Source organism: Caretta caretta, chromosome 1 (assembly GCF_965140235.1).
Source record: "Caretta caretta isolate rCarCar2 chromosome 1, rCarCar1.hap1, whole genome shotgun sequence".
Taxonomy (NCBI): domain Eukaryota; kingdom Metazoa; phylum Chordata; order Testudines; family Cheloniidae; genus Caretta; species Caretta caretta.
This window is the reverse complement of record NC_134206.1, coordinates 143,745,721-143,867,616: the sequence shown is the minus strand read 5'-3', so window position 1 is coordinate 143,867,616 and position 121,896 is coordinate 143,745,721. Positions and strand designations below refer to the sequence as shown.

The 121,896-nt window shown below is 43.2% G+C and overlaps 3 protein-coding genes and 2 long non-coding RNA genes across 8 annotated transcripts; 2 read left to right on the top strand and 3 right to left on the bottom strand.

Moving 5' to 3' along the window:
- Nucleotides 1–2,777: 2,777 nt before the first annotated feature.
- SAT1 (spermidine/spermine N1-acetyltransferase 1) lies at nucleotides 2,778–6,207 on the bottom strand. Its single transcript, XM_048863095.2, has 6 exons — nucleotides 5,973–6,207; nucleotides 5,479–5,530; nucleotides 5,307–5,390; nucleotides 3,870–3,971; nucleotides 3,751–3,791; nucleotides 2,778–3,325 (listed from the first exon to the last, which is right to left on the bottom strand). Exons 1-6 carry the CDS (start codon nucleotides 6,036–6,038, stop codon nucleotides 3,155–3,157), a joined length of 516 nt encoding a protein of 171 aa, XP_048719052.1. The 5' UTR covers nucleotides 6,039–6,207; the 3' UTR covers nucleotides 2,778–3,154.
- Nucleotides 6,208–6,291: 84 nt separating this feature from the next.
- On the top strand, nucleotides 6,292–11,669 carry LOC142073082 (uncharacterized). The gene is made up of 2 exons (XR_012669772.1): nucleotides 6,292–6,742; nucleotides 11,259–11,669. It is a non-coding gene; the product is annotated as an uncharacterized LOC142073082 (long non-coding RNA).
- A 9,243-nt stretch (nucleotides 11,670–20,912) lies between these two features.
- On the top strand, nucleotides 20,913–57,662 carry ACOT9 (acyl-CoA thioesterase 9). 3 transcript variants are annotated; one of them, XM_048863055.2, is made up of 16 exons: nucleotides 20,913–21,089; nucleotides 23,913–24,004; nucleotides 29,508–29,534; nucleotides 33,198–33,243; nucleotides 36,550–36,720; nucleotides 36,813–36,850; nucleotides 42,862–42,945; nucleotides 44,078–44,181; nucleotides 46,824–46,897; nucleotides 48,947–49,014; nucleotides 50,818–50,929; nucleotides 52,768–52,858; nucleotides 54,129–54,214; nucleotides 55,162–55,249; nucleotides 55,450–55,600; nucleotides 55,890–57,662. In XM_048863055.2, the coding sequence occupies exons 1-16, from the start codon at nucleotides 21,076–21,078 to the stop codon at nucleotides 55,976–55,978; spliced, it is 1,335 nt and encodes a 444-aa protein (XP_048719012.1). In that variant the 5' UTR covers nucleotides 20,913–21,075; the 3' UTR covers nucleotides 55,979–57,662. The 3 variants fall into 3 exon arrangements, with proteins under 3 accessions (XP_048719012.1, XP_048719019.1, XP_048719030.1); XM_048863062.2 differs by lacking the exon at nucleotides 29,508–29,534; XM_048863073.2 differs by lacking the exons at nucleotides 29,508–29,534; nucleotides 33,198–33,243.
- Nucleotides 57,663–58,222: 560 nt separating this feature from the next.
- Nucleotides 58,223–70,112, bottom strand: LOC142073078 (uncharacterized). Its single transcript, XR_012669767.1, has 2 exons — nucleotides 62,140–70,112; nucleotides 58,223–61,930 (listed from the first exon to the last, which is right to left on the bottom strand). It is a non-coding gene; the product is annotated as an uncharacterized LOC142073078 (long non-coding RNA).
- A 2,185-nt stretch (nucleotides 70,113–72,297) lies between these two features.
- PRDX4 (peroxiredoxin 4) lies at nucleotides 72,298–90,311 on the bottom strand. 2 transcript variants are annotated; one of them, XM_048863040.2, is made up of 8 exons: nucleotides 90,059–90,311; nucleotides 83,376–83,493; nucleotides 82,089–82,205; nucleotides 81,346–81,468; nucleotides 76,865–76,995; nucleotides 74,835–74,869; nucleotides 72,727–72,773; nucleotides 72,298–72,420 (listed from the first exon to the last, which is right to left on the bottom strand). In XM_048863040.2, the coding sequence occupies exons 1-8, from the start codon at nucleotides 90,240–90,242 to the stop codon at nucleotides 72,417–72,419; spliced, it is 759 nt and encodes a 252-aa protein (XP_048718997.1). In that variant the 5' UTR covers nucleotides 90,243–90,311; the 3' UTR covers nucleotides 72,298–72,416. The 2 variants fall into 2 exon arrangements, with proteins under 2 accessions (XP_048718997.1, XP_048718986.1); XM_048863029.2 differs by lacking the exon at nucleotides 72,727–72,773 and having other exon boundaries at nucleotides 90,059–90,310.
- Nucleotides 90,312–121,896: the final 31,585 nt, after the last annotated feature.

The following is a 121,896-nucleotide window of genomic DNA, read 5'->3' as shown; positions in this document are numbered from 1 at the left end:
GCCATGAAAGTGGTCTCAAAACAAACATGTGCTGGTCATCAGCCGAGACTGCTAGAACATGACATATATGGCAGAATGCGGGTAAAACACAGAGCAGGGGACAAACTGTTCTCCCCCAAGGAGTTCAGTCACAAATTTAATTAACATATTCTTTTAATGCGCATCATCAGCATGGAAGCCTGTCCTCTGGAATGATGGACGAAGCATGAAGGGACATACGAATGTTTAGTATATCTGGCATGTAAATACCTTGTAATGCTGGCTACAAAAGTTCCATGTGAACGCTTGTTCTCACTTTCTGGTGACACTGTAAATAATAACCAGGCACCATTATGTCCTGTAAATGTAAACAAACTTGTTTGTCTTGGTGATTGGCTGAACAAGAAGTAGGACTGAGTGGACTTGTAGGCTCTAAATTTTACATTGTTTTGTTTTTAAGTGCAGTTATGTACCTGACACAGGATGCTAGGCAGGCATCCTTGAGCTACCCTGTTATGCCAGCTCCCATTAAGGGAGGTAAATTGGAGCTGGCTAGAGAAACCTCTACCTGACTGACAAAAGGGAAGTATCTGCCAGCCTAACTAGCTTGGGGCTATATACAGTCCCAGAGGAAGGAAGCCAGAAAGTGGTAGCTCTTCCTTCCTGGCCTGCAGCAACTGAGAAGTTCCTAGGGCTGAAACCCCCATGCTGTATGTGGTAAGAAGGCAGTGGGATTGCACCCTGTAAATAAACTGCACTGGTGATTGTTGAACCTGAGGGTCTCCTCGGAGTGGTTTTTGAATTCAGCAGAGACAGGAACAAAGGGGACCCTGCTACACCCTGAGACAGTAACAAAGCAACCCTCCCCCCCACACACACAGTTGTAAATTTCACTTTCGTGGTAGAGAGATTGCACTACAGTACTTGTATGATGTGAATTGAAATACTATTTCTTTTATCATTTTTAGTGTAAATATTGGCAATCAAAAATATCAAGTGAGTATTGTACACTTTGTATTCTGTGTTGTAATCAAAATCAATATATTTGAAAAATGTAGAAAAACATCCAAAATATTTAATAAATTTCACTTGGTATTCTATTGTTTAACTGTGCAATTTAAAGTGCAAATAATCACCATTAGAGTTTGTGTGTGTTAACAGCAATTAATCAGAAGCCATACTTTAGAGTAGTTATTTGCATGTACACCACACATGCTGTGGTATGTTATGAGTACTCAATTTTTAAGAGCAAGCAGTCAAATTCAGAAGTTCATTACATTTATTTAAACTACATCTAGTGTCACTGAACTCTATTAATAAAGGAATTTTTAATTGTGGCCTTAATTTTCTAGAAGTCCAGGCTAGGTTTGTATTTCTTTTAAAAAAAAGATTTAACTAGTCCCAAACACTTATTACATTAAAGAAATAACTTTCTTCTTGTATTGCAATCACTTATCTCATTAGACTGAAATGCTGGAGGAGCTATTTAAATGCAAATACCTTTTTAAATCTTTCATCAGATAAATGGAATCACTAAACAAAACTTATGTTTATTTTGACCTGCCATTCCTGAGGGACAAGGCTGTTACAAAAGTTACCTAGCTATAAGAGAATGAGGTGGGTCTTTGTATTGCAGTTCAGTGAGATGATTCCAGTCCCAAACCCACTTACACAGAAGGTCTAATTGTAAACTCAAAAGTTGTATTGGTATAACTTTTGGTGAGGGGTTTTGTTTTTTTTTTAAGTCAATCTACCAGTACAAGCCTTAGTGGGGAGACAGTTATACTGGTACAACGTATTCCCATTCCTGTACAGGATTAAGCTAATCAGTGTAACCACCTCTATAAAGATTTACTGAATTAACTATGCTGGTAAAACCCTTCTAATGTAGATTAAGGCTCCAGTAGTGAGGTTGATAGTTTTGTACTTCAGCCAGTCCAAGCACCATTCAGATATAAAGAAAACAAGTGGAAGTTACTTTAACTATAAGCCTGGCATGTTGCTTTCATTATCACCCTCACTTCCTTCTGCTTGCCTGTTCAGGTATAGAGTCCAGCTAGTTTTATGAAAATCACAAGTTCCCTCCCCCTTAAAATTGTTATACTATAGAACAGCTGCATAAGTAGGATAACGATCTTTGGGCATTTGTTGCCCTATACACAGATAATTTTGTTCATGTTTTGGTATCTTTGGAACAACTTCTTTAAAAAGGACAGCAGTTAGTTACAAGTAACCCCACCACCTGTTCTTGTGTTTGAATTGGTTTTAATATGAATTTAGTTAAAGCTGGTACAAAATGCTCACAAATACTCTTCAGTCAATTTAAACATGATTTATTGACTTAAGTTGGAAGGGAATCCAAGTTAAAACAGTATAAACCAGATTTGAATTGATGTGTCCACAGAGAGGTTTTATACCATCCAACTAAATGAATTAAAAGCCAATTCTAGTTTAACAAATGCAATCTGTATTTTAGATAAGGCCTCTTTACCTACTGATATAAACAGTATTGCCTCTAATTACTTTAAATATAAGAGAGAAAGTTTCAGACCTACAAGCCTCCCCCCCCCCCTTTTTTTGTTTTTTCATTTGGGGGAAAAATGGTTTTGAAAAATGCAGATCCTAAATTGGAAGGGTGGACAGACATGTAGTTGCTGGTAGCTACATTAGTTGCCAGAAAAACTCTTTCAAGTCCTTGTGATGCTGATAGGCAGTGGTTACTTATTGCTGCAGGAAATAAAGTGACCAAATGAAGGCCACTTTACTTGTAAGAATTCAACCACACTACACTAATGCCATTAAAGTGAAAATACTATACTTTATTTTATAAGAGGAAATTAAAACAAAAACCCTGCCAGTGTGTACACTGTACACATTTGAATGACACTCACAACAATGAAGTTTTATTCAATATACATTGAAAGATCACTAGCCCACACTGGTGAAGGATGATGTTTACAAGCAAATAAATTGGACTTCACAGACGTCACTTCCTGTAAAATTGATGTTTCAAGTCCAGATGACAGCAACAATTATACTACAATAGCCCTGGTAATGGAGCTTTTGAATTTGTGTCCATGCTATTTATTCCACTACAAACTGTATAGAAAGCAAGGCAAGAGTTTATTCAGAGTATGATTCATAGATAAGATTTGTCATTTGCCGGAATAATTCCTCACTCTTCAGTTGCCATTTTCAACAGATGTTCTTTGTCAATTCTGAAGAGCCTCCATCCTTCCTCAGTGGACAGATCAGAAGCACCTCTCCTCTTGTAGAACCTGATCGAAGGTTCGTTCCATTCTGCGACTACAAAGTGCATGCTGCTACAGCGGCATTTGAGAGCAACCTATAAACATGTAACCAGTATATTGATTAGGTATATAGCAATCTTATTTGTTGTGTACACAAATCTATCCTTCCAATCACTATTGACAGGGAAGAGTCCTCAACAGTATGATTTATTTTGAAGTGGACACCACTACTAAAATGTTTGCAGCTGTTTTAAATATAGCAGTTTCCTCCTTTGTCCCTCATCTCCATTGTGCCTATCACAATTCTGATTTTATGAAGAATCAGATACTAACTCACTAGAAGTTTACAAAATCTGATAAGCCTGCCCCATAAGTCCATTTATCCACTTTACTAGGGCAACTGAATCACTCACTTTCAAGTACTGTTAAAGGGTAATAATTCAGACAATTGACAAACAGACTTGCTTCTCTGCTGTTGTCTCATGCTAAAAATTTAATGGAGAAAGGAAAAACTACTTACCTGACTCAGATTCTTCAGAATTTCTGAACCAATGCCAAGTCCTAAAAAGTCAAGAAAAGTTAGTTGTAATTTTTAAAACACATATACAATAAGTTTAAAAACTATTCCTTAGAACATACCTCTGAACTCTGGCATTACAAAGAAATCTTCAAGGTACAGCAGTTTTCCAATCCATGGATCATAAGTGAAGTAGTACATGGCAAAACCCACAATAAGATGTCCTGTAACAAAGGATTACATTACATCCGCAAAAAAAACAAAACAAAACAAAACCCCTTATTTTTGAAAGGCAACAAGATTAGTACATTTCAACTTACATGCATATAACCTAAACACCTAGGTTTGCTTTCCTGTACATGCAACTATTAATTTATTAACTGTTAAAAGCCTGATTTAAGAATGGAAGTTTGCAATAAGCATATTGAGGTGTAGGTAAAATAGGAATTCTGATAGCTTGAGATCTGTGTTGTGGAATGAAGATTATCCTGGTTCCTTGAAGGCAGTGTTTACAGTTATAGTAAACGAACAACTAAGGCTTTCTGCTACAAACACAGTATACATACCCTACTGATTTATCAGTATGTCCACTTTGGATTGTAAATTGGTTTACATTTTACACGGCAGTTCAGAATATGGTGGCAGTTAACTCAATTCTGCTTTCTTAAAAATCAGAACACAACACTAATAGTAGAATCTAAAAACACACACCTTTAAGTCTGTCTTCCAATTAATATTTCTCAAAAATTGCTCAGTGGGAAAACCAGGAGTGCTCACAGGCAGCCATTAGTTAACATAATGGCATCTCCAGCACTGCCTCAACTGTGTTCCCACTGATAAAGTGGTAGTCTGTCTCCTTTATCCTGGGCACCAGAAATATATCTACTTTGGCCAACAGCTTTCCTTGTTTGCTTGAAAAAACTCTGTGGCTCACCCTGTAAGAGGAGCCAACTGGTCAGTGCAAAACTGGTACCCTCTTCCAACATCATCCCACTCAGTCCTAAAACTTGAGAATTCAAATCATGTTGTTAGCCATAATGCTTTGCACATACTCATACGAAGAGTGTGCATTCAGAATTTCTGATCTACCGTGTGTTTTTGGGTAAATGCTTGGGAATAGTACTTGTCCCTGTTAGACCTTACCTCATGTATCATGATCATCTACTTTATTGTGTAACGGATCTTTTAGTTACCTCCCCGCCCATCCATGTACACGGAAGGGCCATGTACATGGCGAAGCTAGAGACTGTAACCTGAAGATTGGGGACAAATTAAAGAAAAAATGTGATTCAACAGGATTACATTAAGGTAAATTAGGGTCAAACAAGAACAACCATTTAATGAAATGGAATTACAGTACCATATATATTATACCTGGTCTCCAGGATGGTTGATCACGTTAGAAAAACAATGATTCTTCTATTTCAATAGTTGTATTTTAGTTCTTTCTTCTTACCCAAGTTCACAGCTGCAGCTTTATGTATAATCAGTAGCTTTAAATAATGCGTTATGTACATCCTGTGCATTTCTGATTCTAAAAACGTAGCAGGAAATCTTACCTTCAGCTGTCCACTGTTCTTCGGGCACTTCTGCAACAAGACAGTGGTAGAAAGGATGGTCACCAAAGCCATCTTCAAGCAGATCTACAAGAGAACAATAAGCTGACATATATTATATATTAACTGTAGTAGGACTATCATCAAATCAAACGCACAGCAGCTAATTCGTTACCTTTTTCAGTTAGGACTACTTGATCCTCCATATCCTCATATTTAGCTAGTTCCTTTAAAAAAAGGAACAGATAAAAAAAAGTAAATATAGATACACAAATATACGTCCACGCGTGGAGGAGACATTTCCTACTCGAGTGCAGTTTACACAAAGCAGCGCGGAGAGGAAGCCACTTGCCCTGTGCAGAGGGTGAAGAGCAAGCAGCCCGTTACAGGTGAACTGAACACAAACAACTTGTTTTTGCCAAGTCGGCGGGGCAAAGGGGTCCTCCACGCTCCAGCTCTGAAGGGCTGGGCCGACAAAACCCGGCTGGGGCTGGCGCTGGGGGCGGGGCGGGGGGCCCCCGTGGCGCGACAAGGGCAAAGGTTCGGATCACAAGAATGACAAACTCTCCCGCCCCCCCCCCCCGCCCCCCCCCCCGCCTCCCGCTCCGCGCGCCACCTCCCCCCCCGCCCGCCCGCCCAGTCAGCCTCCCCCCGCGCGCAGCCGGTCACCTTGATGAGGCGCAGCAGGTCGGGGCAGTCCTCGGGCCGCGCGCTACGGATGCGGAACGGGGCCATTTTCGGCGGCGCTTCCCCCTGCGGCCCCCCCGGCTGGCGAGTACCCGGTACGTGAACAGGAGCAGCAGCAGCTTGTTCATTCGTGTCCCCGGCGCGGCGGCTCAGTCAGGCTCCGAGCATGGCGCGGTGGCGAGCCCAGACCAACTACGCAGTCCCGGCTCCGCGCTGTGTGGAAGGAGGGCCACCCGGGCGGCCCTTATTTATCGGCAACAGGCCCCGCCTCCTCCGGCCCCTCCGCCAATGGCCCCACCCCCGCTCAGGCCCTCAGCCAATCACAGCGCTCCTGACCCAAGCATTACCTCACTCCTCCAAGAAACTGGGGGCGCGGCGCGTGCGTCTTGCCAGCGTGAGGCCCGGAGCGCGCGGCCGGCAGCGCCCCCTGGCGGGCAGAGGCTGCTGTCTTGCTCCAGGAGGGGCGAGCTCTGCTCCAAGGACTGCGACTCCCTGACCCACAGAAACTTCAGCGCCGAGGTTGGGCCCTGTGGCCTTTGGTCTGCGAGCTCCTGGGGGCAGGGACTCTCCCCCTGGGGTGTCAGGGAAATGCCCGCAAGGCAAACAACAGGCACTGCCCCAGGGCATGGGGAGACTAACTGCTGCAAAGAGTCCTGTGGCACCTTATACACAAACAGACATATTGGAACATAAGCTTTTGTGGGTGAATACCCACTTTGTCGGCTGCATGTAGTGGAAAATTTCAGATGCAGGTATAAATATGCAAGCAAGAATCAGGCTAGGGTTAACGAGGTTAGTTCAATCAGGGAGGATGAGGCCCTCTTCTAGCAGTTGAGGTGTGAACACCAAGGGAGAAGAAACTGCTTGTGTAGTTGGCTAGCCATTCACAGTCTTTGTTTAATCCTGAACCGATGGTGTCAAATTTGCACATGAACTGAAGCTCAGCAGTTTCTCTTTGAAGTCTGGTCCTGAAGGTTTTTTTGCTGCAGGATAGCTACCTTTAAATCTGCTATTGTGTGTCCAGGGAGGTTGAAGTGTTCTCCTACAGGTTTTTGTATATTGCCATTCCTAATATCTGATTTGAGTCCATTTATCCTTTTATATAGGGACTGTCCAGTTTGGCCGATGTACATAGCAGAGGGGCATTGCTGGCCCATGATGGCGTATATTACATTGGGGGATGTGCAGGTGAATGAACCGGTGGTGGCGTGGCTGATCTGGTTAGGTCCTGTGATGGTGTCACTGGTGTAGATATGTGGGCAGAGTTGGCATCGAGGTTTGTTGCATGGATTGGTTCCTGAGTTAGCGTTACTATGGTACGATGTGTAGTTGCTGGTGAGAATATGCTTCAGGTTGGCAGGCTGTCTGTGGGCGAGGACTAGCCTGCCTCCCAAGGCCTGTGAAAGTGTGGGATCGTTGGAGATCACTGATGATGCGTTGGAGAGGTTTTGGCTGAGGACTGTATGTGATGGCCAGGGGAGTTCTATTGGTTTCTTTCTTGAGCTTGTCTTGCAGCAGGAGGCTTCTGGTTACACGTCTGGCTCTGTTGATCTGTTTCCTTATTTCCTCGTGTGGGTATCGTAGTTTTGAGAATGCTTGGTGAAGATCTTGGTCTCTGTCTGAGAGGTTGGAGCAAATGCGGTTGTTCCTCAGCGCTTGGCTGTAGACGATGGATCGTGTGGTGTGTCTGGGATGGAAGCTGGAGGCATGAAGGTAGGCATAGCGGTCGGTGGGTTTTCGGTATAGGGTGGTGTTAATGTGACCGTCACTTATTTGCACCGTTGTGTCTAGGAAGTGGACCTCCCGTGTAGATTGGTCCAGGCTGAGGTTGATTGTGGGTTGGAAGCTATTGAAATTGTGGTGGAATTCTTCCAGGGTTTCCTTCCCATGGGTCCAGATGATGAAGATGTCATCTATGTAACAGAGGTAGAGAAAGGGCATGAGTGGAGGAGAGCTGAGGAAGCATTGTTCCAGGTCAGCCATAACAATGTTGACATATTGTGGGGCCATGCGTGTGCCCATAGAGATGCCACTGTTCTGGAGGTATATATTGTCACCAAATTTGAAATAATTGTGCATGAGGATAAAGTCACAGAGCTCAGCAACCAGTTGTGCTGTGGCATCATCAGGGATACTGTTCCTGACAGCTTGTATTCCATCTGTGCGTGGGATGTTTGTGTACAGAGCCTCTACTACATTCCTGGTGGCTAGGATGGTGTTTTCTAGAAGCTCACCAATGCATTGTAGTTTTCTCAGGAAATCAGTGGTGTCACAGAGATAGCTGGGAGTGCTGGTGGTGTAGGGTCTGAGTAGAGAGTCTACATATCCGGACAGTCCTTCAGTGCCAACATTTTTATGGCTGACCTGGAACAATTCCACCACGATTTCAATAGCTTCCATCCCACCATCAACCTCAGCCTCGACCAATCTACACGGGAGGTCCACTTCATAAACACCAAGGTGCAAATAAGTGATGGTCATGTTAACACCACCCTATACCGAAAACCCACCAACTGCTATGCCTACCTTCATGCTTCCAGCTTCCATCCTGGACACACCACACGATCCATCGTCTACAGCCAAGCGCTGAGGAACAACCGCATTTGCTCCAACCCCTCAGAGACCAACTCCTACAAGATCTTCACCAAGAATTCTCAAAACTACGATACCCACATGAGGAAATAAGGAAACCGATCAACGGAGCCAGACGTGTAACTAGAAGCCTCCTGCTGCAAGATAAGCCCAAGAAACAAACCAACAGAACTCCACTGGCCATCAGTTTGGCCCTCTGCTATGTACATCGGCGAAACTGGACAGTCCCTATGTAAAAGGATAAATGGACACAAATCAGATATTAGGAATGGCCATATACAAAAAACTGTAGGAGAACACTTCTATCTCACTGGACACACAATAGCAGATTTAAAGGTAGCCATCCTGCAGCAAAAAAACTTCAGGATGTCCCTGCTTCTCCTCCCAGTGCTTGCCAAAACTGTTTTGCGGCATAACAAGCTGTGGGAGGATGGAGGGGCAGAAATGTGGCATGCCCAGGGAGCAGGCAGGGAAGAGGCAGGGCCCGGGTGGGGATTTGGTGGAAAGGAGTCCAGTGGGGGCAGGGAGGAAGCGGAGTGGGGGGTGGGGGGACTTTGGGTAAGGGGTTGGAATGGGGATGGGGCAGGAGTGGAGTCAGGTCAAGGCCGAGTGGGGGGTTGAGCACCCACCGGCGCCAAGAGAAGTTGGCACCTATGCCCCATTCCACTGAAATATGCTGACTATGTGTTATTCCAGCTGTGATAAATGAGAGTGGGGACACCCAGCCAGCCAGTTGGCTATGGAATCCCTCTTGGTGGTTGTTCTCTACTTGCTTTACCTGTAAAGGGTTAACAAGCTCACAAGTGAAAGAAAAGGAGTGGGCACCTGACCAAAAGAGCCAATGGAAGGGCTAGAACTTTTTAAAATTGGGGGAAAAACCCCCTTCCCTTTGTGTGGAGTTGTTCTCTGGGAAAGAGGGGAGCAGTTATGCTGTGAGAAGTTTTAAGCCACGTATGAAAAACCATCAGATCATACCTAAAGATTGCTTATCTGAAACCTCAGAAAAGTAAGTAAATTAGGGAATGTCTAGGAAGATGCGATTAGGGTTATTTCTTTTATTGGCTTGTGGACTCCTCTGTGCTAACCCCAAATGTTTTTGTTTGCTTGTAACCTTTAAGCTGAACCCCCAAGAAAGCTAATTTGGGTGCTTAATTTTTGGAATTGCTCTTTTAAAATCTAGCAATAGCCTGAGTTTTCAGATGTATTGTCTTTCTTTTTGTTTTTAATAAAATTTACCTTTTTTAAGAACAGGATTGGATTTTTGGTGTCCTCAGAGGTTTGTGCATATGTTGTTTAATTAGCTGAGGGCAACAGCTAATTTCCTTTGTTTTCTTTCTCAGCTCTTCCCCAGAGGGGGGTGGGTGAAAGAGCTTGAGGGTACCCCACAGGAAGGAATTCCCAAGTGTACCTTTCTGGATTCAAAAAAGGCGGGTTTTGCATTTGGGTGGTGGCATCTGCCCATCCAAGGTCATACAGAAGCTGTAACCTTGGGAGTTTAATACAAGCCTGGAATGGCCAATATTAATTTTTAGAATCCTTGCAGGCCCCCACCTCTGCACTCCAAATACCAGAGTGGGGAATCAGCCTTGCACCAGCTAACATGGTTTGCTTTCAAATTTAAAAAGGTTAAAAAAAAGTGGCAGAAATAGTTTTATGGGTCAGTTTTCAGAGTAACAGCCGTGTTGGTCTGTATTCGCAAAAAGAAAAGGAGTACTTGTGGCACCTTAGAGACTAACCAATTTATTTGTGCATAAGCTTTCATGAGCTACAGCTCACTTCATCAGATGAAGTGAGCTGTAGCTCACGAAAGCTTATGCTCAAATAAATTGGTTAGTCTCTAAGGTGCCACAAGTACTCCTTTTCTTTTTATGGGCCAGTGTATAGTACAAAATATAGAAAAGAGGAAACAAAAGGAAAATGATACACTAATACTTACGTCTCATAGCCTACACACTATACTGATTAGTGGTAAACAAACACATATGTAGCTGGCTTGCTAGATCAATCAATTACAGGTAAAAATTCATTTCAGCAGAGGATCCAAACAAGAAAATTTTGTCTATATGTTAGCATGAAGGGCCCGTTTACTCTGGCCTTGCATAGGGGTGAAGGCAGTACTGGCCCTGAATTTGGAGCTAGGAAGATGACCCAACAACAGCCATTATGGAATGGATGTTGAAGGAATGAAGGGGAAAAAGTGGGAAGGAAAAATGTCATTAGACCTCTGTAAATTGGGCCCTGGAAAGTTTAGACAGTGCCCTCAAAGACAGAATGCTGATTGGTTACTGCTGCAGGCAGAGGTTACCTATTGTGAAATATAGTAGCATGGAAAAACAATGAGGACTTGAGTTGGGTAATGTATGACGTAACTGTAAACGTATTCAGCTTTTCCTAGAAATGACTGTAATAGGGAGGAAGGATTTCATTTTTAACAACTTATTAAACTAAACAGGCAAACCCATATTGAGACCTGGTGTAAGCTGGGAAGTGATGCCTGCTTACATCAGGTCTGAATGTACTTGGAATATTTATTTGATCTTTGCATTTATTTCATACACCATAGTATCTGAGCACCTTTGGTTTGTAAAAATACTCTCTGAAGAGTTTTAGTTTTCTAAAAAGTTGTAATATTTTGGCATAATTTGGTGCTGACATAAGTCCTAATTTTTTCCACAGGGGTGCTCCAGCCCCAGAGAACCCACGGAGTCGGTGCCTATGCCCTAGACACTGCCAACACACTCTTATCAACCTCCTGGCTCCAGTCTGTACCCACGGCCTTCCACTCTTCCCCCGTCACAGACCAGCACTACGGACTCCCAGTATCCACTGCACTCAACACCCATCCCTCCATAGTTTGGCCCTGCTGAAGTACAGTACCTGCTGCAGTACAGTACCGGCTGCACTGTAATCCAAGGGAGAAGGTTGGTTACGATACCTGGACATACACAAATCTTCAGCCATCCCTGGACCCCACCTCCTCCTGGGACTTTCCCTTCCCCCATCCCCCTCAGTGCTGATGTGTTTTTTTTTTTGTTTGACTCTCTCCTCTGGTTGTTGTTTTTTAATAAAAATTGTGTTGGTTTGAAAGCAATCTTTAGTCTATTAATTGAAAGCAAACAGAGTCCTGAAAAGCAACAGACAGTTATGTTAAACCTTCATATTGCATCGTCTGCACCAATCACAATCCTCCTAGCATTACAAGCAGTGCACTCCCGAGCATAGCAACAAATATTAGTGGCTTTCAGCTTCAAATTGCTGCCTCAAGGTATCCCTGATCCTTATGGTCCCACGCTGTGCCCCTCTAATAGCCCTGGTCTCTGGCTATTCAAACTCAGCCTCCAGGCGCTGAGCCTCAGTGGTCCAGCCCTGAATTAAACTTTCATCCTTCCCTTCACAAATATTACGGAGCATACAGTACGCAGCTATAAGCATTGGAATATTGTCATCAGCCAGGTCCAGCTTCCCATATAGGCAGCGCCAGTGGGCTTTTAAACGGCCAAAAGCACACTCAACAGTCATGCTGCACTTGCTCAGCCTATTGTTGAACCACTCCTTGCTGCTGTCAAGTTGCCCTGTGTGTGGCTTCATAAGCCCTGGCATTAAGGGGTAGGTGGGGTCTCCCAGGATCACAATGGGTATTTCAACTTCCCCTACGGTCATCTTCTGGTCCAGAAAGAAAGTCCCTGCTTGCAGATTCCTGAACAGGCCAGTGTTCCAAAAGATACATGCGTCATGCACCTTTCTGGAACAGCCTGTGTTAATGTCTGTGAAACGCCCATGGTGATCCACGAGCACCTGGAGAACCATTGAGAAATACCCCTTCGGATTAATGTACTCAATGGCTAGGTGGTCTGGTGTCAGAATTGGAATATGCTTGCCATCTATCGTCCCTCCGCAGTTAGGGAAGCCCATTTGTGCAAACCCATCGACAATGTCACACACGTTTTCCAGACTCACGGTCTTTCGGAGTAGGATGCGATTAATGGCCCTGCACACTTCCGTCAACAAAAGTCCAACGGTCGACTTTTCCACTCCGAACTGGTTAGCGACCGATCGGTAGCAGTCTGGAGTAGCCCGCTTCCACAGTGCAATTGCCATGCGCTTCTCCAATGGCAGAGCAGCTCTCATTCTTGTGTCCTTGTGCTGCAGGGCTGGGACGAGCTCATCACACAGTCCCATGAATGTGGCTTTCCTCATCTGAAAGTTCAGCAGCCGCTGCTCATCATCCCAGACGTGCATGACTATGTGATCCCACCACTCAGTGCTTGTTTCCCTAGCCCAAAAGCGGCGTTCCACTGTGGCCAGCACCTCCGTGAATGCCACAAGCAATCTTGTGTCGTAGCTAGTACGCGTGGCAAGATCAATGTCGAACTCCTCTTGCCTTTGTAGTTTAAGGAATAACTCCACTGCCACTTGTGACGTGTTAATGAGAGCAAGCAGCATACTGGTCAACAGTGCGGGATCCATTCCTGCAGATCGAAGAGGCAGAGCTTGTTAGGGGGCTTATTCCTTCACCCACTTACTTCCCTGGTCCTTCTCACATGAACAGAGAGCAACAATACCCGAAGTCCAAAGGTGCAAACAATTCGATGTTTATTAGGGTGAACTTCCAGCAAGCATGATTCCAGTTTCCTTCCTTAGTGTCCCCGTTCCCAGCTCTGACACCACATAGCCTTACACCTGTGTCCCTGTTCCCATTCCTGCCCTTAGCCAAACATGATTCCAATGTCCCCACCCCCATTCCCTGTTCCCATTTCCCCCTTTAGCAAAACATGATTCCAATTTCCCCACCCAATTCCTGATTGACTGCAGACTATATAGTAAAACTTGAGTTCTGCTTAGCTATACCTTAACCAATCATTTTACTGAAATTTAACTAACCAATCCTAACATATTGTAACATGATTATGTAACCAATTATATCCCACGACCTTAATTAGTTTACACCCAGCAAAATTAATTATACAGCGGACAGAAACAATCACAGAACCAGACAGAGATTATACAGACAAACAATGGCAAAGTGGGAACTATAATGACAAAACAATACAGAAGTGAGGATTTCACATCCCAGCTACTGATAAGTGAGTTCTTGCCAGACAGGATGCTATCAAACTAAGTTTTCTTTTACATCTTCTAGGCACTTAGAATCATAGAATATCAGGGTTGGAAGGGACCTCAGGAGGTCATCTAGTCCAACCCCCTGCTCAAAAGCAGGACCCATCCCCAATTAAATCATCCCAGCCAGGGCTTTGTCAAGCCTGACCTTAAAAACTTCTAAGGAAGGAGATTCCACCACCTCCCTAGGTAACGCATTCCAGTGTTTCACCACCCTCCTAGTGAAAAAGTTTTTCCTAATATCCAACCTAAACCTCCCCCACTGCAACTTGAGACCATTACTCCTTGTCCTGTCCTCTTCCACCACTGAGAATAGTCTAGAACCATCCTCTCTGGAACCACCTCTCAGGTAGTTGAAAGCAGCTATCAAATCCCCCCTCATTCTTCTCTTCCGCAGACTAAACAATCCCAGTTCCCTCAGCCTCTCCTCATAAGTCATGTGTTCCAGACCCCTAATCATTTTTGTTGCCCTTCGCTGGACTCTCTCCAATTTATCCACATCCTTCTTGTAGTGTGGGGCCCAAAACTGGACACAGTACTCCAGATGAGGCCTCACCAATGTCGAATAGAGGGGGACGATCACGTCCCTCGATCTGCTCGCTATGCCCCTACTTATACATCCCAAAATGCCATTGGCCTTCTTGGCAACAAGGGCACACTGCTGACTCATATCCAACTTCTCGTCCACTGTCACCCCTAGGTCCTTTTCCACAGAACTGCTGCCTAGCCATTCGGTCCCTAGTCTGTAGCTGTGCATTGGGTTCTTCCGTCCTAAGTGCAGGACCCTGCACTTATCCTTATTGAACCTCATCAGATTTCATTGTGGCCCAATCCTCCAATTTCTCTAGGTCCCTCTGTATCCTATCCCTGCTCTCCAGCGTGTCTACCACTCCTCCCAGTTTAGTATCATCTGCAAATTTGCTGAGAGTGCAATCCACACCATCCTCCAGATCATTTATGAAGATATTGAACAAAACCGGCCCCAGGACCGACCCCTGGGGCACTCCACTTGACACCGGCTGCCAACTAGACATGGAGCCATTGATCACTACCAGTTGAGCCCGACAATCTAGCCAACTTTCTACCCACCTTATAGTGCATTCATCCAGCCCATACTTCTTTAACTTGCTGACAAGAATACTGTGGGAGACCGTGTCAAAAGCTTTGCTAAAGTCAAGATACAATACATCCACTGCTTTCCCTTCATCCACAGAACCAGTAATCTCATCATAGAAGGCGATTAGATTAGTCAGGCATGACCTTCCCTTGGTGAATCCATGCTGACTGTTCCTGATCACTTTCCTCTCATGTAAGTGCTTCAGGATTGATTCCTTGAGGACCTGCTCCATGATTTTTCCGCGGACTGAAGTGAGGCCGACTGGCCTGTAGTTCCCAGGATCCTCCTTCTTGGCACTACATTAGCCTTTTTCCAGTCATCCGGGACTTCCCCCGTTCGCCACGAGTTTTCAAAGATAAAGGCCAATGGCTCTGCAATCACAGCCGCCAGTTCCTTTAGCACTCTCGGATGCAACTCGTCCGGCCCCATGGACTTGTGCACGTCCAGCTTTTCTAAATAGTCCCTAACCACCTCTTTCTCCACAGAAGGCTGGCCATCTATTCCCCATGTTGTGATGCCCAGCGCAGCAGTCTGGGAGCTGACTTTGTTCGTGAAGACAGAGGCAAAAAAAGCATTGAGTACATTAGCTTTTTCCACATCCTCTGTCACTAGGTTGCCTCCCTCATTCGTTAAGGGGCCCACACTTTCCTTGGCTTTCTTCTTGTTGCCAACATACCTGAAGAAACCCTTCTTGTTACTCTTAACATCTCTCGCTAGCTGCAGCTCCAGGTGCGATTTGGCCCTCCTAATTTCATTCCTACATGCCCGAGCAATATTTTTATACTCTCCCTGGTCATATGTCCAACCTTCCACTTCTTGTAAGCTTCTTTTTTATGCTTAAGATCCGCTAGGATTTCACCGTTAAGCCAAGCTGGTTGCCTGCCATATTTACTATTCTTTTGACACATCGGGATGGTTTGTCCCTGTAACCTCAACAGGGATTCCTTGAAATACAGCCAGCTCTCCTGGACTCCTTTCCCCTTCATGTTAGTCCCCCAGGGGATCCTGGCCATCCATTCCCTGAGGGAGTCGAAGTCTGCTTTCCTGAAGTCCAGGGTCCGTATCCTGCTGCTTACCTTTCTTCCCTGTGTCAGGATCCTGAACTCAACCGACTCATGGTCACTGCCTCCCAGATTCCCATCCACTTTTGCTTCCCCTACTAATTCTTCCCGGTTTGTGAGCAGCAGGTCAAGAAAAGCTCCCCCCCTAGTTGGCTCCTCTAGCACTTGCACCAGGAAATTGTCCCCTATGCTTTCCAAAAACTTCCTGGATTGTCTATGCACCCCTGTATTGCTCTCCCAGACACTTCCCTTTCTCTGGAGGCGATAGTCATTATCAGGACAGGATTGTATTCCTAACAGCCCAATAGCACCTTATTTCAATGTGACTAGGTTGGAATGTGAGGATGTGACCGGTCACTTCCCAGCTTATGGCTGCCTCTATTGTTTAGCCAGAGATCTCAGCCTAAGAACAGGGCCTCAGACTGTCACAGTAAGAGAAGGACCTTACACTGGCAGACAGTGATTTTGATTCTTTCTTTCATACCTCTAACTAGTCAAGTGATAAGAATACACCTACATTCTTAGAGTATAGGCCTTTACAGACAGGCCTGAATATCTATATCCTAACAGAGCTCACAGTACACAAACTGTTGAAAGATGGAGCCAAATGCAGATGGAAGCACAGGGATTGCTGGGATGGGAAGTAATGCATCATAGGGCATTGGGACAGGACATAGGATGCCCCGCAACCCCCTCCGTCTTCCCACAACTCTTAGTGGCAGAAGAGGAAGAGATGCTCTGTGGGATAGCTGCCCAGAGTGCACTGCTTCGAATACCACTGCAAGTGTGAACATGCTATTGTGCAGGTAGATGACAGTGTGAACACACAACAGCGGTTTCCCTTCAGTACTCTCTGAGTGGTGCTGTAACTCTGCAGTGTACATATCTTGAGAGTCTTGTATAATAAAACTGTCTACTATTCCCTAAACTGGAAATAAAAGGGGCAGCTTTTCAGGCACTGGCTTCCATTTTTGTAACCACAATTCTCTGGGGATACAACTTACGTCAGTAGTGTCAGGAACCATGGAACTGAGTTTCCTCAACAAAGCCTGGGGCTAGCCAGTTTAGCCTTTAGGCAGGTTAATGAGCCCAGCTGGGCTTCAGCAAAACTGCCAGATTGTCTGGCCTGCTTGATTGGCTAAAAGGAGCCTACAGGTCTGGATTTAAGCTCAGCAGCACCAATACCAATGTGTTTTCAGCTGTTCAGTGCTTATGTCTACAGCTGTGAGTGGGCCTGGCCTCATTTTAGTATGTCCTAGCCAGCCCTCCCTCCCTCCTTGCTTCTGGCTCTGGTCACTGCATTTGACTCTTGGCTTGATTCCTATTTCTTGACTGGTTGCAGAGTAACAGCCGTGTTAGTCTGTCTTTGCAAAAAGAAAAGGAGTACTTGTGGCACCTTAGAGACTAACCAGTTTATTTGAGCATGAGCTTTCGTGAGCTACAGCTCACTTTATCGGATGTCTCTAACCCCTAGGTCAGAGCACCCACACCCTGGCCTTGACAAGTAGAGCCCCAATCCTGCTAATTATTATGAATGACTAGATGCTTTGCTTGTCCTAAATACTTTGCTAGATTGGGGCATTAAACTGTTAAGTATCTGATTATTTTCACAAATCACCTAGTGTGAGTACAAATAATGGGTAAAAAATGGTTGAAAACCAGCCTCCAAGTGCAAACAAGGCTTCTGATATTTTTTTTGCCCATATTTTTGTGCACAACTGATGTGCCTTTGGCTCCAATGAGATACTTAAATCAATGGGAATTGTCAGAGCTCAGCATCTCTCAGACACAGGTCCTTAGTAGTTTCAATAACTTATTTGAAATGTGTACAGCAGCTTAAGGGTGGGATCCATTAGGGGACTTAGGCAGTACACCGCTGTGTGTCAGGTGCGCCTAGAGAATCACAGGAACAAAACTGTGATCTACAAAGCCTGAAGAAAAGGAGTACTTGTGGCACCTTAGAGACTAACCCATTTATTTGAGCATGAGCTTTCGTGAGCTACAGCTCACTTCATCGGATGCATACCGTGGAAACTGCAGCAGACGTTATATACACACAGAGATCATGAAACAATACCTCCTCCCACCCCACTGTCCTGCTGGTAATAGCTTATCTAAAGTGATCATCAAGTTGGGCCATTTCCAGCACAAATCCAGGTTTTCTCACCCTCCACACAAACTCACTCTCCTGCTGGTAATAGCCCATCCAAAGTGACCACTCTCTTCACAATGTGTATGATAATCAAGGTGGGCCATTTCCTGCACAAATCCAGGTTCTCTCACTCCCTCACCCCCCTCCAAAAACCACACACACAAACTCACTCTCCTGCTGGTAATAGCTTATCCAAAGTGACCACTCTCCCTACAATGTGCATGATAATCAAGGTGGGCCATTTCCAGCACAAATCCAGGTTTTCTCACCCCCCACCCCCATACACACACAAACTCACTCTCCTGCTGGTAATAGCTCATCCAAAGTGACCACTCCCCCTACAATGTGCATGGTAATCAAGGTGGGCCATGTCCAGCACAAATCCAGGCTTTCTCACCCCTCCCCCCCTTTTCCCGGGGACACACACACACACACACACAAACTCACTCTCCTGCTGGCAACAGCTCATCCAAACTGACCACTCTCCAAGTTTAAATCCAAGTTTAACCAGAACGTCTGGGGGCGGGGGGGTAGGAAAAAACAAGGCCTGAGTTAGGCTCCTGTACAGTACAATGAATGGGGAGACATAGGTGCCTCAGAATGCGGTCCACAAAAGCCAGCATACTAGGTGGGGAGCCATAGGTGATTCAGGGCTGGAACACCCATGGAAAAAAATTAGTGGGTGCTTAGCATCCACTGGCAGCCATTCCCTCCTGCCTGCAGGTGGCCCCACCGATCAACTTCTCCCCCTCCCTCCCAGTGCCTCCGACCCACAACAATCAGCTGTTTCGCGGTTGTGCAGGAGGCTCTTGGAGGAAGGGGGAGAAGTGGGGATGGGGCGTGCTCAGGGGAGGGGGCAGAACTGGGCAGGAAGGGGTGGGGACTTGGGAGAAAGTGTGAGGTGGGGCGGGGCCTGAGGTGGCCTGAGGGCAGGAACAGGTGGGGGCAGAGGCCTGGGGTTGAGCACCCCCTGGACCCAGCGGAAGCCAGTACCTATGCGGGGAGCGGCCTAAGATAGCCAATGGAAGATGCTGAGAGGCTAAGCCCTGCCCCATCTTGGAGATAGGCACTCACTGGGCTGCAGAGAGGCACCTAGTTCTGCTTAGCAATCCATGAACGGAACCCACCACATGAAGGCAGGCTGCTTAGGTGTTTTTGTGGGAAAGAGTTAGGCAGCTGTCTTGCTTCACACAGAATGACCAAACATGGCTCCCACCTTGTAACTTTTAGCCCACTGGTTACAACACTTGCCTGGGATGTGAGAGACCAGGTTAAATTCTCTGCTATCTGGTAGAGGGAGAGAAAAGATTTGAACAGGGCTCTTCCACCTCATAGGTAGGTGTGCTAACCACTGAGCTACAGGATATTCTGATGTAGAGCTCCCTCAGTCTCTCCTGTTGAAGCTGTTCCACTGTGCCTAAATTGTTAACTAGCCATTGGGCTAGAGAAAGAGGGACTGACTCTGTAGTTGCCTGATGATTCAGGTAATCGCTTGGGTGGTGGGAGATCTTGGGTCCAGTCCCCCTATTTCACTCTGTCATTATTTATTCACAGTAGAACAGCTTAAACGGGAGACACTGAGGGCAACCCACATCAGCATTTCCCATAGCCCAGTCATAAGAGCACTCACCTGTGGTGGGGAACCTATGTTCAAACACTTTCTCCCCGGATTGCCTGAGAGGCGGGGGAGGGGAATTGAACCTGGGTCTCCCACTTCCTGAGTGCTCTAACCACTGGATTAAAAATATAAAGTAGGTACTACCATCTCCTTCTCTGAGTAGACCCTGAATGGAACCCAATCCAGTAGGCAAACTCAGAGACTGCGCATGATATAGGTGGTCAAACGCCTGTCTTCTCCTGGTTTGTGATTTGCTCTGGGTCTTAATAAGCAGAAGATAAGTGTTTGGACATCTAGAGGAAGGAGGCAGTGTGGATGCTCAGAGGCAGAAACTTAGGCACTGAGAAAGCTTTTATCCTGACAACTTAGGCTATGTGTTTAGGCACGTACAGGGTTCGGGGAAGTTGTATGGCTAGCAGGGGAGCCAAAACTGGGTGCCGAAGTTTTGGGCTATTTCTCAACAGGAAGGTTTGACCAGCTTGAAGAAAACACAATTTACAGAGAACCCAGGATAGACGGAAGCTAATAATTGATTCAAAACACTTATGGACGTGCAGCCATGCACAGGCACACACAGAATCTGCACGAACCAGTCAGGATTTCTGGCTCGCTCCCCACCTCTCGTTTGTCATGAGGGGCATATGTTTTCACACCTGGCACCCACCTCTGTACAGCTACATTGTACTCATGACTGGAGGATAGATCCATCGATGGCCATTAGCCAAAAGGTGGCTAGAGCCGTAACCCTTCGCTCTGGGCATCCCTAAACTTCCAACTGCTGGAAGGGGGGAGTGGACAACAGCAGACGGATGGCTTGATAACTGCCCTTGTTCTGTTCATGCCCTCTGAAGCACCAGCGGCTGCTAGACACCATACTAGGCTAGATGGACCATTGGTCTGACTCAGTATGGGCCGTCTTCCTTTGTTGCTCGCCCCCGATGAGCTGGTTTTTAAGTGCGTGCTGAGGAACGGAGGGAGGGGAACAAACAAAAGAGCAGGAAGGAGGAGGCTGCAGGGCTCACTGGGGGCAGGCTCCCTTTGTCGCGAGCCGGGTTAACAAGGACACCAAGGCAGCGTAGGGCGAGCTGGGGGGAGGACGCAGGTGCCAGCCTGGGCAGAGCCTTCCAGGCACAGGAGCGGAGCCTGAGGGGCACGCGCCGGGGAACCGGCGGCCAGCGCCCGCCCGCGCGCGACGCCGCCAGCAACGGGGGACCCGAGGCCAGGGCACAGCGCGGGGCGGGGCGGGGCGGGGCGGGGCGGAAGGAACCACCTCGGCACCCCGGAGCGGGAGGGGGGCAGACGGGAGGAACCATAAACAGACAAAAGGATTCGGCGGCTCTCTGCGCCGGGGGCGCTGCGGCGCGTCTATGGTGCTGGAGGACTGAGGGCTCGCCCCGGAGCGGCGGTTGTTGGCGCTCGGCGGCAGGATGCTGGCCCGCGGGTGAGGGCCCGGAGCCGGGCCGGGGCCGGGGCCGGGGGGAGGACGAGCTGCTCCAGGGCCACAGGCCGCTCCGCCCCGCCCCGGGGCTCGGCAGGGGGCCGAGCGCGGCCTGTCCTGGGCGCCCGGGGCCGGGCAGCGGAGCCCCCCGGGGAGCGGCCGCCGCTCTCTGGCCCCTGGGTGCCCGTAGGGAGCCCCCGGGCTGCCGCTCTGTTGCGCGGGGGGCACCCGCGGCCCGTTGGCGGCGCTGGCGCCGGAGGCCCCCGGAGCCCGAGGGCCGGAGCCGGGTAACGGGGCTGCAGAGGGAGCCGCCTCAGCCGGCGCTCGGGCACAGTTCGGGGGCGCTCCTGCGCCCGCCTGGTTGTGTTGTGCCGCGTCCCTGTGTGGGGGGCGGTCCCTGGTCTCCGGTCCCCAGGCCACGCTGCTTCATGTGAAAAAATCAAAAAGTAAATTTTATTCCCCCCCCCTCCCCTCACTTGTAAATTCCGGATGCAACATTATCGTCGGCTCCGCTGACGTCTGTGCTGCACGGATCGGCTGTCAACATCCCAGCGATGCACTAGCGAGCTTTACTCTGTAGCTCTCGTGTAAAGGGGCACGACCCGGTTCAACTACACAGACCTGATTCTTGCACGGTGATTCGGCCGCGTTTTACAGATCGCTACACTGTGTACGAGGCAGTGAAGAATCGGGCTACATAGATATTAAACTAGCTGCTTTACAAATAATTCATTAAATAATTGAACTTGAAAAATGCATTTTTTTGCATTAATGCTAGTTGCTTTTTTATTATTATTTCACTCATCTTAGATCATGAAAATTGAAGAGTTGTACTGTCGTTTCCAGTATTTAACTTAATTTTGCAGTTCTGGACTATCATAAAGCTGTACTCCTTCAGTTGAAAAACACTGTAGAGGAATGTTTAAATCCAAGCAAGCTGTTTTACCTGAAATGCAAACAAACCAAACAGGCAGATTTTGAATCCTTTTCTAGTAATGCTTGGGGCTAAATTCTGCCCGAATTTGTACCCTGTTCAACTCTAGTGATGCCAATGGGCTGAGCCTGTACATAGCGTCAGTGAGGCCAGAATATGGTCTTAAATGTTATAACATTTTTTTCCTCCTAAAATACTTGCCATTGTACTTTAAAATCCTGTAGAAATGTGAACTGAGTTAAGCAACAGATCACCTGTGGGCTGTGCTGATAGAAGTGTCTGTTGGAGTCAGAGGCTGTTTCTGCAGTAGGGGATGTTAAAAGAAAGTTTCCACCATTACCACTGGGGCAATTCTTAGTGCAGATGAGATTTAGTGCAGTGGTCCCCAAACCTTTTATATCTCACCCCCCCCCTTACCCATGTCCATGCCCCCCTGGGACCCATGGTCAGGAGCTGGGGCCACGGTTGTGGCCAGCGGCTGAGGCTGGGGCTGGAGCTGCGGCCTGGCTGGAAGCCAGGGGCAACAACTGGGGTGGGTCTGGGGCTGGGAGCGGGGCCAGGTGTGGAACTAGGCCTGGCTGCGGTCGGGGGCCAGGGCTGGGAGTGGAGCCGCGGTCGAGGTGTGAGGCTGTGGGTGGGGCCATGGCCAGGACCGGGAGGGGAGCTGCAGCTGGGCCATGGTTGGGGCAGTGGCAGGGTGCAGAGCCGCAGCCAGGACCCAGAGCCGCAGGTGGGGTTGGGCTGGAGAAGAGCTGGGGGCAGAGTGGAGCTGGGTGGTGCTCCCTCCCTGCCTCCCATGGGGGCTGGCCCAGGCTCCTAACTTCAATTGATTTCAGTGTTGAGCATCCACCCTAATGTTAAGCAACTTGCAATCTGTGAGACTGTGACCTGAAATGACATAGCTTTTTCACTGGGAATATCAGTAAGCCTCCTTTGTTGTTTATTTTACTTTTCCAAATTAAAACTAGAGTATTATTGCAATACAACAAAACTTTTATTTCAGTGAATTTTACTTTTCCCTATTAATGTTACAGTAAATGATTTAAACCTGGGATTTGCAACCTTTGGCCCGTGGCCCGCCAGGGGTAAGCCCTGTAGCGGGCTTGGCCGGTTTGTTTACCTGCCACATCTGTAGGTTCAGCTGATCGCAGCTCCCACTGGCCACGGTTCGCCGCTCCAGGCCAATGCGGGCTGTGGGAAGCGGCAGCCAGCACATCTCTCGGCCCATGCTGGCTGCTGGTAAGTCCCCGGCCCGCCAGGGGATTTACCGTGGTGGGCCGTGTGCCAAGGGTTGCCGATCCCTGATTTAAACTCATGTTCACATCTGTAAAAATATTAGGTATGTCCAAGAATCCCAAAATGATTTAGAAGTGTTGCTATACCTGTTTTACAAATGGATAAATTGAGGCCCAGAGACATTAAGGCCCAGATCCACAAAGGTATGTAGGATCCTAATTTCCAACTGCAGTCTCTGCCAGCCAAGCCCCTTTAAGGTGCCTCAGATTGGGAACCTAAACTCATGAGGCACTTCTGAAAATCTTGGCTACTGTTTATGTGCTTCATTGGCAGCTTCTTCCAAACAATGTTATGAAAAATTCAACAGTTCTTTCTGTGGAGAAACAACATACATGATTTGGCTTTACTTTTTTTCCCCTTTCTCAAAATATTTTTACCATACAAGTAATGCAAACTTGGTCTCTTTTACTAATTCTCTGCAAATGTCAATTTGCCATTTAGCCAACTCCATCCATAATATGTTTAAACTATTGCATTGCTTTTGAAAAATAATTCTATGAAAATGATGAAATGAGTCTCTGAAGTAGTGTGTACGTTTCTCATTTGTTTTCACTGCAGTAATTTTGAATGATGCTGAATTCCTTTCATGTCTGCAGATGGTGTACTGTGAGGAAGGCTCCTTCTCTTCTGGCTAGGGCACTGACATCCATGACTAATGGTTTCCAGTCTCCTCCAGACATGTCTGAAGGTAATATAACTGGTTGAATTTTGGAAGATCATGTCATTAAAGGGTTTTATTCTTTCCTTTATACTGTTGAAAAGCACTGTCCTTATCAGTTACTAAGCTTAACTAGTTTAACGCTTTAATAATAAAATGTTAGGACAGTATATTACCACCTTAATCAAGCATAAAGCATAAGTAAAGTAGATAGAGCAGGATAATGTAATGATAATGTTTGCCTACCTATACCCCAGGACTAGGTGTTTCTGGCATCTGGTCCAATCTGGTATAAATCCTGCATTGCTCCACCTCCGTTTGTTAAACACACATTCTTTATACCTTGTCCTGTGACATTGCATGGGTACAAATTATTTAACCTACCTAATCTGCAAACATTCCATTCTAAATATGTTTTCTAATAGAGTTTTAGCAGAATAAATAAAAAAGTAACGGGTACCTCCTTAGCTATCTTTTATTTAACCATTGCTTTCATGTGTTCATTATTTCTTTCAACTGTTGTTTTATTGTTACTTATCTGTTTCTTATGGCTTTGGGGTTGCTGACTAGTTCTGTTCAGTCAGTATTTATCCTCCCCTAATCTGACTTGCTTGTATCTATCTAGAAAAATGATACATTGCCTGTTTCACTTTGCCCAGTTATCTACACAGACCAAGAATCCACTGTAGATAGGATGCAAACCAACTTTCTGATGTCTTTTCAACCTTTGAAAGCTATGTCAACAACACACAGAGAAAGCAGAAAAGTTCCCTTTTTACATATCTACTTCTCTAACATTAAATACAGTATTTTAATACAGTTCATTGTACTTTTCTTTCTAATACTCACATGCAGCTCCCATTAAGGAGAGACATGGATGTATTGTAAAGAGTATATCCCTTAGTGTAGTTCATATTATTTAAGACATGGTTTCTGAAAGCGTCTTTTATGTAAAATTCTTGCACATGTGTTGAACTAATGATAAAGCTGTGTGAATGCAGCATACGGGTTCAGGGTATCTGTGGTCCTTTTTTCCTGGAAAACCAGAAAGCTCATGTCTCTTTTTTGGGGAGGTACCTTTCCTTTTTCTCTGATGATGCCTTCTGGATGGAGAGTAACTGTAAGATGGGGACATATGGATCGTAGGGGAGGATGGGCAAGAAGAGTACAAAGTGAGGAATAGAACTGAAATATCCTCCAAAAAAGCTGTGAGTTTTTATACATAAGAAATTATACAGTATATGAAAATCCTTTAATCAGATCAGAACCATGGATTATGAAAATGTACGTCAGTATTATTTTATATTAAAATACTGTTTTTAATCAGACTTATAATAATAAAATATGAAACATGAAGCATTAATGTTTTAATTTTAATACTAAAGTAAATGCAAATAATAATTACGATTAGGCAGCCCAAAAAGGAATTTAAAAAGCAACTAGCAAAAAGACACAAAAACTAACAGCAATTTTTTTTACGTACATCGGAATCAGGAAGCCTGCCAAACAATCAGTGGGGCCACTGGATGATTGAGGTGCTGAAGGAGCACTCAAGTAATACAAGGCCATTGTGGAGAAGCTAAAGACTTCTTTGCATCCGTCTTCACTGCAAAGAATATGAGGGAGATTACCAAATCCCAGCCATTCTTTTTAGATGATTTATCTGAGCAACTGTCATAGATTGAAGTGTCAGTAGAGGAGGTTTAGGAGAAAATTGATAAATTAAACTGTAATAAGTCACCAGGACCAGATGCTATTCACCTAAGTTCTGAAGGAACTGAAATATGAAACTGTAGAGCTACTAATTGTGCAATGTAACCTATCTGTTAACTCAGCCTCTGTACCAGACAACTGGAGGATAGCTAATGTAATGCTCATTTAAAAAAAAAAGGCTCAAGAGGCAATCCTGGCAATTACAGGCCAGTAAGCCTAACTTCAGTGCCAGGAAAATTGGTTGAAACAGTAGTAAAGAACACAATTATCAGACACATAGATGAACATGATAAGTTGGCGAAGAGTCAACACAGTTTTTGTAAAGGGAAGTCATGCCTCCCCAGTCTATTAGAATTCTTTGAGCATGACAACAAGCATGTAGACAAAGGTGATCTGTGGATATAGTGTACTTGGACTTTTAGAAAGCCTTTGATAAGGTCCCTCACCAGAGGCTCTTAAGCAAACTAGGCAGTCATGGGATAAGAGGTAAAGTCCTCTCATGGCTCAGTAACTGGTTAAAAGATAGGAAACAAAGGTTAGGAATAAATGGTCAGTTTTCATGGTAGAGAGAGGTAAATGATTTTTACTGAAATATGTTCAACATATTCCTAAATGATCTGGAAAAAGGGGTAAACAGTGAGGTGGAAAAGTTTGCAGACAATACAAAATTACTCAAGATAGTTAAGTCCAAAGCTGACTGTGAAGAGTTAAAAAGGGATCTCACAAAGCTGGGTGAGTGGGCATATGTGTGATTCAAAAGCTTGTCTCTCTCACCAACAGAAGTGGTCCAATAAATGATATTACCTCACCCACCTTGGGCAAAAAAATGGCAGATGAAATTCAATGTTGATAAATCCAAAGTAACGCACACTGGAAAACATAATTCCAACTATACATATAAAAACAGAGAAGATTAAGGTTGGAAGATACCTCAGGAGGTCATCTAGTTCAACCCCCTGCTCAAAGCAGGACCAATCCCAACTAAATCATCCCAGCCAGGGCTTTGTCAAGCTGGGCCTTAAAAACCTCTAAGGATGGAGATTCCACCTAGGTAACCCATTCCAGTGCTTTACCACCCTCCTAGTGAAATAGTTTTTCCTGATATCCAACCTAGACCTCCCCCACTGTAACTTGAGACCATTGCTCCTTGTTCTGTCATCTGCCACCACTGAGAACAGCCGAGCTCTATCCTCTTTGGAACCCCCCTTCAGGTTGTTAAAGGCTGCTATCAAATCCCCCCTCACTCTTCCTTTCCGCAGACTAAATAAGCCCAGTTCCCTCAGCCTCTCCTCATAAGTCATGTGCCCCAGCCCTCTAATAATTTCCGTTGCCCTCTGCTGGACTCTCTCCAATTTGTCCATATCATTTCTGTAGTGGGGGGCCCAAAACTGGACGCAATACACTAGATGTGGCCTCACCAGTGCCGAATAGAGGGGAATAATCACTTCCCTCGATCTGCTGGCAATGCTCCTACTAATGCAGCCCAATATGCCGTTGGCCTTCTTGGCAAGAAGGGCATGCTGTTGACTCATATCTAGCTTCTCATCCACTGTAATCCCCAGGTCCTTTTCTTCAGAACTGTCGCTTAGCCAGGCAGTCTCCAGCCTGTAGCAGTGCATGGGATTCTTCCATCCAAAGTGCAGGACTCTGCACTTGTCCTTGTTGAACCTCATCAGATTTCTTTTGGCCCAATCCTCCAATTTGTCTAGGAGTCTTAATTAGCTGTTTGACTCCAAGATCTTTTGCTTGAGTGCTTTGTGGCTAGTTCTCTGAAAGGATCTGCTCAATGTGCAGCAGCCGTCAAAAAAGCTAACAATATTAGGAACTGTTAGGAAAGAGAGAGGTGATAAGAAAATATCATAATGCCACTATATAAATCAATGGGATGCCCACACCTTGAACACTGTGTGCAATTCTGGTTGCTCCATCTAAAAAAGACACGTTAGAATTGGGAAAAATACAGAGCAAAAATGATTAAGGATTAAGCTTCCATATGAAGAGAGATTAAAAAGACTGGGTCTGTTCAGTTTAGAAAAGAGACAACTAAAGGGGGATATGATGGAGATCTATAAAATCATGAATGGTGTGGAGAAAGTGAATAAGGAAGTGTTATTACCCCTTCACATAACGAGAATCCAGGGTCACCCAATGAAATCAATAGCAGTTTTAAAATAAACAAAAGGAAATATGTCTTCACACAATGCACAGTCAACCCATTGAATTTATTTCTAGTGGATATGGTGAAGGCCAAAAGTATAACTGGATTAAAAAAAGAATTAGATACGCTCAAGGAGGATAGATCCATCAGTGGTTATTAGCCAAGATGGTTAGGGACACAACCCCATGCTCTGGTGTCCGTAAACTTCTGATTGCCAGAAGCTGGGAGTGGACAACAGGGGATGGATCACTTGATACATTGCCCAGTTCCCTTCATGCCCTCTGAAGCATCTGGCATTGGTCATTGTTGGAAGAGACAGGGTACTGGGCCAGGTGGATCATTGGTCTGACCCAGTATGGCCATTCTTATTTTTTAACATGTACATTAAAATAGAACAAAGAGCCTGAAATGAGACACAAATAATTCCTCTGAGATTCTGCTCGTGTCTGATACTATCTAATCCTTCAGTCATTCTTTAAATAGAAACTCTCATTTGTACTAATGACTCCGTTATTTATTGTGAGTTACTGAATGTTGGAGATTTGTGTTAGTAAATGAGCAAACATAATTGAGGGGTGGGGAGGAGGGAAAGAAAAGCAAGGATACTGCATGTTGTATTTAATGCAAATTGTACTTTGTTCATTTATTGTGATTATAATTTTAGATTTAGCTATAACAGTACCAGCTAGTAATACAGTACATTTTTGTAAAAGCTTCTAGGGGCACTCTGTTATTGTTGGTTTACTGAAAAATGGGGAGCAATTGATGGTTTGTATATTATAACACTTACTGCTTAGTGAAGTTCTACTCTCAACCTGTAACTTTATTTGCTTGTAAAAACACCATGCAGACTTCTGTTGCTACCTCTAAATAACTTGTCCTTCTTTCATTCCCATTCGCTATATTAATCTATTTTTCCATGCTGTTTCCTAAGTGCTGAATGCTCACCCCAACTTGTTTTTCCCATACCACTGACCTCCATTCAAATCCCTTCTGTTTAAAAAAAAAACAAAAAAACAAAACTCATTTCTTCTTTATCCTCACAAGAGGTGAACCAAACAACACAGTAAAGATCATCCTTCCCCCCCCTCCAAAAAATACTCCATGTTATTCCTTCCTCTGACCTCCCTATTGCATCCTTTCTTCCTCATTTACATCTGTTGAGGCCTTGATCCTTGGGGCTGCTCACATGTGTCAAGTTAAGCATGTGCATAGATGTTTGCAGGATCAAGGCCATAGATTGTAAGCTCTTCTGGGCAGGAAGGGACTATTGTCATTATTGGTGCTTAACAAAAATTAATATTGACAGTGTTTGCCAGCAGCAGGTTTTCTTGTTAGCAAATGACTGATAAATTAATTTGAAATGTATGGTGGCAGCAAGTATTGTACACCAGCTTTTAGTAGAGACATAAACTGTATAGCTGTATATTTTTGACTGTATGTGAAGGAATGGATTAACCTAGCTGAGTCTGACATATAGATATATTAACTGCAGACCATGTAACTGAATGAAGACAAGTTGCTTACATTTAGATACTAATGTGCATGTGCAAAGTGGAATTTGAAGGGGAAAAATAACCAGACAACCCGTGATTAGAAGTATACTCTTTCCCTTGTTTTATGGTGGTACTGATTATCTAACTTGTTTTTTCCACTCCACAGGACACTTACCCATTCATGTGAATAATGGTGTGTGGTGGTAATCAGCATGCATTTTAATATTTACAGAACCGCTTCAAGCCTATCTTGCTACTCTCTAACTTTACTTGAGGATTCATGAAAAACAAAAACTAACATTTTTCTCTGTCAACTTTCACAAGTCATCCCTGTGGTCATCAAAACTGTTAACTGTGATATGTGAATGGGTCTAGTTTTATTGGTAGAAATATTGTCACAAGACATATATACAATGTGCTGATTGATATAAGGGCATGATAACTTGCATTTTTAAAAAATCTGTGGGTAATAAAACCATTTATATTTTAAGACACAAATCCTGCAGTTCTTATACATGTAAATCTCTCAATAACATAAATAAGAATTTTGCCTAAGTAGGGATTGCGGGATTTGGCCCAAAAAGAAGTATGCTCAAGAAAGCCCCTGGAATAAGATTTTTCCAACTTAGGTGCCTGAAGTCACGCTCCAATATCTGTATTTAAGAATGTAAGCAGCCTGACTTTTGAAAAGTTTTGAGTGCCCACATCCTCCAATGAAATCAATAGGAATTGTAACTGATTAATACTCTTGAAAATTCAGGTTATTTATTTAGGTCCCTGAATATGGGTTTAGCAGCCTAACTTTAGCGACTCAAGTTTGAAAATCTTTGACTTGGTATTTGAAGCAATGTTGATCATTTAAAGATGATCAGTTCTTGTCTGCTTTTGTTTAAAGACCCAAGCCAACATTTTCAAAGTTGACCACCTAAAGTTAGACTCCTAAAGCCTCATTTAGACATCTAAATAAAAACTTTGATTTTTCAGATGTGCTGAGTACCTGTAACTCTCACGGAAACCAATAACAAGGTCTGCTTAAAAACTGATTGTGCAATATGGCGCTTTTTTGGAGAATACTGAAACTCACTTGAAACTAATGGCAAGCTTACTCTCACTCTTAATGGAAATTAGATTTCAGTGCCTCCAGTAAATCATGTTAACAGCCTCATCCTCTGATTACCTTCACATTCTCTAGGGCAGTGTTTGTCAACCTTTTTGATTCCAGGGACCGGCTTGCTGCCTTCCTAAACTTCCTGACCTTGTCTACACTACAGGTTACTTCAGTATAATTTACGGTGTTCAGGGGTGTGAATAATCCACACCCCTGAGCTATGTAAGTTATACCGAACTAAGCACCGATGTAGACAGCACTATGTCGGTGGGAGAGTTCTCTGTGCTGATAGCAAACTATTTTCAGTGCTCTGGTCTCCAAAGATCCCATTTCTTGTGCATTGTGTAAAAATCTCTACATGCACTGAAACACTGGGGTTTGTTTTCCTAGATGCCGGCTGTCTCTGAGGCTACTTTAAATTTCCATCTGTTCAAATTGGAAGAAATCTGGATCTTGATACCATCCCTTGTAGAGCCACCTCAGCTTTCACTTTCATTGCTGTTTACAATATTCTCTCTTGACCTGAGAACTCATAGTATTTTTATTTATACTAAACAGCTTTAGTGATTTTTGTTTTTTAAAAGTTAGAAAACCTTCTGTGGTTTGAGTGAATACTGTTACAGTGGAGCTGTAATGAAGAGTTGGAAACTGATGTAGGATTACTTTATTAGTATGCTATAGCAGGGATGCTCAAACTTTTGTATAGTATGGGCCATGTGGTCATATGGATTGACTCACAGGAACCTCCCCTTCCATTCGTGATCTCATAACATTTATGTCACAAATAAAGCAATTGCTTTCATGGATGGTTTACTAATATTTTATACTGCTAAGAGATTAGAGTGTATAATATAACAAAATAGTAAATCAAGTATGGAAGTTTAGGGAGCGTTATCTCTAATTACTTGAAAGCCTGTTAAATGAAGAAGGGAGTAGATAGGCTACTCTATCTTTTCTTACTTTTCTCACTATAGACTTTTCTCACTAAGCAAATTCTGAAATACTATTTGGTTTTAAATCTGTAAATTATAATGGATTTGGTTTGCTCAAATTTTGATAATATTCATTATGCATATTTTCCTTTTACATTTTGTGTAATCAAAGTGAAAGTACTAAGCTGTCTACCCTACAAACGCTTGTGCATTTTAAATCTGTAAATAGTTGCACAAAAGTGATTGGGACTACTTGCACATGTAAATCTTTGCAAGATTGGGGATTAAGTCATTAATAGTTTATTGCCTCACTCTCTTTACAATTAGAAATGGCTACAACTTTCTCTTCAAATCAAGATACAGAAATTCTGGGTGAAAACATTTATTTTTCTTTCAGTTTGGACAATAGTACAGAAATGAGGCCTTTTGTAGATGCTGTGATGGTGTTCATTCTAATGCTGCTTTACTCTAATGGATATTAGGGCAAGTTCACTGCTGGCTCCAGGAGTGGAATTTAATTGACTTCAGTGGAGTAGCTCTTATATAAATAGGTCACTGATGAGGCTTAATTTAATTTAGTTAATTTTTAAGCATTTCTTTTGATTAAGGTTTATTGGTGTAAAATTAGTCATGGAATTGGCCTTAATCCAAAATCTACTTTTGATAATTGTTAATACAAATAGCCTTGAGTGTTCAGTCTGGAATGTGCAAAGCAAGATGATGTGTAATGATTTTAATTTGCCTTGTATAAAAAATGTGAAGGATCAGCTGCTGTGCTATCAGTGGCTGAATCTGTCTTGCTTGTGTTCTTTATATAACTGTTCCCTGATGTGTCCGTAATTCTGTCTTCATAATTTAAAATCCTCTCTCTCTTCCTTCATAAGGAAAATCTTCAAAAATCTTCATAAGGAGGCAAGGTTGCCCTGCTTGTGTAAACTGCTTCATGTCATTAACTGTCTGAAATTTATGAACTGTTGCTGCATGAGTTCAGGCACTGAAGACACCGTGCATATACCAAACTAAAACTCAAAGAGTAACCTAGATTTGAGAAGACCTAGCATCAACTTGGCAGTTCCAAATGAGAAAAGAACAGAACCATTAATCTGCCTCTTCACCCCAAATTTAAAGAAATCTCACATTCTCCCACAGATGCTAGAGCTTTTTCAGTGGTGCAGGCAATGGTAGAAGTACTATTGACTGCCTGTGTGTAAGCCCAGCTGAGAGCTGCGTTTCTGCATCAAGGGAGATGAGTCCCTGCTTGCGAAAGCAAGTATGCTGACATTGCATGTCTTTGTTTGGAAATTATTGATTAAAAAGAGAAATCTTCCTTTTTTCCTCAGCTGCACTGTTCCCTTTTGGGTTTGTCTTGCCTCTTGTCAGTCTGTGAATTAGCCAGGATTTGTTTGTGTTTAGGTTGAAATGGCCCCATATTCTAATTCCCCAGGTTGATAATTGATCTGCCACATTTTTTCAGTTATTTAAGGCGCTAACAACTTTTGCATTTGCATTAGTAAATTTTCTGAAGGCATTTTCTGTTGGTCCTTGCTGTACACAACTGATTACAGAATATGTTACTAAAATAGAAAGAATCCAGATTAATTACATTATTAAACTGTGGAGAGTCTAGTTAACTCATCTCAAGATCATGATATACCTACTAAAACCAGCAGTGAATTTGGCCAACAATTTCTGGTTTTCTAGCCACTGTTTGCATGACTTTGCTTGATCTTCCTATTCTTGGGATGAAGATTGTACCTTTTAGCATCAGGCAACTTCACATTTGTCACTTGACTGATTTGCTTTGATTTTGTTTCAGTGCGAAGCAGATTGAGGGCTATAGTGGGAGCTTCTACCAACTGGAGGTACAGTGTACATGAATGTATTTTTCTTTCATTTCTGATACCCTTGAGAGAGCTCACTTTCACAGCAATGGAGGTTAACAGCATTGTACAGCTAACTTGTGGGGAAAACACCTGGCTAAGGCTGGAAGAAACAATGAAAACTGAAGGCTTCTGAATTCTAAATTAGTGGCTAAAGTTTGAGGTGGCAGCTTGTGTAGACATACCTGAGTTAGCTTTGGAACCAGAACAGTGAAGCTACAGCAGTGCATGCTTAAGTGCTGGCTTGCTTTGTAAATAATTACCCAGGGTTCTGGGCAGGCTTGTACTGCCCACTTTGAAGCACGTGCCATCTCATCTTCACTGCTCTGGTACCATACTAGCCAGATTAAGCTAGCTAAGGTATGGTTACATGAGCTGCAATTATACCTATTGATTGCAGTGTAGATATACCCTAAGTTTGTTGTAATAAAATTTTGGTTCATGAATCTCTTGTGGAAATCAGTGCCATTTTACATTACAAGATCAGTTTTATACAGCTATCTTGCTTGTACGTGTAGGGTTTATAGTATTTTTGAGATTAGGAACACACTCTTCTTACCCAGTGAACTGCAAAAATTGAGAGACTGTTTACATCAACTCTATTGTGCTGTTGTGTGTATAAAATTATTAAATATATTTACATAATCTAGATTACGGATATGATTCAACATGTCAAAGTCAATAGAAACACACTGAATCATAGAATCATAGAATATCAGGGTTGGAAGGGACCTCAGGAGGTCATCTAGTCCAACCCTCCGCTCAAAGCAGGACCAATCCCCAATTTTTGCCCCAGATACCTAAATGGCCCCCTTAAAAAAATGTAAATGGCCCCCTCAAGGATTGCATTCACAACCCTGGGTTGAGCAGGCCAATGCTCAAACCACTGAGCTATCCCTCCCCCACATTGACTTCAATGGGAGTTGGATCGGGTCTTAAGATTCTTGTACGTCTAACTTTAGGGCTGCATGTACTGGACCACAGAACACATGCAAGATTCTCCTCTACTTAATGGCTGTTTGTATCAATTTTGCTGATGTGAAAAGTTTACAAATGGCTTTTATAATGAGTGATACAGGAGGTTGGACCATTTCGGAGGAAACCTATTATAATATTAGATGATAGTGCTTGATCAGATGTTTAGCTAATTCAGAGATACAAGATTTCCTTTCTGTGAATGTTTGTCACCTAGCAGTTGATACGTGGATGGAGTATTTGTATAATATTTTAAGAGTAGTACTTCAGAATTTAAAAATATTTGAGAAATATTATTTCCTTATAATATGGTATAGACAGCATAACCCCTAATATTTACATCTGTGTATATGGAATTGTGAATTTTTCTAAAACTTTTAGGGGTGAAAGCCTGGCTTCCTTGAAGGCAATAGGAGTTCTGCCATTGACTTCAAAAGAGACTTTAATATGTCTATTAAAAGTGCAATGTAGGAGTAAGGTGAAGAACAGAATATAATTGGATCTCATTGTTCAATTCCTACATATTTATGGACTGTTGAATTTGCACCTGTGACTATCAATTTCATTTAGATCGCTCCTTTAAAATTTTGCATCTTCCGTGAAACGTTTCACTGATAGTCCAACCCAGAGATAAATCCACAGAAACTAAAGAATAGAACATCTTCACTTAGCAATCTGGTGTATTCCATGTCTGTATAGCTGTCTAACGTAAACCCTTTGGGGTAGGAATTGTAACTTCTTATCTGCTCTGTGAACTCTGATAAGCACTAGAGCTGGTCAAAAAAATAAGTAACATTTCACAATATTTTTAAAGCAGTGAAAGTTTTTCATTTCACTCAAAATGTTCTGTGAAATTTTTGGTTTCTTTGATTAAAATGTTTAATCTTTTAATATTTTTGAAAACATTTCAAAATAGGTTTTGGTGAGGGAAAAAGCTCTCTCTCACTCCCCCCCCCCCTTTCCACTGGAAAACAGAGGTAGAGAAAGTCCAGTTGTTTGAAAAAGTGTGGGGTTTTGCATTTGAAAAGGCATTTTCAGTCCAAAAAAACCACCCCAAACTTTTGTTAGAAAGTTGGGACCAACTCTGCTATGCACAATGGTGCATAGTACTGTATTGTAACATGCACAAAGGATCATGCTGCACATGTGTGAGTGGTAAAGAATTGTGAGGAAAAAAAAAAAAGTTTAACGTGCCTGGTCCAAGGAACAGGTTAGTGTTTTAGAGACTATTTTTAGCATTATATGTGAACTCTCATAGGTTTAACAGATTTAATACCCATTTGTTATACAGATTTGGTATTGACTCTAGAAGAGTTATAAAATATATGCTTTCTAAAGTTAGGTTGCACTTTTAGGAGGAGGGAACTTCTGAGGCTCATGTAAGGAGTGATGTTTGGAGCAAGAGTTTTACTTGCCATCTGCATCTCTTCAGGGAAGTAAGGTGGGATGAGGTGTCTCCTTATTCCCCTGTACAGGCTATTTGCCTCATGGATGACAGCGTTGTGGGAAGAGCACCCTCTGCAGGAGCAGTGTGCCTTTTTCTGCATAGATGGATTGGGGAATGGGTAGATTTGGTGTTCACCTTCCATCAATGTGCTGGCCAGCACAGGTGAGCTGGTCTGGAGTGGAAAGTAAACTGCTGTTGGCGTAGCACATTGGCAGGTTACTTCTCTCCTGGAACAAAGTGCTGGCGGGGGGGTATGGAGAAGAACTGAGGAGGGAATAGCAACAGAGTCATAGTTCCCTCTCTGGTCTCCTTACTCGAGGCAGATTGTAAAGTGATAATCTGGACCTAGTAAATTTAACAGATTTGTTATGTTGGAAGAATTGGGCTATAGTAAATGTGAGCCATAAGAATCTGTACAAAAATCATTAGGTTAAATTATGTTTTCTTAAAATAAAGTATTTGAAATCAAGTTGTTCTTTAAAGCAGTGCAGGGTTTTTTATAACAGCTTTGCATCATTTAGGATTGGACATATATTTTTATTTAATTATTTAACTCTCTTGTACAAAGTATGCTATTCTATTACAGTTTCTTTGATAAAACCATCACATCCTGTTCATGGGTTTGCACATAGTTTGCACATAGTTTACTTGCTTTTAACATTTCTGATTGTGATGTGTTGTATGTCTCCTCTATTTCTCTCATGACATGTGATCCCTGGTATACTATATATATTTTTTCTGACTGCTGCTGTTTTTTAAAACAAACAAACAAACAAAAACCAACAACATTGATCTACAGCATGGCATATTTTGAGGAGAGCTGCATCCTGTATTCTGCTGTTGTTCTCAATTTCTTTTCTTCCCAGTGACCATGTGCAAGCAATGCATGAAAGAAAAGACCTACATATTCTATTGGCCAAACAGCAGGAAGACTTGCCACCTAGGAAGATGAATGATAGCTACATAGAGGTTATTTTACCTCTAGGAAGTCAACCTGAATTAAGAGAAAAATATTTGAATGTACATAACAGCGTGAGGTAACAAGGCAATCATTTTATGCATATGGAAAAATAAAAATTGCTTTTTTACTGTTAATGTAGTAGTTGAATTCTCTTTATTTATGTCCTAGATTTGGAAGAATTCTTGAAGATCTTGACAGCTTAGGAGGTATGTAACTATACCTACATTTAATGCAAATCTACTGTTACTGTATTAGAACAAGAGATAGCAAATGTCTGTTTGAAGATGTAGCTTCTGTATTGTTTGGAATGAATTACGTCAGAACAATATACAGTAAAAGCTTTGTTATCCAGCATGTTGGGGAAGTGGGGGGTTCTGGTAATTAAAAATCCTGGATAACTAAGAGGGAGGGAGTTTGGGTGCGGGAGGGGGCTGGAGCATGGGAGGGGTTGCGGGGTGTGGGCTCTCGGAGGGAGTTTGGGTGAGGGAGGGAGCTTGGGGCAGGGGCACGGGGGCTGCCGGATCTGGCCGGCGCTCACCACAGGCAGCTCCCCACAAGCGGCGACATGTCCCCGCTGCTCCAAGGTGTAGGCGCCCAGCTGCACCTCCGCCTAGGAGCAGCAGGGACATGTTGCCGCTTGCGGAGAACTGCCCGAGGTGGGCACTGGCTGGATCCGGCACCCCCCACCACTCCCGTGCCCCTGTCCTGAGCCTTCCCTCACCCAAACTGCCTCCCAGAGCCCACGCCCTGCACCCCCTCCTGCACTTCAAACCTCACAAGGCTGTTCCTCCACCTAGGAGCAGCAGGGACATCATGTCACCGCTTCTGGGAAGTCCCATGGGGCCATGTAGGGAGCCTGCCGACCCCGCACCGACCAGACTATAAACCGCACTTTCAATGAAGATCAGAAATGCCAGTTTATAAAGCTTTCTGGCTGATAAAGTGCTGGATAACACAGCTTTTACTGTATTACACCGATGTGTTCTGTCTGTGAGGATGTGCAACAACCTCCAGAAGAACAAAGAAGTGAAATCTAATACAGTTGGAAGAGAGGAAAATGTGATAAGGAGTAGCCAGAGGCAGAATAGCTCTGCTGCTTGCCTATGCCAAATTTAAAGAGTAGCATGCAGATAAATGTTCCTAAAAGAAGGTAAAGCCCTACTGGTTTGTTTTTGATAGGATGGGAAGCTATGATGAGAAATGCTCTTGGGAAAGAGCTATCAATTTTTTTTTTTCCTTAGTGTCAGGAGTTGTTGGAAGTCATCCCACGAGTTGCAAAGTTTAGCCTGGTGTCTTTGAAATAATTGGAGCCACTGATGGGAATACCAGAGGGCATGAGGATCAGGAAAGCATGGAATCACAGACTAAGGAGTGATCAGCCATGCCAACTGGAATAGGGACTTCTTATTGGATTTGGAGCTTGCCAAGCGATTGTGCAGCAGCCTCATCAGCAAAGAGCAGAGCCTTCAGACTACCATCAAATCTGGTCAGAGAGCAGTCATCGGTTTTGTGATGCTATCTGTCTCTGGCTGTGACCCCAAGTTGGGGCCTATTGTTGGCCCCCAGTATGCAGGCTGGTTTCACATTGACCCTGGCCTATTCAAATTGGTTCAGAAGGGCCTTGGAGTGGTGTGGCAAATCAAAGCCAGGGACACGTGTCAGGTCAGTTATAAGAGACCGGTTTCTGATGTCAGCTGCAGATCATTTTTCATGCCACTTCAACATCAGAGAAATCTAGGGAGGGCAAGTGGGTCCACAATGGGTTCCTTGACAGCAAACGCGCTCTTGGGTGGTCTTGGGTGTGTATAGTGGTAGTCTTGGGTTTGCTCTGGCCTTCTCAGCCGTTCTGTCTGTAGCAGCCTTATGATGTATGTGGGGAGCTGGTGTCCCTGAACTTTCTCTAGAGGCATTAGGTGGAGCTGGTATTGGTTGAATCTTCCCATTTATGATGCTCATGGTTGAGTATAGTTATGTGTCAGCCGACTTGAGGTGAGACAAATGGAGCCAGAGTGGGGCACAGTATTCTGCTGCAGAATAATAGAGGGCTAAACCAAATATCGGAGAGTTTTAGCATTTGCTCCTCATGAAGTACTGGCCAATTTGACTAGAAGGTTATAATGCGTCGTCACCATAGCAGTTTTCCTCAGGTGATTAAGATATATGAGCTACCTATCGAGGGTTACCCTGAGAGAGACTGGTGGCGTTTGTCTTTCAAACAATGTCCATTGGGAAAGATACTCAGTTTTTGGGCTGCTCTGGCATTGCAAAGATGGGAGCAGCAGGAAGATCTGAGATGATGAGAATTAAGAAGATGCTTTGTACCTTTTCTGTTAATACAAGAACAAGAGGATACCCAATAAAACTGAATTGCAACACATTTAAAATTGATAAAAGAAAATACTTTTTACACAATACATAATTTTTACACAATACATAATAAATCAGTGGAACTCACTGCCACTAGATGTCATTGAATACAAGAGCTTAATAGGATTAAATAAAGAATTAGACATTTATAGGAAGAAAATCTACAGTTACATCGGGCAGGAAATAAAATTAGAAGAGGGAGTCCTTCATGTTTCAAGGCATAAACTAACCACTAACTGCCTGGAATTAGGAAAAAAATTCTCCAAGAGGCAGGTAATGGAGGTCCCTTTTTATAGATGTTTTACATTTTCCACTGAAGTGTCCTGTCCCCAAGAGTGGCCAGTACCAGGACTGGATGGCTCACTGGTCTGACTTGATATGGCAGTTCCTGAGTTCTGGAGAGATTAATGAAAGAGCATAAGAAGTGTGTTTCTCAGTCGGATGCTTGAGTTATGGCGGACAGTATGCAGGGTGGAAAAGGAAGGAAGCAAGGTATAGAAATTCATATTAAACTCAATGTTTTTCTCTCTTAAAAACAGCAGGAGATAGGGTAGTTTTGTCTGAGGAGAAAGTTGAAAAGTGGGAAGAGGTAATGGGGTTTTCAGTAGCAATTGTCTAGTGTGGAGAAATTGGAGCTGTTTGGCATGGGAGTGAGACCACATATATAGCAGTCCCTGAACTTTCTCTAGAGGCAGTAGGTGGTGCTGAGATGCAGGAGAAGCCTTTCAATCAGACCTTGCTTTTACAAATCGGCATTGAAGCACTAACAAGGAACCTGGCTCCGTAGCTCAGAGGTTAGAACATTGGCCTTGTAAACGAGGGGTTGCAAGGTCAATGCTTGCTGGGGCCTGGATACCCTGTCTAGGACTGTCATCTCATTGCTTGTCAGCCAAAACCAACCTCCACTCTGTGCTGAGGGTACTTGGGATGTAGCTCAGGTTTTAGAGCAGGGGTGACCAGCCTGAGAAGGAGCCAGAATTTACCAGTGTACGTTGCCAAATATAAAGTAATATGTCAGCAGCCCCACATCGGCCCTCCCTCCCCCACCGCTTCCACCCACTGGCAGCCCGCTGATCAGCACCTCCCCCTTCCTCCCCGTACTTGCCAATCAGCTGTTTTGTGGTATGCAGGAGGCTCGGGGAGGGGGAGGAGTGAGGGTATAGCAAGCTCAGGGGAGGGGTAGGAAGGGGTGGAGTGGGGGCAGGGCCTGTGGCAGAGCCAGGGCTCGAGCAGTGAGCACCCCCCAGCACATTGGAAAGTTGACATCCGTAGCTCCAGCCCTGGAGTCGGTGCCTATACAAGGAGCTGCATATTAACTTCTGAAGAGCCACATGTGGAGCATTTAAAGACATTGAGATCCTAATCTTTTGCTTTGCAGCTAAAAGAGGTGGTTTGTTGCTGATAGAAGTGTGGGAACATATTTGCACTCAAAATGATACCAGACAACTGCTGTATTTGTATTCATTCTGCCCAGCGTATAAAGGTTTTGGTTCATGAAGGTCATATACCTAATTATGAAATATTCATAGCTGTGGGAACCAATTTTCATGTGAAGACGTAATGTTTTGAAACCATGCCACTCTTCATCAGGTGAATGAGCATCACTAATATTTTGATGGCCTTGAGCAGTTCAGAATAGAAAGCTGTGTGAAAGCTTAGTTCCAGTGAGAGCTTTGAGTTGAATTAGACTATTTTCAGCACGTTAACTGGCTGTTATTGAGGTCAGTGCGAAGTTTGGCACTTCTGCAAACTCTTACGTCCATGACCATTGGCCACCAAAGTTTGTTAATGAGGACACGATCAATAATAGTCCTAGTGAAACCATCCGGTTGGACCAGGTTTGCTTGTGAATCTTTAGGTGGCAGAAGAGTGAGTCAGCAACCACCATGTCATTGGCAGCTGCAGATTCCAGCCGTTGCTGCCCATTCTGTTCTGCTGCCCATTCTGTTCTTCTCCCCTATACCAAATTTCCTGAGTGTATTTCCCTGGTGTTGTTAAACTTTCCTGTCTTCCCATTAAAGTTGCCTGGGGTCATGAGAACATGTTTTCTTGGAGTTTCATTAAGAGTTGCACTCTGTTGCTGGTAAAAATTATCTGCAGCTTCGTTGTTGGCCTTGGTAAGATGTCCACAGCCAGTAAGGAATCGCACTCCGATAAGTCACTCATTAATTACTCACCAACTCTGCAATGCCCATCAGGCATATAAGTACAACGGCCACCCTTTGCTGGAGCAATCCATCAGGTCAGCCTGAGAACAAAGGAGTGTATAAGCAAGAAGCAGTGCGCAATGGTCTAAGTCCCTGACCAGTACCATTAAGCAGCTCCAACTCCAGATTACAAGCTGCTCAGTATTAACCTGTCTGGGTGGGATATCGAGCAGGTAGCAACTGTCAAAAACTAGGGAAGCATCATAAACAGTGCTGGGGGATGCTTCAAAGATGTGGATGCTCATATACAAGTAGCTGGCATCATGTTCCAGGCCCTTCAGTGGCTTCTGTAGAGCTTGCTGCAAAATTATTGCTCTGTCGAACCATGATTATACCATCTGTGGTACAGCAGGGACACATAGGTGGTGATGAAGGCTGAAGAGCACCAGATTTGTTGTTTTTGAGTCTAGTCTTCATCAACAGCTCCATGGTAAGCATCAGGACAATATTAGCAATGAGGATATTTGTAGCTGAACCCAGCAATCACCTCCATTAACACTGGTTCAGTTTTGACTGTTTTCTTAGTTCAGACATGTTATTAGGATGGAAGACCAACAAATTACAAAGCATATGTACCAAGGAATGCGGCTTACATGGCTGTCAATCACTATGGCACCCAAAGCTTTAGAGGTGCAATAAGTTCACTACTGATGGACATAAACTGAATATCCAGCCAGTTTGTCTTATGAGCCTAATTAGAGATCAGTCTGGGTGGCACTTGATCTTGCATGGAGACTACATACCTTTGGGATTTGTTTTGTTGATGATAATGTTTAGTATGTTATTTTTTCAATGTCCCCTGACTATGAATCCTGCCAATAAGCTCTGAGGGCCTGCCAAACTGTTATTTGTCATCTGAGAGTGACAGTCCTTATATCACCAGATCTTTGCTGACCATGCTTATACCATGACTAATAACTTCAAGATTTTTCAGTGGTGTGGTGTTCTTGACAGACTTTGTGGAAGAAGCAAGTGAAGATTGTACATGTTCTCTCTCACATTTTCTGGGAAGGTAGAGATACTTCTCTTTAAGTTCAGTACTCCTTTTCCGTTGATCCCCACATAAAGTGCAAACAAATATGTTTAGGGTATGTCTGTACAGCAAAAAAGGGTGTGTTCTTAACGTGGGTTAGCTGTCTCAGGTTACAGTAGCAGTGAAGATGTGGCAACTTGGCTTTTAAGTTGGGTTAGGAGCTTGAATTAAAGCCTATAGGGGAGCCTGGGGATGAACTCAAGCTGCTAACCTGAGTTACTGCTATTTTAACTAACCTGTGTTAAGAACCAACTTTTTTATTTGCAGTGTATGCATACCCTCAGTTACAAAAATCTCCATCAAGTCAAAACAGTATAAACACGTAAAATGATCCAGTGCAATGTGAAATTGATCTAAGGAGTGGTTATACTTGAATGATCAGACCAAATTAACTTGCTCTGGTGGATAAAGTTTTGTAAGCAGATTAAGTTACTTTAGTCATTAACCCTTCAGGATGTAATCTTGTTTGTCCTCAGTTTTGTTTGAACTGTACATGTGCACTACATTTTGTATCACAATGGCTACATTGTGAAGCTTGTTCCACTCTTTAAAATCCCTTTTAAAATATATGGAGAACAGATAACTGACTACCTCTTTGATCTCTCCACAGTTCTCATTTGTTACACTCACACCAAACATGAAGCTTCTCAGAGATCTCCTTTGTCAATTGTTACAGCCCTGGTGGATAAAATTGGTAAGTGGTCATTTGATCAACTAAAAAATGATGTTCTATTCTATGAACACTTAGTAATTAACTGCTTATCTCCAGCAGAAACTGATGTCTTTCTCCTTTGTTTACATGAAATCATTTGTTGCTAATTCTGATATGTTGCATTTTTTCTTAGATACTATTCTGCCTTTTCTGATGCCTTTCCTTCCAAAAAAGTGAATATTTCATGTTTCACACGTTTCTGTATTCAATTTTGCGTCAGTCAAGTCAGTCTTGTAGATATTGACAGGCCAGAGTTGCTTGTCTTCCAAGAAGGAGGCTTATGGCAGTGTGACTCAGCTTTGATTTTGTACAGTATGTAACCCAGTACACTAATGGTACTTAAAAATAATAACTTAGCTCTTATATAGCACTTTTCATCTGTAGATCTCAAACTGCTTTATAAATGTCCATATCATTATCTTCATTGAACAGATGGGGAAACTGAGGGACAGAGAGGTGAAGTGACTTGCCCAGGGTCACCCAGCAGCCTAACAGGAGAGCCAGGAATAGAGCGGAGTTCTTCCCTTTTCACTGTATATATAATCTATTAAACCATTTTTAAAAAAGGATTAATTGCAATTGGCAATTACGATGACCTGCTGCCATCTTACTGAAAAGTGACACCAACAGTGTGTGAGTCCATTGCTGATGATTCTAAACCAGAACTAATCTTGATTTAATACCAAAATAAATTTGCTGTGTGAACAGGAAACACTGTGGCCCTCATTCTTTACCACATCAGAGCTGTATTTTAGGTTTGTCTGCAGGGAGCCAGTTTTGGGGATACAGGGAAAGACCGTTACACCAGTGGAGGATGGTGTGTAGTGGAACTTTACTGTAGCCGGGCATGCTGCTTCCTTCTGTGTGCTGCCTTCACCTGCTTCTTCCCCTTATACTGGTGTTAGGAGGGGTGGCTGGTATAGAAGCTGGTTGAGCTGCCTCCACCAGCAGAGCGTTGCCCTGCCCTGGGTACAATATTGATTGGTCAGCTCTAGCTGTATTTTAAGGCCACTTTGTGCTGCATACTCTGTGTGAAGTGGCCTAGGAGAATCCTTGCTTTTTAAATATTAAACTTCAGTTATCTTGTTCTAACACATTGTCATGTATATTCTAGATTTGTGCAAGAAGGTCATATACCCAGATTGTGATATCAAATTCACTGGAAATGTTTCTTGGGTTGGGAAGACCTCAATGGAAGTGAAGATGCACATGTTTCAGGTTGGGGCTCAGTGACTTCTATTTCTTCTATAGTGGAAAACTCCCTTCATGTCTCCCAAGATACCTTGGACACCTCCAGAAGGAATTTTGAGTGATAACATTAGAAACCTACATTACACTAAGGGTATCATCTGTTTAAGAAGGGCTACCAACCCCTGTGCTTCAGAATCTAAATGACTACCAGTGATCAGAGATTAAGAATATATTTCCCTGTTCTCTCCTCACCAAAGGATAATTGTTTATAGTAGGTGTTTTATATCTTTCGCTGAAGTATCTGGTACTGTTGGAGACAGGATGGACATTTGGTCTAATGCAACATGGCAGGCCGTAAGCCCTTCTTTTCTCCTCCAACAAAGGAATCCTCCCTGCTTTCTGGAAATGTTTTCTTCTTTATTTTAAAAGATACCCAGATGAGAATGCCAGAGTTTAGAATTGATATTGAAATGGGATTTCATAGAAATTTAGGGCTGGAAGGGACTTCATCAGGTGATCTAGTCCAGCGCCCTGCATTGGGGCAGGACCGAGTAAACCTAGACCATCCCTGACAGGTGTTTTGTCTAACCCATTCTTAAAAAACTCCAATAATGGGAATTCCACAACCTCCCTTAGAAGCCTATTCCAGAGCTTAACTACCTTATAGTTAGAAAGTTATTCCTGAGATCTTGCTTCAGATTAAGCCCATTACTTCTTGTCCTACCTTCAGTGGACATGGAGAACAATTGATTTCCATCCTCTTTGTAACAGCCCAGGAAGGGAGAGTAGTTATTTAAGTTAAGGGCCAATGTTGGCACAAGAACAAAGGGATATAAACCAGCCATCATGGTTTCTAACTATTAGAGGAGTGATGTTCTGGAATAGCTTTCCAAGGGGAGTAGTAGGACAAAAATCCTAACTTGTTTTAAGACTAAGATTGGTAGGTTTATGGAGGGGATGGTATAATGAGAGTGCCTACAATGGCCTATGGCCCATCCACTACTGCTGTTAGCAAATATCTCCAGTGTCCGGAGATGGGACTCTGGAGGGGGAGAGCTCTGAGTTACTACAGAGAATTCTTTCCTAGGTGTCTGGCCAGTGGATCTTGTCTATCTGCTCAGGGTTTAACAGCTCTCCATATTTAGGGCCAGAAGGAAATTTTTTCCCAGGTCAGAGACTGTGGGTTTTTTTTTGTCTCCTCTGCAGTGTTGTGCAGGGATAAGTCGCTGGTTTGAACTAGCGGAAATGGTGGATCCTATGTAATTTGAAGTCTTTAAATCAAGATTTAAGGATTTCAGTAACTCAGTCAGAAGTTATGGGCCTACCTCAGTAATGGGTGGGTGAGGTTGTGGCCTGCAATGTGCAGGAGGTCCAGCTGGATGATTCTGGTGGTTCCCTCTGGCCTTGAAGCCTCTGAGTCTATGTGGGTGACAGCCCTTAGCATATTTGAAAACCATAAGTAGGTCCCACCCCTCTGTCTTCTTTTCTGAAGACTAAACATGCCTAGTTTTCTAACCATTCCTCAGAGGTCAGGTTTTGTAAACCTTATCATTTTTATTGCTCTGCTATTCTCTCCATGTCTTTCTTAAAGTGTGGTGCCCAAAACTGGACACCGTAGTCCTCACAGTGCCCAGTAGACGGGTACAGTTACCTTCCATGTTTTATATATGACTTTCCCATTAATACACCCCAGAACGATATTAGCCTTTTTTGTAAGTGCATCACAATGTTGACTTGTATTAATTTTGTGATACATTACAAACCCATTACAAATTTTCAGCAGCACCACTGCCTGGCCAGTTATTCCCCTTTTTGTAGCTGTGATTTGATTTTTTCCTCCCCTTCTTCCTAAATGTAGTACTTTGCACTTGCCTTTATTGAATGTCATCTTGTTGCTTTCAGACCAATTTTCTAAGGTATTGTGTTGATATCTTCTAGTGTGTAAAATAACTTGACTTTTTAGCATTGTAAGACAGATAATACATGAACGTCACTGGAAACGGTGTTGAAATAAGATACTTTAATTGGAGTACACTTAGTCTACAAAAAATATACCTGACTAAATAATGGGAAAATTATTTATTAGTAACCATTCAATGAAAAGCTGCCAATGAATATGATGTATTATTCACAATTAATTTGTCCAGCTCCATTACAAAATACTAATGTGGCAATTGAATTGTTCAAAATACATCCTACACATCAGAAAAACAAACACAAAAAACCCAGTTTTGATCCAGTTTACCTCTTAAAAACTAATGTCTGTACTGTTGAACTGTTCGTGCATAAGGGATTATCTGTTGCTAAATGTGTCATTTCTCTCTGTGCTGGCATCAGGTAGTCTGCAGTGATAATGGATTGTTGTTGTGGTATTTTTCCATGGGGTTGTTTGGGAATGGAAGTGGGAACTAATTGGTAACTAGAGTTATTGCCATTTTATACTAATTGTATGACCTGTATCATTGCTGAATAGTTGCATTGCAGTTCTGCTGAAATAGAATATTATGTTGAGCACTTCTCTTGTCTTAGGTCCATTGCAAGAGAACTGGAAAGGGGTGAAATGTGAAAGCAAACAACACCTTAATTGTATGATTAGTATGAACTGGGTGGCCTGTTAAACAACGTCACTTTTGTAGAGTTTAAAACTGGTTTTATTTATTCTGTTTTAGTTACATGATGATACTTACAGCCCTGTGTTAGATGCAACCTTTGTCATGGTGGCCCGTGATCCAGAAAACAAGAGGTAATTTATCTGTATGGGAAACTGGGAAAACCACATAATCTAGATTGTTGTTGTTGGAAAGTGGCAAATGCTCTAACTTTTATATGTGCTTCAGTTATAAGTAAATCATATACTTGCCTTTTTTTGGTTAGGAAATAGACAGTATATTTTCAGGTTCTTTTGGGGAGAGCTTGAGGGAGAGGTGGTCTACAGTTAGCGTCTTAGAACTGTACACCGAGTACTGTTGGTGGTTTTCAAACTATAATTGGCATTTGACCCATTTCTAGAAATGGTGTTTTCCTGAATTTAAACAGTAGACCTGATTAACATGCCAGAAGGAAAAGTCCACCAGGAATCTACTGAAACCATGAGAATTAATTGGTCCCTGTATCAAGGGAGGGAAGGGCTGATACCCAACTTGTAAATGGTCACTCACAAATATAATTTTAATACCGTACTGAAAATGCTGGGAGTTCCTTAGAGGACTCTCTCAACCCAAAACTTGTGTAACTAATAACTGGGACTGTTAATGATTCTGAAGGAATTTTAAAATTCTAATTTACATTTCCTCATCTTGCTGGTTTTACTTCCCACATATTATTTTGCTTGGTCATTTAAAACAAACAAACTGATCATTTTCTCTTTTGGCTTTTAGTACACTAGCATTGCTGTGGGAGGCTTAACTAAAACCTCTATCTCTTCCCTGTTTAATTTGCAATTTTCAAAAATTGTAAATCTTTCTATTCATAATAGGTTTAACAACTTCTTGTGTGCATAATGATAAAAATATTTTTGTGATTAAAATAATTCCATGTCCTTGACATAGTAATATGGTCACATGTTTATTTCTTCAAGTTTATAATGTATCTATCCTAGGTACTTAAATGGGTCCTGTTGCTGTAGTATCTGAACACCTTACAGTTTTTAATGTATTTATCCTAACAACACCCCTGAGTGGTAGGAAGTGCTATTATTTCCATTTTACAGACAGGAAAGTGATATACAGAGAGAGTAAGTAACTTTACTGAGATCAAAGAGGATGGCTGTGGCAGAGTAGGAATTGGCCATGGGCAATCCAGGTTCTCGGCTAGTTCTCCAGTCACTGTACCATCCTTCCTAACCTCAGATCTGGGTAACTATTCCAAAAAATAAAATATACAAAATAATATAAAAAGACCACCTCAGCCCAGCTCCCTCCTCTGTAGTAAGAGAACAGAAAGAGAAAACCTGGACTTTGCAGCATGCTTGGAAAGTTAGCAAATCTGGGGAACAGAGAGAAGCTGCCTCAGCAGTGTAGCATGATGCAAACATAGCATATATGTATCTTTTTGTATCCAGTCTGAACATAATTTAACAATTTAAGAGCAGAAGTAACTTCTCCAAATTATGGAGAGGGAGGGCTCCGAAGAGTAAACAGTCATCTTGCTATGCAAAAGTTTTGTATGTTAATTTGATCTATATAATTAGGCATTGTAGATTTATGCAGCACAATAAACAAATGAACTGGACTGTAGGCAGCTTCTTATGTTCTTATTTGATAAGCTGTATGTTTGGTAAACAGCTTTTGGTTGCTGATAAGGCCACTGCTGAAATGAATAAATTATGGCTGAAGGCTTGCTACAGGTTTTTTCAAGTTCTTTCATTTCATTATTTTAGACAACTATTTAGACAATTATTAGACAATCCTAGATCACAGCTTGAATTTACTGTACTTCTAAATGGTTTCAATCTGCTGTAATCTCTTATATGAAAATTTTGGTAATCATTTAACTTTTTAAGAAGTATAAATGCTATGAGGACTCATTTTTAATTGTACTAGAGAACTGTTAACAGTCTGAGATCGGCTGAGCAATAGAGCCGATGGGTGACCTTTCGGTGTCACCAGCCATCCTATGAAACTTATTTATTTCTTTAGATGTCATCTTATCTGGGATAAAGCTATGTCTTTCTCTCTTAGATTGTTTGTGGACGAAGGAATGATGAAGGAATGTCTATTGATCTTTCCCCCTGTGCATTTACATGACAATTTTTTCTAAAGCATATCACTTTAAAAATAATTCATATCCATAGGCCAGCATTTGTTAATCCATTAATTCCTGAGGGCCCAGAGGAGGAAGAAATCTTCAGGAAAGGAGAATGTATGTAATACTTCATGTATACTTTATGGTAGTGGGAAACTCTGTATAGATTCATTTCAGTAACCGAGAGAGAGCGGAGTTCAGAAATTCTACTAGCAAGAGTTGCTCTTAATTTATTTAAGATCAAATTTTATTCCACCTCACACAACTGCTCATACCTGGAGATGAGTCCAAACCATGAATTTTGAATCTGGATTTTGAAACATTTTCCCCCTCAACTTACCTCAGATACAGGGTTTTGTTTTAGATCATATCTAGTCATATCAATTTTTATATGCTATTGTAGTACATCAGAAGTGCTGAATAACTAAGTGAGAGTAAGGAAACTGTATATATGTTAATTAAATAAACCATACTTCCTGAACTGCTGCATCTTGTCTTCATATTTGGACTGTGGCACACCGAGGGCTATACTATCTAAATTGAATCACATAATATCTTACCCATTAAAGCCCCTATTCAGGACAGCATTTAAGCACATGCTTAACATTAAGTGTGCATGTAAATCCCATTGATTTCAATTTTCAGTGCTTTAATCTTTGTACAACCAATTTGACACTTTAGAGGGGCCTGATTTTCAACAACTGGGTGCTCATCACCTTCTGAAAATAGAGCTCTTTCATATATCTCAACTTGGGCATCCAAAACCAGAGGCAACCAAAATGACTAGTTGTTGGACTGTTCCTTTATATTCTAAGTATATTTCACTGCACAAGACATAAGATAGAGAGGAAGTCATTGTTAGCTTTCTGTATGTGCATGGTAAATCTTTGGGGTTTGTGGCAGCATGTACTATGTATGACTGATTTTTCATTTTCTGACTCACCCTTGGTGACTTTTTTTATTTAATTAAAGTTTGCTTCAAAAATACCTTGTTTTAGAGGAGTTCAAAACTGCTCTACTGAGTTCAGATAGCTAACTAAGTTAAAATCTGAAAATTGTGGGCTGCCATAACTGGTTTCATCATAATTCATGTCCTCATAAATTTGGTTCTTTGTACTGTATACACAGTAACCACACGAGTTTGTGGGGAAATCCAAATGCATGAGCAGCTAATTAACTGAACCATAGAAATGCTATTGAAGGAGATAAGAGGGATGGATTGCAGTATCAGGACCCTTGGAACTTGTCTTGATAAAACCAACTTTAAAAAAAAAAGTATAAGGCACAGATCCTTGCAAAAGCCTCATTACATTGTGTTTTTTAAAGTCCTCTGTTTTGTTTATTTTTAAAAGGGTACACAAATGAAGTACCAGAAGCCTCTTAAAAGCTCCTTTTCCCCCAAAGTTCTACCCTATCTTCAGTAAATATTTAGAGTGTATATATAGATACATACTGCCAACGATACAAAAAGTAGAAATGTCACACACACTATTCAGTTCCTTTGCATTTTTTAGTATGAATCAGTCTGTAGTGGTTAAATGAATATCCTAGTATGTGAATAATGAGTCTGCAGTACATTGCTATGTTTAAAAGACCAACAAATTCTGTTGGCACACCAGCTAAGTGAGCATTTCAAAATAAAGCACTTAAATAAAATGTATGGGTAAAATCCTAGCCCCAGAGAAGTTAATTGCAAAACTCCTATTGACTTCGGTGGGGCAGATTACACCCTATATTTTTTTCTTTAATGCAGACAAATATTAAAAGCAAATTTCTGATAGTAGTCTGACTGTGAATACAAAAATCACTTAATCTGGTGATGAATTTTAAAATGGAGAGAGGAGTTGACCCCTTTGTAAAGCAATTGAAAACCAAGTGATGTTCTGCTATCTTTGTGCTCAATGCATTTTTTTTCTTTAGTGAACAAGATAAGGAGGGTTGATTTCAGCACTGCATCCTTACTGAAAATGGCTCCCACTGCAGAAGAAAGAACCACTGTTCATAATATATTCCTTAATACACTGGACACAAGGCAAGTAGGCGAAGAACTAATAACTTGCAAGAAGGGACGGTAATGTGGCAGTTGAATGCACAGTTGTAGAAGGAATGCAGATACTTTTTGCTTTTCTATCCCATCACTTAAACACTTGGATGCTGTCTCCTGTACCTGGGATAAAGGCACAAAGCACCATCAATGTGCTGATATACCATTTATGTTCCCGAATGAATTTTGTGCTATCCAAGAAAGCTAATGCTATGCAGCAGCTGCAGTCAAGAATAAAACAACAAGGTTACAGTAGATGGCTTCTGAGAAAGCAGGATTGAATAATCTTAAAAAAAGGGATAGTCATGCTTAACCACAAGAAGGAATTTAACCCCCTAATGGGCTGTTGGAGCTATTGCACTGGCATTGCCTTAATAACTGGCTAGACTTCTAAAGGGAAGAGGTGTTCCTTGGCCATAATAATATTTTGCACCTGCTGATCCAAGATTCTCACAGTGTGTTGTAAACATAAATTCTGGCACCCTGTGAGACTTACTGCTTAGCATACTAATTTTACAGATTATGAGGGGTCTGGGAAATAGAGATACAGAGAGGTTATGAGTTATAGACAAGAAAACCAGAGTGAAAGATTTAAAAAAATGTGATGGGGCAAATAATCTGAAAAGTGGCAGAATTAGAAAAGATTAAGAAGTGAAGTGATGATAATAGAGGGAAAAGAAAGCTGAAAATATAATTCTTGTACAATTAGTAATATTTTTAATCTGAAGTGAAAAGAGAATCAGGAAAGACAGCAGGAAAGTCAAAGTAAGATACAGAAAGTAAAGTGAGAGAAAGGAAGAAAGGGAAGGACAAAAAAGGGTAAGGGAAACATTTTATTACCATTTGTATTTTTAGTTTTTTTAAAAATCCCTCTATCTGCATGATATCTTTAAGCTTTCTGAAGGAACAGCAGTAGAGTTAGACACGTGCACTCACACAGAGCCATTCTTGAACTAACTTTATTAATACAAAGCAGGAATAACAGTACACAAGAAAATTCTGTAATGTCTATAGAAATAACATTAGCAGAGCTCTTATTTATTCCAATAATTCACAATGTATGTCTCTTAAAATTAGTTGTTACATGGCTGAAATTTTCAAGGCTACTTAGTTGATTTAGACATATCTTCCATTTAAAATTAGCAGATGTATGTGTAAATCCCCTAGACAAATTTGCAAATCTTAAACTATGTGTCTGTGATTAATTCATCTGGAAACTTGCATCTTCTATACCCTAATACAGTGGTTTTCAACCTTTTTTCATTTGCAGACCCCTAAAAATTTTGAATGTAGGTGGGGACCCCTTTGGAAATCGTATAGTCTGCAGATCCCCAGGGATCCGCGGACCACAGGTTGAAAACCACTGCCCTAATAAAAAGGTGAAGGACTTGCTTAGGGAGTGTAGAATGGATTTTTGGTTGGCTGGGGTTTTTTGCTAGTTAAACACTTCAGGTCAGGGGACTTGAGAGGTTTTTATGGTCTTAAGAGCAATGGTTCCCCCTTAGGCACATGCATAAATATTTTGAGCATCAGAGCCTAACTTTACTCATGTGAACAGTCCCACTGAAATGATCCACTTAAAGTTAAATATGAGCATACATGTTTGAAGGATCGGGAACTTAGACTAGACACTTGTATTAATCAAGTAGTGGTTTTTGAAGTCTGTCAGAAACTACGTTACTAGCACTTCCATTTTTTCCATTTGAATCCTGGCTTGCTTGTTGTGTGCACACACAAAGGGTTTTTCTATTTTTGCTGTTGTAGCTTGTTGAGCACCGTTAAAGCTGGATATTGAGTGTATTGCCTAAAACCCCTTGTTTCTACAGGACTGTAAGTTTTCGGAGTCGTGTGCTACCACCCAATTCAGTATGGATGGAAGATGCAAAACTTAAGGGCTTGGAGATCTGCCATCCTCAGGTATTTGAAGGAATACTAATGTGTTACAAAAATCATAATGAATGAGTTATGAATCATCTTTAAGGTTGCCGGATCTAAGACATTTAACTAGGGCTTTTTTGTTTTTTTTCTCTGATGTTTAAATATAGTTCTAAATGTAAGACTTTTAGCATTTCTTTTGATTTATCAGAAGAGATATCTTAGTAAAGAAATTCCTCCCCAGACATCTGCGAGTAATGGGTATTAATCAAGAGACAGTATCCATCAGTGTTAGTCTTAGGGTTGCCACCCATCCAGTTTTCACCCAGACAGTCTGGGTTTCGGCTTGTATATCTGCATGCTATTTAACAAGCCCTGATATCTGGGGGTTTTTTATCTGGGGGAAGAGGCGGAACATGGGACGGGGCCTCAGGGGTCTGATTACCACCCATTAGAAAGGTAGGAACCCTAGTTAGTCTAATTTGAGAGCACAAGATTTTAACTGAACAGTTCATATTGTTTTAACAGCTTTTGTCTGCCATGAAGAAGATTCTTTTTAAATTAGCATTTGAATATACCAACTAGGCTTACAGATTTGTGCAATGCAAACCCTAAAGTAGTGTTTCCCAAACTTGTTCCACTGCTTGTGCAGGGAAAGCCCCTGGTGGGCTGGGCCAGTTTGTTTATCAGCCGCGTCTGCAGGTTCGGCCAATCGCGGCTCCCACTGGCCGCGGTTTGCTGTGCCTGGCCAATGGGGGCTGCGGGAAGCGGAGGCCAGTACGTCCCTTGGCCTGCACCGCTTCCAGCAGCTCCCATTGGCCTGGAGCAGCAAACTGCAGCCAGTGGGAGCCGTGATTGGCTGAACCTGCAGACGCGTCAGGTAAACAAACCGGCCCGGCCCACCAGGGGCTTTACCTGCACAAGCGGTGGAATAAGTTTCGGAGCCACTGCCCTAAAGTTACAAAGGTTTACCTGTAGGGCTTAGCAAATGTACAATTCCAGTAGTACAAATACAGAAGTGAAAACACCTGACAGATTCTGCAGAGAGTGTTTAAGATGGGCTGACCACAATTTTTTTTGTTTTTGTTTTTTGATTTTGTTTTGGATGAGGTGAGCTCTTAAGAAGTAAGCACGCTGAGTCATTTAGACTTCTGTATATATTTTAATTGTGCTGTACAGCTGCCAAATACTCATTATAGGAGCTATGTATAATTCCATAACCAAGAAGAAAGATGAATCTGACAGGCTTTACCACTGTGTTGTGTGAGTACATGCATATTGTTGCCAGTTTGCTTTGTGTTTCTAAATGCAGGCACGGAACATTTTCAATAGAATCTTTGGGGGGTTTCTCATGAGAAAAGCATTTGAGCTGGGATGGGCTATTGCCTGCAGCTATGGGTGAGTTTCAGGTTTTCAGTATTTGTGTAATCCAGAACATTTTGTGTGTTTTGTTAATAGGGTAGGGGGAAACCGACCAACAAAGTAAGAGTTCAGCAGTCAATGGAAAATATGTATAGTTGGGATAGAAAAGGGTTTGATGTTTGAATGGCTATTCTAACAGCAGGGCACATCAGTAACCGCTGTAACTTTAGCTTAATCAGGGTCAGAACACACCTTTCATTGTCACTAATAACTCTAAACTTGCATACCAGAGTCCTGGAGCTCAGATTTTACAATCTGTTTCTGGGAAAATATGTAACTGATGGAATTTTGTTTTATTTTTAAAGTGCCTTTCTGTGCTACTATCACTAACTCTTGGAGATACACACACTGGCTAAAAATGTCTAATATGGGTTCTTGTAGGTACTACATCTTGTTACATCTGTGATTTGATGAATGGCTTATGAACTTTACCTTACAGCCACTTACTCTTTAAAAACTTGACTAGGTCCCTGATCTTGCAAACACTTCCCAACTTTAAGCACATAAGCAGCCCCGTTGAAGTCTCTGGGACTACACATATTCTGAAAGTTAAGCACGTGTGTAAGCCTTTGAAGGAGTGAGGCCTGAGTGAAGAGGACTAGACAAACCAAAAGAGGCAGAAAATTGTGTTTTGACTCTCGTACATAATGTTGCTAGAGTATGAGGTGTAGTAGAAGAGGGTGGGAGCCAGTACTGCGGCAGGAGTACATGTATCATCACCTTTATGCTGGCATTCCCTCAGGATATTTGTTTTCTTCTTGGCACCCTGGCAATATTCTTTAGCAATTCTTATTGGTTTTTATATTTATGTGGCTCAATTTCAGATAAATTTTGCATTAAAAATAATTGAAATTGTTTCAACTTGTGCAGAGACAAGTAGCTGCTCTTGAATACAAAGTGCCTTTTCTTCTCCCCTCTGCCAGAGGTTCCAGACCTTATGTAGTAGCTGTAGACGATATCATGTTTCAAAGACCAGTTGAGATTGGATCCCTGTTACTACTTTCTGCACAGGTAGGAGTTGGTCTCTTTTCAAACAGCCTTAAAGCTTTTTTAGCTTGATGTCTTCATTCTCAATCATTGGCAATGGACAATGAGTTAGAAAAGAGAAACTGACTTTCAATGTCAAGCCGTGGAATTAATTCTTCTTCCATCTTGTCCCCTTTCTTTAGTGTAAACGATAAAATAATAACTGTGTCCACTGTTCTGTCTAGGTTTGTTTTACAGAAAAAAACTATATCCAGATTAGAGTACACAGCGAGGTTTATGATTCAGATACCAGAGAGCACAAGACAACCAATGTCTTCCATTTCACTTTTATGTCAGAAGGAGAGGTACCACAGATTGTCCCAAAAACATATGGTGGTAAGTGGCAGTTTTAATGCATCTCATTAAAACTTTGTTCTTGGAAGGGAAAGACCTATTTTCTGTCTGCTGGTGGAGCATACTTAATTTTTAATAGACTACTACTACTGGTAGAGTAACACAAAATGCCCCTTCATACTAAACTGTATTTATTCTATACAAATGTATTTCATATTGCTTCTCAAACTTGGTCTTCTGTGTAGTGCCCAGTACACTCTAGAGGCTGAATTTTTAAAGTGATAATTTTTTTAAAAACACTCATCTCTTTTCTTTGTTCCTGTCATTTCAGAGTCAATGTTGTATTTAGATGGGAAGCGGCACTTCAGTGCCGCCATGAAAGAAACCAGAGAAGTGGAGAAAACTACTGCAGCACCATAGCAAATTGTTAGCTTTGGAGAAACCTCTGCCAAAGATTGCTAGCTTCCTATGCACGATGTATCAGTGATGGTATTCCTGCTCTTTTACGTGATGTGGTCATCGGTGTAGGCATATTGGAAAGTGGTCTGTTTTTGTACAAAAAGACAATCATTTAGCGCTATTTATACAACTAGCTGTAGGCTCACTGTGATGTTGTACAGCTTTCTCCTCTCCTCTCCCTTTAGAGATTCCATAGTTAAGATGTATACCACCTTAAAATTCTGCTGTGACAGGCTGTTCATGTTAGCAAAGAGGGATTGAAAAACATAGTCCAGAAAACTTTAAAGGGATACTACCATTGAGAAGTCTCAATTTTGTCACCATTCCCATCTCTTCTGTCCTACACACACTTGTGCTTCTCGTTATGGTCCCTGATATAGGAAAGCTATTATCTCTCTAAAATGAGGGCTGCAAATGTTGAAATCCTGTTTGATTATTTGTGTGCAAATCTGACCCAGGGTCCTGTCTAAGTTAAAATCAGCCTCTCGAGAACAGGCGCATCTGGGCAGCGGAAGGACAGTGTGATGTGCACATCTGTGTCATAATCCTTGCAATCAGGTGTGTATTTGTCTGCTGATGGGCTCTCACAAGGTTGCTGCAGCCCTTGTTTTGAAGAATTGATGATTTGTGTTTCCTGTTTCTTTTGAGGACACACTCATTTTTACAATGAATGAAATGGCCAAATGTGAAGTTTACAGATATTTGTGTGTGGGAGATCCCACCAGTACCATATACTCCTTTTTGTATTCTTTTATATAAGTGGTTCAGTAAACACAAGATGACTAGTGCAAATTCCTGAGAGAATTATTCCCGAAAGCTTTTAGGCTAAATACAGTACAGATGCTATTGGCAGGGTGTTGTGTACGTGTGGAGGGGAAGGCAGGCTTTTTAGAACAGAGCATTAGGTTCCAGCTTTGTGTGGAGGCTGCTAGAACAGCAAGTGGATTGAGCTGATCCATGCAGAAGTCAGGGCCCAGTGACCCTGTTGAGCAGCTTACAGGCCAGGTCCTGAGGTGGAAAGATAGCAGTGTTCTCGGACCCAGAAAGATTCCAACCAGATGAGAGAGTATTGCTAGAAAAAAGAATCCTCAGCTGGACCATATACTGTTTTTTGTTGGTACTAAGGTGGGCAATAATGAAGCACTGCACCAAAGGATTATTTTGTATGTATGAAATGGAAAGCAGCGTTGTAGAGGGACTCTGACACCAGCTGAAGTCTCAGAGAAATAATAGGACCTCTATAAAATGGATTACAAAGGGAAGATGTAGATCTGGCTGAGAACAACGATGGGATAGCTGTGGCGGAAGATGGAACAATCTCCACTTAAGTACCTTAGAAAAACCTCTTGCATGGCAGCAAAAGAAGAAAAGGGAAAGTTCATGTGGAAGCATGCAGCCTAGAAACTGGCATATACGTTACACCCTTGACAAGACCGAGCGAGGAAGATCAGAAGGAACAGAGGCAAAACACAGACAGCGCATCCAGTCAGTAAAACGCAGTTACTGAAAGGGAGCCACCAAAGAGTAATATAGATAATAGATGTAATATTAGACTTTTGATTAGTACTGTGCAACACTGATTTTAAAATTATCACTATGCAATACCAGTAAAGCACATATTAAATGGATTAAGAACTGGCTAACAGATGGGTCTCAGAAAGAAGTTGTCAGTGGTGAATCATCATCAGGTGTGGGGTTTTCTGGTGGGATTCTGCAGGGCTCAGTACTAGCCTGATGCTTTTCATCAATGATTGTTAGCCGACGGCCAAGGATGTTTGGTGAGGTGCCAGCTATGCCCGTTTATACCATCCGTGACTTTAACCGCTAGGACGCACTGTCCCTTCGCGGCGGGCAGCCCGGGCTAGGCTGACGGATGCCCCAAGGTCCTAACCACCCGTGACTTTAACTGCTAGAGCTCAGAGCTCCTTCGCAGCGGGCAGTCAATACTGACTGACAGGTGCCCCAATGGCAGCACTAAGAGCCTCTCCACACCCGTGACTTTAACTGCTAGAGCTCAGAGCTCCTTTGCAGCGGGCAGCCAGGATTGACTGACAGGCGCCCCAAGAGTTTGCCCCATGGAGGCGGCATAACTCAACGCTAGGCTCTTAGTACTCTCACCTAATGGCCAGGCTTTAGAGCCAAAACGGCTGAGGTTCTTTAATTGTGTTGGCTGCTTTACAGTAAACCAGAGAAAACAAGTCAGGCTTATGCACAAATGGTTACCAAAATTTATTAAGCTAGATTCTAATCATGTGGTTACAAAATTGCTAGTGCCTACTTATTTAAATGTAGAGATGTTACACACACAAACAAGTTACAAAACTGAAGCCACAATCCCAAAGAAAGAAAACAAAGTATAGAGCTCTATTTCAAAATATGTGTACACTAAAGATAGGAGATCAGGTGTGGGTGCTTCTTACCCTCCTTGCATCTCTCGATTCCAGCGGTGCCAAGCCAGGATCGGTCACTCAATTCCGCGGAAAGACGAATAAGGGACAAGGCTTAGGGACCCTCTTAGCTGCAGAAGCCTTGGGAGGCTGTCACTTATCTGACCAGCAGATAGATAGTGAAAAGCACTCAAAAATCATGGTGCTGTAGGTCCCCTACTTATACCTCTGTACTCCTTTATTCTCTTTCTCCTTTCTTATGCCAAATTGAGGCTGGTCTGTCTGGGTGACGCCAGCTTTCGCAAGAGTAGTTTACACTTGCAAGGGAGAGAAACAATAAGTTTCGACTACTGGACATTTCTTTTATCAGGGTAAATATTTTCCCACCTAGGATGTTGGTGTGTGTGCATCACGCTATTTAGTAGGGGCTAAGAGCCATGTCTGTCACAGGGCCTCTGCCTGCTGTGAGCTTAATCGTTGTATCTGTTCCCAGAGGCACATTGTAGCAGCACACCTGTGCTTTTCACAGCTTCAAAGGCTGTGCTGGAATATATGTTAAGTGCCCTGTTCCGGCTTCCTCCTGTGTTTCCAGCAATGCTGGTCTGGGGGGGGGGGGGCTGGCTACAATGATGCAGAAGTAAATATAAAATCACTGCTGATAAAATGTGTGGATGCCACAAAGGTTGGTGGAGAGGTAATTAATGAGGTTAGGGCAGTCATACAAAGCAATCTGGATCACTTTGTAAGCTAGACCTATTCAAACAAATGCATTTTAACACAGCCAAATGCCAGGCCATACATTTTGGAACAAGAAATGCAGGCCATACCTGCAGAATTGGGGCCTGTATTCCTGGAAAGTAGTGACTGAAAAGTATTTAGGGGTCATAGTGGATAAGCAATTCAACATGAAATCCCAATGTGATGTGGCAAAAAGGGCTAATAGGATCCATGGGTGTATAAACAGGGAAGTAGCGAGTAGAGTGGGGAGGTGATTTTACCTCTGTATATGGCAGTAGTGAGACCAATTCTGGAATACTATGATCAGTTTTGAAAAATTGGAAAGGGGGTAAAGAGCCACAAAAATGATTTTGGAAACTGAAAAGCATGCCTTACAGAGAGAGACTTAAATAGCTCAATTTGTTTAGCTTATCAAAAAGATTGAGATGATTTGATTACAGTGTATGAGGGAGAAAATCCTGGGTACGAAAGAGCTCTTTAATCTAGTGGAGAAATGCACAACAAGAACCAATGGCTGAAAGTTATACACAAAAATTCAAATTAGAAAAAAGGCACCGATTTTTAAGAGTGAGGGTGATTAACCACTGGAACAAACTACCAAGGGAGGTGGGGGATTCTTCCTCTCTTGATGTCTTCAGATCCAGAGTGGATGCCTTTCTGAAAGATGTTTTAGTCAAACAAGTTATTGTGCTCAATACAGGGTTAACTGGGTGAAATTCTTTGGCCTGTGTTATCCAGGAAGTCAGACTAGATGATCTAATGGTACCCACTGGCCTTAAAAATCAGCAAGTCTAGAGTCTTACCACAAAGCGATTTTAGTGTGCAGCAAGCTGGAGTGTAAATTTACATCACCATCTGGAGAAGCCCTTAGAAGAAGCAAGTAATCTTGGTCTCTGATTCAGCAATCAATAAGGGAATACATTGATAGAACTAAGCACTATAGTAGGATCTTATTTGAGGATAAAAACATTTGAGAAATTCAGAATCCTGGTGTGAACTCTTCCACTTGTAGTAAAGTCAGGCCATTGTTTTTAAAAGGAATTTAATATAGCTCATTTCCATTAATATTAAAAGGAAACAAAATTCAACTGCATAGTGTGTTATTGTGACATTCCCTAGGGTACAGTCTGGACTGCTGAACAGCTGTGTCCCCTCAGTTCTTCAACCTGGGGTGCCTTTCACACTGCTTTGCTGTGGAAACAACCACTCCTGGTCTATTCACACACAGCCTCTAGCATGCAAAGTCACTTGCAGCTGAATGAGATGAGTGCTCTAGCCAGTCACTCCTGAATTATATTGCAGAGTGACACCAGCAAATTCTCTGTTCTAGACTTGTCTCCAGAAATATGCATCTTGCACTGCCCAGCTCTTTCCTTCTGTGCAGTATAAGCTCATAGAAAGTCTGTCATTTTACTAATAGAAAATATGCACAAACCCTGTCATCTCAAATGAAGTTCCCAAACATTTCAACGCAAACACACTGATTTATATAAAACAATAAAACAAGTTTGTAAACTACAGAAAGATAGATTGTGATTACAAGTAATGAGGCATAAAAGTCAGAATTGGTTAGTCTCTAAGGTGCCACAAGTACTCCTTTTCTTTTTTTGTGGATACAGACTAACACGGCTGCTACTCTGAAAGAAATAAAAGGCAAAACACAAACGAATACCTAACTTTACAAGCTAAATCAGGGGTGACCATCCTGAGCCTGATAAGGAGCCAGAATTTACCCATGTACATTACCAAAGAGCCACAGTAATACATCAGCAGCCCACCATCAGCTTCCCCCACCCCGCTCCCTCTGCCTCCCACCCATCGGCAGCCCTGCTGATCAGCACTTCCCCCTCCCTTCCTGCATCTCTTGATCAGCTGTTTTGTGGCATGCAGGAGGCTTTGGGAGGGGAGTGGGAGGAGCGAGGGCAGAGCAGGTTCAGGGGAGGGGGCGGGAAGGGATGGGGTGGGCGCAGGGCCTGTGGCAGAGCCAGGGGTTGAGCAGTGAGCACCCCCCTGGCACATAGAAAAATTGGCGCCCGTAGCTCCAGCCCCGGAGTTGGTGCCTATAGAAGGAGCCACATATGAATGTCTGAAGAGCCGCATGCGGCTCTGGAGCCACAGGTTGGCCACCCCTGAGCTAAATGAATTCAAAGCAAAGGTTTTTCTCATCACATGCTTTTACTGGCTGAACTCCTTCAATCAGGACCCCTCCCCCAGTTTTGTGTTCCTTCATGTGTCATTGATGCCGTGAGCAGAGAGAGAGAGGCTGAAGAAGGAGGATTTGTGTCCTCTGTTCTCCCTTACAGCATTTCTCTTCTTTGAGAATCATCCCCAGCTGGGGCTTAGGCAGCAGCAAGTCTGTTTGCCAAGATGTAAATTTATTGCTCACACACCTCTTTCTGTCAAAGAATGGCCACTTAACCAGGTGATTGTTCATCAGATTTTGTGGACACTGGCTGAGGCATGGTTGTCTCTGAGGAACTGGTTTGGGCTGCTACCCTAGAATTGGAATATGCCGTAGTAGAATCCAGAATTCTACAGTAGAATCTCATACCTCTACATACAATGTTGTCACACATATTTTACCAGGACAATAATGATCAACAAATTATGAGTTTTCAAATGATACTTCACAAGGCATACTTTGAATAAAATTTATCATAATTTGGTAAAAGTGGTACAGTCTGTCACAGTTACCTCTTGGTCATTCCCCTCCAAGCTGTTCTTTTTGTGTAAAGATAGGGTTAGACAACTTCTCCAGAAATGTTGAGGGGACTGATGCCATCTGACACTATCTAGAATGAAGAAAAGGAGTACTTGTGGCACCTTAGAGACTAACCAATTTATTTGAGCATGAGCTTTCGTGAGCCACAGCTCACTTCACAGATGAGCTGTGGCTCACGAAAGCTCATGCTCAAATAAATTGGTTAGTCTCTAAGGTGCCACAAGTACTCCTTTTCTTTTTGCGAATACAGACTAACACGGCTGTTCCTCTGAAACCTATCTAGAATGAGTTATGGGTAGAGTTAGCTACCTTTTGCCTATATAGAACTTCTAACTTTTCAGCCAAACTTTCTGTTGAAACTTTAAGTTATGACAATATGGTGATATTTAATACTTTTTATCAGTTGTGATACTGTACATATTTCCTATTGTCTTCCATTTTGCATTCCAGACAGGAGGGCAATAAGATATACATCAGTGGTTCTCAAACTTTTGCACTGGTGACCCCTTTCAAACAGCAAACCTCCGAGTGTGACCCCCCCTCATAAATTAAAAATACATTTTTTATATTTACACTAGTATAAATGGTGGAGGTAAAGCAGGGTTTTGGGGGGTGGAGGCTAACAGTTCGCGACCCCCCATGTAATAACCTTGCGACCCTCTCTGAGGTCACGACCCCTAGTTTGAGAACCCCTGATATATATGGACCCTTTCTAAATTAATATGTTTGATCTATCCAGAAGTCCATCTGAAATTCTCTCCCAGTGTTCCCCTCCCTCATAAGAGGGAGCATGGGTGGATGTCAAAAAATAAGTAGTGAAGCTGAGAATTCAGAGCTACCTGTATCTGACCTATCAGTAGCCCCCTACTTCTTACATTTCAACTTTGGTACAGTAATCCTGTTCCTTGCATAACAGTGCTGAGTTAAAGTGGCTACCCAATCCTGTCCCCATCCTTTTCTTTTAGCAGCAACTCTATATACATAAAGCACCGTATTTTCCAACTTCACCTCTAGCGTAATTTTTTAAAACAAAAAATGGAAAACTGCCCTCTGTAGCTGTGGCCAAAGTCCAGAAAGCCAACCTAGCAAATGCAGAATAGAATGGAAGGCATAAGTGTGGAAGCCCTGTGTGTGCATAAAATTCCTGGTGACTTTGACTTAGAGATGTACCCCAATCAGAGTAATGATAGACATGTATGAATAACCATGTGTATACTGTAATTAACAAATAAACTAATGGAAATACGTTATTTGTGTATCTTGTTATTTCAGTTTTGTCAGGAAGTGTGGGTGTCTCTAGACCTGTTCTTGTTCAGCATATTAGTAGGGTAGCATGTATTCAGAGTTCGTCTGTGAGATGAGGAGTACTTGTGGCACCTTAGAGACTAACCAATTTATTTGAGCATAAGCTTTTGTAAGCTACAGCTCACTTCATCGGATGCTTATGCTCAAATAAATTGCTTAGTCTCTAAGGTGCCACAAGTACTCCTTTTCTTTTTGCGAATACAGATTAACACGGCTGTTACTCTGAAACCATCTGTGAGATGTATTTCCATCTCTGACTCTAGACCAGCTGAAGCTTACCTGTTTAGAAGAAATTTGTTACAATTTGCATGTCATGTAAATGTATGTGTTTATATACAAGCACATATGAGATTAACTTATATGGAGTTAAATCCTGTGTATAATGTTGTAAAAGATATATTTGATGTTGCAAAAACTGAATTTCACATTAGTTAAAAATGTTACATTATTTTGTATAATAAAATATTTATCCCAACTAAATGACCAAAATATAGCCCTCACCCCTACTTTAAAATGACTACCAATTCCAGACAGGCCTAATGATAGTAATAGCAAATACACTGCTAATAGTCCTTAGGGGAACAAGTTACTGTAATCATTAGTGTATTGTTCAATAAAATTAATTCATATTGACAAGAACTTTTGTTTTTTAAAAGCTACTACATACTTCCTGCTATCATTCTTCTTTTTTGCAGCATTACAGTCCTTCATTTTTGTCTGTATTGCATTTCCTTTGGTATAGCTACGTTCAATAAGAGCTATTGTATAGCACAGTGTAGTGAGGCAGAATGGCCTCCCTCTGGACTGGATAGTGAGGGACCACTCCCCTCCCTCTGATGGGGAGAGCCAAATGTGCCCCATCCTCCAGCTGGAAGTACCGGGAGAGGACAGGAAAGAGGAGAGCTCTGGAGCACTAGAGGGAGCAGATATCTCTTTCTGGGAGCTGCAACCCCTACAGGATCCCAGACTAACAGCTGAGCTGACCAGCACCCTGTGAACAAAGAGGCAGAGGGCACCGAGGAGTGGCTGAAGCGGCCACTGCACGACTGTGCGGTGGCAACAAATAGCCCATGCTCGATGGAGCGTCACGAACTAAGTGGGGGAGGAAATAGCGCAGGGGAACCAGACTTCAGTCCAGTTGTGCTGCCGGGAAGTGAGGCAGCGTGTTTTGGTGATTTCTCTGCTGACCCCATGGTGCGACCACCTTCCACTAATAAGGCCCTGGGTTGGGACCCGGTGGAGTAGGGTGGGCCGGGATCCCCTTGCCACCAGCCCCACCCCTGGGGTGGCAGCCTACTCACCTGAGGCCAGAAGGCCTTGTATAGACTTATATTGCTGCCTGCCCTAGCCAGGAGGCTTGGGCTAAAAACTGCTCATTGCTCTGCCCCACTCAGAGGGCCAGAACCACAGACCGTTGTTTGCTGTGAGTCCTGATTTTCCTGACTAGAAGGCCAATGGCATTTTGGGATGTATAAGAAGGGGCATTGCCAGCAGATCGAGGGACGTGATCGTTCCCCTGTATTCGACACTGGTGAGGCCTCATCTGGAGTACTGTGTCCAGTTTTGGGCCCCACACTACAAGAAGGATGTGGAAAAATTGGAAAGAGTCCAGTGGAGGGCAACAAAAATGATTAGGGGACTGGAACACATGAGTTATAAGGAGAGGCTGAGGGAACTGGGGATGTTTAGTCTACGGAAGAGAAGAATGAGGGGGGATTTGATAGCTGCTTTCAACTACCTGAAAGGGGGTTCCAAAGAGGATGGATCTAGACTGTTCTCAGCGATAGCAGATGACAGAACAAGGAATAATGGTCTCAAGTTGCAGTGGGGGAGATTTAGGTTGGATATTAGGAAAAACTTTTTCACTACAAGGGTGGTGAAACACTGGAATGTGTTACCTAGGAAGGTGGTGGAATCTCCTTCCTTAGAAGTTTTTAAGATCAGGCTTGACAAAGCCCTGGCTGGAATGATTTAATTGGGGATCGGTCCTGCCTTGAGCAAGGGGTTGGACTAGATGACCTCCTGAGGTCCCTTCCAACCCTGATATTCTATGATTCTATGACTAGGACTAACAATTACTTATTGCTTTGTGCTCCCCAGGGGGTCAGAGCCCAGGCTGTTAACTGTTGTGTGCCCTGCCAGGAGGCTGAGAGCCATAGACTGATGATTACTTGGTCCTAACCAGTGGGGCATGAGCCCATCTACTGTTGCCTGACACAGTGAGGGAGAGTGGCCTCCCTCCCCACTGGATAGCATGGGACCACTTTTAAATTTTAAATTTAAATTTTTTAAATTTTTAAATTTTTTTTTTTTGCTTTGCTTTAAGGTAGTTGACTTGCTAAAGGCTCTTGTGATGGATATTAAGGTAACTAATCACAGGGGAGCGGTAGGTGGTGTGACATTACACCCCATGTTCTTCATAGAAATATGTTTATGATATGTATAACTAAGAAGCATTTTATGCAAGATGGCCATCATTGGAAGGTATCACTGGAAAGGTTGTGAGTTACTGAACATGATTATCCAATTTGTATGCATGTATCATTTCTGTATCTAAAGTTAGGAATATTGACCATGTAACAGTTGCAATTGGGTGTGTATTTGCGAGACACCCACCAGACACCTGGCCATCACAGCCTTGATGGGCCATTAGGAAGAAACAATAAGACTGTGAAGATACTAATCTCTCTCCTTCCTGAGAGGCATCTTGGGACATAGCTGTGACACTACCAGGTCAGGTGATTAGATAACCAGCTACATAATACCACCTTGGACACTGCTAGTACTTTTCCTCTGTAGGGGATGGGGATCAAACAAAGGTTTCTTGCTTTAGGTAAAGCCTTTTTATGGCTGGAGAGGGGGTTAATCTTGACTCTCCTCCATTGTCTACCCAAGAAGAAAGACTGCTGAAAGTACCTGAAGGGACAAAGGAACTAACCTGAGGGGAAAGGCAAGGGTGAGTCCAGACTGAGACAGAGTTCCAGTCTGTAAGAAAAAATGACTGGAACTCTAAGCTACAGAAACTCTGCAACTTGCCTAAAATAACATTTAGGGTGACAAATTACTTCTTGAAACCAGTCTCTAAGATCTTAAGCTTAGTATGCATGTTTTATTTTATTTGCCTCAGTAATCTGCTTTGTTCTGTTTGCTATCCCTTATAATCTGCCTTTTATAGTTAATAAATTTGTTTAGTTTATTATTAAACCTAATTTGTGAAATTTCTAACTGGAGGGAGTGGGGAAGAAGTTGTCAATACCTCTCTTCACATTGAGGGAGAGGGCGAATTTTTATGAGCTTGCACTGTGCAGATTTTTCTGCGCAAGACAATATAACTTTGGGTCTGCACTCCAAGGGAGGTGGGCACCTGAGTGCTGGTGCAAGTCCTTTAAGTTGAGTCTTCCCAGAGCTGATCTCAGTGTCTGTGTCTTTCTGCAGCTGGGTGTGGTCCTGTGTGCTAGAGGAGGCTTAAGAGCCTGGCTCAGCAAGACAGGGTAAAAGGGGCCCAAACGGGCTCAGTGGCATCCCAGTATATATAAGGGGGCACCTTAAAGTGGGGCAACCCATCACAGGTGGCATTTTGTCATGGATTAAAAATTAGTTGAGAGAACAAAACTAGGAATAAATATTCAGTTTTCATGACACGAGTTTACTAATGAGGTGTCCTAAGGCTCTGCACTAGGAGTAGCTATTTAATGATTCTGTGAAATTGCAAAATTTGTGGATAACACGTTTGCTTTAGTTAGCTCAGAATCAAGCAAATAACTTAAGATTTACCCAGCACCAGGGAAATGGGCAACACAATTACAGATGAAATTCGCTAATGGCAAGGTAATGCTTATGGGGAGAAACAATTTGAACTACTTGTACACATTGGTCGAATGCATAGTAGTGGAAGCGCTGTGTGTCAAGTTCATGGTGCTTTTGACTTAGAGATGTACTCCAATCAGCTGTTACCTCAAAGTAACTATGAAGGCTCGTTTCAGCAAAAAGAATAGGAGTACTTGTGGCACCTTAGAGGCTAACAAATTTATTAGAGTATAAGCTTTCTTGGGTTACAGCCCACTTCATCCGATGCATAGAATGGAACATATAGTAAGAAGAAATATAAATATACATACAGATAAGTTGGAAGTTGCCATACAAACTGTGAGAGGCTAATTAGTTAAGATGAGCTATTATCAGCAGAAGAAAAAAACTTTTGTAGTGATAATCAAGATGGCCCATTTAGACAGTTGACAAGAAGGTGAGAGGATACTTAACTTTAGGGAAATAGATTCAATATGTGTAATGACCCAGCCACTCCCAGTCTCTATTCAAACCCAAGTTAATGGTATCTAGTTTGCATATTAAATTCAAGCTCAGCAGTTTCTCGTTGGAGTCTGTTTTTGAAGCTTTTCTGTTGCAAAATTGCCACCCTTAAATCTTTTACTGAGTGGCCAGAGAGGTTGAAGTGTTCTCCTACGGGTTTTTGAATGTTATGATTCCTGATGTCAGATTTGTGTCCATTTATTCTTTTGCATAGACTGTCCCGTTTGGCCAATGTACATGGCAGAGGGGCATTGCTGGCACATGATGGCATATATCACAGTGATAGATGTGCAGGTGAACGAGCCCCTGATGGCATGGCTAATGTGATTAGGTCCTATGATGGTGTCACTTGAATAAATATGTGGACAGAGTTTGCGTCGGGCTTTGTTGCAAGGATAGGTTCCTGGGTTAGTGTTTTTGTTGTGTGGTGTGTGGTTGCTGGAGAATATTTGCTTCAGGTTGGGGGGCTGTCTGTAAGCGAGGACTGGTCTGTCTCCCAAGATCTGTGAGAGTGAGGGATCATTTTTCAGGATAGGTTGTAAATCTTTGATGATGTGCTGGAGGGGTTTTAGTTGGGGGCTGAAGGTGATGGCTAGTGGCAGTCTGTTATTTTCTTTGTTGGGCCTGTCCTGTAGTAGGTGACTTCTGGGTACTCTTCTGGCTCTGTCAATCTGTTTTTTCACTTCAGCAGGTAGGTATTGTAGTTTTAAGAATGCTTGATAGAGATCTTGTGTTTGTCTCTGTCTGAGGGATTGGAGCAAACGCGGTTGTATCGTAGAGCTTGGCTGTAGACAATGGATCATGTGATGTGTCCTGGATGGAAGCTGGAGGCATGTAGGTAGGAATAGCGGTCAGTACGTTTCCGGTATAGGGTGGTGTTTATGTGACCATCACTTATTAGTAGAGTAGTGTCCAGGAAATGGACCGCTTGTGTGGATTGGTCTAGGCTGAGGTTGATGGTGGGATGGAAATTGTTGAAATCATGGTGGAATTCCTCAAGAACTTCTTTTCCATGGGTCCAGATGATGAAGAGGTCATCAATGTAGTGCAAGTAGAGTAGGGGCATCAGGGGACGAGAGCTGAGGAAGTGTTGTTCTAAGTCAGCCATAAAAATGTTGGCATACTGTGGGGCCATGCGAGTACCCATAGCAGTGCCGCCGATTTGAAGGTATACATTTTCCTCAAATGTAAAATAGTTATGGGTAAGGACAAAGTCACAAAGTTCAGCCATCAGGTTTGCCGTGACATTATCTGGGATACTGTTCCTGATGGCTTCTAGTCCATCTTTGTGTGGAATGTTGGTGTAGAGGGCTTCTACATCCACAGTGGCCAGGATGGTGTTTTCAGGAAGATCACCGATGGATTGTAGTTTCCTCAGGAAGTCAGTGGTGTCTCGAAGATAGCTGGGAGTGCTGGTAGTGTAGGGCCTGAAGAGGGAGTCTACATAGCCAGACAATCCTGCTGTCAGGGTGCCAATGCCTGAGATGATGGGGCATCCAGGATTTCCAGGTTTATGGATCTTGGGAAGCAGATAGAATACCCCTGGTCAGGGTTCCAGGGGTGTGTCTGCACAGATCTGTTCCTGTGCTTTTTCAGGGAGTTTCTTGAGCAGATGGTGCAGTTTCTTTTGGTAATCCTCAGTGGGATCAGAGGATAATGGCCTGTAGAATGTGGAGTTAGAGAGCTGCCTAGCAGCCTCTTGTTCATATTCCAACTTATTCATGATGACGACAGCACCTCCTTTGTCAGCCTTTTTGATTATGATGTCAGAGGTGTTCCTGAGGCTGTGGATGGCATTGTGTTCAGCACGGCTGAGGTTATGAGGCAAGTGATGCTGCTTTTCCACAATTTCAGCCTGTGCACGTTGACGGAAGCAATTTATATAGAAGTCCAGTCTGTTGTTTCGACCTTCAGGAGGAGTCCACACAGAATCCTTCTTTTTGTAGTGGTGGTAGGAAGAAGGATTCTGTGGGTTAGTATGTTGTTCAGAGGTGTGTTGGAAATATTCTTTGAGTTGGAGACGTTGAAAGTAGGATTCTAGGTCACCATAGAACTGTATCATGTTCGTGGGGGTGGAGGGGCAGAAGGAGAGGCCCCGAGATAGGACAGACTCTTCTGCCGGGCTAAGAGTATAGCTGGAAAGATTAACAATATTGTTGGGTGGGTTAAGGGAACTACTGTTGTGGCTCCTTGTGGCATGTAGCAGTTTAGATAGTTTAGTGTCCTTTTTCCTTTGTAGAGAAACTTTTTGCAAAAAGTTTGTGTTATAAATGGCTTGTCTAGTTTTTGTAAAACTTATACTGGTATGAATATATCTTCTGAGTGAAGGAGGGCAGCCACCATTTTGTAATACATGATCACAAATTAGATCCATTTTGAATTCTGGGCTACTGGTGGATACCAGGAGCTGCCATGGTCAACTGCAAATTATTTTTGGGCTGATGAAAAGTGTGACCTTTTCCCTCTGATGTAACCCTTATCAGTGTTAGGCATGCTTTTGTTGTTTAGTTTGTTTTGTTGTAATGTGCCTTATAGGGGATTGCCCACACAGATCACATAGAATCATAGAATATCAGGGTTGGAAGGGACCTCAGGAGGTCATCTAGTCCAACCCCCTGCTCAAAAGCAGGACCCATCCCCAATTAAATCATCCCAGGCTGGGATGATTTAATTGGGGATGGGTCCTGCTTTTGAGCTGAGGGTTGGACTAGATGACCTCCTGAGGTCCCTTCCAACCCTGATATTCTGTGATTATCAAGCACATGGAAGCTTGAAACTAATACAAAATGTTATGATCTCTTTATAAAGAGAGTCTTCGGACTGGGAATACATCACATAGTGCTCCAGCATCTGCAATGGCTAACCAATAAATAATAGATACTGGCAGATAAAACAAACCCTCTGCGAACAAAACATTACCAGTCCTCAGCCCCATTTCTCCCCAGATATCTTGGTGATGAGTCTTGTGCCACAGGCAAAGGCTAACAGATCTGAGATAGTGTGTGTGTGCTTTTCTCCCTCTCTGCAATTCAGCCATATTTGATGTCAGCAATGTGTTGGAGCTCCCTTGTTATAAATGAGGAGGCTGCCGCAAGACATTCTCAGCTTTTGAATTCCCTCCCGTCTTGTACACTGTATCTCGGCGATGTTAGCCTTTAGCCACGGCACAAGGCTGCTCTTCTCTCCCAGACATCTGGGGAGAAACTGAGTTGAGGATTGGAGAAGTTTTGTTTGCTGCGGGGTTGTTTTACCTGCCAGAATGTATTTATTTACGTTGCAACAGCACCCAGAGGCTTTGCACAGGATGGAGTCCCGATTGTGCTAGGTGCTACATGAATACCTGTTCACTGCCCAGAAAAGTTTACCCAATCTAAGAAATTTACACTGGTGAGAGCAGTGTATTGTATAGTTTGGTGAAATTAAATTCCATCCAGATGTCCAGGGCCCGGGAGGCTGCCTCATCATCATTCTGTAGATATGAAAAAATCAAATTCTAACACGACACTGTATAAGAATAATAAGCTTCCGTGGCAATGTAGAAAGTCACTTTTTACTCTTTCAAGGATCACACTACGATTTTTAGGAAGAGAGGTGGACACTATTCATAATATCAGATGCTGCTTTACTGACTGCACACAATGTTGTATCTTTTTTTTTGGTTCATGAATGACCTTATGTTAAAGAGATCAAAGTGCGGGAAGAGCACCCATGCAGAGAATGTGAATTTAGGAGGAATTTCAGGTTCTGGTGGTGATCAAGCACGTTTTAGAGGTGATGTTCTTGTCTCTTGTAGGAAGAAATGCGTGCACATGAACCCCAAAGGTTTATGGTGGCTAATATTATCCAATCCATTGGGCACAGAAATGCTGGTCTTGGAGAAGACTCCACAATTCTCCTGCTCTAAATTAAGAGTAATGAAAACTGTTGGAGAGGAACAGGAAAAAGATTCAGGTCATAGTGTGAAAAGAGGATCATCCACAGACTATGGGAATTTTAAATACACTACAATCTTCCTTTTATATTAGCATGTACCCCAAAAGTTTTAAGTGTTAGAAAAAAAGTTAAGTTAACCAGATCTTTTTCTAAAAGTTGTGTAGCTCCATTTATTTCAGTTGAACTATGCTGACTGACACTTGCTGAGAATCTGGTTCTTAATGTTAGACTGAAGAAAAACTAAAATGTTTTCCAACTTCAGACAAAGAGGAATTTTAGTTTAACTAAAACTGTATTCCTGTATTCCTGTATTCCTGGCTTCAGACTTCATTACAGCTCATTGTATAAATTGTGGAATATGGTCTCTGACTCATAGTGAACAATTGGCAGGTGGCAATTTCTCAGCTACAGCTTCTAAAATATCAAAAATAGAAAGTTGGGGCTTAATAGAAAACCACTGGGAGGGAAATTCTGGTATCTTTTTGAAAAAGAAGCAAAAGCATAAAGGATTTTATGGATTAAGCTTTTGTGGAAATTAAGTGATCTATCCAAAATGAGATTCCTAAAGCTAAGTCCATATAGCTAAGGAAATGATGTACTATATCTATCTATATTTTTAAGAGGATGCAAGTAACTGAAGATTAAAAAGTGCAATTTCCCTGCTTACACAGTATCATAGCAGTGCATTATGCACTAAACATATGAACTCTTGACTAGATGGAATGGGATAAATTCAAGCTCAAATTCTTAGCCTCCTTTTAGGAGGCCCTAGAAGACCAATTGTGTCAGCTCTTTCTGCTACTGGTGATCTCTGCACAGTGAATACCTGTATTTTGAGAAAGCAAATACAATTGGTAGCCACTATAAATCAGCCAAACTCATGGAAATAACAAAATTAATGGAATTTTATTGACAACTTGAAGTTGCATGTGACTTGTGTAGCTCAGTAGAAGCAAGTTTCAGTTTAGTTTATCAAAATACTTCAGTTTTCCAGCTGGATCTGGGATTATCTGTGTGAGAAAGAAAGTGAAAGTGTTGGTCTAAAAACAAAAGGAACAAATATTATCTACTTCATATTCTGACATTAATGGTCACAAACTACATCGAGAAATTACCTTTCACCTGTTCATATCTAAGGTTACTTCTTATCTTTAATGAACACTAAACAGTGGAGGGCAGTAGGAAGTGGAGTTCGAGAAAGAAACAGAGTCTGCCTGGTTGAAAGAATGTACTCTACTCTGATTTTCCCCATAAATGAACTTAGAATTATTTCCATAAATTAACATCTGTACTCAAGTGCCTCAGAGTTTACTTACAGCTCTTGTCTTGGCCACCACGCTCTCATGGCATCTTCGGGTTTGATCTAATTAAATCAAACACATTTAGAAGGCATGGCTACAGATGTTAATATATTCTGAAGAGTGCTTTGCAGAACTATTCTGCTGTTTAAGTGCACTACAGCTTTTGCACAGAAAGCAGAGAGAACTTATTTGTATTTACGTCAGTGCTATACATTTATTCGGGCCTGATATTCTCAGCAATGAGTCAGTTGTCAGCAACAGGCGTACAGAAACAGCAGATGCTATAAAGTAGTAATCTATTACTGCTATCAACGGGTCTCCCTTTTATTAAGTGTATTCATAGGCTTGACCCTTCTCAGAACGGGAAATCGCTCACTTGTCAGCTGCTAATGGACAGATTATTCAGTTTAGCCAGGGTAGTGGAATGCATGATTTCCAATGCCACACATATGCCATCCTATAACCTGCTTTCACCTTAAAATCTGAAGAGCCAGTTTTCCCCACTAAGACAAATCTCAACTAGCCCATGAATGTAATTCTCAGCGTCTGCCTGTTTCGCACTGTAATACAGAGGTCTGCTGCTCTGCAGCAAAGCTAGCCACTTCAATGTTGCCAGTTGCAACTTTTACTAGAGATTATACAGACCCTTTGGCTCTCTGCATGCACTGTTTGAGATCCTGTATGTAGATACAATTTAGGGACTGTCTTTTAATGTGTGTCAGTACAGTGACTACCGCAATGGGACCTTGAACTTGGCTGGAAACTCCAGAAGCTACCAGAACACAGTTTATTAATAATGCTATATCAGTTAAAATCACTAGCATCCTATTGACATTCTGAAAATTGTATTGTTTATAAATAAGCCCATTGTCTGTATGAATGAACACATTTCATGGCCCTGCCAAAATGTGGTATTTGCTGCTGTCATGTATTCATGTATTCAACTCAAGGAAAGGTGCAGAGACCACTTCAATTTTTTGCTGCTACTGAAACCTTATAGAATTTCTTTCAAGGCATCTTTTATTTATTTTTATTTTAATTTTTTTTACAAATGCTGTTTGTGCCAACAGCTGAAACAAGCAACAGCAGAAAAAAGGGCAGCTTCCAATAAATGCCAATGATGTAATATTGTAGCTGGCAACCTTCTGTAGCCCAGTTTCTTAGGGCATGCTTACATGTACACCGCTGTAGCGGTGCTGATGTACCGGCACGTCTGGTGAAGATGCTCTAGGCCGACAGGAAAGAGCTCTCCCATTGGAATAATAAAACCACCCCCGTGAACGGCATAACCTCTCCTGCGGACAAAGTGCTGTGCACACAAGCGCTTATGTCGCGCAGGGGGGGTGGTTTAACAACACCACATGAGTGACACATTACGCCAACACAAGATGTGTGTGTAGACATAGCCTTAGAAAAATATTTTCTTTGTTCTATTGGGGCCTGATTTAACGTACACTGAATTCAGTTGCTCCAGTGGGCATTGAACTGGGCCCTTGCTCTTTGGCTCATAATCTTGTTAGTGTGAAGAAACAAAAGAAGAGATACTGTGCTGCAAAATGCATTCCATTTTACAATTCTAATAGTGGTAGGGTGCTTTGCCCAAATGTGGGCAATTATACATAGCCTGAGAAGTGAGATTATTTATACTGAGGAACTGCCTAGGAACCCCAATCAAGGATCAAGTCTCCATTATGTTAGGCACTGTACAGGTAAGACATAGAGAAGATAGCCCCTTCCTCAGGGAACTTCCAACTCTCTCTTGACCTGTGTTGCAGGATGGGAGGGAAATTCTCCCTCTAGTTAACTCGCTGGTGCTTGAGGTTTTGATCATACATTGGAAAGTTGACGGAGAAGGAAACTCCTGATGCGAAAAGATTAGCTTTTTTCCTGCATGAAAAAATGCAATACTGCAAACATGATATACTGTAATAAATCACTCAAAATTCCAATGACAACAGATTAAGAACTTATAAAAATATCACAATGCACAGGGCCTAATATTGTGCTTCCATTCAAATTAATGAGAATTTTGCTTTTGCCTTCAGTGGAGATAGGATTGGGTCCCTCATTTTATTTAATCATGCAAAATAACGAATGTATGCTGAATATAAATACGGACTTACTGTTTCACTGCCAGGTTTCCAACCAGCAGGGCAAACTGAAAAAAAAAAGCAAAAATGAAATTAACTTAGTAGAAAAGAAATTATTGTTCTCATTTATTTGGGTTTCTGGCCATTCTCTTGAAAAACTAATCTCTGAATTTTAAGAAATATAACAAGAAGGTGCCACATGTAAACATCTGCAAATATGTTACGTGCTTATTCATCAGACAGTATCCCTAAAACATTCATATTGATACTACTAGCAGGGCAGGTTGGATTGTTCCGTTCACTAAAAAAATGCTTGGTAGAGTATGTTTTGATTTCACTGTTTACAGTCTACTTGTCAATTTACTGGCAAAGGAATAGTACCTCCCGTTCTGAAGATGAATCCCTATTCCACGAGGACATATGGCGCCAAGATAAGAGCAACAATTCCATCAGGTGGAAATGGAGACAGGTATAACTTTCTTTAGAACTAATGCCAGGAGGCAAGCAGTACTGTGGCAATGAAGAAAAATTAAAGCTCTCTCAAGCAAGCAACTGTTTTGTTTGATACCCTGCTTAGGAAGTAAAAGGATTAGGGTGATCAAAATAAAAATTTGCCATTCCTGCAATTGCTCAGTTGTTCACGTACAACCTAGGTAGACGCTTTAGGAGACCAGGGAGCTGATCCTGCAACTTCATATGGGTGCGCGGACCTTGTGCCCAGGCAGACTTGCATTGGCTTCCATGAGGCTCCAGGATCTGCCTGCACGGCTGGGATTACACAACAGTAGCACAGGCATTTTATCCCCTGCAGACAGAGCTGCCAGCTGAAGTGTGGTGAACATAATAAAAACCTTGGAGGATTCTTCATCCTAGCCTTTGCGCAGAGTCCAATGAACTAGATATGTACTGCCACAGAAATCCAGCAAAACCCAACAGGATTCCACGTGCCTCACAGGGAGAGTCCAGTATTGCGTAAGGTGAGATATAGCTTTATTTGAAGCTGAACCAAAAGGACTTTATCTCCTTCATGAAAACGGTCATTGCTTTTAAGTATCAGAATTTGTTTTTTTTCCAATTCTGAATTGTGAAATAGAGCTGTTCATACAGATAATGTTACATTACATGCTAACATGTTTCAAACTGCACTACGTTAAAGCACACGAGGGAACCTGGCAGGCGCACCATCAGGATCTACGCAGACCAGTTGATGTGCCACACATTACTGCGCTTCAGAAAGCACACCCCTACAGTGTGCATCACCACGCCCTGTAGACAACCCTAGAACGAATTGCAGCTGTGTCACTTTCCATAGGTTTGCTTTTAAACACCAACACTTTAAATTGAGAGCAGGAAGATTAGCCAGCTGAATACATGAGTTAATTATTAAAGTTGAATAGTTTACTGTGGGCCAAATCCTCAGCTGGTGTAATTTGGCACAGCTCCCTGAAGTCAAGGTAAAAAGCTGAAGTCAATGGAGCTATGCCAGTTTACACCAGCTAAGAATAATTTACTTTAAGAGAAGAGCTAGGAATATTCAGTCTTCATTACACTGGGCACCGAACCCAACCCCATTTTCGGGGATGCTTTTCACTGACTCGAAGTACTGTATCTATTTTGTCTTTGGACACCAGCCCCCTCCAAAAAAACAACCCCAACCAAAACAAAAAAATCCCAACCAAACATTAAGATTACACTAGCAGTGCCTCTTGAATCAGCTGCAGATTGTCCAAATGTATTAAAATACTGAGCCTGATTCTTCACTGCCTCATACTTTGTGCAGTTGCTTATGCTTAAGAGTGGAAAATGAGTGTAAATGCTACTGTTTTGATTTAATAATGTTACAACCACTTTGCATTCTCTTTGGACACTACACTAAGTGCAAGGCAGGGCAGAAGCAGGTCCATTGAATCTTGAATGAGGGGAACAAAAAACTTTGCACAATAACAGCCACGAAGCTATCAAATGTTGTGGTATGCCTTGCTTCCTAATAGCTAAAAATACACCTCCCAAACTAAATAAAACCTCAGCATAATTCCCATTGCCAAAATATTGAAAACAGGCACCTTCTCCATGTTTGTCAGTGTACTGGAATGCTTGTACTAGACGAAGTGTTTCATCCACTGATCTGCCGACAGGAAGGTCATTCATTGTTATCTGTCGAAGGACCCTCTTATCATCAATAATGAAAAGGCCTCTGCAAAAACATGGAATTTTTCTTTTAGATATAAACCAAATTATATTGATCTCTATTATGCGCTATTGTGGTGTCCAGATATTGCAGCATGCCTACTCGAGATCAGCAGTGACTGGATCTCTCCAAGCACTACACAAGCAAGTTAAGTGCAGGTTCTGTGTTAACTTTTAATTTCCTTTGCAACTCCCTTCGCATTACTTTCTCATTCATAATGCACCCAGAATATTAAGGATCTAACCTCCCCCACCTCTGGAGTCCTTCAATATCAGCCTCATTTATAGGAGGTGCTTTTCATTGACACAAACAACTCCATCTCTCATTGAAAGTGCTCTCAATTTGCAGTGCTCTCAGATCTTGCTGTGATCTAGGTAAGGTCAAGTCAGAATTAAGAAAGCAGTAACAACGTAAGAATGGCCAAACTGGTCAGACCAAGGGTCCATCTAGCCCAGTATCCTGTCTTCTGACAGCTGCCAATGCCAAATGCTTCAGAAAGAATGAAAAGAACAGGCACTCATCGAGTGATCCATCCCATTGTCCACGCCTAGCTTGTGGCAATCAGAGCAGGCGGTTGCATCCCTGAGCATCTTGGCTAATAGCTATTGATGGACCTAACCTCCATGAACTTTTCTAGTTTTTTTTTTTAAACCCAGTTATAGTTTTGGCCTTCACAACATACACTGGCAAGGAGTTCCACAGGTTGACACTGCATTGTGTGAAGAAGTACTTCCTTTTGTTTGTTTTAAACCTGCTGCCTATTAATTTCATTGGGTGAACCCTGGTTCTCGTGTTAGGAGAAGGAGTAAATAACACTTTTTCTCCACACCAGTCACGATTTTAGACCTCTATCATATCCCCTTAGTTGTCTCTTTTCCAAGCTGAAAAGTGCCAGACTTTTTAATCTCTCCTCATGTGGAAGCTGTTCCATACCCCTCATAATTTTTGTTGCCCTTTTCTGTACCTTTTTCAATTCCAACATATCTCTTTTGAGATGGGGTGACTAGCACTGTATGCAGTATTCAAGGTGTGGGTGTACCCTGGATTTATACAGTAGCATTATAATATTTTCTGTCATTTTATCTATCCCTTTCCTAATGGTTCCTAACATTGTTGGATATTTTTGACTGCTGCTGCATACAGAGTGGATGTTTTCAGAGAACTATCCACAATAACTCCAAGATCTTTTTCTTGAGTGGTAACAGCTAATTTAGACCCCATCATTTTATATGTATAGCTGGGATTATGCTTTCCAATGTGCATGACCTTGGACTTACCAACACTGAATTTCATCTGGCATTTTGTTGCCCAGTTTTGTGAGATCCCTTTGAAACTCTTCACAGTCTGCTTTGGGCTTAACTATCTTGAGTAGTTTTGAATTGCTGCAAATTTTTCTACCTTACTGTTTACCTTTTTTCCACATCATTTATGAATATGTTGAACAGCACTGGTCCCAGTACATATCCCTGGAGGACACCACTATTTACATCTCTCCATTCTAAAAACTAACCATTTATTCCAACCCTTTGTTTTTTGTCTTTTAACCAGTTACTGATCCATGAGATTACCTCCTTCCTTCTTATCCCATAATTGCTTACTTTAAGAGCCTTTGAGGAGGGATCTTGTCAAAGGCTTTCTGAAAGTTCAAGTACACAAGATTGCATCTTTCTGGGATGATATGATGATGCTTAAGAACTTTTTTTATATGCACTTTAAGATTTTAGACTTCATATGGAAGTCTTGAACACTATTTACCCTTAACTATACTGCTTGATAAGTAGATCACTGACATTAAACGCTGAATTGTATAAATGAGACCCTAACAGCCTTTAGAATGTATGTGCTAAGAGCTAGTTGCATGGTCCTTAGTAAAAAAATTACAATGATAAACCAAAAGCACTTGTTACACTTAAATATCTAGACCTGGTAAGATAATGCCCGCTCAGTGTTTACAGCATGGTATTAAAGAAATGTACAGACTTGGTCCACCTAGGCCAGTTTCCTGTCTCTGACAATGGTCAGAAGCAGATGCTTCAGAGGGAGGTTTCTGTCTCACAGTTGGCAGATGTGGGATAATTTGCTCTACATTAATTCCTATAATATTTAAGGACTGATTTTAAACCCTGAAGCATGAGGTACAGTATCCCTCCAAATTTTTTAGTACTAACTATAACAATGCTGGATATTCTTGACATCCATGGACATATCTAATCACTTTTTACATGTTGCGAATGACTTGCTCTGGCAATGAGTTCCAGCTTCGTATGGTGTGAAAAAGTATTGCCTTATGTCAGTTTCTGAATTTGCTACCTTCTAATTTCACTGGATGTTCCCTTGGTCTTTTTATGAGGCAAGGAGAAAGTTCCTGACCTACCCTCTCTCTACCATTAATTATTTTATATACTTTGAAAGTGTCCTCTCTTATTCTTCTCCTATCTGAAGTAAATACCACCAGTCTTTTCAGTCTCTCTTCAAAGCAGATGTTTCCCATGCTGTTGCTCATTCTCATCTCCCTTTGCTGAAGCCCCTCTAATTCAACAATTTCCTCTTTGAGATGGGGTGATCAGTTCTGCACACAGTACTCCAGACTGCACCATTTATTTACATAATGGCATATTATTTTCCTTCCTATTCCTTATGCATCCTAATATCTTGTTTACTTTTTTGAATGCAGTTGTACACTTAACAGAGGTCACTGTGATGCCCAGGGCTCTTTCCTGAGTTGTTACAGTTGATTTAGAACCTTTGTAAGGTGTATGAATAGTTACTTTGCATTTATTGACACTGAATTTTATTTGCCATTATGTTGGCCACTCACCTTGCTTGGTTAGGACTCTCAATCTCCTCACAGCCTTCTCCGATTTTGACAAACCTAAATAACTATCACTTGAAAATTCTGCTACCTTTACAGAGCATTAAAAAACACTGGACCAAGTATAAAACCTTGAAGAAACCCACCGCTAATCTTTTGAAATAATGAAAATTGACTATTTAATCCTAGTTTCTGCAGCTATAGTAAGAGCATTTCAAAATTAGACTTTCAAAACACAAGCCCACTTAAGTTTCACTTTCTTCTAAGCCAGGGGTCAGCAAACTTCGGCACATGGCCCGTCAGGGTAATCCGCTGGTGGGCCACGAGACATTTTGTTTATGTTGACTGTCCGCAGACACGGCACCCCACAACTCCCAGTGGCCACAGTTTGCCGTTCCCGGTGAATGAGAATGGGGAAGTGGTGGCCAGCACATCCCTGTGGCCCACTGCTTCCTGCAGCTCCCGTTGGCTGGGAACGGCGAACTGCGGCCACTGGGAGCTGCAGGGGGCAGTGCCGTGCCTGCGGACGGTCAATGTAAACAAAATGTCTTGCAGCTCGCCAGCGGATTACCCTGATGGGCCGTGTGCTGAAGGTTGCTGACCCTTGTTCTATGCATTAGCTAATCAGACATAAATATTTAAGTAGGACCTTTCTCCTTCCAAGTCCACCTTCTTTACCTATTTACTGCAGCAAAGATACATTTCTGAATTTGCGACATTGTCCAGATAGGAGATCTAATGTCAAAAAAACACATGATGTTTTCACTATAGGATCAGGTAACTGCAGTGTAAGGGAGACAGATCTGTTTCAAGCATGAGTATCTGTAGTATTAACAAAGAACACTAAAAATGAATGGGCAAGAAATAGTACTGTATCAAACAATGCCACAACTACCACTAGACAAGATGTACACCTGTGATCAGCAGCAAGATGGTCAATAAAAACATCTGACAGACAGTTCTTTGCCAAATCTTGAGTTCATCGTTCAGTTTCTCCTAATAAAACACTAAGTAATGAAGGAAAAAAACAGAACTGGGAGTTCAGATTCTGGAAGGATAAAGCGTTTCAGTTCACCTTTAAAAAAAAAAATCAGAAATTAACTCTGAGATTTAAATTAAGAAATAATTCCTTGTGGACTAAGAGCTTTAATATACAATTTCAGCTAAGTTGTCAACAGTCGGTGGAAAAAATGCCTCTATAAATGATATGCTGACTTCCAAATGGGAAGCTTAAATGGCTGGTTTTTAACCCCATGTGGCTTATAGCATTCTGAAAATTTTCCTTCCTACTCATTTCCCCCCCCTTCATGCATGTTCATTTGGTTTGCTATTGTATATCTTCGACTGTTGATCTTTCTTTTTAAGAAAAGTACTTTATCCACATAAATAGACCCATTATATGTTAAGATACTAACTACTGTGATGAACACAGAATATAACTAAATAGTATGAGAGAAAAGTGCCAATACTGAGTGCCCCTTTAAATGGAACTGGTAAATGCACTGCTATAACAAGACAGAATGCACCATAATGGTATGTAGTACCTAAGTGTGTGCCCTTGGTCCTCTAGATATACTCCATAATCCTTTGAAATCTGGTGTGTCAAATCTGAAAGAAGTGGGATCTTCATTGGTCCAAGTCCTCCTTGTTTTCGTGGAGTATTAATCCTTTGGCAAACAAAAGAGATGCACATTTATTCTTCAGAGAGATTTTTATTCCACCTACAAATACCTCATGCAACTTTTCTGCAGAAGGAATAGCTGTTTTTCTTTTTTCTACTCGTTTGCTCCAACCTGCTTCCTACACTCCTTCAATGTGTCCATTTATAGTTGCCTTACTCTCCTCTTCATACCTCCTTCTATGCTTCATTTACACTTGAAACACCCCCCTTCTCTCTTTGTGGCCCAACTACCCTGTCTTTCTTCCAAATCCCACAATTAAAAACCCAAGGAAGATTTTTTGGGGTATTAATCCACCAATAGAACAACTGATCATAAAGTTGGATAAATAATTTGTAATGAACAATTTATTCTAATGGTAACACCAAAGTCATCATTTTTACTTTGACACCTTCAACAATAAACTTTATTTTGGAATTTCTTACCATTAGTTTTATTACTTACCACTTTTTATGCAACATAGCAACACACCTCACACCTTATCATTCAATATTTACTTGACAATATTAGTGCATCAGACAGAGTATGTGAATTTGTGGAAGCAACCCATAATCTAATATGTATCCACCAATAATTTCCTATAAAAGACACATGGGTAGGCTACATACCATGCTAAGTGAGTGAACTGTGAGTCAACAGAACATGCTACCACTTCAGTGTTTATTGCTCTGAATTCTTCAATTCTGTCACTGAAGGCGATAATTTCAGTTGGACACACAAATGTGCTAAAAAATTGAAAACAAAGTAAATTCAGAATTCTCAGAATATCCAGGGAGTGATTTCTCAGTTAGCTCAATACATAGCTAAATTTGTTTCTATAGAGAAGCTAGATATTGTTTGCAGTATATAAAATAGAAAAATTGTGAATTACTTATCACAACTATTGTTTTTATTTACAGATAGAATCCAATATATACAATTAAAATAATTTACACTTTACAAAGTAACTGCGTTCCTAACAGCATTCATAAATATGTTCACAGATGGATTATCTATCTTCAAACCCTGTGCAAGTGGTTTGTGAATAAGATTGAAAATGCAGTCAGTGCTGACTTAGTAATATTACAACTTACAGTTTAGCTACATGTACAATTATTCACCATTTAAAACTGTACAGGAATTACTGGATTAAAGTATGACACACCAAATTGCAGAGAAACAGCTGTCATGATTTCCTGGAAACTAGTAATGCAAGTTGTAGCTATTTTGCATTTGACTTCTTCCTGCTTCTTCTGGGCACAAAATTACACTTTAAATCACAATTGTTCAAGCTTTGAGGCTAGGAGGAAAATAAACCATGATTCCAATTATTTTCACTATCAAAGCAGCTACCTGTCTCTACTACTTACCCTTTTTTTGTAAAGTGCTTTGAGTTCTACAGATGAAAAGTGCTATATGCATTATTAATATTATTAGTTTACTGTATGTTTTGTTCCTCATTTCAAGAAAACAAGGGGCCTGATTCTCCTCTCATTACACTGGTATAAATCAGGAGTAATTCCATTGACTGCAGTGGAGTTATGATAGTGTAATGAAAGGAAAGTCCATCCAATAATTTAACTTAAATGTATCCCATGACATCCTTGAAAGCCTGTAAGAGGAAATCAGTCTCCCTCAAAATATCTTCCAAAGCATATGAAGTGAAGAGATAAGAGATAATGTTGCTGTTCCCTGTATTCATTTTCCATTTGGGGCAATGAGTTGTATGGTAGCAAGGAATGTAAACATTGCCCAGGAAAATGTTACAGACCTACAAAATGTCAAGTGCAGTTGCAATCAACATCTTAATGTTTCCTGACTCTAAACAACACACTTCCAAAATTTGGGAAGGGTGGGGGGGGGGGGGGAGGAGAGGGGAGTATATATCTTGGTATGTCTGCATCAGTTTTACTTACAAGTCAAGAGGGTAGAAGAAGAAGACAAGATATTTTCCTTGATAATCTGTTAATTTCAGCTCTTTAAATTCGCCATTGATTACTGCTGTTCCTTCCCAATAAGGTGCTGGCTTGGAAACTAGAAACATAAAATACAGATCTAAATTGAAGAATAAAGCGAAGCATGTGTACATAAATGAGGTTGTTCAGCAGGTACACATGTCCAAGGACAGTTTTCTCTCTGGATGGATATCTGTGGTTCCTTACAGTGAAAAACACTTTGTAGGACACGATTTACACAATCAAACTTTATTAATTCATTATTAATTTCAACCTTTCACAGGAGGAAAGCACACCACACTGGGGTCATGCTGTGTTTAAAAAAAAAATGTACATTTCAAGATGCATCAAATGCACATAACTCAACAGATTTGTGTTCACAAATTTCTGAACCATTTGAAATATTGCCAAGGATAAGGCTTCACGATAGAAAACGCTGCACACACCTACCATGACCCCCTTAACACATTACAAGTTTACTACAGGCTGATGACAGCTCATAACTTAGGATGTTGATTTGCATTGAATGATGTATGGTTACTGAGATATAGACTTCAGTAAATTCTATTTTTCTATAAATAACTTATGTGCCATGAGTAAAGAGTGGTTCAATTTCACATTATTTTTACTCCTTAGCAAAAAGGTTTTCTAAAATTTAATTCTGCAGGAAATACGTGACAGATGATGTGTTCATGGCACAAATGCTTAAAATATGTAGGTTGTCTGCTACTGCAACCCATCTATAAATTAAATCAGTGGTTATTGCACAAAAATATTCGGACTACACAGCAGAAAAAGATTAAGGATATGTCTACACAAGCACCTTTGTCGGTATAACTTATGTTGCTCGGGGTGTGAAAAAACACCGCACTGAGCGACATAAGTTACACCGACAGAAGCACCGGTGTGGACAGCATTATGTCCTGACAACATAGCTACCACCACTCATTTGAGGTGGTTCAATTATGTTGACGGGAGAGCTCTCTCCCGTCAGCATAGATCAGCTACACAAGCGATCTTACAGTGGCACAGCTGCATTGGTACAGCTGTGCTGCTGTAAACTTGGTAGTTTAGACAGGGCCTAAACGTTGACAATAATTGCTGTTGACAATAATTGTCTAATATTAATCAGCTTGACATTTCAGTCACGTTTAAATACCTTCCGTTTGATACTGGATCACCAACATACTGTCCTCAGGCATGGAATACTCAGTGTTATGTGCTTTGATATTGAGTTATGCGATTTGATACTTCAGCAGCATTTCTCAATATCAAAGCAGTACTGAAGTAGCATTTGTCAATATCAAAACACATAAGGCTGAGCATGCCATGCCTGAGGGCAGTGTGTTGGTGATCCAGTATCAAACTGAAGGTATTTAAACATGACTGAAATGTCAAGCATATATTGCTGGGTAAGTTATTATACGGCTCAAAGCAATGTTTGGAATGGATTTAAAGGAGAACGGTAGCATGCTGATTAATATTAGACAATTATTGTCAACAGCACAGTAACTATTATAAGTTTGTATGCAGTGTTGTAGCCCTGTTGTGGTCCCAGGATATTAGAGAGACAAAGTGGGTGAGGTAATATCTTTTATTGGACAAATTTCTGTTGGTGAGAGACACAAGCATTAGAGCTTACACAGAGCTCTTCTTCAGGTCTACACTACAAATTTACATTAGTGCACCAATGCAGCACATCTGCGAAAGATGCTCTAAGAGGATGGGAGTGAGCTCTCCTGCTGACATAATGCTGTCTACATGGCAGTGGTGGGCAACCTGCAGCTCGTCAGGGTAATCCACTGGCAGGCCGCCAGATAGTTTGTTTACATTTGCACGGCTGCCCGCAGCTCCCAGTGGCTGCAGTTCACTGTTCCTGGCCAATGGGAGCTGTGTGAAGCAAAAGCCAGTACGTCCCTGCGGCTCGCGCCGTTTCCCACAGCTCCCATTGGCCAGGAACAGCAAACCGCGGACACTGGGAACTGCGGGCAGCCCCAAATGTAAACAAACGGTCTGGCGGCACGCCAGTGAATTACCCGGACAGGCCGCAGGTTACCCACCACTGCTACATGGGGTTAAGGTCAGTATAACAACATTGCTCAGAGGTGTGGATTTTTCACGCTCCAAGAGATGTAGTTATACCGAAGTATGTATGTAGTGTAGACCAAGCCTCCAAGAGTCACTGCTAAATACAAGGTGGAACAGATTGAAATGTGTGTTGACTACTTATGCTAAACAACGGACCACTCAAGATGAAGTAGCCCCTTAACACCCCTCCAGTCATAGGGAGGAAAAGGGGGGGGGAGGGAAAGAATGTTTTAATGAGCCATGAATCCAGTGTCTATATTCAGTCCATGAGTTTTAGGCACGTCTAGACTACAAACTTAAGTTGACCTAATATAGGTTGACTTACAGCCACCGCAATAATTACTGCAGTGGTTCATGTCCACACTACCCTTTCTGTTGGTGGTGCACGCATGTCCTCACCAGGAGCACTTCCACCGACTTAAGAGGGGCAATGATGGGGGCTGAGAGCATGGGCTCCCAGCTCTGCATGCTGCTGCCCACCGGAGCCCAGCTGCCCTCTCGGTAGCCTGGTGGGGAGCCAAGAGCCTGGATGACCGGACTCTAGCTGGAGCTTCCCACCCACCCAGGGTGATAGCCCAAGCTGTGAGCTGGGCTTTCTTATCAATTTCACAGCTCCAGCAGGGAATCATGAAATTGACAAGAATGGCAGCCAATGTAAGTAACCCGCAATGTCTACAGGGACACTGCGTCACCCTAACTACACCAACATAAACCCTACACCTCTCATGGAAGTGGAGGGATTATGTCAGTGTAGTGGAGCACTTACATCGGTGGGAGCAAGACTGTAGTGTAGACACTTATGTAATTAGGTCAATGTAAGGTGCCTTACAGCGACCTAACTCTGAGGTGTAGACCAGGCCTATGTGTCTGGCAAAGTTATGAATTTTAAGGTCCCAGGCTCATCTTTTGAAGTGATGTATAGTTTTTCTTTGAGGACGAGGACTGATAGTGACCCTGACCTATCAGTCGTCACCCACAAAGGAAAACAGCACAACACTTTCAAAAGATGAGCCTGGGACCTTAAATTCATAACTTTGCTAGACATGGACTGAATACGGACACTGGATTTATAGCTTATTACAATAATCCATAATGCTCTTACAACCCCCCTAGTTGCTTTCTCCCTGTCTCCTCCCTCTGATTGGAGAGGTTTGAACAGGCCACTTCACCTTGAGTGGTCCCTTGAAATGTGTGTTTAGCATAAGTAGTTAACAATCTGTTCCACCTTGTCCTCAGTGATACTCATAGTTAGTTTCCAAGACTTGAAGAGCTCTTTGCAAGCTCAAAAGTGTGTCTCTCTCACCAACAGAAGTTGGTCCAATAAAAGATATTACCTCACCCACCTTGCTTTGCTAATAAGAAGACTTGGCAGAGTTTGATTTTTTTTTTTAATAATTTTGATATCTGCTTAAGCATATTTTTAGATTTTTTTTTTATTTAAACTTTCACAGTTAGAGGAAATTATGAGTGAGGGTGTCACACAACCATGTGACAGCAGATGTTGACAAAAGTTTAACTTTTTGAATTTCAACATCACATACCAAAAATATACTAAGTTAATATCCTTAAATCAAACTCTAAGTTCTCAAGCAGCATTTTTCTTACTCTGCCTATCTGTAAATTTGACTTTTACCAACATTTACAGATTAAAAATCAAATCCTTAGTAGCCTTGTTATAAGATATCTACATTAGTAAATGAATAATGGCATTGAAAACTTGTACTGTCTTTTTATTTTTATTAGCACAACCTACAAATTTTGGTACACATACCAAAGTCTTTCTCTAGTAACTTACACTGTACACATTTTTATAAATTACCCATACACACCAACCATCACAAGATGCTTCATTTGACAAGTCTAGTTTATTTTATTTATGATAGCACTTTGCTGTCAGTGTTTTGTAAAATTCTTCACTATGAAACCTGGAGACTTCTCAGTAATACTCTTCTAATGAATCTCTGCAGATAAGAGGGAAGACACTATCTATTTCCAAGTATGGGCAAGCTCTACATTTCTATTTAGAGCTGGTTAGGAATTTTCTGACAAAACATTTTTTGTCAAAATGCTTATTTGTGGAAAACAAAACTGTCCGTGGGAAAGGGTTGGTTTCAATGAATCTCCCGATTCAAATTTTTTCTGAAAACTTTGAAATTTTTGATGTTTCTGAAAAGAAATTTCAGTTTGAAATAACTATATGAAATTTTTGTTAACTTATTCCAAAAGTTAAAGGTTGAAATCTAAACACAATGTTTTGATTGATCAAATTAAACATTTTTTAATTATCTATTTGTGAACATTGGAGATTAACTTTTCGTCCAGATTTAGCATGGGAAAAATGGCACTCTCAAACTTTTGTGGATCAGAAAAACATTTCCTGCCGAGTGTTCTACTGTAGATGAATGTAACTGGGAATCTCACTTGACTACAAAACTTTTGAAAATTTATAGAACAGATGACCATTTTAAAAAGGTGCTAGAAAACCCCCTAACTGTAACTCAAACAAAATTATCTGCCCCTGAATCTTCAGAGTAATCAATTCACATGAGAGCTCTCTGAACATAGCTAACAAAACAAAACAAAAAAATTAGAATCACAAACCAGATTAAATCTAATTTCAGGAGACTTTTAATGCAGCTCACTTTTTGGTCTGATCCTACCATTCTTTTGTACACAGAACACTTACTGAAGCTAGAGTAGTGCACGTAGCTCACCAGTCACAGTGTGACCCCTTAGTTCATAAAATATTTTAAATCTTAATGACAACCCCAAAGAATTCCATATATTATTTACATTACTTCCCTTCCCTTATTCTTTACTACTGCCCCTTCAATGAAAACAGCACCTTTGTTAAAGAGTTTCATCTGTTACTCTGCTGCTGATTTCCTTCCCAAGCTCTCCATGGTAGTACAGATGACAACCATGACAAATGATTGTCATCACAAACCAGAGACTTTCAATGGGGAAGGAGGGGAAGAAATTCAAGAATAGATGAAGACTTTCATGTGAATATTCACAATAATCTAATAAAACAAGCTATACAAAGTTCAAAATTGAATCTTGAAAAACAGTGTGTCTGATTCAGTTTGTTCTGCAGAGGCCCTCTATTAGGCAGAAATCTGTCCATGTTCATCCATCCTACTACTTGATAACTGAAGTACCTCCTCTGAACAAAGCTGAGTCTGTAACAAAATAAGTAACTGAGTAAATATACTTTTCTATTTATTAACTGATAAACAGAAAAGTTATCTAGAGTTGCACTCCAATTATGCCACTGACTTTGGATGGGGTGGATGCTGTGGAGCTCCAGTGAGTTCATTTAGGCTAAGTGTGGCTACAGGAGTGTAGCTACACAAAGCAAGCTACAGAAGCAGAGGTTTAGAACTTCCATAACACAATCTGGGGGTAGGCTGACAAATTCCAGCTGTCTCATGTGCATCATGAGCAACCAAGATATGCAAAAGGATTCCAACATACTGGCATCTAGGACTAAATCTGTAATTTACTCCTATTTAAAGAATCTCCCTTTATTTAAAAAAAGAGTTTAACATGGTCTATATACACTATTTAGTTCTACAGATGGGGTTAATGAGTGGCATATTCCTCACTGCTAGTAGCTGTCCATTGGCATGGTTTTTGATTCCCCAAACAGGCTCCTTTGCTTTTGACAAACTGTATTTTGGTAGAAATGTTAACTTAGAACAGTTATCTATTTACAACGAGAGGAAAAGGCAGAAACTTTGCAAAAACTTGGCCCATGGTACTAAATACCTCCCCCGTGAAAATCTTCAAGCAGGATAAATTCTGATCTTCAGATTACTTAAACGCGGCAGTGAGGGAGCTGCTCAGGGCTCTCTACACACTTTAAACCAATAGGCTTTGTCTGACGTGGCTTTCTCCCCCAGCAGCAGCGAACGGTGCATCTGGCTCAGAAAAGCCAACAGCGGGAGCGAAGTGAAGCGCCCACAGTTTAGGATTGCAATAATCCCCCCACCCCCTCTACACACACACAGGTTGCCACTATACCAGACAAGGTGCACTGTACCCAACAGCTCTGGGTTAGCCCGCCTGGGCCACTTTTGTCCTCCATCGCAAAAAGGGCTCCTCGGGAGGCCGCTTTGCTGCGATGCTGCGCAAGGGCCTGGGCTGGGGGGCGGGCAGACAAACCCCTTCACAAGCGTTAAGGCAGCGGGGCGCTGGCTGCCCTGCGAGGGAGGGGTCGCCGCCTACACTGCACAAGTGGAGGGAAACTGAGGCCGGTGGGAAGCCGCAGAGAAACCCGGCCCCACAGCTGGGATCTCTGCTCCTGCCGGGCCCACCAGGGAACCCCACTCCCTCGACCCTTTTCCTGGGGTGTCTGTGTGTGTGTTGGGAGGGGGGCGGTGTTAGCCTGTGGCCTTCAGGCGGGCGAAGGGGGACAGGGCAGGAGGGGCGGGCACTGCGCGCCACTGGTTGCGGCGCTGCAGCGGAAGGGGAGGGGAGGAGGCTGCGGTGGGGAGACGGGAAATTGTTCGGCAACGTCCCTAAGCAGCCCGCCCGCCCGCGCCGCTACCTACTCTTGGCCTGGCTGAGGTGCAGGGAGTGGTCGGAGACGGGCACGCGGGCCGCCTCCCCGGGATAGACCTGCCCCCCCGCGTAGTAATGGCACTTCTCCTCCGCGCGGGCCTGCTCCTGGGCCGCCCCGGGCCCCGCCAGCACCAGCGCCCAGCACAGCGCCAGCCAGCGCCGCGCCGCCTCCATAGCGCCCGAGCAACTGCACGTCCCGCCGCCCGCGAACAGCCAGAGCCGGGGGCCAACAAGGGGCGGGCGGGCGCGCTGCGCGCGGGGCGGGGCTCTGCCCACGAACACACACACGCTCCGCCCCTTCACATTGTTCCCTACTTCCCTGCGGCTTCCCCCACACACCACCCCCCGCTCCACGTACACACGCTGCCCCCTTCCCACTGCTTCCCTGACATTGCCCTTCCCTTCCCTTCGCATCCCCTCCCCTTCCCTTCCCTTCCATCCCATCCAATCCACACACTGCCCCTTCCCACTGCTTCCCTCACACTGCCCTGCCCTTCCTCTCTCCTTCCCTTCCCTTCCCCTCCCATCCACACACTGCCCCCTTGCCACTGCTTCCCTCACACTGCCCTTCCTTTCCCTTCCCCTCCCCTTCCCTTCCATCCCATCCAATCCACATACTGCCCCTTCCCACTGCTTCCCTCACACTGCCCTGCCCTTCCTCTCTCCTTCCCTTCCCCTCCCATCCACACACTGCCCCCTTGCCACTGCTTCCCTCACACTGCCCTTCCCTTCGCCTCCCCTTCCCTTCCATCCCATACACACACTGTCCCCTTCACACTGCCCTTCCCTTCCCTTCCCCTTCCATCCCATACACACACTGCCCCCTTCCCACTGCTTCCCTCACACTGCCCTGCCCTTCCCCTCCCCTTCCATATCATCTACACACTACCCCATTCCCACTGCTTCCCTCACACTGCCCTCCCCTCCCATTCCATACCATCCACACACTGCCCCCTTCCCACTGCTTCCCTCACCCTGCCCTGCCCTTCCCTTCCCTTCTCTTCCCTTCCCTTCCATCCTATACACACACTGCCCCTTCCCACTGCTTCCCTCACACGGCCCTTCCCTTCGCCTCCCCTTCCCTTCCATCCCATGCACACACTGCCCCCTTCCACTGCTTCCTTCACACTTCCCTGCCCTTCCCCTTCCATCCCATACACACACTGCCTCCTTTCCTCTGTTTCCCTCACACTGCCCTGCCCTTCCCCTTCCATCCCATATGCACATTGCCCCCTTTCCACTGCTTCCCTCACACTGACCTCCCCTTCCCTTCCCCTTCCATCCCATATACACACTGCCCCCTTCCACTGCTTCCTTCACACTGCCCGGCCCTTCCCTTTCTATCCCATACAAACACTGCCTCCTTCCCTCTGCTTCCCTCACGCTGCCCTGCCCTTCCCCTTCCATCCCACATGCACACTGCCCCCTTTCCACTGCTTCCCTCACACTACCCTTCCCTTCCCCTTCCATCCCATACACGCACAGCCTCCTTCCCTCTGCTTCCCTCACACTGCCCTCCTCTCCTCACACACCCTGCTACTCCTTTTCATTGCTGCCCTCACTGCCCAGCCCTCCACACCCCATCAACCTCCCCTCCCAACACACATGCACAATAGCCACTCCCACTGCTTCCCCCTGCCTTGCCTTCCCGTCCTCTCCTCTCCCATACGCACACTGCCTCTATCCACTCTTTCCCGACATTGCCCTCCTCTTCCACTATACACACACACAGCCCCTTCCCACTCCTCTCCTACACACTCCCCTCCCCTCCCCTCCACCACACATGCACTGCCCTCCTCTCCCTCCCACCACACACACAGGCACAGGCTGCCCCCTCTCTTCCTTCCCCTCCAGCTGCTCTCTTTTCTCCTATCCAGTCTCAAATATCAAATGTCCTGAAAAACTTTTATTTCTAGATCCTTGTGCCACCATTGACAGCAGTCAGAGATTCATTTCAATGAGACTTTGTTGGCATGACAGGCTATACAAGTGTTGTGAAAGTGTTTGTCTTTTTGAAAGCCAGAACCCTCAAGCGTCTGACAGAGCTGCAGTGAATCTATGCTCAGGCTATAATACACTGTGGCTAGGGTTTCATCTTCCAACATCCATTTGTAAGCAGTGTGCATTCCTGACACGGTGGCACCTCACAAAGTTATAGTGAGTGCACAATGCACAGATCAGGGGGCTCCCCATGTAATAAGGGATGCTAACACACACACACATATAAAAAGGTACAAAGGTAGGTCTGTGCAGCAAGATTTGGATCTATGTGGTGTATTGTAAAGCAATGATTCTCAACCAAGGATTCGAGGCCTGCTGGGGGGGCCGTGAGCAGGTTTCAGGGGGGCCTGTCAAGCAGGGCCAGCATTAGACTCACTGGGGTCCTGGGCAGAAAGCCAAAGCCCTGCCGCATGGGGTTGAAGCCCAGGCTCTGAGTCCCACGACCTGAGGCTAAAGCTGAAGCCTGAGCAATATAGCAGGCACTCCTGTGGCATGAGGCCCCAGGTAGTTGCCTTGCTACCCCCTAATGCTGGCCCTGGCTTTTATATGCAGAAAACCCGCTATTGTGACACAGGATGGCCATAGAGATTTTATAGCATGTTGGGTGGGGTGAGCCCATGGGAAATCTGGTGGGTATCTTGGGGAATGGGAGGCTGTGCCTCCCCAAACAGCCTACTGTGACTGGGCCCCCAGGCCAGCGTGCCCCCTGCAGGGACTTGGGGCTGCCGGGATGGCTGGTGCTGGGCTGTGCTGCCTGCCCAGCGCCCCGGGGCTGGGGGTGCAGCAACTGCGCTGCCTGGTTGCCTAGAGCCCCCGGGCTGGGGGCAATGAAGCTGTGGCGCACTGGGGCTGCTGGGGCCTCGCTTACCCGCCCCCGGCCTTCCGGCACTGGGGCTCGGGGGCTGCAGTGGGGGTGCTTTAGGCTCCTGTGGGGGAGGGGGAGGCAAAAGGGGAAGGCGGGGTGGCAGAAGGGGAGGGGAGAGGTGGGGTCTTGGGCAGAAGGGAAGGGGCTGGGGGTTAGCCTCTGCCGGGGGTTAGCCTCCCCAGGTGGCCAGGGCGGGGGGAGCCTCAGAAAGAAGAAGGTTGAGAACCCCTGTTGTAAAGGGCTGATCCTGTTCTGTTCTATCTTTGTATGCAGGATTTCAACTTAGGTCCCATGCCTAGTAACCAGAGTTCATATACATTAAGGTGAAAAGTAACTCCCTCTTGTCCTGCGGGTCCCGTCACCATACCACCCTTACTTCTGCACTGCTGCTGGCAGTGGTGCTGCCTTCAGAGCGGGCATCCGTCCAGCAGCCGCCGTTTTCCAGCCACCCAGCTCTGAAGGCTGAGCCTCTGCCAGCAGCAGCACAGAACTAAGGGTGGGAATACCATACCCTGCCACCCTCACTTCTGCGCTGGCTTCAGAGCGGGGTGCCTGAACGGTGCAGAGAAGACGATGACACAAGAAGCAAGGAGAGAAAATCGGAGGATAGCAAGGGAAATATGGCTATTTTATGGACTTTCCTGGAGATGTAAACCACAGAGCTGTATCCAGTACAACGTCTCCCAATCACTGCAGGATTAGGGAAAGGAAAAATCTTTTTTTTTTTTTTTTTTTTTTTAAGTTTGGTTATATTTGTTTGGTTCATACTAAAATATAATTTGTTGATTTCTATTAACAATATTCCTTAATAATTTAGAAGACAAAGTAGACCTAGTTAACGACTTTTATTGATTATTGATTTATTTGAAAGTTGTTATTGCGATGTGCCATACCTGGTTGCTAAGTATTAGTACAATATAATGCTGCAAGTATCGTTATTTCAACTGAACAAAGAATGGTTGTAGAGAATGTATGTTTGTTGGGGGAGGGGTGTTACAGGAGGGCAGGGAATGAGGGAAGTGTGAGAATAATATTCTGGTATAATACTTGGGAGAAAGCCAGAGCAAAGGTGGATAGGTCAGTAGCTAGAGAATATATTCAGACATATTTTTTAATTTTTTGCTGCAATTGCTTTTAATTTATTTTTCGACACAAGCTACTACTTTATAAATGATGTAGAATATGTGGTTGTAAATATCACTGGTACATACACTAGGTACGTACAACTGGTATGTACAATAGGCTACTCTTTTTAAATAAACTTGTTATGACTGAATGTGCAGCGGTATTATAGTAATTGGTAATGACTAAGGATATGATTCTGTCACAGGTTCCTTGACTTTCTGGGACCTCCTTCTGGGGCAGGGCGGGAGCACCTGTCAGCCCTGGGGCTGCCAGAACATCTGATCAGCACCCAGCTCCAAGCCACGGAACAGCTGACCGGTGGTCAGCCCCAGGGCTGCTGGAGCCAGTGGCCAGCCCTGGAGCAGCAGCCCCTGGAACAGCAGTAAGCCCCAGTAGCACTCTGTTTGTCCCTCCCCCCAGGGTATTTTTAGTAAAAGTCAGGGACAGGTTGTGGGCTTTCCTGAATTTTTGTTTATTGTCTGTGACCTGTCCCTGACTTTTACTAAAAATACCGGTGACAGAATCTTAAGTAATGACAATAATACTGCTGCACATTCAAAATCATAACAAGTTTAAAATTTAAAATTAAATAATTCCTTGAACCCTGGCACCTCTTCCATTACAAATTAAACACTGCCTCTAGCTCCCACAAATGCCCCTTTGTTCTGCTTCCACAACTCCTCAGTCAGCTATCAGATGTTGATTGGTAGATGCTTTCCCTTCCAGTCATGCCCTGGGTCTGGCTCTGCAAGTTCTCAGCAGCTGACCCACTGTTTGTTTTTTGTTTTGTTTTGGCTAGTATTCACACTCTGACAGACTAACTGAGAAGAAGCATAGTTGAAGGTGGTGGAGCATATGTGTATTGTCAGCTAATTTACAATAGAGAGTGATCACAAATTCAGTGTCTGATAATAAAAGATAATATATAATAAATGACATGGGCCAAAGGAAAAGCAACATTTTATTAACTCAAATAATTTCATTCCTTGACCTGCCACCCCCCTAATAGTAATAAAAATTAAAAAATCTGGAAAAAATAATTCTTTATAGGATCACCTATCCAGGAATCATCTAGTTTCTCTTCCAGGTTTTGTTAAGTGAAAAAAATCTACAATGCCACTGTGAAAACTGTTAGTTTTCAGAAAACTTAACTTTTGGTCTCCTGATCTGGCAAGCCAAAATTGGATGGATATAACAAAAGAGAGTGAGAGAGCCTTCACTAATATAATACCCATCTTTCACTTTACATCAGTATTACACATGATCACAGTTAAAAGGATCAGGGCCTATGGTTGTACAAATCTCAGTGTGTGTGTGTGTGCGTGTGCACACACATGTGTGGAAATCGGAGTTCACAGGTAATCTGCACAGTAGTGGTGACCAGGGCCGGCTCTAGGATTTTTGGCACCCCAAGCAAAAAATTTTTTGGCCGTCTCCGCTTTTTTTTCGTGCCTCCCCACCCCCGGCTCTGCCCCAACTCCGCCCTTCCCCAAATCCCCGGCCCCATCTTCTCCTCCGGGCGTGCCACATTTCCCCCCCCCCCATTGCTTCCTGTGGCTCTTCCCCCCACAACGCCCTGTCCTAGCTCACCTCCGCTCCTCCTGCTTCCCTGAACACACCGCCGCTCCTCTTCTCCCCCCTCCCTCTCAGGTGAGGTAGAGGCAGCGCGTTCAGGGGAGCAGGACGAGCGGAGGTGAGTGAGGGTGGGAGGGGGTAGAGGAACTGCTCCCTGTCCCAGCTCACCTCTGCTCCACCACCACCACCTCCCACAAGCGCGCCACCGCTCGACTTCTCCTCCCTCCCTCGCAGGCTTGCCGTGCCAAACAGCTGTTTGGTGCGCGGCAAGCCTGGGAGGGAGGGGTAGAAGCGGAGCGGCGGTGGCGCGCTCAGGGGAGCAGGCGGAGGCAGAGCAGAGGTGAGCTGGGGCGTGGGGGCACATTTCTAGGGGTGGCATGGCCGGCGCCGGAATGCCGCCCCTAGAAATGTACCCCCCAAGCACCTGCTTGTTTTGCTGGTGCCTGGAGCCGGCCCTGGTGGTGAGGACTAGCAGGAACACTCCTTGTTAAGTTTCCTGGTACCCACCTTTCACAGAAAGTGATGCCACAGGATAGCAGAAAGCAGCAGCAACCAAATTTAAGAAGGAATCACCCAACTGTTTTTTTCCCCTGCATGAACTCTGTAGGGTAGCTTCTACAGTTTAGAACTCTGGATAGCCCAAGTCCGCATACACCAGCCATTTATAAACTTGAACATAGAATTAAAAGATTTTAAAATGTGTCCTTTAGCTGGCAGTATTAGTAGGTCCCTTCTCTTATCTATGGCCTGGTCTACAGTACGCGGTTATTTCAGAATTAGCCGAATTAATTCAAAATAAAACTGATTCTGTCCACACAACCAAACCTTTTTTTTGATTTAAAGGGCTCTTTATTCTGGTTTCTGTACTCCACCTCGGCAAGTGGAGTAGGGCTAAAATCGAGATCACAGTTCCGGTTACAGGTACTGTGGATGCAATTCAATGTTATTGGCCTCCGGGAGCTATCTCAGAATGCTCCCTTGTGACCGCTCTGGACAACACTGTCAACTCTGATGCACTAGCCAGGTAGGCAGTAAAACCTCCAGGAACTTTTGAATTTCATTTCCTGTTTGGTCACCATGGCAAGCTCATCAGCACAGGTGACCATGAGCATAGTCCACCATCACAGGCAACCATGTAGAGTCCACCATCACAAGAGACCACGAAGTCCTGGATTCGCAGATGAGCTCCAGCATGGTCCAAACGGGAAGTACTGGATCTCATCGCATGTTGGGGAGATGAATCTGTTATGGCAGAACTATGTTCCAAAAAAAGAAACACAAATACGTATGCTAAAGTCTCCAGGGAAAGAGACGGAAAGAGGCTACTCCAGGGTCACAGAGCAGTGTCGTACAAAAATCAAGGAGCTCAGGCAAGCATACCAAAAAGCCAGGGAGGTGAACGGGCACTCTGGGTCACAGCCCCATACATGCTGCTTCTACCGTGAGCTGCATGCAATTATGGGGGGTGATGCCACCACTATGCCACAACTGTCCATGGACACCCGCAAGGGGGGAGTTGCACAGAGCAAGGAGGATGAGTTATTGGAGGACAAAAAGGAGGAGGAGGAGGAGGAGGACAGTGCACAGGCGGCAAGTGGGGAATCCGTTGGGGAATAACGCTGGAGCCAATAGCCTTCCTCCACTCCCAAGGCAGGCACCTGGACCATGACCCTGGAGAAGGCACTTCTGGTGAGTGAGAGCCTGATCGGAGCCATGCTGTGGGGGTGGGGAGAAACCCAGCCGATCTGGGCTGTTCGCCTTTAGTTTAAAGGGCTCATCCCTGCTCAGAGCCTCATCAGAGCCACACGGTGGGTGTGGGGGTGAGTGGGGGGTGAGGGGCGGGGGTTGTGTGAAGCGATCATCCCAGAGAGCCCGCAGGCCCTCCTTTCATATGGCAAACCCACCAGGCATTGCTTGCTATGGCAAAGGGGACCCGGCAATTTGAAAGCATTGAAATGAATGTGGAAGAAGCAGAACCCCTCATGCCCCTAGAGCTTACCATGGCTGCCTGCAAGCTGAATTCTGTTGCCTGGCTGCATGTGATGGCTTACTCACACCAAAATGGCAGGCACTTCAGTATAAGAGGCAAAATGCGACCTTGTACAGAAAGACAATGTGCTGTGTACTACGAATTGCCTGTTTCACTGAGAAAGAGTGTCCCCTTTGTTCTCTAAAATGTATCTTTTAAAATACTACCCTCCCTTTTCCCCCTCCCGCAGGTGCAAATGTTTCAACGCCCCTATCTACTCCGTCCCAGAGGCTGGTCCAGATTAGAAGGCGGAAAAAACGAACTCGGTACGACATGTTCACAGAGCTCATGCAGTCCTCCAGCAATGATAGGGCCCAGCTGAATGTGTGGAGGCAAACAATTGCAGAGTCCCATATAGAGTTCAATGAATACGAAGAGAGGAGGGACGCACACGATGAGAGCAGGCAGGATGCTATGCTCAAGTTCGTGGGGGAACAAACTGACATGCTCCACTGTACGGTGGATCTAATGCGGGAAAGGCAGCAAGACCACAGACCGCCACTGTAACCCCTGTATAACTGCCTTCCTTCCTCCCCAAGTTCAATAGCGTCCTCACCCAGATTCCCACGGACCAGGGGGGAGGCTACGGGGACCCACACACTCAACCCCAGAGGATTGCACAAGCACCAGAAGGCTGGCATATCCTAAATTTTGATTTGGTTTCTGGACTTGTCCTTCTCTCCTCCTCCACCCTCCCAACCGAATCCTCCCCCTCCCCCAGTGTACCTTCTCATTTCTCTCAATGTGTTGTGCAACAAACAATAAAGAATGGTTTTTAAACAATTGTGACTTTATTTCCTTTCCTATATATAAGGGGCGGCTCACTTCAAGAGAAACAAACACAACTGTAACACCATACCCTGGCCAGTCATGAAACTGGCTTTCAAAGCTTCTCTGATGTGCAGCGTGCTCTGTTGCGCTCTTCTAATTGCCCTGTTGTCTGGCTGTGTGAAATTTGCCACCAGGCGAGCTGCCTCAACCTCCCACCCCACCATAAACGTCTCCCCCTTACTCTCACAGATATTGTGGAGCACACAACAAGCAGCAATTACAATTGGAATATTGGTTGTGCTGAGATCTAAACGAGTCAGTAAACTGCACCAGCGCGCTTTCAAACATCCAAAAGCACATTCTACGACCATTCTGCACTTGCTCACCATATAGTTGAACTGCTCCTTACTACTGTCCAGGGTGCCTGTGTACAGCTTCATGAGCCATGGCATTAAGGGGTAGGCTGGGTCCCCGAGGATAACTATAGGCATTTCAACATCCCCAACAGTAATTTTCTGGTCTGGGAAGTAAGTCCCTTCCTGCAGCTGTTCAAACAGACCAGAGTTCCTGAAGATGCGAGCATCATGCGCCTTTCCCGGCCATCCCACGTTGATGTTGGTGAAATGTCCCTTGTGATCCACCAGTGCTTGCAGCACCATTGAAAAGTAGCCCTTGCGGTTTATGTACTGGCCGCCCCGGTGTCCTGGGGCCAAGATAGACATATGCGTTCCGTCTATCACCCCACTGCAGTTAGGGAACCCCAGCACATTAAAGCCATCCACAATGGTCTGCACATTTCCCAGAGTCACTACCCTTGATAGCAGCTGGTCAATGATTGCATTGGCTACTTGCAGCACAGCAACACCCACAGTAGATTTGCTCACTCCAAACTGATTCCCGACTGACTGGTAGCTGTTGGGTGTTGCAAGCTTCCACAGGGCTATGGCCACTCACTTCTCAACTGTGAGGGCTGCTCTCATTTTGGTGTTTTTGTGCTTCAGGGCAGGGGACAGGAAGTCACAAAGTTCCATGAAAGTGGCCCTATGCATATGAAAGTTTCGCAGTCACTGGGAATCATCCCATACCTTCAACACTATGCTGTCCTACCAGTCTGCGCTTGTTTGCCTGTCCCAGAATTGGCGTTCCACAGCATGAACCTGGCCCAACGCCACCAGGATCTCCCAATCGCCACATGCCGTGCTTCTGGGAATGCCTGTGTCCATGTCCTCATCAGTATTGTAATCACACTGTCATCGCTTCCTTGCCCAGTTTTGCAGGTACTGCACGTACTGCTGGATAATGCGTGAAAGGTATTTACAATGGTGAAAACTGCAGCAAAGTTCTGAGCGGGCTCCATGCTTGCTGCTATATGGCACCTGCATGGGTAATCCGGGCAAAAGGGCGCAAAACGTAGGAGAGCACAGTGGCAGCGGAAGACGTGCTGTTCAGTTCACAATAGCCGAAAAAAGGCAGGCAATGGTTGTCTTCTGTAGGTTTCAAGGAGGCAGGAGCCCAGGGCAGACAACATGGAGAGGCACAGTAGCACTGCAAGAGTGGAAGAGCAGAGTTGGCAGCAGAAGCTGTGCTGCTCGGTTCATGATGGCCGAGCAGAGTTGGCAGCGGAAGCGGACGACGAGGAAGAGAAAGAGTAGATATTATAGAGATTACATAGGAAGACGAGAGGAAATGAGAGGTGGAATCATAGTAGCAGAAGAGCAGCTGAAAGCAGTATGAAGTCTGCATGCCCAAAAGGCACGAAATTATTGTCTGCCATAGCTTCCACGGAGGGAGGAGCAACTGACGACACACACCCAGAAACACCCACGAGAATGTTTTTGCCCCATCATGCACTGGGAGCTTATCCCAGAATTCCAATGGGCGGCGGGAACTGTGGGATAGCTACCCACAGTGCACCGCTCCGAGATTTGATGCTAGCCTCGGTACTGTGGACGCACTCCGCCGAATTCATGTGCTTTAGTGGGGACACACAAGACTGAATGTATAAAATCGCTTCCGAAAATTCGAATAGAATAATTTCAAAATAATTTCATATTGTAGACGTACCCTAAGTCACTCTCTCTAGTGGCTGATCCAGTTTCACTCACATCCACACCCACACACAGTACATTACACAAGGACAAAGCCATCTTTGTGACTGAGGCCTTATCTATGGGAGAAAATTGTAGTGCTGTAATTAACTCAGTTTATAAACTCATTTGGTTAGATCAGTTAAGCTAAACTGAGGCAAGGTATTCTGAAACCAAAATGAGAGTTTCAGAGTGGTAGCCATGTTAGTCTGTATCAGCAAAAACAACGAGGAGTCCTTGTGGCACCTTAGAGGCTAACACATTTATTTGGGCATAAGCTTTCGTGAGCTAAAACCCACTTCGTCGGATGCATGGAGCGGAAAATACAGAGGTAGGTATTAATACACAGAACATGAAAAGATGGGAGTTGCCTTACCAAGCTGGGGGTCAGTGCTAATGATCCAATTCAATTAAGGTGGAAGTGGGCTATTCTCAACGGTTGACAAGAAGGGGTGAATACCAAGGGAGGAAAAAAAATCACTTTTGTAGTGCTTATTAGGCCAATGTAATCAAGGTGGCCCATTTCAAACAGTTGACAAGAAGGTGTGAGTATCAGCAGGGTGAAATTTGTTTTTGTAGTGACCCATCTACTCCTAGTCTTTATTCAATGTGCCACTTTGACTATGTCAGTTTTAGTTAAAATTTTCTACTGTAAACAAGAAAAAAAAACCCATAAAACCCTCTGCAGTACAGAGGGACCTTTCTCTCTCCCTTTTCCCTCACTCCTGCCTACCCACCTACCTAGTCACATGGACTGATGCAAGGATTAATGTTTGAAGCACTTTAACACCCTCAGATGGAAAGCAAACAGTTATTAATATTTCACAATTGCCTCCTGATCCCAGTTTTCAAAGTCTGGCCCTTTAAATAATTACTGCTGTTAGGATATAGATATTCAGGCCTGTCTGTAAAGGTCTATAACTCTAAGAATTTAGGTATATTCTTATCACTTGGCTAGTTAGAGGTATAAAAGAAAGACTCAAAATCACTGTCTGCCAGTGTAAGGTCCTTCTCTTACTTTGACAGTCTGAGGCCCTGTTCTTAGGCTAAGGCCTTTGGCTTAGCAGCAGAGGCAGCCATAAGATGGGAAGCGACCGGTCACCTCCTCACATTCCAACCTAGTCACATTGAAATAAGGTGCTATTGGGCTGTTAGGAATACAGTCCTGTCCTGATAATGCCTATCGCCTCCAGAGAAAGGGAAGTGCCTAGAAGATGTAAAAGGAAACTTAGTTTGATAGCATCCTGTCTGGCAAGAACTCACTTATCAATAGCTGAGATGTGAAATCCTCACTTCTGTATTGTTTTTCATTATAGTTACTACTTTGCCATTGTTTGTCTGTATAATCTCTGTCTGGTTCTGTGATTGTTTCTGTCCGCTGTATAATTAATTTTGCTGGGTGTAAACTAATTAAGGTGGTGGGATATAATTGGTTAAATAATCATGTTACAATATGTTAGGATTGGTTAGTTAAATTTCAGGAAAATGATTGGTTAAGGTATAGCTAAGCAGAACTCAAGTTTTACTATATAATCTGTAGTCAATGAGGAAGTGGGTGTGGGTGGGAGGGGGTGGGAAATGGGAGCAGGGAATGGGAGTAAGGAAATTGGAATCATGTTTGGCTAAGGGCAGGAATGGGAACAGGGACACAGGTGTAAGGCTCTGTGGTGTCAGAACTGGGAAGGAGGATACTAAGGAAGGAAACTGGAATCATGCTTGCTGGAAGTTCACCCCAATAAACATCGAATTGTTTGCACTTTGGACTTCCGGTATTGTTGCTCTCTGTTCATGCGAGAAGGACCAAGGAAGTAAGTGGGTGAAGGAATAAGCGCCCTAACAACTGCCATTTGTTCTTTTCTGTTGTTACCTTCCCCCACTTACTTCTTTACTTCCTATTAGCATATTTGCTCCTTCTCTCTTTATCAAACTGGCTTCAATTGCATTCCAGTTTTTTCTCTTGTACCCCTGTCCTAACTGCCACTCTCTCAACTTCCAGCCATGTGCTGGCAGCTCTACCGTTCATTTACCAAGGAGCAGCCCTTCTCATCTCAGACTCCCTGCCTTGCACTAGTGCTAGCTGTGGCACAATGGATTAGCTTCCTAAATTCAGAAGGCAGTGAGCCGCAGCCCTAACTAATGGATTTCTAGCTTCATGCACTGCCTGTCTTAATCTTCATATGCAATGGCAAATGATGTACTTTTACTCCAAAAATAACCAGTTCTACAGTGTATAAGTGCAGAGAAAAATGGCTTAAGACAAGCCCTTTATCTGCCTTTCTTCTGAGACTGTAAATTCTTTAGGTCTGGCGCTGTTTCTTACTCTGTGCTTGTACAGTGGCTACCACAATGGGACTTGTATCAAGGCCCCTCGATGCTAACATTCCAAATATTAAACAGCAATATTTGACATGTGGCTAGGGGATCCAAACTCTTGGCTGTGCATATGACAGCTCACAGCTGAGTTCCATCTAATGCAGGCTGCAGAAAAAGAAAAACATGGTTAAACAGAATTGAGGCTAACAGGAGCATTACCTTTTTATTCTGGATACCCTGGTTCGAGTTTGGCTTAAGTCACATGTGAAAATCATTTTGCCTGATGCTGAGCAGACTTTGGTTCCCATCATGAAAAAACTTCGTAATTTGGCATAATTCATCACAGCTGTCAGACTACCTAGTAAAGGAAGAAGCAAGGATGTTGTACGTCAAGATTTACTGGAAAGATTTTGAGGCAGCTGATTGCATAAGGATCACTAACATGTAAGGGCTTATTGCATAATGCTTGGCTACAGCTGCTGTTATTAGATAGACAAGGTGGGTAATATCTTTTATTGGACCAAATTCTGTTGGTGACAGAGACAAGCTTTTGAGCTGACACAGAGATCTTCTTCAGGTCAGGGAAACTAACACAGACCTTGTCTACACTACAACTTACTTACGTCGCTCAGGGGATGTGAATATCCCCTGAGCGACGTAAGTTATACTGACCTATGCACCAGTGTGGACAGCGCTATGTTGGCGGGAGAGCATCTCCTGTTGACATAGCTACTGCCATACGTGGGAGGTGGAGTCATTAAACTGACGGGAGAGCGTCTCCTGTTGACATATCTACTGCCATACGTGGGAGGTGGAGTCATTAAACTGACAGGAGAGCGTCTCCTGTTGACATAGCTACTGCCATACGTGGGAGGTGGAGTCATTAAACTGACGGGAGAGCTCTCCTGTTGGCTTAGAGCATCTCCATCACAAGCCTTACAGCAGTGAAGCTGCATTGGTGCAGCTGTGCTGCTGCAAGGGCTGTAGTGTAGATGCAGCCTAAGTGTCACGGCTAAATACAAGGTGGAACAGACTGGTTAGCATAAGTAGTTAACATATACTTCAACGGACCATTCAAGATGAAAAAAGAAAAGGAGTACTTGTGGCACCTTAGAGACGAGTGAGCTGTAGCTCACGAAAGCTTATGCTCAAATAAATGGGTTAGTCTCTAAGGTGCCACAAGTCCTCCTTTTCTTTTTGCGAATACAGACGAACAGGGCTGCTACTCTGAAACCATTCAAGATGAAGTGGCCCATTAACACTTTTCCCTTTGCTAAAAATCCATAAAAAAAGAAGAAAGCCTTTATATATCTAAGCTAGAAGAGTGTATTTAGATGAGAAACTAAAGAAAAATATAGATTGACTGAGCGAATGAATTTAGCTCATAAAGAAGTACTTAGACAGCCATATAGTTTGCTTTTTTCATCACAAGGTCACAGATGCTCGCAGTAGCTGTCTGAAAACATGAAATGAATTATTCATGGTTAATGAAGGAAACGTTCTACCTGTACTATTAGGATAATTTACCTCTAGTACTAAATTATAAAGAACAAAAGTATCTGTAAAAACTAATGACATGTTTCAGAGTAGCAGCCGTGTTAGTCTGTATTCACAAAAAGAAAAGGAGTACTTGTGGCACCTTAGAGACTAACCAATTTATTTGAGCATAAGCTTTCGTGAGCTACACGAAAGCTTATGCTCAAATAAATTTGTTAGTCTCTAAGGTGCCACAAGTACTCCTTTTCTTTTTGTAAAAACTAAATAGACCCAAAAGAAATTGCACAGGGTGGTAGAGGAAGAAGAGTAGCATACAAGTGTACCCATCATTATGCACCATGACTTGGCCAGATTCCTACTACTTTCTATTTCAGAATTGTCCTGCACACAGACCTTTTAAAAAAAGATGGAGTTTTAAAAAAATCACATGCTGGGTAGGGGCTGGGGGGAATCACAACCCCCTCAGGACAAACATGTTACTCATCTAATCCACTATATGATGTTAATGTTGTCCCCTTCTTCCCATTCCCTTACACTTCTCACAACACAAAGTTTTATTCCCTCCTCTTGCCATTTTTGTTTTAAAGTTCCGTGTAAGCTCTTCAGGACAAGGACAAGTCTTTTTTGCCTGTACAGCTCCATTCACACTAATGGCATAATCATAATAATAATGTATCCTAAACAGACCATGGATGACAATATCAGGGGTTTGCACAGTGGGCTGACAACGGCCAAATCTCTGAATATATCTCTTTAAAAAAGCCCTTTGTTAGTAGGTAGGGAGAAACTGATCTCTTTCTTAGTCTTGCCACTTAAGCTTGAGTGCCCTCATTTCTCAAGGACAGGTGGTTTAAGTTGCAGCTAGCCATGATGGGCTCAATCCTGCAAAGTGTCAAACACTCTGGCCACAATTCAGCAGACCAGTTAAGGATGTGCAGAGTCCCATTGACATCAAAAGGATTACGGCTCTCTTTAAAAAGAAAAGGAGTACTTGTGGCACCTTACAGACTAACAAATTTATTTGAGCATAAGCTTCCGTGAGGTACAGCTCACGTCATCGGATGAATGTAGTGGAAAATACAGTGGGGAGATTTTATATACACAGAGGACATGAAACAATGGGTGTTACCATACACACTGTAACGAGACTGATCAGGTAAGGTGAGCTATTACCAGCAGGAGAGCGGGGGTGGGGGGGAGAGGCGGGGGACTTTTTGTAGTGCTAATCAAGGTGGGCCATTTCCAGCCGTTGACAAGAATGTCTGAGGTATAGTGTGTGTGTGTGTGTGTGGGGGGAATAAACATGGGGAAATAGTTTTACTTTGTGTAATGACACATCCACTCCCAGTCTTTATTCAAGCCTAAGTTAATTGTATCCAGTTTGCAAATTAATTCCAATTCAGCAGTCTCTCGTTGGAGTCTGTTTTTGAAGTTTTTTTGTTGAAGAATTGCCACTTTTAGGTCTGTAATCGAGTGACCAAAGAGATTGAAGTGTTCTCCGACTGGTTTTTGAATGTGATAATTCTTAACATCTGATCTGTGTCCATTTATTGTTTTGCATAGAGACTGTCCGGTTTGGCCAATGTACATGGCAGAGGGGCATTGCTGGCACATGATGGCATACATCACATTGGTAGATGTGCAGGTGAACGAGCCCCTGATGGTGTGGCTGATGTGGTTAGGTCCTATGATGGTGTCCCTTGAATACATATGTGGACACAGTTGGCAACAGGGTATATCAGGGGGAGGGAGAGCTCAGTGGTTTGAGCATTGGCCTGCTAAACACAGGGTTGTGAGTTCAATCCTTGAGGGGGCCATTTAAGGATCTGGGGCAAAAATTGGGGATTGGTCCTGCTTTGATCAGGGGGTTGGACTAGATGACCTCCTGAGGTCCCTTCCAACCCTGATATTCTATGATAGGTTCCTGTGTTAGTGTTTTTGTTGTGTGGTTGCTGGTGAGTATTTGCTTCAGGTTGGGGGGCTGTCTGTAAGCAAGGACTGGCCTGTCTCCCAAGATCTGTGAGAGTGATGGGTCATCCTTCAGGATAGGTTGTAGATCCTTGATGATGCGTTGGAGAGGTTTTAGTTGGGTGCTGAAGGTGATGGCTAGTGGCGTTCTGTTATTTTCTTTTGGGCCTGTCCTGTAGTAGGTAACTTCTGGGTACTCTTCCGGCTCTGTCAGTCTGTTTCTTCACTTCAGCAGGTGGGTATTGTAGTTGTAAAAAAGCTTGATAGAGATCTTATAGGTGTTTGTCTCTGTCTGAGGGATTGGAGCAAATGCGGTTGTATTGTAGAGCTTGGCTGTAGACAATGGATCGTGTGGTGTGGTCTGGATGAAAGCTGGAGGCATGTAGGTAAGCATAGCGGTCAGTAGGTTTCCGGTATAGACACTACGATGCTAGTAAGCGATGGTCACATAAACACCACCCTATACCGGAAACCTACTGACGATCCATTGTCTACATTGCAAACTGGATACAATTAACGTAGGCTTGAATAAAGACTGGGAGTAGATGTGTCATTACACAAAGTAAAACTATTTCCCCATGTTTATTCCCCGCCCCCAACTGTTCCTCAGATGTTCTTGTCAACTGCTGGAAATGGCCCACCTTGATTGTCACTTCAAAAAGTCCTCCCCCTCCCGCTCCTCCTCCTCTCCTGCTGGTAATAGCTCACATTACCTGATCACTCTCGTTACAGTGTGTATGGTAACACCCATTGTTTCATGTTCTCTGTGTATATAAAATCTCCCCACTGTATTTTCCACTGCATGCATCTGATGAAGTGAGCTGCAGCTCATGAAAACTTATGCTCAGATAAATTTGTTAGTCTTTAAGGTGCCACAAGTACTCCTGGATACAGACTAACACGGCTGCTACTCTGAAACCTGATCTCTTTAAAGTTAAGCATGTGCTAAAGTACTTTGCTAGAATGGGACCCAGAGTGTTGAGTACCTTGCAGGACTGAGCCCTATAGTGAAACTGACCACTAGATCCCCCCACAATCTATGTCTACACTATGGACCTTATAATGGCACAGCTATATCGCTTCAGCTGTGTCACTGTAAGGTTTCCTGTTTAGGCACTCTCTGCCTGCTGGAGAGTTCTCCTGCTGGCATAATTAAACCACCCCCAACGAGCGGCAGTAGCCATGTCAGTGGGAGACATTCTCCCACCAACATAGCGACTTTCCACACTGGTGCTTTTGTCAGTGAAACTTTTATCAGTGCGGGGTGTGTTTTTCACACCCCAACCAACAAAAGTTTTACCAACAAAAGTGCTAGTGTAGACATATCTCTGCTTGCAGGGAATAGCAGAGCTGTGCTCTATCTTTCCATTCTTCACCCCCATGAAGTAGCATTTAGCAAGATGACTAGTGTATAAATCATCCCTGCTCCCCTCCCCTTCTCCTGATGTTTTGAAGGGCCATGGACTTGTGCTATTCTAAGTAGAAAAAATGGATGGGATTATTATGTATGTACTTTGAACAATATTGACATCAGCAACTAAAAGGTGAATTCTGAAACATAAACACATTGGTGATATGGAGTCTGTTGAGCTGTTCTCCTTTCACTTAGATCAGTGGTGTTAAATTGCTGTAAAACTGGTGTAGAAAGAGGAGACTCAGGCCTCTTGTAGGTAGAGAGAGCTGAAGGTCAACGGGCGAAAGCTGTTTACGTCTGCAGAATCTTGTGTAAATTACACAGCATTCCTTTAAGATTCATGTGCGTCTATGTAATGTAGTATATATAGCTAATGGAGATGTGGGAAAGGGTATTGAGACAAAGCTACCAGAATGAATTTTTGTAGCTGTTTAGGCTACTGTAGAGCTATTAAGATTTTCTTTCTAAAAGTGATGAATAAACGTTAACCATTTTGTAAATGAAATCCAAGATCCTGATGTGTGATTTCCCTCCCTCCCCGCCCCCCCCCCCATGAACAAAAGGGCATATCCACAATCTTTCCCTAGGGGATGAAGTCCTTGAATTACAGACTGAAATTTAAACTGTTCTAATTAACTTATGGTGGGAAAATGTAATGGTAGAAAGAATGGGCTAAATTCAGCTTGATTATTCTTGTACTGATGTCAGCAGGGTTGGCTGAATGTAATAGAAGGACAGCAGTATTTGTCCCACTCTACTTATCTGTTCTAAGAAAGTATTTGCTTTTGTTACGCCATATCTCAGCCATTCAAGTTTGACTCTCCCTTGCTTTCTCAGTTCCAGGTTGGTGTCCTTGAAACAGACAAGGATGTAGGATATTACAGTGGTCTGAATATGGTTATAGAATTTATGGCCACTTTCATGTACTAATAAAGTACCTTTTTAATTTTAGTTTACCTAATGTGAAAATATTGTGAACAAAATTAGCATAGTGTATTGTAGCAAGGTGCTTGTCACCATTTCTTGGAACAGATCCCTGATATTCAATAATACTTTGTTGCAATTGGCAGCTGGTTTTGTCCTTGTAAATATGTCTACAAGGGCATTTGAACAAATATCTGACATTGCTTATCATGCATGAGAGAAAACCTATAATACCGAAAACTTTGCTGGAGAGAGGATGATAGAAAACAGCTGTTTCATAAGTGTTATTGGACTGAATAGAATGACTATAATTAAAATTACCAATTAGAAGGGTGATCTCCTTTTTGGCTCTTAATAAGGCTAGACTGATGGGAACAGTCGCATGTGTGCTGACTGCAAAGTGCTTCTGAAGGGGGGCCGAAAGAGACAGAAAAAATACATAAAGATAAGTATTACAAGGCAGGATATTAGTTTTGACAGTAAATTCACTCTGACTCTTTACCACCGCTAATGCTGACAATAAGCTAAAACAATGTACACTGTCTGATTAAATATAACATGATTGTTCTTAAACCTGTCATCTTTGATAGTATAGAATGTTACAAGAATGTTTGCTCTTATTCCCTAGTTTAAAATACTCCCTGTTGTGGGGGCTGCTCCAGTACTTGGAAATAAATAACACAGACCTCCCCTTTTTGAAGAGAAGTTCCATTTAATCTTTCTTCCTTTCCTCTTGTTCTTTCCTCTGTATGCAGGTGGGACTTAGCCAGCTCTGACCTCATGTATTGTAGTTCATCGGAAGCACAGAGAGGCCCATGTGGTTGTTATAGAGATAAATGTTTTATTAACGTTGACTTGGCACACACAGAAGAGTAATCAATACTTCTAGCTCTTGAGAGTCCTAGGTTAACTCAAAGTGCTTTCCAACACTCACATGACTGGGAAAGCTTCCCTCTACGTTTGACATTCCACTTCTGAGAGCTTTCTGCTTGCATAAGGGAGACCTGCAAGATATATACCTGGCATCTGCTTGCCCCAGTGAATTCGGTTGGTCTAGTGTCAACTATCAGTAGAATTTTAGCTGAGGGGTAAAAGTGTATTTATTTTGTATCCTAAGTTATATTGCATTAAAACAAAAACAAACAACAAACAAAAACTACTTTAAAGAACTCAGGTTTCTTTGGGCATATGAACAATTTTTGAGAACCCTAATCATATTGACTTATGGAAAAAACTCACTCTCCTTGTCATGCCCCCTTCTGGTCAAATGTAGCATTGCAGGTGCTTCCAGCCTCAGTTTATAGGTCTGGAGCAGTGGTTCTCAAACTTTTGTACGGGTGACCCCTTTCACATAGCAAGCCTCTGAGTACAACCCCCCCTTATAAATTAAAAACATATTTGTATATATTTAACACCATTATAAATACAGGAGGAAAAGCGGGGTTTGGGGTGGAGGCTGACAGCTCGCGACCCCCCATGTGATAACCTAATGACCCCCGGAGGGCTCCCAACCCCCAGTTTGAGAACCCCTGGTCTTGAGCAAGGCAGACAGTGTTGTAAGCTCAGGATCAGTCTGTAAACAGTTAAACAATAAGACTTAGAATTTGGCTGTCTGCACCTTTAAACTAACAAACAAACATTAAAGGCAGCTGCTTGGTTGCAGCACTTTAAGCCAAGGCTGTTTTATTGGTAGCTCTGCCTGAAAGGGTTTTCCTTCAGCTGGGTGTGTCAGAGTACTGACGTGTTCAACAGAGAGCTGAGAAGGCCTGATAAGACTCTGAAAATACCCCCATAAACACTGTCCACTGCAACAAATGCCAGAGTGAAGCGATGGATCTTACATCATGCCCTGGAGGTCAACAGACCATGGCTCTGTTGGATTAGTGGGAAGGGGAAATAGAATGCTAGCAACTTGGTCTCTCCTCCGACAACACACTGACTCTAGCTCTGAGCTGCTCAAATCTAGAGACTTGTTAGCACAAGCACCTTCAATAACCTCAACTGCTGTGGCAGCCTATGGGGAAATAGATCTCTCACATAGTCAGAACAGGTTTCAGAGTAGCAGCCGTGTTAGTCTGTATCCACAAAAAGAACAGGAGTACTTGTGGTGTGAACAGGAGACATGCAGAGTTTTCAAGATCATTGTCAGTATCATGAGTGGTACCCATGCCTACCTTTGATACTTCCCTCAACTGTGCAACATCACTTCTAGCTTATCTGGCTTGAACTTCAGCCAACTTATCCAAGTCCCTATCTGAGCCAGTCAATGGGAAAATAGAGATACTATGTCAACTGGGTTCAATCAAAAACAAGAGCTGCATTTCATCCAGATGCTGATGGCATCCCAGATGAAATATCTCATGATCTTCCCCTTGTAGCCTCATAGACACAGAATACAAATGGAGCCCCGTAGAAACCCACACCCATAATCTCTCAGGCTAGAACAGTGTTGTACTGAAGGGTGTTAATGGCTGTCAGCAAGTTTGTTTTTGATCTGTGAACAATCACAGCTCTGATTGAAGCTGATGGATGTGCTAGCCATCTTTCATTCATGCTAAATGAGGAAGCAATTAAATGCCTCTTTGTTTTATGATAACTGAAAAGAAGCTACCACCCAAAGATCAGACCCATATGGCAAGTTTTGAGTAGAAGCTGAGACGTGTGGGCCTGGGTTGTTTTGGGGTGGGGGGGGAGGGAGGGGATGAGACTGGTTACAAATGGGAGATTCTGGGACATGAATTTGGTTACAGCTGATTGTCTGAGTGTGTGTAAAAGGAACCAGAAAGCCACGGAAGCAGTGTGAACATTGCCCTGGAAGGATGCCAGGAGAGAGCGAGCTTCTTTTGGGCACATTTCTGTCTGGAAAGGCAGGCTTGGAAATGTGAGCAAGGGCACTGTCTCCTGTTGTTTGGGCCTCCTGTGTTAATGGAAACAGAACTTTGTCTAAATAAAAAGGATTGCACCAAAGAAACACTTGTCTCATATAATCAATTTCTCCTTCTTATGGAAGCAACCCAGCAAGGCCCTAAATATTGGCTAATTTATAACTACTTGGGCCAAGAGGCAACAATAATAATTGTCTAGCAACATCCTCTGCAAATGTTAATGCTAGTGTCCTGGCATTGGCAAGCAATTACTGTACCTCATGACAGGCTGTAATTTGTCAACTTAGATTAAACACATTTGAGTCAAGGATATATATTAGAATCCCATGGGAATGGCTAAGCCTTTTCTGATATGACCATTTTTCTACATACAGCTTTGTACAACTGAATTATTCTTTATTTAAACGTGTCTGTGTGTTGGACATGTGTGAATAGATGAAATGGTTTTGGTCAAAACTATGTAGACTCCGCAGTGCAGCTCACATTTGCATTGCGCACTAGATGGCAGCATCTTGTTATTTTTACACTTTAAAATGCAGATGAGAGAATGTCCTACAATCAGGTGTAAAAAAGTGATTATTTAATATCAGAAAGTATTTTTTCTAAGATATGTGCTGGAAGAAAAGCAGCTATACTAACTACTCATTAACATGCACTATTCTGATTCCTCAGAATTCTCCCTAACAGTAAATGAAATCAACCCCATAAAAATCTTTCAGTAAGTCTTCTCCATTACGTTTCTGAGTGAGGAGACTATTTTAATAGCACAACTATTCCCTCAATAAGAAGGATATAATAAAATGGAGATAGCTATACAATTCTGGGTGAAGGAGAAGAAAATTTACAACAAAGGATACCTCTTAAAATGATCCATCTAGAGAATTGAAATTAATATTGGCTTCTAATTTCTGCTTTAACAATGCAAAATGTAATCCATTCTTCTGGGGACTTAAACAAAAGGCCTTTTGCAAGTCTTGAAATAGCTTGGTTGTGTATAGCACAATGGCCTTCATTCTTATGTCTTAAAATAGATTTTTTTTTTACCGTTGTAGAAATCACTGTGCTGTATATAAAAAGTGTGTGTGTGTGGGGGGGGGGGGCGGGGCGGGGCGGGGGCAGAGGCGTGTTCCAATATGAGTAATTGCTGATCTTGTCATTGTGGAATGTTAATATCCTCATCTTCTCCAGACGTCTCTACACTTTGCTATAAAATTGTAGAGATCCACAAATTTCAAGTTCAACCTGTGCAGTTGCTACAGTTTCAGAACTTTCTTTGTGTGATATTTTTTACAAGTATTGTTGGCCAGGGGGATTACCCCAAATATTGTAAACCACGTCAATTAGGCACCATTGTCCGAAAAACATAGGCATGTCTCTTGACTAAGGCCCTAGTGGGTTCATTTATCCTCAAGTGTCTATTGGTCAACTGCTTATTATCCCTTATCAGTGCTGAGATAATCTCTGTATGGGTCAAGGCTGAAATTTCTACACTGGAAACTCAACATTCAATGCTTTGTTCAGATACTAATCTTTTTGATTGTCATTCCAGATTCCAGAGATCCCTGAGGATCACCTAAAAGCTTGTGAATTAAATCCCATGCTTATAGAAATTGCCAACCACTCAATAGCCAACTACTAACATTACTCTGGGAGGCAAAAAGGCATCCATCGTTACTTCCCCTCATCTAAGGGCTTGGCTACACTTGTGAGTTACAGTGCATTAGAGGAGCCCCAGGCGCACTAGCTCACTACCTGTCCACACTGGCAAGGCACGTAGAGCGCTCTGACTCTGACTAGTCTGCTTCTGGTATTCCACCTCGGCGAGTGGAATAACATTTTGTACAGTGCCAGTGTGGACGCTCTGGTCTGTTAATGCGCTCTGATCAGCCTCCAGAAGTGTCCCACAATGCCTCTTCTAGTCACTCTGGTCATCACTTTGAACTCTACTGCCCTGCCCTCAGGTGACCAACCATCAGACCCGCCCTTTAAATTCTCTGGGAATTTTGAAAATCCCCTTCCTGTTTGCTTAGCCAGGCATGGAGTGCTCTCAGCGAATCTTTCCAGGCACTGCAAGTCAGTGTAGCAAACACAGATTCCTACTAACATTGGAACCATTGCACTTCACTCCCGTGCAGGGCACCAGACATTACTGGTGGCTTTCAGCCTCAAATTGCTCCCTCAGGGCATCCCTAATCCTTGCAGCCCTGTGCTGGGCCCCTCTAATAGCCCTGCTCTCTGGCTGTTCAAATTCAGCCTCCAGGTGTTGAACCTCCGAGTTCCATGCCTGAGTGAATCATTCACCCTTCCCTTCACAAATTTTATGGAGGGTACAGCAAGGGGATGCTGTCATTGGCCAGGTCCAGCTTCCCATACAGAGAGCATCAGCGGCCCTTTAAATGGCCAAAAGTACACTCCACAGTCATTCTGCACCAGCTCAGCCTGTTGTTGAATCCCTCCTTGCTGCTGTCAAGGCTCCCTGTGTAGGGTTTCATGAGCCACGGCATTAAAAGGTAAGCGGGGTCTCCAAGGATCACAGTGGGCATTTTGACTTCCCCTACGGTGATCTTCTGGTCTGGGAAAAAAGTCCTGGCTTGGAGCTTCCTGAACAGGCCAGCATTCCGAAAGATGCGTGTGTCATGCACCTTTCTGCTCCAGCCTGTGTTAATGTCAACAAAACGCCCACGGTGATCCACAAGTGCCTGGAGAACCATAGAGAAATATCCCTTCCAATTAATGTACTTGGAGGCTAGGTGGGCTGATGCCGGAATTGGAATATGTGTGCCATCTATTGCCCCTCCGCAGTTAGGGAAACCCATTTGTGCAAAGCCATCCACAATGCCATGCACATTACCCGGAGTCACAGTTCTTCTGAGCAGGATGTGATTAATGGCCCTGCAAACTTGCATCAACATGATTCCAACGGTCGACTTCCCCACTCCAAACTGGTTAGCGACAGATCGGTAGCGGTCTGGAGTTGCCAGCTTCCAGATTGCAATAGCCACCCACTTCTCCACCATCAGGGGAGCTCTCTCTCGTGTCCTTGCACAGCAGGGTGGGAGCGAGCTCCTCACACAGTCCCACGAAAGTGGCTTTTCTCATTCGAAAGTTCTGCAGCCACTGCTCGTCATCCCAGACTTGCATGATGATGTGATCCACCACTCAGTGCTTGTTTCCCGAGCCCAAAAGCGGTGTTCCACGGTGGTGAGCATGTCCGTGAATGCCACAAGCAAACTCATGTCATATGCGTTACTTGAGTCGATATCATCGTCTGAGCCCTCACTGTCACTTTGGATCATAAGGAATAACTCAACTGCCAAATGTGATGTGCTGGCAAGACTTATCACCATACTCCTCAGCAGTTCGGGCTCCATTCCCGCAGACCGAAAGGGAACACAGAGCGCGCAGTACAAAAAACGTTGAAAGATGGAGCCAAATGTGGACGGGAGCACAGGGATTGCTAAGATGCGAACCGATGAATCATGGGGCGTTGGGACAGGACCCAGAATGCCTCATCCCCCACCCCCTTCCCTCAAGCTACAGCGCCAGAATGGGAAGAGGTGCTCTGTGGGATAGTTGCCCATAACGCCCCGCTTCCAATGCCGCTGCAAGTGCCTCAAACGTGGCCACGCCAGTGCGCTTGTTCCTGTCAGCGTGGACAGACTGCAGCGCTTTCCCTACTGTGCTCTCTGAAGGCGGGTTTAACTCAAAGCGCTCTACATCTGTAAGTGTAGCCATGCCCTTTGTTTGAAAAAGAGGCCAGTTTATATTTCTCTCCTTAAAGAACAAAACACATGTAACCCTTCTGCCCGTCAGAGTTGTCAGCAACAAGGGCCGGGTTCAATATCTAGGGGATCCACTCCAATAACACAATGCAAACCGGCTCGAGCCCCCACCCAGTGACCTGGGACAAATATATACCACCCCCGCTGGGTGCCTCCAAGAGGCAATACTTCCCCTCTCGCAAGCACATAGTCTGAGTGTAGCAAAAAGCCTTTTAATAACAGAGAGAAACAATGTGGCATTATGTTGGCAAAACACCACCAACAGGATTCATAACACAACCCATGAGCAAAAAAAAAGCCCACCCCAAGCAAATTGGGGCATGCCCCTTTCCCTTTGGTTCTTGAGTCCAGCAACCCCAAATCACCTGAAGTCCCAAAAGTCCAATGACCCAAAAGTCTCTGTCCCTGGTTAGGGCAGCCCCAGAGTTTGAAAGTTTAGCTGCGGAGCTTTACCTCCCAACCTGGGTGGAGATGGGACGGGGGTAAGAGGCAACTTACATGATCTGAAGCTGACCGCCCCACAGCTCCATAGGCCTTTGCTCTGCTCCGCCAGCCACCCCACGAACTCCTTCGCTCAGCTCTGCTCCGCTTCGCTCCGCGGCCCACAAGCAGCTCCCGCCATCCCATGAACTGCTCCACCAGCCGGTCCACAAACTGCTTCGGGTCCCATCAGCAGCTCCCGCCGTCCTACGAACTGCTCCACCAGCCTGTCCACAAGGCATTCCAGCCATCCCGCAAACTGCTCCACAATATATCTTCAGGCTCCCCCACTACTTAACACAATGCTCAGTGATTTCAGCTCTTAGTCAGTTCAGCTCTTTGGTGAATTCAGCTTGTAGTAGGGGAGCCTCAGTGCCGGTGCACTGTTAGCCCAAAGTGAGCTCAGTAGCCTGTAACTAGACTTCTAATGAAATCAAAATTAGCTCTGATATTCCACAGTGGAGAGAGGAGGAAGTGCAATTAGTATGTAAGGTCCTCACCCAGGGGCCCATGCCACCAAGTATTAATACTTATCCTCAGCCTCTCTCAATTCACAGAGTTTTGGAACCCTTGCCTAGCGAGTGCCACTTAGTTGATGGTGAGTCCCTCCATCATAACAAAAGGCCAAGCACAGTTCCCATAATCAGGGTAATAACAATTTATTCTTCCTGCCCCAATAACAGAGACACTGGGGATCCCACAGCAGCCAAAGTGACCATTTGGGCAGCTATGGCCTCATTCTAGGCGGGGTGGGTGTGCCTATGCAAATGAGATCGGCCCCTGAAGTTCTTTTCCACAACTTGCCACACCTCACCACCAGATGTGGAGCTCATCCTGACACTGCTTACACACACCTGTCATAAATGTAAAGGGAAGGGTAACCACCTTTCTGTACACAGTGCTATAAAATCCCTCCTGGCCAGAGGCAAAATCCTTTTACCTGTAAAGGGTTAAGAAGCTCAGGTAACCTGGCTGGCATCTGACCCAAAATGACCAATGGGGAGACAAGATACGTTCAAATCTGGAGGGGGGAAAAGGCTTTGGTCTGTCTGTGTGATACCTTTGCCGGGAACAGATCAAGGATGGAAGCACTCCAACTCCTGTAAAGTTAGTAAATAACCTAGCTAGAAAATGCGTTAGTTTTCTTGGTTTTGGCTTGTGAAATTCGCTGTGCTGGAGGAAATGTGTATTCCTCTTTTTGTAACTTACGGTTTTGCCTAGAGGGATGCTCTATGTTTTGAATCTGACTGCCTGTAAGATTATCTTCCATTCTGATCTTACAAAGTTGTTCTCTTATCTTTTTTTGTTCTTCTAATAAAGTTCTGTTTTTTAAGAATCTGATAGGGTTTTTTGGGTCTTAAAAATCCAAGGCTGGTCTGTGCTCATCTTGTTTATTCTCAAGCCTCCCCAGGAAAGGGGGTGTAAGGGTTTGGGGGGGATATTTTGGGGAAATAGGAACTCCAAGTGGTCCTTTCCCTGATTGTTTGTTAAATCACTTGGTGGTGGCAGCGTTTTACCTAATCTAAAGGGCAAAGACTTTGTGCCTTGGGGAAGTTTTAACTTAAGCTGGCAAAAATAAGCTTAGGGAGGTCTTTCATGCGGGTCCCCACATCTGTACCCTAGAGTTCAGAGTGGGGAAGGAACCTTGACAACACCCTTCCCATATGAGAGACTTATTTCAGGTTCAAGTAAATCAGCAGAAAGAAAGTCTTTAAGAGAGTTTTGTGCACATCTCCTCTATAACAAGGTGGTAGAGCGGTTGTAAGAACAACAATGGTTACTGTCTCTACAGACTGATAGACTTCTTAAAAAATTTAGAGGAGTAGCATACAAAACAAAAGCATAACAGTTTCAAGATACAACATGCTACGCTTAAATTGTGCTGTCCTGGTCTAGTTACAATCTAAGGGGTTCATGTTCTTATCCTATACTTTTATCTGTCTGTAAGGAATGGAAAAAAATAAAGAAGAATAAGTTTACATTTTTCAAATATTTATTGGAATGGAGTGGAACTCACTTCCCTATAACTGCTGCTCTGTCCTTTAATGTGTATAATAAAATGAAATACATCACATTAGTGCTTTAAAAAAATGCTATGGCTATTTTCTTCAGCACAGCAGTCTAAAAGTTCCTGTGGTAAAAAAGCATTTATTGACTGGTACTTGATTTGAAAATAAAACGTTATCTGTACATTTTTTCCTTGATGTATGCACACAACTCTCAATGCTGCAAGGCATTCTCTGAGTTTAAGTGACACTATAATACTAATATTGAAATTGATAGCTCAGAGTCTTTCCATGGCTACAGCCATCTTACCAAAATGTGTATCATTTGTGATAAGTACTGGGTGGGAGCCAGTGTTAAGTCTATCCTGCTTTTATATTGGTTTAATAGAAGAAAAGCACTGTTTAAATTTCAAAGATTTTAAGACAGCAAGTATTCCTAAGAAAAGTAAGTTCTGGGTAAGCCAGCCTTACAACTCATTCTATTAAATGAACCAATTACCTAGGGTCTGTGCTGCATCACAGAAGAAATGTCTTGGATGAAAAAATACTGAACACCTGATCTGCAACAACAAACTGAGGAGAAAAAAAAAACCCCTTGCTTCTAGCTTTTCAGTACTATTTTTTACACAACTATTTGGCTGTTGGCTCCAGAGCTGTGACACTGAGAAAGCTCTAGATTGAAGGCAGATTTTTAGCGATCACTATTAAAACTTAAGCTTTCTTAAAAAAAAAAAAGGCAGCATGAGGTGAATTAAATTTTAATCAAACTGAGTATTAAAGTTAAAGTTAAATGCTGGCAATAGGTACTATGAGAAAGTATTTTTAATTCACTCATACACATAGGTAGGGATTAAGAGAGGTTTGGTTTTATATTTTCAGTCTCTGATCAGTATCAGGTGTCTGAAAACCAGTACTTTGTTACAAATAATTAATTAATAATAAATAATAATTGTATGACAGTAGCATTTAAGGCCCCCTAGAGCTAGGCCATGTGTGCAGACTAGAACATATTTTCTTGGTTCTTTATCTATCTCATGTAAAACTATAATGGGAGCTTCCATTGAGGGAGGGTGTAAATGATCAGTCTGCCCACGTTCCTCAATTCTTTGGGGTCCCAAAAATCCTTCCTTCCCTTTTCTCCGCTCTGAGTAATGCTTCAACAACAAAGGAAAATGTGTGTGTGTGTGGGAGGGTGTCAATTTGATCTTGCCCCCAACCTCCTCTACCACTGACATCAGCTCTCAGTATGATCAGGCTCTCAAACAGATTTTGACAAATAGGTGATTTTATTCTTCTGTGTCAGAGGAGTTTTCATTTGTGTGGTGTTTAGATGCTGCTTGTAATTATTAGAACTGGGAGCACTGGCTGCTGGGATTCTGAAAGGACAGGAAACAGGAGTGTGGGGGGGAAGTTGAGGAGTCGGAGTGAGAGCTACCGAGGGTGCAGCAGCAGCTTGGTAAAGAGGTTTCCACTTTAAAAATAAAGTCCTGTTGAAGTTTGTTAGTACCTTGCCTTGTTGCTACAACATTTTGGCAACGAGGATGGATCTTCTGCCTCTGAACCCACCTGCACCCTTTCTGCAAAGCCCAGGTGAGCCTCCAATTGCTTTTACTGCCTGGATCCATATGTTTGCAATTTATCTGCTTGCAATCAGTGCTACAGAGATTTCTGAAGTAAGAAAGCATGCTCTGCTAATCCACTGCCTTGGAGCAGAAGGGCAGCATATATTTTACACTTTTCCCCTTGCAGATGATAAATATGAGACTGCATTAAAGAATTTTTGTGCCAAAAGTGAATGTAGTAGGTCATTGCTACAGATTTTGCCAGCATGAGCAGAAAACAGGGAGACTATAATGCAGTCTATTGCTTCCCTGAGGAGTCTGATTGTAACTTGTGATTTGGGGAATATGGCAAATGAGATGATTAGAGACCAGCTCATTGAGAAAACAAACATGCTTCGTGTAAGAGAAAGCTTACTTCTAGAACCACAACTTACACTAGAAAAAGCAATAACCATTGCTACTCAGATTGAGTCAGCTATAGCTGAAGCCAAAATAATGAGCATGGACACAGGAGGCACAGTCCAGGCTGTGACTCCTTTGCAGAAAAGTTCACTACTGTGAAGACAAACAATTACAAGAGGAAAACTAATGAAAAACCACTGAATCAGCAAATTCAAAATACAGTAAAAGCATGCTTTCACTGTGGATCCCAACAACACCTTGCAAGCTACACAGGATGTCCGGCAAAAGTAGCTCAGTGCAGTCATTGCAAAAAGATTGGGCATTTTGCTAAAGTATGTTGCAGTAGCCAGTTCAATCAACAGGTGCATGCAGTTAAAATACCAGATGTTACTGTGCTGAGCATGGACAAAATCACTACTGCACGTATTCCAGAACAAATAAAGTGCACTGTAAACATTTCGGCCATACCCTCAGGCAAACCACACTCTATTCAGCTAATGTTGGACACTGGCTCAGCAGTATCTATACTACCTGATTCCATCTATTTGCATTACTTTAAAGATGTGCCTCTTACTGAACCCAAACTTCACTTGGTGTGCTATTTGAAAAACCATATTCCAGTACATGGCTGCCTGCCAGCAATAGTTACTTTTGGTGATTGCTGTGTAACTGCAGAGTTCTACATTGTCCACAAAGGCACTCCTACCCTTGGCAGAGATTTATTGGCTGCTTTAAATCTCAGAGTAGTTAATGGATGAATTGATCTTCCTCAGCAAAGCACTTTTGTGGTACACACACCAGTTTCAGCTGGGACTCAACACCAGGTTGAGGAGAAACTCGGCTGTGCTTATGGGTTTCTGCATAAAGTTAAAATGTGGAATAATGTGATGCCTGTACAACAGAAGTTACAGTGCTTACCATTTTCAGTCAGGAAAGCTGTTTCAGAGGAACTGAGAAAACTTGTTCAAAAGGACATTATTGAAGAGATTGACTCCTCGGAATGGGTTTCACCTATAGTAGTGACATAGAAAAAGGGTGGAGGCATTTGCCTTTGTGTGGCCTTAAGGGAGCCAAATAAAGCTACTGTAATTGACAGCCATCCTCTTCCTCACATAGAAGAAGTATTTGCAGAACTCCGTGGATGTTTTCTAGATGTTTTCTACTCTTGATTTGCAGAGCGCATACCACCAGGTTATGTTGCATGAAGATAGCAGAGACCTCACAGCATTTATACACATGAGGGACTATTTTGTTTTAAACGTGTTCCATATGGTTTTGCATCTGCCCCAAGCATCTTCCAAAAAAATGATGTAATTGATTCTGAAGACTCAACATGGAGTTCAGTGCTATCTGGATGATATTATCATGTTTGGAAATACTTCTGAGGAGCATGACAATAACCTGCAGTCTGTACTAAACTGCATCAGCAAAGCAGGCCTCCAGCTCAATAGGTCCAAATGCAAATTTAGACAAACTAAACTCTCCTTTCTGGGGCATACAATTTCACAGGCTGGACTAAAACCTGATCCAGATCACATCCTGGCAATTTCAAATGCTCCTCCTCCAATGGATTTGGAAACCTTACGTTCCTTCTTGGGTCTTACCTCCTGGTATGCAAAATTCATTCCCAATTATGCTTCTGTCATTGAACCATTACGAGACTTACTACAGAGAAGTTCAACCTTAGTGTGGACAACAGATGCACAAGCTAGTTTCGAAACGGTGAAAGACTTGATTGTACATAGGATTTTCAATGTCTCTGACTCATTGATTGTACATAGTACAGTACTTGCACTATTCAGTCCTGCATTGCCCACAATTGTAACTACTGATGCTTCTGATTATGGACTTGGGGCTGTCCTCACACAACTTCATGAGGACAACACACAGAGGACTGTTGCATTTGTTTCTAAGTAATGCTGAGAGGAAATATTCTACAGTTAAAAAAAAAAGCACTTGCTTGTGTCTGGGCTACTGAAAAATGGAGAACTCACCTGTGGGGCTGCACATTCAAGTTGCGCACAGACCACAGCCCTTTAACGACATTGCTCACCACGAAAGGACTGGGAAGAACAGGATACCGTATTGCTCGATGGTCTGCAAGACTACTCTCTTTCAATTATGAACTGGAATATAAGCCTG

Bases quoted from the DNA above. Each gene is read 5' to 3' on its own strand.
- SAT1 (XM_048863095.2), bottom strand. From the start codon at position 6,038: ATGGCCCCGTTCCGCATCCGTAGCGCGCGGCCCGAGGACTGCCCCGAC. The intron at 5,531-5,972 runs GTGACCGGCTGC...CTTTTTTTAAAG, and splicing joins ACCTGCTGCGCCTCATCAAG to GAACTAGCTAAATATGAGGA. The intron at 3,792-3,869 runs GTATGTTCTAAG...TTGACTTTTTAG, and splicing joins TGTAATGCCAGAGTTCAGAG to GACTTGGCATTGGTTCAGAA.
- ACOT9 (XM_048863055.2), top strand. The intron at 36,851-42,861 runs GTATGTAACTAT...ATCTCTCCACAG, and splicing joins AGATCTTGACAGCTTAGGAG to TTCTCATTTGTTACACTCAC. The intron at 50,930-52,767 runs GCAAGTAGGCGA...TTGTTTCTACAG, and splicing joins CTTAATACACTGGACACAAG to GACTGTAAGTTTTCGGAGTC.
- PRDX4 (XM_048863040.2), bottom strand. From the start codon at position 90,242: ATGGAGGCGGCGCGGCGCTGGCTGGCGCTGTGCTGGGCGCTGGTGCTG. The intron at 82,206-83,375 runs GTAAGTAAAACT...TCAATTTTTTAG, and splicing joins TTCTTCTACCCTCTTGACTT to CACATTTGTGTGTCCAACTG. The intron at 76,996-81,345 runs GTACTACATACC...ATGTTTTTGCAG, and splicing joins GACCAAGGGCACACACTTAG to AGGCCTTTTCATTATTGATG.